This window comes from Bidens hawaiensis, unplaced genomic scaffold (genome assembly GCF_021521415.1).
Source record: "Bidens hawaiensis isolate Kalapana, Puna unplaced genomic scaffold, B.hawaiensis_p1.1 tig00027194_1, whole genome shotgun sequence".
NCBI lineage: Eukaryota > Viridiplantae > Streptophyta > Magnoliopsida > Asterales > Asteraceae > Bidens > Bidens hawaiensis.
In genome coordinates this window covers 159,400-276,258 of record NW_027494394.1, presented here as the reverse complement: position 1 = coordinate 276,258, position 116,859 = coordinate 159,400, and the positions used below count along the sequence as shown (strand labels likewise).

The window sequence follows — 116,859 nt, the reverse complement described above, 5'->3', positions numbered from 1 at the left end:
ATATATATAACAAGTGAAATAAATAAATAAATAAATAAATAAAATGCTCCTCAATACAACTATACATGAAAACAAAAGGTATATGAAAACTTATTCAATATAATATATAGATAAAAAGGTGAAATATTTTGATGGTTATAGTTATCTATAAAGAATACATTGTAAGAAAGGAAGAATGGTGGCCCAAAATGGCCCAAATGGGAGAGACATGCATGATACAAGGGTCATGATACATGTCTAGGAAAGGGGCGTGCCCAATCTACATCAAATGAGATTCCATCAAACCTCAATTTGCTTTCCTTTTCTTCTATTCATCTCATCACCATTTGTGGCTCCCACAGTCCCATTACACATGCACATGCCCTCTTTCACACTACTTTTCCTTTCATATTATTCCCCTTTTTATCATAACAGTTCAAATATTATGTTCCAAGGTTTTTAACTTAGGTGATAAATCTAGGGAGTTTGGTTGTGTTTTATGATGGGTGGAAGTATATTCAAATTAAACTAAGTTATATCAAGTTACTTATCAATCAATAAACAAGTAAACAAGACTTGAGTAACATGTAATTGTAAGCTACTCAATATTGACTTGCTAAAATTTGAAATAGTCGACCTTAAATGAGCTTGAGCCTAAATCAAGGCTCATTTAGTAAATTAGTCCAAACCTAGTTTCATATTTGAGCTATACTAAACTCGCAAGCCTAATAGATCATAGTATTAATATAAATATAACAATTTGCATTTAATTTGCATCTAAAACTAATTAATTAATTAATTAATTAAATAAATAAATGTTGAGCCCCTTACAAGTTTAAGCTAGAAAATTACTTATGAACTGATTTCAAGTTTAGATGACCTCAAACTTAACTCATTTACATAATCAACCTTTATTTTTATTAACTGTTAATACTTATTGACATGTTAAAAAACACTAAAGGGTATTATTACGACAAGTGTAACAAATTTATATCGATTTAATTTGATGTAAACATAACCTAAATAAACAAATTTATTCTTAAACAGATGAAAACGATGCCTCTACAGTCTATATTCAATTATGAAATATGAATCTTATCGATGACTAGTTTTGTGAAGACATAGATGATAGACTGATTTAGAGTTGTCATATCCATATATAAAAAAACGTTTTCATAACAATTTATCAAAACCTAGGTTTGTTATTTACCCTACAACCCAAATAACTCAATAAGCATCTTTATCCGGTTGAGACGACAATGAAGCCCGAGTGGAAAAACCTGAAATCTAAAATATTTGAGATGGGTAATACCTGTCCCACTATGGCATTGGACGAGTTGGAAATACTTTTAAAAATTTTAGCGGTTGGACGAGTATCGGATTTGCAATATGTTTGATTACCCCAATAACATAACCCTGTTTACGTGATTATATAACTGAGTAACCTAACAATAATTTTGTTATTTATATATTTATCTATCTTAAATATATTAACCAACTAACTTTTTTTAATTAATTGATAGTTACATGATATAATGTTTCGTAATTTTTTTATCAAAACCCGGATGAGTATTGAAATCCGTGGGTTTGGAATCAGATTTTATAAAATGGAGAACCTAACTCCTAAACCCGTCTCAAATCTAACTCATTGCCATCTTCTAGTTTTCAAAAGTTATAAAATAAACAAATATTATTTTTATCGTACCAAAATGAGTATGTTTCAATAATATTTTTAGAAATATAGATGCCTTTAAGCAAAAACCTTAAATCCCGCCACAATTAACGTTAGCTTTTTTAAGTTTAATGATTAGACCATTCTAAGGCAAAGGCTGCATGTAAAAGCCATGTAAATTTAATAATTTTTATTATAGAATAGTATAATTATATAGCACCATGAATCTTACCTAATATTATTAATTGAATCGCCGTTCAAAGAAAAAATATATTATTAATTGAGTTATTATTACGGCAACTGGTTAGTAGAAAGTCTTTTAAGTTCATTTTCATTTGAACGGCATTAACTTCAATTTTACTAAAAAATATGTTTTAGTTTATTCAACACTAAATATATAATTCAGATGTATTAAAACATATTTTTTACGTCTTAAGTCTTAACCCCTCAGGGGTGCCTAACAAGACTAATAAAATCTCAAAGTGCAAATGAGTCAAACCTTTTCATTACTTAGAAGTTAGAATTAACTTACTAATATTTTAACTAAATGTAGAATTAAACTAAATTAATAAACTTACCGGAGTCTGAATTTCATACCTTAATGTCACGGACCAAATATTTGAAGATCGAGATGCTTGATTTGTGTTGTAACGCTTGGGTTTGTTGGCTCGTCCCCGACTTTATCGACCACGGCCTCAACGGGAAAGAAGGCTTACATGCCAAGTCGTGCTTGCACGACGAACGCATCGCTGGTTGCGAGCTGTTGTCGCTCGCCTGGTGAGTCCAAGGCAGGACGAAACCAGCAGACCCTGATCATGAGCGTACCAATTGGCTGACCTTTCGGACGCCACACAGAGTCAAAGGTGTAGCTCCGTGACATTAAGCTCAGTTATATCTAAACAGAACATGTTATTTGTATAAATAATTTTAATATACTATAATATGTAAGTATATAATCAATTTATTATACACAAATACAGATAAAATTTATATATATAAGTAAAATACTAATATGTATAAATAAGTAATAAATGCAACATGTCTGAGCTTATAACATCAATTATAGGTTGAGACCGAACTTTAGACCTAAAGCTTGAAACAAAACAAATGGAAATTCATTTATATTAAACAATTAAAGCTCAAAATAAATTGATTTAACTTGTTTAAAATTTAACTTTGAACCCTATATAAATACGATAAAATTGGTTTCACTCCATGAAACTTATGAGAAACCACTCTTAGTTATAGTTTTGATTTTAAACCATGACTTTAATAGATTATAATGTGTGTTATTTGTATATTAGTAACGTCATAATTAATTAATTTGAGATATAATTATAAAGTTATACTTGTTAAAAAGACTTAATTTATATTTAATAAAAAAAAGTAGATGATTGAGTAGCATCTTTTTGACTTTGAAAAAGGAAAACCCGTAAAAGATAGATGATGATTTTTGCCACCCTTCCAAGTCCACACCATCACTACGTGGTCCCACATCTCTTTTTTGCCGGCTGATTTGTGAATAAGACCATGTGTTCTGCTAGCGTTGTTGCTAGCATTTTGGGTGGAAACGCGGGGTACACCGCCCCCTGCGTTATGATAATTTTTTTTTGGTGCGTTGTATACAAAACGTGCATGGTGGCACAGAAATCAAAAAAACTAGCCGTTGGAGCCGTCGAGATTTAAAAATATATATATATATATTAATTATATTTATACTATATAAACAAACCAAACTCATTTTTTTTAACACATCTTCTACTTCTATACCAATTTATATCTTTTACACAAATATTTTTACCAAAATGTTTCAAACAACAACCAAAATATTCTCGGTTTCGGCCAATATGCCCGTCAAGGCAACCAAAATCCACAACCGAACCAATCTACCGCCCCGACGCCAACCGTACCCGTCCCGCAAATGTATGACCCGCAAATGGCCGCGTACATTGCACGGCGCCACGTGGAAGTTTAATGTAATTTTTAATTTAGTTTAATGTATTTTTTATTTGGAAGTTTAATGTAATTTTTAATTTTATGCTAATTTATTTAAATGATTTAGTATTTAAAAAAACAAATAAAATTAATAATGACTGGGCGCCACGTGGCGCATAACCCCTGGTAGTGGAGAGTTATGACTACAGCCTGTTTTTGTACAAAACCATAACTCTGACTGGGCGCCACGTGGCGCATAACCCCTGATAGTGAAGTTTTATGACTACACATGGTCAAAACTTGTAACATAATCCAACTCTAGTAACAACTTTTGTTTTTAGATTATTTTAGTTAAAATAAAAATGTTTTTAAAAATTATTAGGACTTTTTGTTGATAATGTATATGATATGAAGATTTGTTGTGCATAAACAAGTATGTGCAACTATCTTATAGTTGGACATATTAGATATATGAATTATTTTATGAATATTTTCTTGTTTCAAAACCATTAAACCAAACACATTCTAAACTATACAACGGCTTATGCTTAGGTATCAAAATTTTAGTTTAAACTTGAAAGGGTTAAACCTTTAATTATGATTATAATTAGTGTTCCTGAAATTGAATACAACTAAAAGAGGCATTGATGCTTGGTTGGTGAGCTTCTTTAAAAGGCATTTGCTTCAAACTCATTTTAGGAATTTGTAAAAGTCTGGATAACTCCATGAACCACAGGGGGGGATTGCTTTTGGATTGAAATATTCTAATGCACTAATGAAAAGTTCAATCGTATGATTCACACGGTGTAACGAGAACAAATATCAGGTCTGTTATAAGAACCTATATTAGAATTAGACTAAAGATCGTCTTATACAGAGGACGAACAGTTACAATGTTTTAATTGATGATTGTAAACGTCGATAGTTATCACTGATTTTCAAATACCACTCACAAGAAGTTACCACTAATTATCAATTGTCACTAACGATCAGTTCCCACATATGGACTAATTTGTAATTAATTAGTTTCATTAGAAGTTTCCATCAATCATTCCCCGCCAAAGGTGTTACCCCCTATACCTCATCTAAGGCGTGGCTCCCGAAGGACCCGAACCTCTTAGAACCTCTACCAAGGGGCACTGTCCCCCTAAAACTTTCAGAGTTTATTTGTTCATGAAACAATAACTATTTAATATTTAATGCTTAATTATGTACTTCACACCTCTTAACTCGTATCAGTTTATATATTCTTATTCCTTTTGGTATCAATGGATTTATTCTCTTTGGCCTTAAGGATTTATTCTCTTTTATCTTAAAGAATAATTGGTTACTTTAGAAAGACCTCCAATTAGAAGCCAAATATGAACATGAAAAATATATTATAAATACGAAGTGCTTCCTATAGCTGTGAAAATTACACATTTTATTAACTATAAGGGCAAGATAGTCATTTTTGTCCAATGAAACAAAAATATAGATTAATACGAGCTAAAAGCTGTGACATACACACTTATTTTATTTTGTTAAACACTTAAATGACAATCTCATTATAACAAAAGCGTAACTCCCTCTACTCTTAATAAACGACTTACTGATTTTTATCTTAATCGAAATGTTGTAAATTGTTTTGAAAGAACATATTGAAATTGAAAGATAAGGACAAATGAAATTACTTTTCGCTAAAGTAAGACTATTCTTAGACAACGAAAATGAAAATCAAGGATGTTACTGATCACATTGTGGTATGAATTAATACGGACTAATATAACATTTTGTTTTTAATTATTTTTTAACAATTTTCACTAAATTCAAATCTATTATTATATGATGACAACATTAACGTAAACCTTGGTTTTTGCAACATATTTAGTCTACTCGTGAGAGTCGTGACTGATCATTTATGATATTGGTCTCCTACTATCATCTCTTTCCTTCTGTAAACCCATTCAATACATCTATCTGCAGATATAGATACTATACTATACTGTGTTCTAAACATTTGTACCCATCTTTATTCACTTCTTCACTCAATTCATATCCATAATCTTCAACCAAACAAAACCCTATTTGGGTTTTCATCATAAACAAACCCCTGCCCACTTCATCTCCTCAAATCAAGAAACTGATTCTTGATTTTGAACCTTTTTGACCCATCTGAAAAATGGTTATCTGGGTGTGTTGAATAACTGAATATTTACAATCTTTATGCATCTTTTCAGTGTTTTGAAGCATAATTGAATGAAAGTGTTACTGAAAAATTAGTGGGGTTTACTTTGGTTGAAATTCAAGAAAAGTGGAAAAAGATTGGATTTTTATGCTAAAAATGTTGAATTTTTGCTGAAAGACTGAAAATTTAGCATCTTTTACCATCTTTTTCAGTGTTTTGAAGCATAACTGCATGAAAACTCACTGAAAAATTAGTGGGATTTGTTCAAAAAACAAGAAAAGTGGAAAAAGATTGGATTTTTATGCCAAAAATGGTGAATTTGTGGTGGTTCTTGATTTTGACAGTTGGGTTTCTTTCATGGTGTCAAGATACTGTGAATTCAGAGCTTATTAATAGCAACCATGATGATCTTTTCACTCTGGTAGCCATTGGCAAAGAGCTTAGGTTACTCGACTGGGACGGCGAAAACGGGCTCAAGAACACCTCAAATTACTGTTTTTGGCCTCACATTACTTGCAGCACAAGTGAAGCTGTTGAAAGACTTGATCTTTCTCATCAAAATCTTCAAGGTAACCTCACATTAATATCCCAACTGAAATCTTTAAAATGGCTAGATTTGTCAGTTAATAGTTTTCATGGACCAATACCTGTATTGTTTGGTAACTTATCTGAGCTTGAGTTTCTTGATCTATCTTACAATAAGTTTGATGGGTCAATCCCAGTTGAACTTGGTCAACTCAAAAAGCTCAAATCTTTAAACATTTCAAGTAATTTGCTTATCGGGTCAATACCTAAAGATCTTGAAGGGCTTGTAAAGTTGCAAGATTTACAACTTTACACCAACCATTTGAACGAAAGTATTCCGAATTGGGTCGGAAACTTGAGTGATCTTAGAGTCTTTACAGCTTATGAGAACGAGTTAAGCGGTAAAATACCCGAATCTTTAGGCGCATTTTCGGAACTTGAAGTATTAAACCTGCATTCAAATTATTTAGAAGGTTCAATCCCAAAGAGTGTGTTTGCTAATGGAAAGTTAGAAATCTTGGTGTTGACTCAGAACAAACTCAGTGGCGAGTTGCCTGACTCAGTAGGAAACTGTGAACATCTTTCGAGTATTAGAATTGGGAATAATGAGTTAACCGGGAATATCCCTAGAGAAATCGGTAATGTTAGCAGTCTTACTTATTTTGAAGCAGATAACAACAATCTTTCTGGTGAAATAGTTCAAGAATTTGCTAAATGTGCTAATTTAACTTTGTTAAATTTGGCTTCTAATCGGTTTAGTGGGATCATACCCCCGGTTTTCGGTGAAATGACGAATCTTCAAGAACTTATTGTTTCTGGAAACAATCTTTCAGGAGAGATTCCAGATTCTGTTCTTGGTAATAAGAATCTCAACAATATTGATTTGAGTAACAACCGGTTCAACGGAAGCATACCCAAAAATGTATGCAACTCTTCAAGATTACAGTACTTGTTATTGAGTCAAAACTCGTTGACTGGTGAAATCCCGAATGAAATTGGCAACTGTGTGAAGCTTCTTGAGCTGCAGCTTGGTGGTAACCGTCTCACTGGAACGGTCCCACCTGAGATAGGCAAAATCAAGAATCTGCAAATTGCTTTGAATTTGAGTTTTAATCATCTTCATGGCCCGTTACCACCTGATTTAGGAAAACTTGATAAGTTGGTATCGTTAGATGTTTCAAACAATCAGCTAACGGGTAATATTCCCATGGCGTTAAAGGGTATGTTAAGTTTAATTGATGTGAACTTTGCAAATAATCATCTAACGGGTCCGATACCGACGTTTGGCCCGTTTCAAAAGAGCCCGGGTTCGAGTTTTGAAAAGAACGCGGGTCTTTGCGGATAGCCGTTGAATTCTTTTTGTGGAAACTCAAACGGGTCCGACTCGTTTCACCACAAGGTTTCTTACAGGATTGTGTTGGCAGTTATTGGGTCGGGCTTGTTAGTGTTTCTCTCGGTTACAATCGTAGTTGTTTTGTTCATGATGCGAGAGAAGCAAGAAAAAGTGGCAAAAGCGGTTGGAGAAGAAGATGAAGAAATCGATGATAGTAATAATATACCGTTGGTGATTGTTGGAAACGTGTTCGTTGAGAATCTGAAACAGGCCATTGACTTTGACGCCGTGGTCAAAGCAACGTTAAAAGATTCAAACAAAATCAGTAGCGGGACTTTTAGTACGATCTACAAAGCGGAAATGCCTTCGGGTTTGACTTTATCGGTCAAACGGTTAAAATCGGTTGACAAAACGATAATTAACCAACAAAGCAAGATGATTCGGGAACTCGAGAGGCTTAGTAATCTTTGTCATGATAATTTGATCAGACCCATCGGGTTTGCTATTTATGATGATGTGGCACTTCTACTGCACCAGTTTTTACCAAACAGGTCATTGGCCCGGTTTCTGCATGAGTCAAGTAAAGAAGAGGGGTATAAGCCTGATTGGCACGTTAGGCTTTCGATAGCGGTTGGTGTTGCAGAAGGGTTGGCTTTTTTGCATCATTTGGCTATTATTCATCTTGATATTTCTTCTGGGAATATTTTTCTTGATTCCAATTTTAGCCCATTAGTCGGTGAAGTTGAAATTTCAAAGCTTTTGGATCCTTCACGCGGTACTGCTAGTATCAGTGCGGTTGCGGGCTCTTTTGGTTACATTCCTCCAGGTATAATTTAAGCCCGGTTTCTGTATTTTTTTACTTTTTTTAAACCCGGTCAAACCAGACTAGAACCGGTCAAAATCCGGTTTCAAACCCGATCCTTTGACTTTTTTCAACTCAGTTGAACTGATTCCAACAAAATCGGTTTTGACTTTTGACCCAAACAGGAACCACTTTGGGCAAAAAGCCCAGTTTGTGCACCTGTAGTCAGGCGGGTAGTTTTATTATTAGTCGAAACAGGTTGTGTAACGGGTCAACCTTTGACATCTAAATTTTTTTATTCGACCCGTTTGAAATTAAACATAACCCGTATAAACACTTTTACAAATAAATGGGTCAAACCTGTCATCTTGACTTTTGTAGTTTCGTGTTATGAACCGTATGATGCAATATGGGCGGGTCATTACATGTTTAACGTTTTCCAACACGGTCAAACGGGCTATTTCTTTGGGTACATGTTTGAACGGGCCAGGTTGACCCAAAACACCGTCTGTCCCAAAAAGAAATATATATATATATATATATATATATATATATATACCTATATATATATATATATATATTTTTAATATAATTAGGTTGTCAAGTAAAATTAAAAGATTTATATTAAAATGTATCATCGAGTTTTATGAATAAAAAAACGAAAAATACATTTTAGACGAGTTTCAACCCGTTTGACTTGACCAACCCGTTTTGACTAAACAATGCATCTATAACTAAACGGGTCAAAACCGTCATATCTATACGGCCTGATCATCATTTTAAGACCTGAGCTCCTTAAAAACATTTTGTTTTACAACAGAGTACGCGTACACTATGCAAGTAACAGCTCCAGGAAACGTGTACAGTTTCGGCGTCATTTTACTTGAAATTCTGACAACACGGGTCCCAGTGGACGAAGAATTCGGGGAAGGTGTAGATTTGGTGAAGTGGGTCCAGGGTGCACCCGCAAGAGGTGAAACACCAGAGCAAATACTTGATGCAAAGCTTAGTACGGTGTCGTTTTCGTGGAGGAAAGAGATGCTTTCAGCATTAAAAGTGGCTCTACTTTGCACAGACACCACACCAGCAAAAAGACCAAAAATGAAAAAGGTGGTGGAAATGCTTCAAGAAATTATAGATAGTAAGTGAAAAATATGAAAAAAGATTGAATCTTTTAGGTGGGTTTTGTATGTTGTATGAAAACTTTGAAGAATTTGATGTATACAAAGCCCTCACTTGTAATATTGATCTGTGGTAGTAACCGAAAACGGTTTAATGTGTCGAACAAATAAATGTAGTAAAAAAGGTAGGGGTGTCAGTCGTGTCTAGAGGTGCACAATTCGGGTAACCGGTTAACCGGTAACCGGTTTTTTTAATAACCGGTTTTTCGTTTTTAATATCCTAACCGGTTAGACCGGTTAATCGGTTCGGTTACTAACCGGTTCTTCCACAGAAATACCCAAACGGTCTAACCGGAACCAGTTAATACCCGGACCGGTTAACCGATAACCGGTTAAAAAAATCGGTTTTTGAAAAGAAAAAAAAAACTGGAAAAATAAGAAAAAAACTGGAAAAATAAAAAAAAAACTGGAAAAATAAAAAAAAAACCTGGAAAAATCATAAAAAACTAAAAACACTTGTTATTGATTGATTTTTTTTTACCTATCTTCATAATCATAACTTGAAAATAAACGTTCATAACTTTAAACAATACTTATAACTTGAAAATAAACGTTTATAATCTACATGACATTGAATTCATTCGTTTATTCTTCCATCCGGGCTTCGGCTTCATTCGTTAATTTATTCATCTTCGTTATCGTCGTCTACATTAAACACGGGGTCTTCTAGGTCCGGTTCGGGACTACTCGATCGCACCGAATCATCATACATTTGTTCTTCCTCGGTTAGTGGTTTTGCGGCACCAATTGCTACTTCTTCTTCGTGTAGCTTTTCTTCAACAACGAGCTCTCCTTCAAGATTAGATGTATCTTGGATACGGTCCGCCGCATCCATGTGGTCTTTTAAGCAAATGCACATTTCCACCGATTCCGGTGTTAGCCTCGTCCTTCTTATCGTTAGAATCTTACCACTCAAAGAAAAAGCACTTTCCGAAGCTACCGTAGAAGCTTGGACGGTTAGTAAATCACGGGCCATGGCGGCAAGCACGGGGATATTGAAAGATATTGAAAAAAGCTTGTCTTGTAATTTAAATGTTTGTATAACATTATCTAAAATATAAAACAAGTTTTGGGCGGTGTGAGTATAACTAAATAACTCAAACGCGATCGTACGCTTCATCATTTGCCACGTGTCGGGATTAACCCAAAGCGCGGTAACGCAAAGATACGAAAACGGTATACCATGTGGAGCCGACCAAACGTCGGTAGTTAAGTTAACACCGGTTTTTAAGTTTTTGAAACCCAAAATTAATTCTTGTTTAGCTTTTTTCCACATTTTTAAACAATCGCGTCTTAAGGTAGTGCGACTTACGTGTTGGTAACGAGGTTGGAGCGTTTCTTGGATCAACTTTGTCAAGCGCGGGTTGTCAAAGTGATCAAACGGTAAGCCCTCTTGAATGACAAATTTTGCCATCCTTTCACGAACTTTGTCGAGGTTGAAAACCCAAATGTCGCCTCCACCGGTTGAAAGATTCGCTTGATCCGTGGCCGGATTGTTTTTCACAACATCACAATGTTTTTGTAGATGAAGCCTTAAAGAGGAGTTTGACTCCGGTGCGTAAAATTTTCCACATTTTTTGCACCGAGCCTTATGAGACCCGTTCGACATTTCGCACAAGTCGAAATTACACCAAAGGGTTTTGTCTCGGTTTGTTGCGACAATTTGCACGACGGTTAAACCACCAAGTTGTTCAAGTGTAGACATTTTTTTGTGCGGTTTTTGTCGCGGTTTTGAGTTTGATTTTGCGGTTTTTTCGGTATTTTTTTGCGGTTTTTTGCGTTTTTGAGAGCTCGGGAAGTGGTGTAATCAACCCAACACACTCCATACTTATTTATACTAATTATGAAGGGTTAAAATGGGTCCAAAGTACAAAAAACGGTAATATTACCGTTTATAACGGTAATATTAGCTGCAGCTCGTTTTTTGCGTAAAACCGGTTATTAACCGGTTTAAAAAAAACTGGTTACTAACCGGTTTTGTCTCCTGAACTCAATAACCGGTTATAAACCGGCGGTTTGGACCGGTTAGACTAATACCGGTTACTAACCGGTTAGAGAATCGGTTATAAACTGGTTAGAAACCGCTTAACTGGTTAGGTTGTGCACCTCTAGTCGTGTCGGATTGGTGGGTTAGCGGCTTGACAGGTTGAATTGCTCAACCCTAACACGGCCCGTATTTTTATTGGTGTACCATTTAGCTTGTTTATCTAAACGTATCAAACATGTTGATGGGTTGTAAAAACGATTCATAAACACCGTAGTAGGTCCACCAATTTGTTTAACTGAATAGGTTGGTGGGTCGACCTGTTTAACTAAATGGGTAAACAGGTCAACCTGAACATGACCCGTTTAATTAAACAAGTTAACCCACACACAACCCGTTTAATTATTTATGTCAACCGAAACACAACCTGTTTACGACCCTCTTTTTAAAGGGGTTAGATATGTCAACTCAAAACATGATTATTTCCGTATCGTATGGAAATTGCCACACCTGTATAAAGCCCTCATTTGTAAATCTTGTGGTAGTTATGTAAACGGTGGGTCGATATACGTAAGAAAACTAAAGCAACACGAATGAATATATAGAGGGTAAAACGAGTCCAGACCGGGCTTGTCTAATAATCGGATAATATGTAGACTGAAGAATACCAATAAAGCAACCCAAGAAATAAGTGTTTGTAAATCAAAGATGATGTTATGTAATTAGATCAAAACATATTTTGTTGCAATAATGTTTAAAAACATCAACATGTTCTTTCACTTTCACATAATCCTTACAAACATCCAAATGTTGCAATAATGTTTTGTGGTGGAATATTTGTATATTGTTTCAACAAGGGCCTAAAGTTTTCAACTAACAATCTTCATAACCTTTAAATTCAACCTAATAAGATTGCATGCATGTCACAACTTATGAAAATGATGACCTAGTTATTTGATTAATATACATGCAAAATTCAAATCATTATGTAAATAGTAAATAACAGCTAAGAAACATCTATTTATCTATATGATATGTAATTTAAGAGATTGGTGAATCAACAAAATAACCCCTTTCATCAAACTACAATAACCAATCGATGAAAAACAAAATATAATACACAAATTCAGTCCAAACCGGGTTCGGTTAACCGCTTTGAAACTGGTTTTGGTGGAGAAAACTACAAACCGGTTCCAACCCTCCAGTTTCAATCGGTTCCAAACCGGTTTCTACGTAACCGGTTTCAAACCGGTTCAATTTCGGGTCGTTTCGGTTAACCGGTTTGTTTGCCCACCTCTACTCCCAACAACAAATTCAAGCTCAGTGAATATCAAATACAAACACAATGCACATACAAAATCTTAAAACACTCTTTCAAACCTTTTGTTGGATAAAAATGAAATTTACAAGCTAACAATTTACAAATACAATGTTCACATTCACCTTCAACTCAAGGATGAAAAAGAATACTTAACCCCTCAACAAATTACTAACAATTCATTTTTCTAATTACAAAATAAACTCTCAAAATGCTTAAAGATCAGACCTTTAGGCCATCTCCATGCCTCTCAGTTCTATACATAAACACAAACAAATTTCAAAATAAACAAATTGTGTTGAATAAGCAACTGAAATAAGCAATCGGGTTCCGGTCCAATCACAAACATAAGAATTCATCATCTCTAAATTTTGCAGCATGCAAGCACAATGTCTCGGGACGACTGATCTTCATAACCATATCTTTTGTGCAAGTTTGACCATTTAAAGAGCGCGGGCGATACTATGGTTCCAAAAGATTTGGTTGGTTGACTAACTAACTTCTAGCAGCTTTTAAGAAATTATCATATGGACTTGATGCTGGCAGCCTAAATGATTGGGGTATGTGTTGGTATTCTCTTGCACATGATGATCCTCTACATTGTCCATTCACAGCCGGAGGTGCGTTTTGTTCCAAAAATGGATGGCCCGCTTGCTGAAAAAAGATTAAAAAATATATAATATAAACAAAAGATAGTATAATGCAAAAATACTAAGAAAATATGAATCAAGATTAATAGGGTTGACCAAAAAATATTAACAAACGTTTATGCAATTCTCACAGTTCGCTTTAATCATTACGATATTCCTCCGCCACTGTCACATCAGTCAATTCCCCAGTTACAGATGGCCCTCTGTATGAGTCGTCAGACACTGTCAAAAATCACTGACGTGCGATACGGGCCATATGCCCGTCTATAGCAATACGAGCCGTATTGCTTGTAAGTGGTGTCTGGAAATGTGTCAGATGGTATACGATTTTCAGTTGCCTTCGTTCCTTTTTTTTTCTTTTGTGGGATGAACCCCAAGACGACTTATTGATTTTATTCTATACTTTATGTTAAGGGTATTTAGGTCATTTCACATCTACTTAACAGAAAAAGTTAACTAACATCCACTTCATGGACAAAACATGTTACGTTTATGCATAGTTACGGTCCAAACATGTAATTACTTAAACTTGGAGACCAAAACCAAAAACTGGCCATACCACAGGGACCATCTGTAAGACTGTAAGTTACTCTATTATATGAACGCGACACAATGAATATAATAACATATGGCACGTAATGAACATATATAATTTAAGAAAACTATACCGATTGGAAGGTTGTGTTAGTTTGATGTGCATTATCACTACGACTAGCGGGTCGTTGTATACTCATCAAATTGGACATTTTCTCCCTTTTTCCATTTACAAGAGCTTCACATTGATTGGTCATTTCTTTATAAGAAATCTCGGGTGCAACACTTATAGACATTCTTCCCATGTGTTGTGCAGACTCCAAAACCTTGAAACAATATAAAGTTTTTATCATATTATTATTATTACTATTAAATCAAATGGCATAACAATAACATGCTCAAAAGACTTACTGAATCCAATAGTTGATTAACACTCAAGAGATCATTACTCTCACTTGTTGCCAGTGAAAGACGGTTGCTACTTTCAAACGGATCAAAATCAAAATCATCATCCACAAATAAAAGAGGAGCATCCTGAACAAAAAGGAACATTTATATATATATATATATATATATCGTTCACTTATAGTCATGATTATTAAAACTTAAAATATTCAAAGTTCATAATTACCTCCTCCATAGATTTACGATTTTCTGCATTCTTTTTTGGTACATTTGCAGATGAGGAGCCAATAGGACACACATCATCATCAGGCACAAATCTGGTAAGTAACTGCTCCTTAATGATCGATAGCTCTGACTGCGCAAACAAATTATTTAATTTTAATTTCTACATATTTAAAAACTTATGACTTCAGTCATAAACTTGAGTAACAAATGGGTTATCATTAAACATGGCAATTTCAAACCTTATATTTACAAATTAGTTGACTCAGCATTAGGATTAAACTAGGTAGAACAGAAAAACATAACTTAAAAGGATACAGGCCAATCCGGTTATAAGTCACCAGTCACCGAAAGTGCTCAAAAATTTAGATTATTAATAGCATAATAATTTATTTGTAATAATATTTGACACTAATTACTCATACAAGTTCGGACATAAAGCGCTTCTGATCAAACCCAACCAGACACATTTTGACCAAATAAGACATAGACCCGTTATGAACCCGGGAAGGGGGCAGGGGGTACCTCTGAAACAGATTCCAAGTGCTTGACGATTGTACCAGCCAATGATTCCATTGATTGTTCTTCTGAAAACTTTACTTCTGAAAGCGATTTTTGAGCTGATATATCATCTTCCTTTGACCCAAAACTAATGTTACCCGATCCGGGGCCCACAGTCAACTTACAATCTTCAATCAAGCACAAGAATGGATCCACCTATAACAAAAGAACAGATTTATTTACAACCAACATAAACACCAGCATAAAATTGTTGAAATAATAATCAGTTTACCATCTTATTAGCAAGTGTCGCCTTTGCAACTGGAACAAGAGGAACAATACTAAATGCTTTCCCAGAAACAATAATCATAGTGGTTGCCAAAGTGTAAAGAGACCGTCTACGCGATGGTGGCAAGGCTCCTGCCATAATCACAATAATATTAAACTCCAATACCTTACACCGATGAAACTTATAAAGCTCATTCTTATGAAGATAAGAACTATAAGATTCATACCTCCTTCAGCAAGAGAAATATCAAGCAATGAAAATGCCAGCTGGAAACTTCTAACTAAAGCCTCACGGCCCGAATGCTGCACAAATTCCATCATTTCAATGATTCAGTAACAAGAAAGCAGTACGGCTCGGGTGGGTCAAAGCGGCTATTTTTGTACATTAGTACATGCCGGGTCAGGTCAGGCCGGATGACCCAAACACCCTTTGTCCAAAAATTTTTACAAACACAAGGCTTGTCCATGGCGGGTCACATTTGACTCAGTTTTCTTTATAATTAGTACATAACATATTACCTTTGCTCTAGAGAATAACAACACAAGACTGTAAGTGTGAGCAATTGCTTCATAATTTTCAGGTGTGTTTTCAGGTGAAATAGATTGTGCCCAAATTGAAGATAACAGTAGTGATATTTGGTGAGAACTGAGCCTAAGAGTAACTGCCTCCTGATAATTGAAATAATAAATAAATAAAAATAATATATAAACCATATTACAAATAAAGATCGCAATAAAAAAACCAACAAAAACCTACCCCGTCTCTGTTAAGATTACTTCCAGAATTTGCATCGATTTTTATCGAATAAGTTCGGCTATAACTCAACTTCATTCTGTTAAATGCCCCGCTATTGTTTGACTTCTGTTGACTAGCATTATTGGTCATTAAAGGCCCGCCTTTTTTCATTTTCCCAAAAAGGGCAGCAGAAGAAGAAAACACGGAAACAGTTCTTGACAGTGAGCGTGGGACTGCCGCCTTATTGGGATCAGTGCCAGCTGGCACGAGGCTTGAAGACTGAGGGCAAACAGATGATGGCACAAGAACAACAGAAAATATTCTGTGTGATCCGACTCGTGTTTCGTGATCTTTATGAACCATTGCAGGAAGTAATTGATGAAATAATGCTTCTGGAAATGCCTTAACAATAAAAATTATATATAATAATTTTAGTAACATAATTCAATTGCCCAAAAATCCAAAATTATGGTCAACAACAATTTTAGTAATATAATTCAATTGCCCAAGCCAAACTCTGAAACTAGCGTGGGCCCGGTTAAGACAACATAGTCTGGCCAGAGTGGGGTAACGGGGCTCTCCAAATTTGGAGAGTGCGGTAGCATAAATACAAGAAAGTTACCATTCTAAAAAAACAAAAAATATTAATTTAAATGTGTACAATTAATGCAGATGCTAGTTAGTAGCTTGTCAATTTTACCCTTATTCATTAAAGATACCAATTGGGCCGAAAATTTTTAGCCTGAAACTTTGGGCCTAGTTTTGGGTTTGAAAATTTCAGTTTAACTATTTATGCTTAAAATTTTGGACTGAAATCAATGGTCCAAGATAATGAATTTGGGCCTGAAACGTTGAGGCTAATTTTGGGCTTGAAAACTTTGGGCCGAAAAAATGGTCTAAACTCCAAACTAATGACATTAGGATCTAAAACTTTCGGACTAAACCATATTAATTTCTTACAAATTACTTAAAGTTGGTTTGGTTCGGTTTTTGGCCTATAGCAAAACTAAACCCAAACCGAAAAATCGGATGTTTAAACATGAAATCAAACCGTCGGTTTAACGGATTTGGTTATTTCGATTCAATTAGTTATTCCAGTTACGGTTCAGTTATTTCAGTTTTGGGCCGAAAAAATTGTCTAAACTCCAAACTAATGACATTAGGATCTAAAACTTTCGGACTACACCATATTAATTTCTTACAAATTACTTAAAGTTGGTTTGGTTCGGTTTTTGGCCTATAGCAAAACTAAACCCAAACCGAAAAATCGGATGTTTAAACATGAAATCAAACCGTCGGTTTAACGGATTTGGTTATTTCGATTCAATTAGTTACTCCAGTTACGGTTCAGTTATTTCAGTTTTGTGCATACCTCTAGTCTCAACAACTTGCAACATTTAACGATTAGGGTAATTAACAGAAAAATAGGAACATATGCAAAGTTAATGAATATTTTACTTAGCAATATGCCAATTTTACCCTTATTATGAATGCAGACCAATTTATAACTTTAAATATGATTGCGTATATGTATATGTGTACTTGCCTTGTTGTTGTAGGCCATATTAGGCAACGAAGCTACAATTTGAGCAGTACGGTAAACAGCACTAACTGTAGTTCTAGCTATAACCGTAATACTTGAAAGATTCTCCATCATTCCTGCCATAATATCAAATATTGGACTCGCATCACCGACCTGTGTTGACCAATTTTGAGCAATCACATTTTTAAAGTAAATAAGTTAAAAAATTTTGGTGTACAATATAGAAAATGAAGGGGACCTTAGAGGATAACTCTACAAGGCATTCATCAACAACTTCATGAAACCTTTTGTTCCATTTGATGACATCAGCACCCAGGTCAGCATCGTCTAGTGCCAAATGTACACTTTTTCTAAGATGTCTAATGACATCAGTAATTGCTCCAACTATTGCAACCGAAGCTTCTTTCTTTGTATCGTGTGCAAGTGAGGTGGTGACTTCTATAATGTCGACTTGCATTTCAGGCTTCTTTAGGACGTTTTTGTGGTCAAGATGCTTTATTAATATTGAAAGAAGAAAATGTGCATTGTGTCCTGAAAAAGTTAATAATAATAAGACTAAGATTATTATTTGTGAAAGAGTATCTGCATAACAAAGCAACCAACTTTCATCGCATTTCAGCTTTGACTAATCAACTTATTTTAGGCTAGAAAAATCATCAAATTAGGAACTTTAATTTGAGGTAATCGCCTAAGATAACTAGAGGTGGCAATTTTCAACACGACTCAAACATGATACGAAAATAATCAGGTTCGGGTTGGTATATCTAACCCGGTTTTCGTTTTATAAACAGGCCGTTTTCAGGTTGACGTGGTAAGTGGTTAATTATAAAAGGGTCATGTTTGGGTTTACCTGTTTAACCCATTTAGCAAAACAGGTCAAACCACCAATCTGTTTAGTTAAACAGGTCAGCCCGCAAGCCGTTTATGACCCGTCAATCCATCGTTTTACAACCCACCAACCCAATTAACATATTAACTTGATTATTTACCCACTGACCCGTTTGACACGTTTAAATAAATGGTTTAAACGTGTCATGTGGGTTACACAATTTAAAGTGTATATGGGTTAGCCCGTAAGGGCTGATGCTTCTAATACAAACAAAAATACTGGTCATGTTCGGGTTGAACAATTCAACCAGTTAGCCCGTCAACCCGCCAACCTGACATGATTGACACTCAAAACTAGATAACCAGTTTTCACATTAAATCAGAAAAAAGTCAACACTGTCAAATACATCGACCATTTGCCATGTCACCACTTTTACTCGTTACCCTAAATCATTTTTTGAATGGGATGGTTTTTCTCTAATGGATACCTAATACATTAAATGGATCAAAGGTGATTACTTTTATATGCAATTAACCCAAAATGCAAATATTAGAATTCATACCGGATTCATCCATTATAATCTGCATGTCTTTTAGAACAGGGTAGGCAACCCCTTGTTGAAATGGCCACAAATTTTCAGAATCAAAATAGCGGAATAAAGATTCAAGAACACGGCGCATTGTTGTAGCTTCTTTGCCCAAATTAGCCATATTATGAAGGCACACACGGGACCAAAAGCAAGGGTTTTTAGCATCAACCCTACAAAAAGGAAAACAAATTTTGGTATACAAGTTGAAACAAAGTGCAAAAAGTAGAAGTTTGAGTGTTTAAATTTTGATTATTTTAAGAAACTGAAGAATAAAATAATAAAAATGACATTTTGTTAAGAAATAAAGGGAAGTTTGGAGTTTTATATGTATAGTTTATCTGTTTATTGCTTTTTTTAAAGCGGAGTGTTTAGATGAAAAACGCTGCACATGATTACCTACTTGTTTAAGTTAAAACAACTAAATAATTTGTTAAAATATGCGGTTTGAGATGGCTTCTATTTTAAACCAACTTCTTTTGTTTGATTCAAAATCACATGTTTACCCTTATTAGATGATATAACTTGTTTTAATTAAGCAATCCCAATCACACGTAAATAGGTTTTCTTTTATAAAAGAAAAAAAAACCCAATTATTTGACTCCAGAATAACCATAAAGTAAGAATTTATAGAATCTGGGAATGTAACTTACGCCGACACATTTAATTCGCCTTTCTCGTTAACAATTGTACTCCAAGAAGGAACCTTTATCAAAGCCTCTGATGGGGTGGCATGATGCTCATTTTTCAGTACTTCTTGGACCCATCGATTTTCATTAGGATTTTCGGACTCCTTGTTCAAATATCCATAATTTTCCAGCACTACTGAAACAATCTATGTAATGGAAACAAAATGAAAAAAAATCAATATAATATTGACTTTATTATTTGATACTAAACTAGAAAAGGTACAAAATTTATTCTCAAGGAGTGAGTGACCACATAAATGTAGAAGTAAATACAGTTTTCCTATTTATAATATATGCTTACATTGTCAAACTCTGATGATATATGGGAATATCTACCCATGAACCAAACCTACAATACAAAAAAAATAAACTTAAATATTAAAACATGTATACAGCTTTATGAGCTGGGGGTCTCTCTGGAAGCAGCCTCTCTATTCTCACGGATAGAGGAAAGACTTGCCTACATCCCACCCTCCCCTGACCCTACCGATAGCGTGCTATGCGGTGGGATATACAGGGCTTGGTTGATTGATTGAAATATTAAAACGATAACATACAAATATAGTAATATTATTAATAAAAAAACAACCATATACATGACAAGAAAAGTTGTTTAAGCAACATTGAAAAATACCATTGAAGAAAGAGCTTGCAATGCAGCTGAACGAAGCGGGGCAACTCTCTCATCTTCGCCAACTTCTTGAGCTATTTGGCAGAGTTTTGGAATAAATCCTTCCAAATTAAACATATAAGTTCCGTCTTTCTGCAAAATATAAAGAAAACCAAAGATAAGGTTGTTGAAAGTCAACAGAAATATCTAACAGCTAGGATTTGCAAACGGGCGGGTCAGGTTACATGTCAAAATGGGGTTGACCCGTTAAACTGATTTGGCATGTTTGACTTTTAGCTGATTCTCTAATTTTGACCCTTCATTAACATTAATGGAATACAACCCAAATTGACCCATTTCAATGTAAATAGGTTATACTGCCCGCCATCATAAACATCAACAACACCAACCTGACAATTTACAAAATCAAAGAGCGTTTGGCATCCGATAATTAACATTTCATCATGTCTTGTTTCATCCAGCAGAGTTTGCATGATACTCAGCAAACTATTTGCAAATAACGGCCTGCCAAAAAAAGACAAATATATTATTATTATTATTATTATTATTATTATTATTAATGTATTATTGCTCAAAACTAGACATATTAATGATGTGTGAATGAACTCACATTTGGTCTTTGCACGAAATCAACAATTTTCTGTAAATTAACATAACAATTTTTGCAGCCCGAAAATTCTCATTTCTTAACTCTTTATAATAACGATGCTCAAGAGAACATGTGATCTGGATGTAAGATTAAAAAAACTAATTAATAATTTAACAAACAAACAATATCATGGCTTCGTTAATCTAATTAAAAATGACATCATATGGTACCTTTGGAACACGTAAAGGATTTCTACCAGCATACTCACAAAGCTTTCCAATCTTCCTATCATTCGGTTCTTCACCCTTTTTCAGATCACAAATAAAAATGCAAACTTTAATACTTTCTTGCTGCGCATCTAACATGTACACTATTATGTTAACAACAAACTAACAGGATTTTTTGGGAAAATATCTGAGATCAGCTTCTTGTATCTCTTAACTGGCTGTCTAGACCTTGTAGCCAACGCGGGGCAGAAGAAACAAAGGCTACCACATACTGGCAAAACTTGCCTTGATACTAGCCCAGAAACAGCACTCATTTTGTATACCAATATATACAAAATAACACTAACTTATAATAACAATAATAATATTTCAAGATTGTGTTTTGAGCTTTCTTCCCTTCTTAAATTCAACCATCTTGATAAAAAGAGAAGGGGAAGAAAAGCTTCCAAATCCCAAATAAATTGGTACTTCAACAATTATCCGACCAGCCTACAACAAATAACACAACAATTTAGGTCGAAAAGTTGGTGTGCATAAATAACCCGACGCAAAAATCATATGAAGATTCGAAAAAGGGAAAGAAAAGCTACCAAATTCCAAAAGACTTGATATTTCAACAATAATCCGACCAGCCTACAACAAATAACACAACAATAAATTTGAGATAAATCCCACCTCAAAACCCCATTGCATAATCCAATTTGGGTCAAACAGTTTATCAAACACGCGGTGTGCATAAATACCCAACGCAAAATTCATACGAATAAACGAAAGAAAAGCTACCAAATTCCGAGAGAAAAGCTATCATTGTGTACGTTGGACATAACACAATGATTTAAGATCAATCCCACCTCAAAACCCTCGTTAAATAATTCAATTTGGGTCAGGCATTTTGTGGAACATGTGGTGTGCATAAATAATCCAACGCGGAATTCAATTCAATCCAACTTTACAACACATAACACAACAATAATTTAAGATGAATCCCACCTCAAAAACCCCATTACAGAATTCAATTTGAGTCAGGCATTTCATCGAACAGGCGGTGTGCATAAATAACACAACAATAATTTAAGATGAATCCCACCTCAAAAACCCCATTACAGAATCAATTTGGGTCAGACATTTCATCAAACAGGTGGTGTGCATAAAAACCCAACACAAAATTCAATCCAAATTCGATTAAAATGAAAAAAAGGAATGAAATTGAGAGAGAATTACGCAACCAACAATGATGTTGATTACCTTCAAGTCGATGCCTGTGAGAGCATTGAGGCTGGAAGGCTGGGAGGGTTTGTGATCACGAGAAACAAAATTTGTCGTCGAACAGGTTTTGATTGATCTTAGATCAACAATCCCCTTCTCTCCTTCCGTTTTGGTTCCTCTCTGTATATTATATGATTAATAAACTATGTATCAGCCGGTCGAACAACTTATTATTATTATTATTATGATATCTATTATTAAATAAATAATAAGTAAGTAATAGTTATTTAATTTTTAAAAAATATATATATAATGGAATGACAAAATGTATTTGAGTAATTTGTCAAATTGTAATCATCATGTCATGTCACCTCACCACTCAATCAATTTTAGAACGTTGGCCTTTCAAAATCAAGACTGACTTTTGTCTTGGTGTTAATTGTGCACACAAGACGAGCCGAGTTTGTATGAAAAGATCGTTTAATTTATTCAATATCAAAGCGATAAAAAGCTTCAGACAAGTCGAGATTTATTGAGCTTGAGCTTTGTATGAGAAGATCGTTTAGCGTTATTGATCCAGGTATAATTTCAAGTTTTAACTCTTTTGAGCTTTTAATTATGTTAATTTCACACTGCATAACTGTTAGTTGTGCTTTTGCTAGCTTAAGGAGTACCACACAAGGTCAAGCCGAGCTTAGGCTCGTTTACGATTTTTCTCAAAATATAAGATAAGGAAAAATGTATATTTATTAATTAGTAAAAAATAAACGAGCCAAGTTCGAGATTTAGAAAACTAGCTCAAGCTCTCGTAAGTCAAAACGAGTTGAGCTCGGGCTAAGCTCGTTTACACCCCTTTAACAATATATATAACAAATTCAAAAGGAAAAAATGTAGAATCTAACTAAATAATGAGCCGACTGCACAAAAACAAAAGTTGACGGCTTGAAATGTGCATACGTTGGCGACGCAATGAGTAATCAAAATAAAATACGAGTAATTTTCATTGTAAATATATATTTTAATAATAAGCTATACGAGTGACAATACTATTTTAGGTATTTTTTTATTTAGTATCAATGTCATAACGAACTTAACCGACACCGGTCAAATTTGTGTCCTTGTGTCGCCTCAACGCGACACATTTAAGTATATTCTTATAAGATTGATTTTCATATATCCAAATCATTTTACAGCAAAAAAATTGAAAAATTGTATTTTAGATACTCACATTTTTCCAATTGTTTTTATTGATACTCATGATAAAGAATACGAGTAATTACTATATGTTTGAAAATTAAACACGTCTTTATATAGACTATTATTATTATTATTAAAAATTAAAAATGTGATTGGTTAGCATGTCCATTTGGAACGTGGAGGACGTAAAGCCGATGTGTGTTGGCCAAATCCTAACATTCAAATCAAGTGGAACAATTAATTATTATTGTTATTTTAAATGGAGGTTGATATTGAACAACTGTCAACTTTAGTGCAACAACAGGAATGAACCAACGTCTACAAACGTTCTTGTACCAAAAGAAATAATAATAATAATAATAATAATAATAATAATAATAATAATAATAATAATAATAAAAGATCTGAAGCGTAGAACGAGTGAACACTTGAGGTTGTTACGTGACTTTGCCAAACAAATACGGTTAGTTCTGAAAAAAAGATGATCGAAGTAAACTGTCTTTCTAAATATGGTTAAATGTCAAATACGAGTCTAAAATCTATATATTTGAATAAAGGCGTTTCTATTCACGTTTTTATATGTGCGTCACTTGTTAAGGGGTATTGCTGCTTGCACATCCTCACCTGCGTTACATTAGTCGTGTCACCTTTCAAGTGGGCATTTAATACTGGCATTCTGGCATATAATTATTATTATTATTTATAATAATTAAGAAGTTTGGCAACGCAATCATGTGATTGGTCGCCAAACTTCTTATTTGCTTTTACTTTGTTTTACATTTTCAAACTCGTTATGTTATAAAACTAACGTTCATACATGCCAAGGGCAAGTAAACGGTGTGTTTAGCCATGGTTGTTCATTGTAAAACAAGTGTTTAGTGTGTGAAACATATATGGCTATGCATGTGTCACCTTAGTCACATATGTAAGAAGGGTTGATTAATGTTGTAGTTAATGTGTATAAATTCTCTTTTAGCATATCATGTAACTGGAAAACATATATTAATATATATTATTTTTTATCAAAGTTCAAAATCAAATGAACATGTATTTTGATTGTGTCATTGTGGTATCTGTTAAGAGCATTCACATCTCATTCATCATTTTGCAACTTTAACAGTCTTAAGAGCCAATTTACTCGCGAGCTACTCAGTACTAACCCACTAAATGTGAGTTAAACGAACAAACACAAACATAGCCCAGCTCATAAATCTCACACTCACATTTCTCTGGTCACAAACATAAAGAAACTAAAGTAAAAGAATCAAATCCAACAATTTAAACAATGTGTTTACAACATTGGATTTATATAAATTGAATATCAAACCCAATTAACATTTACAACCCATTTCAACAAATCAATATTATGTTTTTAAGCTTTAGACACACCTCTATGTTCTTTTTCAACATGTTCTACCAAAGCCATCGGATCCCGGAACCCTTTGCTGCACTTTGGACACACATCAACTGTCACCTTCATCACACCCTTCTTTTCATGAACCATTTGAACATGATCTATCAAACTCGAAACCTTCGAAAACTTCATATTACAAATCGGACACTCCTCCACTTTACCACCAGAATGGCTCGAACCGCCATTCTGACCACTCTTATCATCGTCACTTATAATAAGAGATGAAACCGCTTTGAGTAAATTTGTAGTCCAACTTGATGATGATGACGACGAGGGTGCATGAGCCGAACCGGTTCGTGAGTCTTGTTTTGTGAGACTTGAAAACCCCCAAAATGTGGAAGTGGGTTCGGGTTTTTTGGGCCCAGGGCAACTGTGGTCGAGTCCTAGCCGGTGTTTAAGGCAATGGTCGATGGTGCAGTCACGACACTTTATCGTGTTGGAAAATGTTAGGACTTCTCTACACCCGCGAACAGGACATTTTTTTTTCTTGGTGGCCTTTTCGTAATTTGACGGGTCGCAGTCGGTATTAATATGAGATTCCCATGTTATGTTTGGATCTTGGTTGGGGATTAAGTGAACCGCTTTCACGCATAGAGGGCATATGACTACGGTTCGGTTGTTTTTGTTGGCTTTTGGACATTTGTGTGTGATGTAACTTCTGTGTTCAAGACAGAAAACCTGCAAAAAGTTTAGTAATTTGAAGAATTAAATATTTTGACAGTGTATATTGTTTGGATTATACCAAATATTTGTTTTTTAAATTGATTATTTAGGGTCACATAAGCAACTAGAAGCAACACAACCGGTTATATAGCAGAACAATTACTGAGATGTAAAAATATAATCAGATTTTAGAATGTCATATGTAACCCGTTTAGGACGCATGTCATATCCAGGTTGACATGTTTCGTTAGAGGTGTATACGAGTCAAGCCACTTGTGAGCTACTCGAGATCGGCTCACTAAAAGCTCAAACTGAGCCGAGCTTAAACAGGCACGAGTTCGAGTCTATAAACAAAGTCATTCAAAATACGAGCCCGAGCTTCATTTATCGAGCTCCAAGTAGGCTCGTGAGCCTAAATGAGCCCACATTCTATATAACTTGTATTTGATGCATTAAATAAATATCAACAGATAATAATTGTGTATATCTAATTTAAAAATATGATCAAATAACTAAATAATATATATTAAGTTATATATGAAAATTATAATTATAAAAATAGACAAAAATAATACTAAATGCCTATAAAATAATTAATAAAACAAATAATAGATAACAAACTAGCCTAGCCGAGCCGAGCCGAGCCTAAGTTGATCTCGAGCTTGATAAACTAATCACGAGCCAAACTCAAACTTTATTAGTAAAACTCGAGCTCAAGCTCCTATAAGTTAAACAAGCCGCGCTCAAGCTTGAATCTATTACACGCCTATGTTTCGTGTTAAGGTTCACATGTTTAACCCATCCAATTTAAAAGAACAACCCACTAATCGTTAACCAACCGTTTAACCAAATTTATCACAACCCGTTAGCCCATTTAACACTTTTACAACCTGATTATAACTTTCTAAAACCAATTAATCCGTTTGACTTGTTTATATAAATAGGTTAAACAATTTGCCTTCGGTAAGGCTGTAAACAAACTGAACCTGACAAAGGCGTTGTTCACGTTCGTCCATCAAGCTTTTATCGGTCAAAAGAACGGTTCACCAACCCCTAACCAGCCGAAATTTCTTATCCGCAGCCTTTCATTAAGGAAATGAACTTGTTTGTGAATAGTTCATGAACACAAGTGAACGGACACAAATTAACATAAACGATGTCTTATTTAAATTTGCTAACTCAGAATGGTCACTGTCAACGATTCGGTCCGACTACCAAGTTTTTGTTGGTGTTTTATTTAACATTCATATTCATATGTTAATTTACATATAAATTAATCACATAACTGATAATACTCGTATATATATTTATCTATAAGATAAAACTAGAAAAGTAATTAAAAAAAACGTTAACGAACACAACTGAACGCCTTTGTTCATTTACATTTACGAAACGAACGGACATAAATGAACTTGTCCGAAACAGTTCAAGAGGCCAAGTGTGTTGATAAATGGGATACATTCATTCAACAGGCGAAAAGTAACTAAATTATTATTATTATTAGGTGAATACCAATAAACACACAAAGGGTTTCAAATTAATAATAATAAAAGGAGTAAGTTAAAAATGGAACCTTGTAGCAGCAATCGCAGGTGAAAGGAAGGAAATCAATGAGTTTACAATCGTCAACGGAGCAATGTTTTCCCAGATCTGGGAACGAAGGAGTACCCATTACTTTACGTACTACTTCCCTTCGATTATTATTATTATTATTATTAATTGGGTATTTATAATTGTTGAATTTTGAATATATGAAACTGTGTCAATTTGAATGAACGAATTGATTGTTTTGATGGATCTTTCGAATTCCGCGTTCAAAGTCGTTGGCTTCTTCACGCGGAATCCAAAGTCCAATTTGCAAAATGAAGGAATTGACAGGGAAGAAGAGTTGTTATTATTATTATTATTATTATTATTATTATAACTTTGTACAAGGGCATAATTGTAATACACTTCTTAACTTTTCTTGTAATGCTTATGCCGAGCCAGAGTTCAACTAGAGCTCGCCTTATGACTTATAATATTTTCTCAAGCTCGTACTCGCCTTGTTTATAATGTATATTACATCTGTTTCTAGTTATTGCTATACTTTTAAGAAAAAACACGCGGTTGGGCGGTGTAAAATTGATACATACAAAGCTCATTATGCTTCGACAAACCTAAATGAGTTTCCATACAAGGCTCGACCTAGATAACTAAAACAAGCTTTCATTGACGCTCAGGCTCAGCTCGTTTTAAGCTTTTTATCGGCTCATTTGCAACGCTAATGTTAAGACATGAGCTAGTCGAATACCAATAATACACTATTGAATATTAATGATGTGCTTTCATACGAACCGTGTGTGCTTGCCAACAAAAAAAGGATCAAACAATGTTATGATAAGCTGAAAAAATGGTCACATAGTTCGCATGAGTAGCAAATCATACAATTTTCTAGTGTTTTGTGATAATGTGATAAGTCATGGCATACACAATTTGATTTAACATAAGAACTCTTAATACAATTTTTTAGTGTGTTTTTCTCTTTTTTGATGTTTTAGTAATAAACATAATATGATACATGTCATATTCAAGTTTTACAGATTTGATAATTTTAAGATTGCCCATCAAACCATAATACTAAGACCTTAAAATCTTTTGGTCCGTTACTAAAAGTCATTACAATGATTATGGTTGTCAATTTGTCATAAACCCACCTAGGCTAACTATGGGTTTCAATTTGTCATAAACCCACCTAGGCTAACTATGGGTTTAAGTTAACTCGAAGTGAACTGACCGCCATCAGGTAAGCTAGGTCGATCAAACCTGCTCACTGTATCTAAGCAATAAAAAGCTTTAATGTCAAATCAAAACAGTGATCAGATAAGCAATCAAAACACCAAAGTAAAGGATAGTTGAAAAATGCAAATATAAAATCATAACTCCAAATAAATCAGTGTTTCTTAAAAATAAGCCATGATCCAGCAAAATGGATAATTCAACCAAAATCTGATAATCGCCTGGCAAAGCCTGCGTATCTAAAACCAAAATAACCGAAAATAACTGTGCAGCTTTCTACCCTTTCTTTCCTCTGAAGTAAAAAACAGAACATAAATAAAAAAAACCTTGTTCTCGGACAAAAAAATCTAAGATTTCTGTCCTTCCTCAGCAGCAGCTTCAAAAGTTTCACCAGCAACAAGATCGGGAACCTCATCATCATCTTCTTGTATTGTTGCCATACTGCCTTCACCTGCCCCAGCCTGACCTTTTTGTAGCTGTTCAGCAATTTTCTTGAAATTATCCGCACCTGCACAAACAACATTGTCAACCACAATTCAAGATTTTATATACATGTTTTATAGAGCCAGATATACCGCCCAAGTAAAGTTAAAAATAGCTGTTTTTGGAATCTATTTGTGTATAGAAAAATCACAAATTTATATGTAGATTGTTAGTACTACTACAAACGAACGAAATGTAAACAAGTCGTGAAATGTTTAACGGGAAGTTCGTTCATGTTGATCTAAATGAACAAAAAATAACACATGTCCCGTTCGTTCATTTATGTTAAAAAAACGTTCATTTCGCTCATTCAATTCATTTATTTCATTCATTTACATGTGTTTATGTTCATTAGCGTACGTTTGCTAATGTTCTATTCTTTCACGTTCATCAACCATTCATTTATGTTGTTAACGAACGAACATGAGCACAAAATGTTCATTTTCTTAACAAACGAACACGAACAAGAAAACTACATTCCTTATTGTTTGTTATCTCAATCATTTGTTTGGTTACAAATTAAACGAGAGAACACGTACATGTTCCATTCGTGTTCATTCAGCTTATTTACAAGCCTAACTTAGGGTTTTAAACAGCAAAATAATATGCAGTACCAAATCCTGATTCTACCAACCGACTACCAAAATTACAAAAACAGCAACTAGCATTTTTATGCAAAAAAAAATATAAAAGTTAGCTGCTATTTCATGTAATTTCAAATGCTTCCAATTAGCACGAAATGAGACAAAAAATCATGCAATTTTGAACTGTAACAAAAAAATACTGTAAAAACAACAAATAAGTTTTAAACATACCCAACTGGTTGAGGAGATCATTCACTTCAGAGGCAAAGTCTTCCAAATCTAATAACCATACAAAAAGACTTACATGTAAGATAACTACATAACTGAATAAACAAAACAAATTGGTTCAAATAAATAAAATAAACCTACTTTTTACTTGAGGAGTACCACTGACAACCCAAGTGTTAGCAGGGACTAAGGCTTGAACTGAAACAACAGAAATTAATATTAACAAATGCTAACAAATAAAATATTAAAATATTATTTTTTAAATTGAAAAATGAATACCTTTAGGGTTCAAGAATTGGATAACTTTATTATCATCCTTGAAAAGTCTAACTTCCTCAATTTGAGGAATTGCGTTTACTCCAAGTCTTTTCAAAGTGCTTTGTAGCTTTTTGTCATCAGTTGAAGTTGTTTTGTGCACAGCCTTCTTCTTTCTGTAGATGTATAATATTAACTTATCTATAAATATGTGATATACACTAAAAATACAAGTGTATAAGAAAAACAAACCTCCTAACGCTACCCTTTCCACCGGTGCGAACAGCACCAGCCATCTTTTGTAGCTTTTCAACATTCATCTGTCATGAATTTAAAAAAGCATTTCAATATATTCTGTAAAAAAATTTGGTAATGAAAAAACAATAAAAGTGAAAATTAAAACATTGTTAACTCAACATTCACCTAGATCAAGACATACAATATGCTAAAGAATGTTTCAAATACTAGACAATGATACGTTTAGATTGATAAATCTAACAATTCATATGAACAAAAGTTAACTGATGATAAACATGCTTATAAAACACATATATTAACTAATATTAAAACACAATACACAAAGGACAAGCAAAACACACAATCAAATGGTTATAATCTAATCAAAAGAATTGCAATTAAGCATACAATTACAAACAATCAACTACACAATTGATTATGAATTTAGATATAAAACACATTGATTAACTATACGTAGAACACAAAAGACAAGCAATGCACATATCTAGTGATGATAATCTAATCAAAAGAATTGCATATTTAAGCATACAAACTGAGGTGCAAACAGGCCTAGCTGCTCGCAAAATACTCAGGCTCAAAACAAGTTAAACTTTTTCGAGCTCAAGCCTTGCACAAGAAGCTCATTCAGCTATCATGCCCGAGCTCAAGCACCTTGTAAAAGATGCTCGTTGAGCTCATCGAATCTAGGGTAACTCTCTGGGACTTCTATGTATTAAGGTTTGCACCCCACAACACGAGCTCAAGCCAAGCCTAAACTAGTTTACGGTTTTACTCAAAATATAAATTAACTATTAAATAATAAAGCCCGAGCTTGAAAAAACATCTCGCTACCTCACCAAAACAAGCCGAGCTCGAGCTTAGTTGTACATCAAAACACTATGTCAAAGTTTAACTAAAGATCTCACAACGAGCGATCTCGAGCTCTCAACTTCGCTCGTTTACACAAACACAAATATATAAAATAAAACACACAATTAATAATTAATAATAATTATGCATATAAAATACAACAAATAGATCACCTAAACATTACACCAGCAGAAAACTAAAACTAATGTACAACATAAACTAAAACCCTAATTTCCAAATCCACGTCATCATAAACTTACGTCACACGTACAACACATAAACCTAACAATTTAAACATACACGGAATCAGCATCTATTATAAATAATAATAATAATATTATTAACACTCTGTTTTCATATATATATATATATAATTACAAATCGAATGTGTAATGACATTGGAGTATACGTAACGGTGAGAGTGAATCGGATTTACCTTCGGCGGCGACGGTGGAAACGAACGGTGGCCGGAAAATGATATTATTATGGAGGAGGTGGTGGTGGTAGGTGGGGTTTATATAGTGGATGATAAAACCCTAGTTTATTCTTTTGTGATGAGGGTAGGATTAGTCCTATAATATTATTAAGTTTCAGTTTCAGTCCTCCAGGAATTAATTAGCTCCTTATTTTTAAACAGTAATTGAATCTTTCAAACGGACTACTGGTTGGATACACTCGCCCTCTGAGACAGAGAAAGCCCACACCTAAGGCCAATGTTTGTGAACACTCGCTTGAAGAATCCAACTAATGAACGACACATACTCACATAGTCTCTCAACATCATTCAGTGTCGGCAAAACTAAATAACGGGGGGCAGGAATCGACTTGTGTCACATGAAACACCAAGTATCTCCGTTACTACTTCACCATCAGCTCATTGACAAATTAATTAATTAATTAATTAATTAGCTCCTAACACAGTTAGTCAATTATACTAATAGATTATAAGGGAAAGTTAACATGCAAATAAAATTAACGTGCTAAACATGAAAATCAATTAGAGTGATTATTTATACAAGTAAAAAAATATGTAATTACATCATATAGTAATTACATAATTTACATAATTACTACTTGATTCTCAAGTCTAGCACATTAATTTCATGTGTATATGATCAAACCCCATTAAGAATATACTTATTTCAAATTATCTAAATGATCACTCATTTTTAAATCGTTTGAAACCTTGTTATATACCCCCCTCCCCCTCCAACAGTGAATGAAAGTGAAATTATTTTCAAAACCTAATTATATATTAATCTTTGTATATTTTTTTATATTAAAAAAATCGTTAGTACATGTGTTCTAAGCTTGCTTTATTTTATGTTGGTTGGTTATGGTTATGTGGAGTCTTCATTGGGCTATACTTAATGTAAAGATGTTTAGGGCCTAAATGGAGACAACATAAGTAGTGGGGCTTGTCGTAATCTTATATGTTTAGCCCGTATTATTTTTCTTGTTACAGTACGTGAACTCTAATGTTCTCTTATATCAATGTACTTGTAATTTAAAACAATATATATTAGTTGTGACTATTTGGCGTAGGTAATCTAGACCGAATCATGTAAATTCTTGTGTTCTTTATTTTTACATTGTTTGTTTGTGTGTTTGCAACCCGGCTATACAATTTATTATATAGAAAATCATCTAAAAGACTATTAACATTTGAATACCCTCGTTTTACTACCGATTGTTTTATTTGAAATGCTTTTGATAAGTAACTAAATTGAACTTTTAAGTAGTGTCTTGTGTAAATTGGCTAATATGACACCTTTGCTTTATATTTTTATTATTCTTATTATTATTGTTGTAATTTAAACGGTAACTCATGCCTCCTGAATTTTCACATTATTGTGTACAATATAACCTGAATTTTTATCACTTGAAAGGGCTTTATATTTTCAACACCTTGATACTATTGGGTTACAATAATACAGACTACCATTCATTTAGTAAGACGTGTTATATGCTATACTCTATACACTAATACACATATATGTAGTATACTTTAATCCCGTCAATATGTTGCTTAAATGCATGCAATACACGAATGACAAATCGGGCATCAACATTACACTCGTACCATAGGACAATATTTTCTCAAAAATTCAATGCATACGTTAAATGTGCTCGAGTATTATAAATAAGCTTCGAAACAACGGACTCTACATAATGAGTACAAGAAGAAACTATCAAAAGCCACTTGTATTGCATTGGTTTTATCTAAGTTTGCACCAATACATTTGATGCTAGTTATGGACACATACTTGAAAAACAATATGTAAGGTTGTACGTAAAATCTTATGATCTGCTTGCTCTATCTTCTACCACGGTTTCTGTCCACCGGCCATAGCTTGTTTCTCCCGTTGAAGCCAAGGTGAATCAAGTTAAAGGGAAGGGCCTCGTCGAAATCATCGGCTTCTTGTAGCCATTCACATTAGCCAATGTAGATGGGGCCCCATCTACATTCACATTTGATTAGTAGGGAAAATTAGATATATCTTTAGCTCGTATATAACCAGTCAATATCTAATATCACATATACATGTCTTTTTTCCACAATGTAAACCAACTCTTTCAATTCAATTTGATAAGGATGCGTCTAACCCTTGACAAGGGTTAACTTATAGCCATTCAATTCCATATACTTAGTTTGACCTACCCTCTACGAACATTTTATGAACCCCGCTTTTTATCAATTATCCTTTCCCTTCCCCCTTCATTTATCATTTTTATCATTATCCTGCAACCTAAATTGATAAGATAATCAATGGATAAATTGGTTGGGCCGAATCGTTGCATAGAAATTGATTTGATTGATCTAAGTTCATACAATTTATTATTTTGATCTAAGTTCATACAATTTATTATTTATTAATATTTTCCTTTGGTCAATCGGCGAATAAAATGAACTGAAAAGGGGAATCATTCTATAGAACATCCTTTTTTTAATGACATTTAATAATACGTGGTAATACCACAAGACTTCTTTGTCAAATTACGACTCTGAATAGTGAATATTCGGATTCGATGACCAATCTAAACCGAATATTCATTGGGGGGAAGGTATGATTATGATATAAATGGACCAAACAGGAATTTTAGGAAAAAGATCTTTGAGATCTCTTTCCCCCCTTTTTTCAATTCTCTACTCTAATATCTTTGTTGTAATCTTTTTTTCTATTACTCTGATCGTAGATACTGTAGTTGTATCTTTTCATTCCCTAAGTCAATTTTTTTTAGCCACGCACACATTGCCTTAGGTAAAAAAAAAAGACTTTCTAGTCAATGGTGGCCCTCCATGGATTCACCTATATAAGCCGCGGCTAAAGTTGCAAAAATAAGAGCTTGAATACCACTTGTAAATAATCCAAGGAACATGACGGGGATAGGAACCACTGAAGGTACTAAAGAAACAAGAACAACAACTACTAATTCATCGGCTAATATATTTTCGAAAAGTCGAAAACTAAGTGATAGGGGCTTCGTGAAATCTTCTAAAATGTTAATAGGTAAAAGAATTGGTGTTGGTTGAATATATTTCCCGAAATAACTTAATCCTTTTTTGGTAAGACCCTCATAGAAATATGCCACTGACGTGAGTAAAGCCAAAGCAACAGTAGTATTTATATCGTTCGTGGGTGCGGCTAACTCCCCATGAGGTAATTGTATGAGTTTCCAAGGCAAAAGGGCGCCTGACCAATTAGAAACAAAAATAAATAGAAATATAGTTCCAATAAAAGGAACCCAAGGACCATATTCTTCTTCAATTTGAGTTTTACTCACATCTCGAATAAATTCAAGGACATATTCGAAGAAATTCTGACCGCCGGTCGGAATGGTTTGTGGGTTCCGAACGGCTAAAGCGGCTGAACCTAATAAGATAGCAATTACAACCCAAGAAGTAATAAGTACTTGGCCGTGGACTTGGAAACCCCCGATTTTCCAATAAAAATGTTGGCCTACTTCCACACCGGATAGATCGTATAACCCATTTAGTGTGTTGATGGAACATGATAGAACATTCATATTGCCCTCTGAAAAAAATAGAACTTTAAACAAAATTATTTTGATTCAACCATCTATTTCTCGACTAGACTACTTGAATCGTATATTTTGAATACCAACTAATCAAATTCTATTCCTTGTTATTTTGATCTCTTTTTTGAGATTCAGAAATAGTAACCGATTCGATAAATCTATGAAGGTTCCGAAATGAAATAAGTTATTTATCTTATTATTAATCACGGATTTCTTATATAGCCAAAACGGCCTTCACAAATTGCAAATACTAATTTATTAAGAATTAATCGGATTAAAGATATAGCGTCATCATTCGTTGGAATCGAAATATCTGCGAGATCAGGGTCACAATTTGTATCGATTAAACAAATTGTTGGAATTCCCAATGTGATACATTCTTGAAGGGCCGTATATTCTTCCTGCTGATTAACGATGATTACAATATCGGGTAACCCTGTTATATATTTAATCCCGCCCAGATATGTTTGCAAATGAGATAATTGTCTTTTCAACATAGCCGCATCTCTTTTCAGAAGACGGTTGAGTCCCCCTGTTTTTTGTTCGGTTCTCAAGTCTCTAAACTTATGAAGTCTCGTTTCTGTAGTGGACCAATTTGTTAACATACCACCGAGCCATTTTTTATTAACATAATGACACCGAGCCCTTATTGCAGCCCATGCTACTGAATCAGCTTTTTTATTTTTAGTGCAAACAATTAAGAATTGTTTTCCCCTACTTGCTGCATCAAAAACCAAATCACAAGCTTCTGATAAAAAACGAGCAGTTCTAGTAAGATTTGTAATATGAATACCTTTACGTTTTGCAGAGATATAAGGTGTCATTTTAGGATTCCATTTCCTAGTACCATGGCCAAAATGAACGCCTGCTTCCATCATCTCTTCTAAATTGATGTTCCAATATCTTCTTGTCATTTCTCCCCACACTGCCTCCCCCTTTTGAAAAAAAGCGAAGAGGTACACTGAAATAAAAAACTGTTCCGATGGAACCTTCTCTTCTACCGCAGATTGGCGTCGATACACAGCCCAAGCCATTATTCTTTTCTATTTGTTATTTTTTTTATTACTATTACCAAATCAAATGACTGCACCTAAAAACCAACAGATCCTTTTAAAAGATAAAAGAAAGGGTGAATATGCTCTTAGGTACCATTAAACCCTAAAAATAATAAAAAAATGATTTTTCTTGTGTATCATGGAAATTCTTTGAAGAAAGGCAAGAATCAAATAATTTTCTATGGTAGAACAAAATATCTTTCATTTCCCCCTCTAATAGATTCTTTTTATTGAGTTCAAAAGCAATGTTGTTAGGTTCGCTTGAAGGTGTTTTGAAGCCGCTACCAACAGGTATCATCCCCCCCAGAACAACGTTTTCTTTCAGGCCTTTCAACCAATCGATACGCCCCAGTAGAGCTGCTTTTGCTATAACCCGCGCGGTTTCTTGAAAACTCGCTTCGGATATGAAACTTTGAGTATTCATAGATGCTCTTGTTATTCCCAATAAGACGGCTTGGTAACAGATCGTTTCTTCCAAAGCGCGCCCCATTCGTTCCGCTCGCAACAATCCAATTAGTTCTCCAGGCGAAAAAACATTAGATATTTCATCTTCTGAAACCAACACTTTTGATGTTATTTGACGTACAATAATTTCTATATGCCTATTATGTATCTGCACCCCCTGGGATCGATAAACCTTTTGGACCTTATTAACCAAAGAGATACGACTTTACACTATAGTTAGCTCAGCACCAATAAAGAATGCCCAAGAAATTCCAAGAATTCTTGTTATACATTTATTCCAACCCTCAATCCTCTTTTCGAGATTCTGTGACAATCGTCAATTTCAGGTTAACTCCGTTAACTCAACTCCGTCAATTCAAACTTTAAGATCATTGAATCTATAACGCACACATCATTACATTTAAACTAGGGTTTAAATGACGCTTACCACTTACTACATGTGTAGTCTTTCGGGATTTGCACCGAAACGCAAACGAGTTGACGCAAACGATTGATAAATAAACGAAAAACGTCAAAATAATAATTATGTGATAATTATGTGTTAGACTTATGTGTTATGTGATAACATGATTATAAACGTTAACTCAAGACGAAAACAAGCTAGTTAGGCTAGAAAAACAACACTTGAAAGTAGAGGGACTAGAGTGTAACTTGTATATCTATAAATATAACCTTAACACTTAACCCTAACTTATTATTATAAACCTACAAGCTCCGATCGGCCCCTCCCTTGCTCCCTCTTGGCTGCCGTCCACAAGCACACACACATACAAGCCCTAATCAAGTGTTTAATCCAAGAACTAGGTGCTAGGAAGGTATAATTGATCATCCTTTACCTTCTTGTTGTTTAATTTTGATGTTTAATGGGTTAATTAAGAACCCTAGGCAGCCGATTTTTATATGTATGTATGAGTTAACATGATGGTTGTTGAATTCATGATGATTGATAACTAGTATTGATGTTGTTGCTTGATTGATTGTTGTCTTTGATTTGAGTTAAAACACAAACCCTAATCTTGTATGTATGGTGTAATTGATATGCATGGATAGTGGTTGTAGTGTCTAGCATGTTATATGATTGATTTATGGTCCATAGATAGTTAAATTGTTGAGTTTTGATGTGAACAGATTCTGGACAGAATGTGTATACGATGTTTAAGTGACTGTAACGAAGTGTAAACGTGAAAATTGGTTGAGATTGTGGGTACTGCAGTAAACTAGGTTGAGTCTAGTTTCTATAAAGTATAAGTTTGTAATTTTTGGACAAGTAGAAGTTTACTTTTATGATTTTACAAAAACGTTGTGCAAAGCTGAGCTGTTAGACCTGCTGTTAGCTTATGTTGTAAATGTTATATCTCATGAACTACGAGACCAATTGGGTTGGTTCCACTTCTGGAAGTTGACTCATTGAGTTAGGAACCAAACCCAAGTGGTCTTGCATTTATTGGATTTTTCGTTTAACGGGAATTGCAAATAACATTCTGTTGCGCATGAATCTGACTGATATGAGTTTACTGTAGTGTTTTGATCATTATGAGAAATCTATATGGAATAAAAATAAGATAAAATATGTTCTGGAAACCTAAGACATGTATGTTTCAGTGGTGATTTTTGGTGAATTAATTGAGATGATATGATCGGTGAAATAGTACAATCTTTCAAGTAGAAATTCTGTCACAGTGAAACTAGCTGCTGAGTTGTGTATAAATGCATGAAATATGATATTTCTTATATAATTGTTATGTTTTGACCAAAATACCCTTGCGGGGAATAGTTGCAAATTGATTGCCATGATTTGACCAAATTGCCCTTATGGGGAATAATGGCTAGTAATTGTTATTTGTTGACCAAAATGCCCTTACGGGGATAATTGCTAGTAAAGTATGTTATTAATACATGACACAAAAGTAATTGTTCACTCACGTATCGTATCACAATTGTACTTGTTTAAGTCACACACGATTCACAAACGAAACACGAAACATGTTACGTGCATAGGTATTATGTGCCGAGTCTAGAGACTCGTTAAACATACCGATACTTAGAAAATCTCTTTGTTATTTAGAACGCTAGAGAGTTTCTACGACGCGCATCACTTGGTGATCTAATTCGGGATATTCTTCGCAAACAGTGAGTTCACTTACCCCACTCTTAAACTGTTTTCAAACGTTTTTCACTTGGGGGAGATAACATACTCCGATAAACGCATTTTTGAGATAAACGCATATTTAAGATTTTGTTATAAATTATATATCACTTGTAAAGACTAAGCGGCAAACGTAACATTTGAAGTCCCACACATCGAACCGGTTAATATTTAGAATAGCGAGTCACTGTTGAGTAGTACTACTGGGTTTGACAAACCCCACCCGACGCTAAGCTCAACTGGAGGTTGAGTGGGTGTAATTTTGGCTAACACTTACCATGGTCTGGATTGACCTGGTGACGGGCACTTGATAAACAGTCAGCTTCGGTGTCGAACCACTTAGTAATACTTGTTGTATAGATTAGCTACCTATCGATATATAATTTGACATAACATTATCTGGTAACGCAAAACGCCGTAACGTGGTTACGCAAAACGCAAAACGCCGTAACGTGGTTACGCAAAACGCAAAACGCCGTAACGTGGTTACGCAAAACGCTTAAACGCCGTAACGTGGTTACGCAAAACACTTAACGTAAACGCTGAATGCAAACGCTAAACGATTTATCTTATATAACTTGTGAACTCACCAACCTTGTGTTGACACTTTTAGTATGTTATTCTCAGGTAGCCGAGGCGGGCGCGCGGTTTAGGAGCATGCATTAAATGAAAACACTTTTATTCTGCAAACTTATTTTTAACAGTTATCTTTGGTTTTAAGTCGTCCTGCGTGACGCAACTTTTGAATTAAGGTTTTTACGCTTCCGCACTTATTTGCATTTAAACGTTTTTATGGTTTGATTATAACTGATGATTCCGATTCTGCCAGTTCACACCCTCTGACGGTAAAACTCCGTGAGTGGATTTTGAGGGTGTGACAGATTGGTATCAGAGCCATTGGTTATAGCGAACTAGAAGCTGCATGCATACTAGACTATAACCGCGACGACCCATTAGTTATAATGATACGCACTGCATAGGTTTGTGTAGTCTTGAAATCTTATCTCTTTACCTATTTTCACTCATACGCGCGCGCATACACGGCTTACCTGTAGGAATGTCGACGCCACCCTCATCATCATCCGATTCGATGACGCATGCTCACGGGAAGCAACCTCAGTTACCTACCGCCTCGCCACCACCCGCGTAGTCCCGGAACTCGAAGCTCCCGCACCGAAGAGGTACCCTCCTATCCGGAGGCCTTTACGAAAACGACGTTAGCTGGGATTGGTACCCTAACATGATCAGACGTATGGTCTATCGCGAACAAGTTCCCCCGTTGCCTCACCCGAACCATCCTGCTTATCCCAACACCCTACCACCCATAACCGAACCTGTAGAGCGAGTTCTCGCAGCTGTCGTTTCTTGTTTGGAGCGTGATGTGGGTTACATGCGCTACACGAGAGAGAACGTTTCCAGACTGTTTAAAGACGGAACCGAGACTAAGGAGGAGATTGCCCGCATGGCAGCAGCAATGAAAGATATGCAAGAGACTAGTGAGCAACAAATGAAGGTTATGATGAAGATGCAAGCTGAGATGATAGACTTGCAAGAGCAACTCCAAGAAGCAAGGACCCGAATTAAGATAGCGTTAGAGCGTTGCGATGTCTTACAAATGCAACTTGCTCAAAACGCAGCCGAACCTGAGGCAGAGCCTGAGGCCGAGCCTGGGGCAGAGCCTGAAGTAGAACCTGAAGAAGATCCCGAAGAGGAGCCTGAGGAAGATCCCGAGGAAGATCCCGAGGAGGAACCCGAAGAAGAACCTGAAGAAGAACCGGCTGAGGAGGAGGCACACTCAGAGGTGTCCTCAGATGACGACATCTAGTAATGATGACACTTAGATGGAGGGGTTGTCTCCATCCGAACTATTATTTTTCTATGATTTTTAGGATTGATTGGAAATACTTTGTAGCGAATACAATGGTTTTAATCATGAATTTTTTTTAGACTAATATGTGGTTGTGATGCGATGTTGTTTCTTATTTTCTTTCTTACCTATCTTTTATTACATGTATGGTGTGTTGTATATGAAAGAAAAATTCATGTTTAACATTTTATACGGTGATTCTAGGAAATGGCTGGAAGAAACGCTGGACGAGGACGTGGTAACATCAGCATGACTGCAGCTGAACTCCAAACTCTGCTGAATGACCATGTTGCGGCCGCCTTAGCCGCACACGTACAGAATCAAACTGGAGGTCCGAGTGGAACGTGTACCTTCAAGAACTACCTTGACTGCAAGCCCAGTACGTTTAAGGGCACTGAGGGAGCTATAGGCTTCCTGCGTTGGGCTGAGAAGGCCGAGTCGGCCTTTGAGATGTGTAATTGTCCCCCCTGCCAGTAGGGTCAAATTCGCTGCTGGGACACTTGAGGATTCCGCCCTCACTTGGTGGAATTCAAACGTCCAGATCCTTGGGTTGGAACTGGCTAACGCGATGAACTGGGAGGAGTTCAAGAGCATGATGCGAGAGGAGTACTGTCCGAGGGAAGAAATTTCGAAGTTAGAGTCGGAATTTTGGTCGTTGAAGATGGTGGGCTCGGAAATCGAAGCCTACACTACTCGTTCGCACGAGTTGGCTGTGATGTGTCCGCGGATGGTGGATCCGCCGAGCAAGAGGATAGAAATGTACATTGATGGTTTAGCACCGCAAATTCAGGGCATGGTGACGTCTTCCAGACCAGCCACGATCCAACAAGCGATCCGTTTAGCTCACAAACTGACGGATCAGGCTGTGACCCAAGGTGCGTTACCACCTAGGGGTTCGACCACTAAAGCCCGTGACAACCCGAGTAATGACCACGTCAGCAACAGTAACAGTAACAGCAACCCGAACAGCGGGAAGAGAAAGTTTGACAACACCAGATCTTCATCCTCGAACCTCCCACCGCAACAACACTACCGTAAGCCCGAGTTCACTCGGAGCTTTAACACTCAGAATCACAACAACAACAACAACAACAACGGTAGCGGGCAGGTTTCGAGCGGATATGCTGGGAAATATCCAAAGTGCAACAGGTGCAACTATCATCATGTTGGCCAGTGTGACCGTGTCAAATGTCAAAGATGCGGAAAGATAGGTCACCCAGCGAAAGAGTGTAGAGGAGACCTTGCGGCAAAGGGTGCTCCTAAGCCACCGATGACAACTAAGGGATGTTTTGAATGTGGGCAGGAAGGTCATTTCCGGAAGGATTGCCCCAAGCTGAAACAGAATGACAACAATGGGGGTAATGGAAGTGGCAGTAATGGTGGAGGAAATGGCAAAGGAAGAGCGTTTGTGATTGGATCGGGTCAAGCCCGCAATGATCCGCATGTGGTGTCTGGTAAGTTCCCTGTAAACGATTGTTTTGCTTCTGTTTTGTTTGACACTGGAGCTGATAGGAGTTTTGTGTCGAAAGCCTTTAGCCAACTTTTAGACCTTACTCCAACCCCGTTAGACGCTAAGTTTCCTGTTGAATTAGCTAACGGTAAAACTGTAGTAACAACTCATATACTTGCGGGATGTAAGTTGAAACTGTCAGGTCATGTCTTTGACATCGACCTTATTCCTTTTACGCTTAGTAGTTTCGATGTCGTTGTCGGCATGGACTGGTTATCCGAGAACCGAGCGGAGATTATATGCCATGATAAGATAGTCCATATTACCACCCCCTTCCGGCGAGATCATTTCGGTCCGAGGCGAGAGAAGCGGCATGACCACCAGCGTCATTACCCTTATGAAGGCATAGAAGTATCTACGAAAGGGTTATCCGGCAATTTTGGCGCAGATTGTTGAGAAACCCGCGGAGGAGAAACGAATTGAAGATATACCTGTTGTGCGAGACTTCCCGGAAGTTTTCCCAGAGGATTTGCCCGGACTCCCTCCTATTCGTCAAGTCGAATTCCAAATCGAGTTGACACCCGGTGCAGCACCCATAGCACGAGCCCCGTATCGGCTCGCACCGGCGGAACTTCAGGAGTTGTCCACTTCAGTTGCAAGATTTGTTGGATAAGGGTTTTATCCGACCTAGCTCATCGCCATGGGGAGCCCCTGTCTTGTTTGTCCGAAAGAAAGACGGGACTTTCCGAATGTGCATCGACTACCGGGAGTTGAACAAGGTGACGGTCAAGAACCGTTATCCTTTACCCCGAATTGACGATTTGTTTGACCAGCTTCAAGGATCGAGTTACTACTCGAAGATTGATCTACGATCCGGTTACCACCAGCTGAGAGTGCGCGAAGAAGATATCTCAAAGACGGCTTTCAGAACACGGTATGGTCACTACGAGTTTTCGGTTATGCCTTTTGGCCTAACCAACGCGACAGCCGTATTTATGGATCTCATGAATCGAGTATGCAAGGCGTACCTCGACAAGTTCGTGATTGTTTTCATCGATGATATTCTCGTCTACTCCAAGAACGAGACTGACCACGAAGAGCACTTAAGGGTAAATTCTGGAACTATTGAAGAAGGAACAACTGTATGCTAAACTCTCGAAATGTGAATTTTGGCTTCGCGAGGTTCACTTTTTAGGACATGTGATCAACGAGAATGGTATCCATGTCGATCCCGGTAAGGTAGAGGCCATCAAAAACTGGGAAGCACCTAAGACTCCGACTGAGGTGCGACAATTCCTAGGACTGGCCGGCTACTACCGGCGTTTCATGGAGGGATTTTCAAAAATTGCTCAACCCCTCACCGCTTTGACCCACAAGGGCACTAAGTACAACTGGGGTGACGCGCAAGAATCCGCTTTTCAACTGTTGAAAACCAAGCTTTGTAGCGCCCCTATTTTAGCCCTCCCCGAGGGAACGGAAAATTTTGAGGTACACTGTGACGCATCTATACAAGGTCTCGGTTGTGTGCTGATGCAACTCGAGAAGGTTATAGCCTACGCCTCTCGACAACTACGGGTTCACGAGAAGAACTACACGACCCATGATTTGGAACTCGGAGCTGTGGTGTTTGCTCTTAAGATATGGAGGCATTACTTGTACGGTACCAAGTTTACCATTTACACCGACCACAAGAGTCTCCAACATATCTACGATCAGAAGGAGCTAAACATGCGACAGCGTCGTTGGGTCGAGTTGCTTAAAGATTACGATTGTGCCATCAAGTACCACCCTGGCAAGGCCAATGTGGTGGCCGACGCCCTCAGTAGAAAAGAAACAGATAAACCCAGACGGGTGAGAGCATTGCAACTCACGATTCATGCCAGCTTACCCGATCAGATTCGCGATGCGCAACTTGAAGCTTTGAAGGATGAAAATCTCCCATCGGAACTCATGCGGGGCATGAACAAGCAACTTGAAACCAGATCGGACGGGGTCCAATATTTTGAGAACCGGATTTGGGTTCCACGATACGGAGAGTTGAGAACTCTAGTGATGGACGAAGCTCACAAGTCCCGATATTCTATCCACCCTGGCTCAGACAAAATGTATCATGATTTAAAGGCACTTTACTGGTGGCCGAACATGAAAGCCGACATTGCCACCAACGTGAGCAAATGCTTGACTTGTGCCAGAGTCAAGATAGAATACCAGAAACCATCTGGTCTACTGCAACAACCGGAACTCCCAATGTGGAAATGGGAGCACATCTCAATGGATTTTATTACGGGTTTGCCTAAGACACCGACGGGATGCGATACCATCTGGGTGATCGTTGACCGGTTGACTAAATTGGCACACTTCCTAGCAATTAAGGAAACAGACAAAATGGAAAGACTGACTCGCGTATACATGAAAGAAGTGGTGTCTAGACACGGAGTGCCTGTCTCGATCATTTCCGACCGAGATTCTCGTTTCACCTCGCACTTTTGGAAGTCGCTGCAAAGCGCACTGGGCACACCCGTCTCGATATGAGTACAGCATACCATCCTCAGACGGATGGGCAAAGTGAACGGACTATTCAGACCCTGGAGGATATGTTGCGTGCATTGCGTTTTAGATTTCGGAAAAAGTTGGGAACCCCACTTACCCTTGGTAGAGTTTTCGTATAATAACAGCTACCACGCAAGTATTAAGGCAGCGCCGTTTGAAGCGCTGTACGGACGGAAGTGTCGATCATCACTCTGCTGGGCAGAGGTGGGTGACAGCCAAATCACTGGTCCGGAACTGGTACTCGAAACCTCGGAAAAGATTGTTCAAATACGAAATCGCATGGCAGCAGCACGAGATCGCCAAAAGAGTTACGCCGACAAGCGCCGAAAACCTCTCGAATTTCAAGTGAACGATCGGGTGTTACTCAAAGTCTCACCTTGGAAAGGTGTGGTTCGCTTTGGAAAGCGAAACAAACTCAACCCACGGTATGTTGGTCCGTACCGGATAACTGAGCGCATTGGCCCGGTGGCGTACCGACTGGACCTACCAACAGAACTCAGTGGCGTACACGATGTATTCCACGTATCAAATTTGAAGAAATGCCTATCTGTTGAATCCCAAGTAGTCCCTTTGGAGGAACTACAAGTTGATGAACAGTTACGTTTCATTGAAGAACCAGTCGAGGTTTTGGATTGGGAAACCAAAACGCTCAAACACAGCAAAATTCCAATCGTTAAGGTTCGTTGGAACTCGAGACGTGGACCGGAGTTCACGTGGGAACGCGAGGATCAAATGATGAAAAAGTATCCTCACCTTTTGAAGGGCTAACCAAACACCGAAAACCGCGAAACCCGGCAAACCGTCAAACATCACCGGAGGTGTGAATTAAATTTCGGGACGAAATTTCTTTCTACTAGGGGATGATATGACAAACTGAAAAATTTTTTTTTACTCTTTCAGACTCTCATCACGACTTGACTCAAATTTTCGGGACGAAAATTCTTTAACATGGGAATGATGTGACAATCGTCAATTTCAGGTTAACTCCGTTAACTCAACTCCGTCAATTCAAACTTTAAGATCATTGAATCTATAACGCACACATCATTACATTTAAACTAGGGTTTAAATGACGCTTAACACTTACTACATGTGTAGTCTTTCGGGATTTGCACCGAAACGCAAACGAGTTGACGCAAACGATTGATAAATAAACGAAAAACGTCAAAACAATAATTATGTGATAATTATGTGTTAGACTTATGTGTTATGTGATAACATGATTATAAACGTTAACTCAAGACGAAAACAAGATAGTTAGGCTAGAAAAACAACACTTGAAAGTAGAGGGACTAGAGTGTAACTTGTATATCTATAAATATAACCTTAACACTTAACCCTAACTTATTATTATAAACCTACAAGCTCCGATCGGCCCCCTCCCTTGCTCCCTCTTGGCTGCCGTCCACAAGCACACACACATACAAGCCCTAATCAAGTGTTTAATCCAAGAACTAGGTGCTAGGAAGGTATAATTGATCATCCTTTACCTTCTTGTTGTTTAATTTTGATGTTTAATGGGTTAATTAAGAACCCTAGGCAGCCGATTTTTATATGTATGTATGAGTTAACATGATGGTTGTTGAATTCATGATGATTGATAACTAGTATTGATGTTGTTGCTTGATTGATTGTTGTCTTTGATTTGAGTTAAAACACAAACCCTAATCTTGTATGTATGGTGTAATTGATATGCATGGATAGTGGTTGTAGTGTCTAGCATGTTATATGATTGATTTATGGTCCATAGATAGTTAAATTGTTGAGTTTTGATGTGAACAGATTCTGGACAGAATGTGTATACGATGTTTAAGTGACTGTAACGAAGTGTAAACGTGAAAATTGGTTGAGATTGTGGGTACTGCAGTAAACTAGGTTGAGTCTAGTTTCTATAAAGTATAAGTTTGTAATTTTTGGACAAGTAGAAGTTTACTTTTATGATTTTACAAAAACGTTGTGCAAAGCTGAGCTGTTAGACCTGCTGTTAGGTTATGTTGTAAATGTTATATCTCATGAACTACGAGACCAATTGGGTTGGTTCCACTTCTGGAAGTTGACTCATTGAGTTAGGAACCAAACCCAAGTGGTCTTGCATTTATTGGATTTTTCGTTTAACGGGAATTGCAAATAACATTCTGTTGCGCATGAATCTGACTGATATGAGTTTACTGTAGTGTTTTGATCATTATGAGAAATCTATATGGAATAAAAATAAGATAAAATATGTTCTGGAAACCTAAGACATGTATGTTTCAGTGGTGATTTTTGGTGAATTAATTGAGATGATATGATCGGTGAAATAGTACAATCTTTCAAGTAGAAATTCTGTCACAGTGAAACTAGCTGCTGAGTTGTGTATAAATGCATGAAATATGATATTTCTTATATAATTGTTATGTTTTGACCAAAATACCCTTGCGGGGAATAGTTGCAAATTGATTGCCATGATTTGACCAAATTGCCCTTATGGGGAATAATGGCTAGTAATTGTTATTTGTTGACCAAAATGCCCTTACGGGGATAATTGCTAGTAAAGTATGTTATTAATACATGACACAAAAGTAATTGTTCACTCACGTATCGTATCACAATTGTACTTGTTTAAGTCACACACGATTCACAAAACGAAACACGAAACATGTTACGTGCATAGGTATTATGTGCCGAGTCTAGAGACTCGTTAAAAATACCGATACTTAGAAAAATCTCTTTGTTATTTAGAACGCTAGAGAGTTTCTACGACGCGCATCACTTGGTGATCTAATTCGGGATATTCTTCGCAAACAGTGAGTTCACTTACCCCACTCTTAAACTGTTTTCAAACGTTTTTCACTTGGGGGAGATAACATACTCCGATAAACGCATTTTTGAGATAAACGCATATTTAAGATTTTGTTATAAATTATATATCACTTGTAAAGACTAAGCGGCAAATTTAACATTTGAAGTCCCACACATCGAACCGGTTAATATTTAGAATAGCGAGTCACTGTTGAGTAGTACTACTGGGTTTGACAAACCCCACCCGACGCTAAGCTCAACTGGAGGTTGAGTGGGTGTAATTTTGGCTAACACTTACCATGGTCTGGATTGACCTGGTGACGGGCACTTGATAAACAGTCAGCTTCGGTGTCGAACCACTTAGTAATACTTGTTGTATAGATTAGCTACCTATCGATATATAATTTGACATAACATTATCTGGTAACGCAAAACGCCGTAACGTGGTTACGCAAAACGCAAAACGCCGTAACGTGGTTACGCAAAACGCTTAAACGCCGTAACGTGGTTACGCAAAACACTTAACGTAAACGCTGAATGCAAACGCTAAACGATTTATCTTATATAACTTGTGAACTCACCAACCTTGTGTTGACACTTTTAGTATGTTATTCTCAGGTAGCCGAGACGGGCGCGCGGTTTAGGAGCATGCATTAAATGAAAACACTTTTATTCTGCAAACTTATTTTTAACAGTTATCTTTGGTTTTAAGTCGTCCTGCGTGACGCAACTTTTGAATTAAGGTTTTTACGCTTCCGCACTTATTTGCATTTAAACGTTTTTATGGTTTGATTATAACTGATGATTCCGATTCTGCCAGTTCACACCCTCTGACGGTAAAACTCCGTGAGTGGATTTTGAGGGTGTGACATCTACTATCTCTCCCTCTTCTATCTCATCATCAATCACAATCTGTTCACCAATTTTCTCTATCTTATCACTCGGTAATACATCATCATCACACATAAAGTCATCATCCATCTCATCAACCTCCACTACCACCACATCATCACCACCAGCTGCAGTTGTCGACTCCCCCTGAGTTGTGGAAGTCCCAAGAGCTTGTACAGTTCTTGGCAACTCACCACCTGCACCTTTCGATGCATTGGGATCATCGTCTCAATCATTTCTCCTCTTGGTCCTCAACTCATCGCCTTTACAGCTCGTCTCCCCCTGAGATGCCAAGAACTCCTTCAGAGCATCTATGATTTTTCCATGTTCTACCAGCAGGGACGACTGCATCTGATTCTCTGCAACTAGGCGTTGAATAGCCTGGGTCTGGATAAGATTAATCCTTGACTGCTCTGCCACGACCCGTTCAAGTGCTGCTATTCGTTCAGAGTCTGATAGGGTTGCATCGAAATCAAACCTCATATAAGATATATCATGAGTGTACTGAGGAGGGATTGCCGATGTATCCGGGACCTCAGAAGTAGACGTAACCGCAGGTGATATCGTCACCGATAACCCTGCAGTGGCCACAACCATCGACTCAATAAAATGTGCCACGACCTGCGTTGGAGTAAGAGTTGGAGGTGGCAACGAGACAATCTCCGGAGCCGATAGTTGAAATGAAGTGAGTGGAAGGCCAAATGAGGATGAGGTAGCCACCACGGGAATGTCCGTGGCGCTTGGCCTTGTAACCTGTAATAATGATGAGGGAACCATTGTCATACCGGACAGTGCGGGTGGGGTGAAACGTACCACCCTCGAGCTCTCACCGGCTCCCGATCCTGCACCTATCCGTTCCCTTCTTGATCTCCGGATCAACTGTTGAACTTCTTCTTCATAGTCTGACTCACTATCATCATCAGTTCTCTTTCTTTTCCCATGAGTCCGTTCATGTGTTACCAAAATCCGTCTCGCTTCGGTCAATTCATCATCAGAATCTGAGTCAGCCACCGTTGTAGCTGCCCTAGTAACATTCACACCCGAAGCTTGTTCAACCGAGACCTGTACATTCTCCTCTGGATCAACGCTTTCCATGTCAAAAAATCCCTGACCGCCAAACTCTGCGTCAAGATCTATGTTCTCCTCCGGTGACACAACAGGAGCAGCAGGTATAGCTTGAGGTGCTCCTGCCTGTTGTGGTGCCGGGTCCCGAAACTCGTCCCCACGAGCAGGCACATACCCCGGGTTGATTAAGTACCCGAATAGTGGAGTATGATAGATAAGTTCGCTGGAGGATTTGATACAGAAAGATTGAGATGAAGTTCGCCCAGGTATACGATAAGTTCACCTAGGGATTTGATAGATAAGTTCGCTGGAGTTTTGGAAAATAATGGACCAGTTTGACCTATGAATTTCTTTATATAGGGTCAGAGTTGTTCCGGCGAAGTTATGGATAACTTCGCCAAAAAATGGCGAAGTTATGCTCAACTTCGCTGGAATTAAAAAAAATTTCAAAACAAACCCCATAATTTGAACAATTTGCAATTAAGTTTTAAAACAACCTTTAATGTGTTAAATGATACGATCAAGACCAAGTAACCAGATATAAAATCATACAACTACATAAGTAGAAAAATTTTAAAATTTAAAGTACACGGGATCAAATTTCAGTCTCGATAGGGACTACTATGTTTTAGAAAAGATCCGAACAGGAATCATACTAACTACGTGACTGTCACACAGATCCGTGTTCAGCTTTATTATGACATAAAGAAACAGGTTGTAAGCAGGTAATAACTTAAAATGGTTTTCATCATTTCTGTGATATGGGTTCGGTTCAATTAAGCTCAAAACTTAAGTGGGCAACAACTCAGAGATTATGATGCCTCCTATCTATTCTCAAAGCGTATTTGGCTTTCCCCAAGTCACCCCGAGTTGACCTCGACCCGTAGTGTCTGATTAAATAGTAGGAACTCTTCGATCTTTGGACTCTTAATCCCGTTCTCTATCTTGCATCTTGATTGAGAAGTCTTATCATTATGAACTCTATAATGTCTCAATAACTATTTTTTTTTTATTTTTTTTTATTTTTTTTTTTAAGTATTTACACAAACTTCAGATAAACTACTGCAAGTCCCGAATCTGGATCACTGCAGTTTCTTGACACGCTATCTTCACGGGAATCAGAACACTCACGGGCTCGTGTATGACTGGGTAATCGCTTTTCTGCCTATCATTCGGAAAGATATATATGGAGACATGCACAATTGTTAAGAAGTTTCCACGTAAAATCGAGTAGATTTAGTTAGTATCACTTCTACTTTTACGCACCATAAAAAGCTACCATGACATACAATGACTGTTCTAAAGTCTTTTAGGCCTAATAACTTCACTAGTTAAGCACACAGAATCAGTATATCTATCACTTTCCAAGGTTGGATCAATTTTCTGTTAAACATAGTAAAGGAACTTCTTACGAAGTAGTAGACTTGAAAAATAATTTCATCTCCCGTAAAAATTTTTAACTTCAATCGCCCCGATCAAATTGAAGTTTTCAGGTAAACGGCTATCCCGAAGATCCAATGGATCAGCTGGACCGACCACATACAAGTATGTGTCCTTCTAACTAAGTATGATAGACTAATTTTCAGCGAAAGAATAAAAACACATCATAAACCGCCCCGGTCACTTTCAGTCATCTGGTTAATGGCTATCCTTATATTCAATAAGTAGAAATGAGGACCAAACATATCCGAAGATATGTCCTTCAAACTGAGGCAACCGACATAATTCTAAGCGATAGTGACCTTTTTTTTTTTTTTTTTTAATAAAGATATAAACACGGTTACTCGGGATTGATCATCCCATTCAGTTCAACAAGGTTTTGAAATCTAGTTTTGTCAAACGCTTTCGTAAACATGTCAGCGAAATTTAATTACTACAAAGCAAGTTCTAGTGTAGCAGATCCTACTTTATAATGCCCTGTCACTTACCACTCTTACAACTTTCATAGTTTTCATTCATAAAGAAAATGTTCGATCAACGATTAAAATTTCGAAGAAAACACGCGACAAACGCAAAGAAAAAACACCATAATATAACTTACAACTCATCTTTTTGTACTTTGCACAAATTACATAAGCAAGATACATATTTACATCCAAGAAAACACTATTTTACTCCCCATAATACCCTTGCATTTCAGAAACATAACGAAAAATGAAATGAATAACCCCCAACAACATATTACAAGAACATTAATAGCAACAATAATAATATTATAAAAGTTTATGGTCACCAGAAATTTGTGTTTATGTTCCCTATATATCAGTTTAAGTTCATTGATCCGTCTTTGAATAACTTCAAGCTAAGATTATTGTAACGTTCTCGTGAGTATTGTCTAGAGGCCTTCCTCCAATCGGTCCTGCTTTCATCATTGCGGTGAATTCCTCAAAACTTATTCTTCCATCCTGCAAAATTCAAACGAACGTTGGATCGGTTTTTCTTTTTTTAGAGAGCGTTTGAAATAGATTACGTGACAATAAATAATCAAAATATGAAATTTTATGAAATATATAGATAATCAACTCTTATAAAATATATAGATAACATTAAAATATGAAATTTTATGTTCCATAAACTATAAATACTGTTTTTTTACATTAAAATATGAAATTTAAGATGTATAAAAATGTAGGCTGATATCTAAAATGTGTCGAAAACCTCTTTAACTATCGAAACGTAACGACAAAGTCACAGAATTTTATTTTTTAAAAATAAAAAGTCTTTTTTCCTTGATTAAATCCTTTTAACTTTTTTAAAAAATCATTAAAATGACATTCTTGTAATCTTGTTTGCATAATTTAATCCAGATGTTTTTTTCAGCATTTAAAAACTAAACTTTTAAACCATATTCATCAGAACCACTTTCTTCCAAACAGGGTAAAACCGATTATTACGAACTCAAGTCGAAAAAATTAGTTTCATTAAAAAAATAATAAAATATGTGGAAAATGAATGAATCAAACAAACAAACAAACCTTATCAGTGTCAACATCATGAATAATGGCAGCAATGACTTCTTCATTGTTGGGCTCAAGTTCATCAGATAAGGCTTCTCTTAGCTCATCAATCTCAATATATCCGCTTTTATTTTGATCGAAAAATGCAAACGCGTCTTTAAGATGATCATCGTTGCCCATTTTCCTCAGGTGAACGGAAATTGCAACGAATTCTCCGTAGTTTAAGTACCCATCTCTGTCAACGTCTCCCTGTAATATATATATTTTATTATTATATAATTAATGTCTTCTAAAAGATTAAATGTTACTACACAATTTCCGATATAAAGATTCTAGCGGTTGCAATTTCAGGCCATTTACTTAAGAAATGGTCGATTTGGGCTATGTTTTATCTCAAATGTGTTAAAATAACAAAAAGAACACAAAAAAGGTAAAAGGTTATACAAGTTAATCCACTCTAAAATCAATAACACACTAAAAACATATATAAACTTACAGCATCCAAAAGTATCTGAAGATCCGCATCCGGGATCTGCTGACCAAGTTTTTGCAAACCGACTTTCAACTCAGTGATGTTTATCTTCCCTTGTTTGCTAGTATCCATCAAATCGAATCCCTGTTTTATTCCCGCAACTTCTTCAGCAGATAAATGTTCAGCAATCACCTGTAATATATATAATAATCAAAAAGATTTTCTCATAACATCCACGAAAAAAGAAATGGATAATGAATTTCTAATGTACCCTTAACGCTCGTTTCTTGAGCTTGTTCATCACTGAGAATTGCTTGAGTCTTGCTTTAACGGTTTCACCCAAAGAAACATTTGGAGCCTTTTTGGCGTTTTGTATCCATGGATGATCTGTAATAAAAAAAAATTAATATTAAAACTTTTAACTTTTTATAAAACACCAAAAAAGGATAAGAATTGGTCAATTGTGTTTTTTTACAGGTTAAATAGAAAAATAAAAATAAAACAGTTACAGAACACAGGCCGAAAATCTACCAAATAATCTTTCCAAATAATGTTATCAGTGAAATAACAATATTTTTATAATCATATTCGGCACCCTGTTTATAAAACAATGAAAAATTTGGTACTAAAAATTGTGAACCAAATAGGGCCCATGTTAACCATAAACCAAATAGGACTCGTTTTAACCCGAGAACCATATAGCGCCCATTTTAACCCGTGAACCAAATAGGACTCATATTAATCCATAAAGCAAAAAGGACCCGTTTTAGCCCATGAACCATAGGGCCCATTTGGCCACCTGTACCAAAAAGTAAGGATTTTTAGATTACCAAGAACTTCTTGAGCAGTAAGACGCAATTTCGGGTCAGGATTTAGCATCTTTTTAACAAGATCCTTTGCAGAATCAGATACTTTGGGCCAAGGGTCCCTTTTAAAATCTACAACCGATCGAATGATTGCTTGTGCAACTCCTTGCTCAGTTTCTGCAGCAAAAACAAAATATATTTTAAAACATATAATTAATTAATTACAAATCAGTACATATTCTTTTTGAAAGTGCTTAATTATATATTAGTTAAAATAACTTCCAATAATGAATAAAATTTTAAAAATCTAGTGGACCGACAACAATACTATCAATATTCTATAACGGTTACATAATTAATGTTGCTAAGAAAAAAATGTTGAATTTTGGCATGAATTTGGTACTTTTTTTTTCAACTGAATAATTAATGCATAGGTGATAATTATAGCCCATTTATCTAGAAAAAGGCTGACTTTGATTTATGCTTTATCACTAATGGGTCAAGTGGATAAATTTTAAAAACTTTATGAAAAACCGGAATGTGTCGAAGTGACCTCAAATTGTATTTTAAAAAACAAAAGTGAGTAGAATTTTTTATAATATAATACATTTGATCACATTTAATACATGAACAATTTATTAAAGAAATAAACAAAATATAAATCAATCCAACCCAAACCGATTTGATCCGTATTTATAGTTACTCGTTCTGACCCGAACCCGTTTCAACCATTTACCCACCCCATTAACCTAAAAAAGGGTTGACTTAGGTTCTATTTATACAAAACGGGTCAAACAAGGAAGCTATAAGAATACAGTTAAAAGTGGAATGAGTCAAAAATAAATACAGAATCTTTTTATTAAAATAAGGTTGATTTGGGTTTTATTTATCCTAACGGGCCAAACGAGTCAGCACAACCGGACCCGTTTTGATCCGTATTTATAGTTACATGCTCCAACACGAACACATTACCAACTGTTACCCTACCCTCCCGACCCACCCATTTTGTCACATGCAAGTTAATGTAAAAACTAAAAAACCGACCTGCCCAAAATGGTGGGACACCACAAAGCAATATGTATAGGATTACACCAGCACTCCATACATCGACTTCAGGGCCGTAATTTCTTTTTAGGACCTCAGGAGCCATGTAGTATGGACTACCTACAATCTCATTGAATCTTTCGCCTGCAAAAATGATAAAGAAAAATAAATATATTAGTTTAATGTAAATGTGTTACTAAAAAGACAAATGATCATATAAATGTCATTAGCTACAATCGTGTTTACCTGGTTTGAAGAAAACAGATAACCCAAAATCAATAGCCTTTAAGGCTGCGGTTTCTTTCTTGTTTTCAAACAAAAAGTTTTCTGGTTTAAGATCACGGTGCATAACACCGTGTTTGTGGCACATCTGAAATAAAATTAAAAAAACAAATTAAAAGCAATAAAATGAAATCAAAGAGATACGTATTGAAAAACAACGAGATCTTTTCTCATTGAAAAAAAAAAGAATCTTAACATAATCAAGAAAACGATTCCTAAAAAGTGGTAATGTAAACTTTTGTTTATTTTCAAAACATTAAGTGAATTAATGATACTTCAGCCAAAAACTTATAAAGAATGACTGTTTAAAAAACAAGATCTTCTTTTGCTCATAGGAAAAGAATAATACATGACATAATCAAAAACACAAGGCCCACAATCGGATAACATAAAGTTTCAAGTTTGTAAAATAATTTAAGTAAATAAAAATAAATCACATTTCAGACATAACACTCAAAAAGAACGATTTCAAAGAAACAACAAGAGATTCTTTATTAATGGAAAACAAAGAATTGATTCTTAGCATAACCAAGAACACGATGCCCATAAACAGGTACCATAAATTTTCTATTTCGCAAAACAATTAAATAAATTATCATATTTCAGACCAAAAAACTTGTAAAGATTATCTTTAATTGTATAAACAAGATGTTCCTAATCTCGTTAGAAAACAAAGAAACAAATCTTAAAAGTCAAAACTATTAGAACACAATAGCATTTTTAACTTGTAAAGCAATTAAGTATATGTATCATAGATCAGATTCAACCAAGACTGCAGTTAAAAAGTTCGTAAAAAAGCAACTAATCATATTCATGACATATATGACAAGAATCTTAGCAACCACATTAAAAATCAGTTTAGTAACATCAACAAAACCACATATTAATCAAAATTTCCAAAAAAAAGGTAAACTTTTCACCTGAATAACCTCAACAATAGTCTTCGTGACACCTGCAGCCGCCCGTTCGGTATAATGACCTCTCGCAACAATCCGATCAAACAATTCTCCACCCTCACACAACTCCATAACCAAATGAACAGCACTATCATCCTCATAAGTATCCTTCAAACTCACAATATTAGTATGTGTAGGCATATGTTTCATAATCTCAACTTCTCTCCGAACATCTTCCACATCAACCCGAGTCCTCAACTTCTTTTTCGATATCGACTTACACGCAAACACCTCACCAGTTGACTTATCAGTACACAAATAAGTAACCCCAAATTCACCCCTACCCAATTCTCTACCAAGCACATATGTTTGTTCTATTTGATTCCCAGTTGGGTTCTCTAAAACATAAGGTTTATACCCATTCCCAGTCGGGATCGAACCGCCGTTGTCTAGAGCAAATGGGTTTGGCTTATTTTTCCCTTTATTGGTTTCGAAATAGGTATCGGTGGTAGATGGTACAGCACAGCAATTACCCATGTTTATGATCAAGAAACAAGATAATTGAAATGGGTTAAAATTGAATCTTGAAATTAAGGTTTTGATGAGTAAAAATGGGAGCTTGGTGATCAAGAAACAGATAACTGAAAAGGGTTTTCAATTAAAAAACAAATCTTGAAATTAGGGCTTTGAAATCAAGATTATTGATCAATAATTGGGTGTAAAAATGAGAGCTTGATGATCAAGAAACAGTTAACTGAAGTGGGTCAAAAGGGTTTTCAATTAAAAATCAAATCTTGAAATTAGGGTTTTGAAAATCAAGATTTTTGATCAAGGAATTAGGTGTAAAAATGGGAGCTTTGTGATCAAGAAACAGAAAACTGAAATGGGTTATTGTGAATTTGAAGTGGGTCAAATGGGTTTTTTGGTGAATTGATTGGATCTTGAAATTATGGGTTTAAAAGCAAGAATCTTGATCAAGAATTGTGAGTAAAAATGGGAGCTTGGTGGGATGAATAAAGAGGGTGTTGAAGAAGATGATGAAATGAGGAATTTTTCAACAGCTCAGCCACCATTGGGTCAATGCTGTTTCGTGGACTGTTCCTGCCCATAATATTGTTTTAATGTTATTATAATTGTTATTTTATTATTATGTTACTTTTGAGTAAATCAAACATAGGATATTTTGGTTTTAACATAACTAGTCTTTGAGAAATAGCCTTTTTTTCCATTGGGGACCTTCTACTTCTAAACATTAAGAGTTAGTCACTAGAACATCTACTATGGGGCGCGATGGAGGTGGATGGCGGGCGCCCTCGGGCGCGGAACACCATCAAGGGTGCCCTTGGTGGTGCGGCGTAGTAGAGCCCATCGTTGGAACGACCGGCGTGGTAAGGGTGTGGAGTTGCCCCCCTCTCTCTCTCTCTCACACACACATACATACATACATACATATAAATGGGCGCCCGTGGGGCATTAAACCATAGCGGGATATTATTGGTTGGGGTTTCGATGCCCCCTGGTGCTTACGTGGCGCTGACATGTCACTGTGGAGAGGCTTCAATGCCCCCCACCATAAAGAATGGTCTTATACATTAAGCTAAGCATATTCGATTTGATTTGGTTTTGATCATGTTATTGGTACAATCCTAAATATAACTATAGGTGTGAGTTGTATTAAGATAGGGCCTAGACTAAATATGATTTTTTTAAGGCTAAAAGTTTCACGTCTCGGTTTTTATTCAAACAAAACCTAATTTCACCTTAGACCTAAGACCGAAAGATAAATGAGAATCTTGTATGTAACGAGAGTTCGAAAATTAGAAATAGTCAAGATGTGTGTTTATACATAACTTAAAGGGCATGCTTGCAATTTTCAACCACATGTCCACATTATAGTTATATAAAACTGATGCCCAACTTTGCTACCTAAAATGCAATTATATAAAGTATAAAATGCAATTATATAAAGTACAAATTAGAATGCAAACAATCAAGTTTGGATAGAAATGTTCACATAGATCTTTGTTTATTATATAAGTCATTGTTAAGTTTAGATATAATTTTCATATAGGTACTTGCTAACCATTTTATTAACTTTTTTAAGGTATATAACAAAATGAAAGATGCTCAATAACTCTCAATTTTTTTAACCACACTTGGTTCGTGATGGTAGTTAAGATAGTACTATCAACTACAATATTAACATTTGGAATATGTCAAAACGACGAGTATTGTTTACGAATGATCGAGTGGAATACGGTATAGTTTATATCAAGTGTAAAGTGTTTTGATGTCTTAATAAAAGTGATTATCAAGGCTTCAAGCAAAACTGATTAATATATGAAAATTAGCTATCCATAAAGTGATATAATTTAAACAAACAAACATACTTACTGTAGAGTATAGAGAGGATAGATACACATATAAAGTAACATAATTTAAAGTCACATACAAATAGCACCTTACTCTTACAAAGTTAAAGAAGCTTGTCGAGACACGTGATTTTTCTTTATATATTTCTCTTATGGACTACGCTGAATTAGAGGTGCACAAATCGGCTAAAACCCTAAATTAGTTCGGGTTCGAACGAACTAGTTCCTAGTATGAATTAATTGGTGTTCACATTAGAAAATAAGAGGGGATCCAAATGTGTCATTAATGAATTTTGTGTTTCAACTATAGAATTTAGTTCATTCTAGTGCCACAATTGAAACTTATAGTAGTAAGACTAATATAATGTATTGATATGTAAATATGCCATCTTTTGTAGCAAGTGAGATGATCAATATTTTAAGCCTTTGGCACCCAACAAAGTCCAAAAGTAAGGACCTGTTATTCCATCAATCATTATAAAATTCCAAACCATTCAAACAACTACTATTATTAAGCAATGATTAATTAATTATTCATAATATAAAACATGCGTTATTATGCATGGTATAATATTATAAAATAATAAAGTTGGAAAGATCTCATTCAAGTTAGGTTTGCTCGATACATACATGCTTTTGCTTGCAAATCATAGATTCAATAAAGTGAAAGGTATTATGCTAGTTAATTATATTAAATTTGTAAATGAAATATCTTCACTACATGTAGTGGTTAAACAAAAAAATATGAAAAAGTGACTATTACGTTACTATCATATATATATATATATATATATATATATATATATATATAGGCACGTACGTATGGGTGGCTCTTAGAGCACCTCCACTGTTGATGAGTTGAAGGGCGTCCAAATGAGATAGCTTACATGGACATGAGGGGAACAAACTAGTTTGCGTTGTCGAGCTCAAGTCCATGAGCAAACTAGGGCCAGAGAGTATTGTGGGCCATCACACTCACATCCCTCTTGACTTTTATAATATTATTAATATCATATGCACACGTTATACATATATAATTTTAATGTTTTAGTACGGTTTGTGGAGGTTTGGTGTTGTGAAAAAATTGAAAAGTTTTAAGAGATATTTGGAAACTAACGTGGCATGATGAGGTGGAGGTTTGTGAGTTTAGCATTACGGATGCTCTTACTAATTTACCCCTAAAAACACGTAATGATTTAACTAAATCGCAATTTTTATCTTAATCATTTTCTTTTCTATCAAAATGTAAGTTGATAAATTTGATTGGTTAAAAAAATCGCAGTCCCACATTCTCAAGCCCCAATAACACTTGCGCCCCAACGTCTCCTAGCACAACACGTAGTGGTTTTTGTCAAGGTTTGACAACAACTTAAGAGTAACTTGGCTATTGGCTTGGGGCGTCACCCCAATACAAAATCATCGTTATAACGATATATTTTTGAATATATATTCAACTAGAAGGGTTTTCAAATTCATTGTTTGTGTGTTTGCAACCCGGCTATACGATATATTTTTGAATATATATTCAACTAGAAGGGTTTTCAAAATCATTGTTTGTGTGTTTGCAACCCGGCTATACAATTTATTATATAGAAAATCATCTAAAAGGCTATTATCATTTGAATAAAATACAAATTTATAGTTTAATAAAATATATGGTTGCTAAGTTGCATTTATAGTTTTCAACTAATAACCAATCAATCCTTCTACTTATCCGACTACCAAGAAACCAATGTGTGATTGCTAAAAGTCAATGGTTCGTTCATCAACTTCACTTTATTTAAAAATATTTTCTTCCTAGATTTTATTATGGTTGTCCATATCCACATGCAACATTAAAATTGCATCATCCATAATTATATAAAAAAAATTAATCCAAATATATTAAAATGGAAAACAAGAACCTCTTAATGAGTAGATAGAACTCATAGAAGCCCCAATAGCATCCACAAAGTTTGGAAACTAACAAACTGAGCCCAAATAACTGGAAAAAGAACAATTACAATGGAAAGTTTAACAAAACTAAATCAGGATCCAAACAATTTAAAACCCTACTTCAGCAATATCAAACTATAATTTTTTTGAAAATGCGATATTTTATTAAGAAAACACCAATGTTAACTGAATATCTAACTGATATCATTACTAGTCCACTGGTTGGACCTATCAAATTGGTCGAACCAGATAACATCTTTAAAAATAAAAGTTTATAAAAACATATGACAAAGTAAATGATATATTACACACAAACAACACTACAACCTTCGTTAGGATATCTGCAGAGGATTACCTTGACGTAGCCGTCGATGCATCTCAAATTTCATTGGTTGGACTTCCGTTTGCTAGAACTATTAACTCGATGAATAATATATATTATATTTTATAAAATATGTTAGAATTATCAAAACTAAAAACCTAACAAGTTGATGAAAGAAATGGTCTACATGAATGTAAGTTAATCATTGACCTAAGCTACTGATGAACGTTTGCAATTTCTTCTGGAACGTCAATTTTGACCAAAAGTCAACAGTACAACCATACAAGCATAATGTACAATAACATTTCACGTCCATGTTGTGCATTGAACATGACAATTTATAATAAAAAATTAAATACCCGATCGTGTAATTTTCTCACTTATTATTTTGGATCATTCAATTAAATCAGGATTCGTGGTCCTATTATAAGTATTTTAATATAGATAAAAAATAAATGAGTTGTTGCAATGATTTCATGGTTTGTTTATTTTAAATATTGATATAAACGTAACAAGTTATAACTCATTCTTCGACTTGGTTGTTGGATAATATATTTTAATTCAAGTAAATAAGTTGCAAGATGACTTCAAAGACACATGAATGAATTTAGGATATTTGTATACTTTAAAACACAAAATCTTGAATTTTAGTCAAAAAGAGTTCAAAGTAGCAAATTTGAAAAACTTACACTCATTCATTTGAAAACTTTTAACATCAATTAACTTTAGCATAATATTAGTAAAATTTTATGTAAGACGTATAAGGGCAGGCAGGGCACCGGGCTCGTGTCAAGTGAGCTCATATAATTTTTATTGAACGTTTAAACGGGTAATTATGGGATTTTAGTTGTTTTTCAACCTATAATATAATATAATATTCTAAGATTATTCAGAAATTTAATAAATATTTACTAACCAAGCCAATCATAAGTCATGTCCCGAACCCTTACCGATAGTTTTGTTAGTAAAATTTTACCGGGTATGATTGTTGCTGTAATATTTACCGAGTATGACATTACCATCATTCTTTGATATATAAATCCTATATACCCTAAGGCCTAAACCTTGGTCTCTTCTCTATCTCATATCTCTATCTCAACCTCAAATTCTGTTCTACAAAACACACAATATAACATTACCATTATTCCTTATCAATGTTTTCAAAGACATTTCTCATAACATGTTTTACTTCCTTTTCTAACATTAATTACCTCCAAAAATGTCATTTATCTGCCTCACTTCAACTTTAACATAACCGTGTATTATCTCAACAAAATAATAATAATAATAATCTATACCGACACGTACAGTATTTATATAACCTCTATGAACATTCACCTTCCTTTTTTGTTCATTTTCGGATTCTTGCACATTCTTATACTCTTGGGAGTGACTTCCACCAATTCATCTTCTTGAATATATTCAATACAATCATCAAGACTGTAATCCAATGGTGTGTCAAGAACAACTGCAAATACCAAATAAAACATTATTAAAAAATTAAGTATTTAGCTGAAATGGAATTTGTTTTTTTTTTAATAAAACCAAATTATTACCGGAAACTTCTTTATTTGATCGAACATTTGTTGCGGCTTTCTTTTTGCAAACATTGAGTGCCAGGTCACCGGGTCGTTGATGGATCCCGACAATCTGTCCTTTATAAACTTCTGCTCCCGGTTTTATAAATAACTGCCCTCTTTCTTGAGAACTGGCTAAAGCATAAGAAGTTGATGTTCCATCTTCAAAAGCAACCTATATGACAAAGGAGGAAAAAGTCATTTTAGCATGTAAAGATTCTAAAAAGAATGAAACGTTGCAATTTGCCTACAAACTGGTCCATCTGATGACAGAGGGCAAAAAGGTAATTATAACTCGAAAAGATTCTTGAAAACTAAACATTATGATTTTTAAGGATTGGAGGAAGTGATGTGGCAACTTTGACCCATTTGCCTACAAACGGGTCAATCTAATGACAAAGGGCAAAAAAGTAATTTGACTTGGAAAGGTTCTAATGGACGAAACATTAGACCCATTTACATAAAATTGGACCAATCTGGTGATAAAGTGCAAACAGAACATTTAACTCAAAAGAAATGAAGTGTTTTAAGAGTCAGCCCGATCCCGCCCTGTTTTGACCCGAACAAAAAATTGCTCGTTACAATATTTTGTTACTCACCCACCCGAACTGCCCAACCTCTACTTTTTTTCTAAATTGCAATTACCAATTATTTATAGAACCAAAAAAATGAATAAAGAAGCGTTTTGTAGTCAGCCCGTTTTGACCTGAACTAAAAACTGCCGATTTTGATATTGTTACCTAACTCACCCGAACCGCCCCATTTTTACACCTCTAGTTTTAAGAATTGTAATTACCAGGGATCCAAGATCACGGGTCGACATTTCACCAGCCCATGGCCCGTAACTATCAAATATTGTGTTGAGAATTGCTGTGCCTCGAGAAGCGGTCAAAATTGCATTTCTCAGTCCAAGAAGCCCACGAGTTGGTATCTTGTACTTGAGCAGTGTTGTTCCTTCAGAGCTAAAAAAAGATGCTTGCAATCAATACATTTTTTTTTAAATATATATAAAAAGTTGAACAGAATTCTGAATGCACAATACCCAAGTCCTTGCATATCAAACATTTGACCACGCCTTTTACCAAGAAGTTCAACAACCGAACCCATATGTTCTTCCGGCACTTCCACCGTGGCAATCTAAACATATATTATTAAACGAGTTTATACCTTATAACATAACACACACACGCTTCAAATTAATAAAAAATTTAATACCTCATAAGGTTCAAGCAACTTTTCATCAACTCTCTTGTTAATCACTTTTGGGGGTCCCACCATGAACTCGAAATTTTCCCTTCGCCTAAAATGCATGTCATTTGTAAATAACCCAGTTTTTTTGCGAAAACACACAAAACAAAATACATAATTCATTTTTTCAATCTTAACAAAATTTAAAATATACAACAAAATGGTGAACTGCAGTGTATATTCATATATCCGGAAATTCAAAAACAATTATGAAAAAATATCGTTTATATATAGAACCTACACATTTGCAAGTCATCTGTATGTTACAATCCCTAAATATTCAGTTGCAGTATAATAAAATTAATTGGTTAATATAAAACCAAAAAATAGTTTGAAAGTTTTTTACGTATATAGCATGCACAATTGTCTGTAATAAGTACAAAATTTAAATAAATGATCTGTGTTTGTTCTTTTTGTCCTCGCAAGAATTTAGTGTTTTGTGATGAACCTCACTCAATGAGTCTATGGGCATATATTATCAAAAAAGGAAAATAACATAAATTGTAGCAAAAACTTACATGTTCTCTATTAATATTGTAATGTGTAAAGTACCGCGCCCACTAACAAGAAACGTATCTGCGGTTTCACCGTCTTCAACTTTCATGGCTAAATTTCTTTCAATTTCACGGTACAGTCTCTCTCTTAAATTTCTACTAGTCACATACTTTCCCTGTTAAAATTGGAAAAGTTTACGTTTTAGGCAGATGTTGAAGGGTGTTTTAGACGTTTCACTAATAGGTAAACGGGCATACCTCACGACCTACAAATGGTGAAGTGTTGATGGAGAAAGCCATTTTAACTGTCGGTTCTTCCACTCTAATGGCAGGCAACGCTTTACCATCGTTTTTATCAGCAATTGTTTCCCCAATCTAAGTAAAAGAAAGCACATTAATCATTTTGAAATAAAAGACAATTAAAAGGCCTTGGCGTGTTTTTATATATCAATTATTAACTTATTTGTAAAAACTATTGTTACCTGAATATCACCAATACCACAGACGGCACAAATATCACCAGCCTCAACACTTTCAGCAGGAGCTCTAAAAAATTTCTCAAACACAAATAACTCGCTGACTTTTCCAAATCTGCAGGCGTCATCCGATGTGCATATCTGAAATATTAACAAACAAACAAAAAAAAAACCAATTGATTTGCTTCAGACCAAAAGATTGTTAAGAAAATAACCAGGCTTGTAAATGAACACGAACAGAGCATGTTCGTGTTCGTTCATTTAACTTTTACTGAACAAACGATCAAACACGAACAACCAAATTCTTGTTCATTTTCTTAAGGAACGAACAGGAACAAGAAACCCCCATTCATTTAAACGTCCGTGCTCAATCGTTTGTTGTTGAAAATGAACACGAACATGCTCCATTTGTGTGCATTCGGTTCTTTTACAAGCCTAAAAACCGCTTCTACTATTTGAATTTATAACACTCTAAATAGGTGCAAGAAAAGTTCAAAATAAAATAAACGAACCACTATACAAGAGCTTAAAAAATATTATTAGACTTACACGAACATCCATGCCTCTGTTTAAAACACCAGCATGTAACCGACCGATGGCTATTTTTCCTTTGTGTTCATCGTATTCAGTGCTCGTGACCTCCAAAAGATAAGTTATAAACCATAATGATGAATGGACACAGAGGGTTATATAAAAAGTAGATAAAAGTGAGAAATAAAACTAACAAGCATTTGAAGTGATCCATCTTTCTTAATTTTTGGCCCGGGAATGCATCTGATTATTGTCTCGAAAAGCGGTCCAAGATCGTTGGCTAAATTATCAGGAGAAAGTCCCGCTTTTCCACTTAAACCAATTGCATATACTGCTTGGAAATCACACTGCACAGAAATTCACAATTTTTATATGTTATATAGATATAACTTGCTTCAAATACTGATGCCATAAAATAATAAACGGGTGTGATTGGATTTGCGTTTTGACTTGTCGACTAGCTGTGGTAATCAGTTTTAATGTGATTTGAATTAGTTTAAAAGTGGAATAAAAAATATGATTTTCTTTTTCTTTCTTTTATGCAAATTTCATCATATTTCATAATTAATTTCTTACTGGGTATCTTTACTAACTGATTAACTCACTCTTAACCGAGTTGTTAGTAACTTGATGTTGGAAAAACCTTTTTCCCAACAACAATAACAAGAAGATTTAATTATATACCACACACTTAAATATGTCGAAGTTGTAAAGTGTGATTTATTTTGAAATGCTACGTGTTACAAAAAAGTTTCGAGGTTAAAATAGTGGCTTTTACATTTTGTAACCGAGTGACTAAAATTTCATTTTAAACGACCAAAAGTAATTTGTATCTGTGACTGATCAAGTCAATTTTGTTTGCTTTACTAATATTAGGAAATACCTGTTCATCAGATGCGTTTAGTTCAATGAAGAGTTCAAAGGTGGAGTTGATGACAAATTCGGGTCGAGCAGACGGTCTATCTACCTTATTCACAACAACAACAACCGCATGTCCAAATTCAAGAGCTTTTTTCAAAACAAATCTTGTCTGTGGCATCGGGCCCTCAACAGAATCTACCTGAAAACAAACAGCATATTAGACATTAGTAATATAAGCTTGTGTATGAAGAATTATTAAACATAATAAAACAAATGAGAATATCAGTGGCAAGATAGATTACCACTAAAAGAATTCCTTCAACCATATTAAGAACACGTTCAACTTCACCTCCAAAGTCAGAATGGCCCGGAGTGTCAATAATATTCATTTTTGTATCTTTATAAGTAATAGATGTGTTTTTGCTAAGAATAGTAATTCCCCTCTCGCGCTCCAAGTCATTTGAGTCCATTATTCTATCTTCTACAACTTGGTTATCACGAAACACCTGCAAAAATTTGTAACAAACTTTTACTTCATTAACAAATATGTTTTTACAAAATGATAAATCATCTCAATGTATGCTTACTTTTGCTTGCCTCAACATTGCATCCACTAATGTTGTTTTTCCATGATCAACATGAGCAACAATTGCAATATTCCTTATGTCATTTCTCCTCACTAACGTGCTCTTCTGCTCTATAAAATGCACGAATAAAAATCCATAAGTTAACCACTGAGCAGTGAGCACAATGTAACATTAAAAGAAAAATTGGAAAAAAGAAGGTCAACAAGGGAGAGGCATATGTTCATCTTACAAACAGTTTCACATATTTTCTTAATAGAACACACCCCAAAACTAGGAGTGCAAACGAGCCAAGCCGCTTGTGAGCTACTCAAGAATGGCTTGGCTAAAAGCTAAAATCAAGCTCAGCTTAAATGAGCTTGAGCATAAAAAAAAGTTTGTTTAATAAAAGATCCCAAGCATGAGCTCCACTTGTCGAGCCAAGCTTAAATGAGTTTGAGCTTGAAAATAAGCCTTTTAGTAAAAGAGCCCAAGTCCGAGCTCCACTTGTCGAGCCAAGCCGCATAACTTTTATTTCAATCAATCAATCATACCCAGTGAAGTCCCACCGACAACAAAGCTATAAGTAGGGTCTGGGGAGGGTGGGATGTAGGCACACCGTACCTCTATCCAAAGGGATAAAGAGGTGGCTTCCAGAGAGACCCTTGGCTCTAAATACATATGTATGGAGCAAAACAAAGGAAAACAAAGTACAACAGTTATATAAAGCACTAACACTAATAGTAATAATAATGAGAAATCTGCATTTTGTCTCCCTGGTTTATATCGTCGCGCGATGGGTTAACCCCTGAAAAGATTTTGATAACTTTGCGCCACTATGTTTCTCCGGCGGGTTCTTCTGACTCCTGTCGTTAGTTGACCGTCAGTTGACTGTTGGTATTTTAGTAATAATACCAACATATTAAAGGCATTTTAGTAATCTTCTTTAAATAAATAATATTAATAATATAAGTCGTAGCACAGCAACAGCAGGACCTTGTTTATTATTATTATTATTAATAACATATACTATTTATTATATTATCATTATCATATAATATCATAATTTTCACAACAGCAGCAGCAACATATTAACAACATCAGCAGTGCATCTTCATCATCATCAACCTCAAATCCTCAAACCCATCACCAAGCAATCCCTCTTAATATTATCATCTTCATCATCATTTTCATAACAAGTAATCAAATATCTCAAATCCTCAAACCCTAGATTTTATCACTCAAACCCTCAAATCTCTCAAATCCCACCACCAATCGCTTCAATAATTCAACCACCGCACCCATAAATCATTCCAATCAAAATCCCTAACCTCCGGCACAACGCCACCGCCATGGATTCCGGCCATCACGTTTTTCCGATCATCTTGTTTTTCCGGCCATTACGCCGCCGCCATGGATTCCGGCATTATATCCAATATATTCATTGAGTTTAAACCTTCATATTATTGTTAGTATAATCAATGATGTTCGATTCAGCCTTAATTTTAACATATGATGTGGCGGTAGTGGTTGTATGCTTTGATTTTTGGGTTAGATAATTGGTGAAGATAGGTTGGTTTGGATGAATTGGTGAAGATAAAAATGAAGATGAAGATGGATGAATTATGGGTTAGATTTTAGGGTTCTTCATCTCATAAATGTGATGATGAAGATGAAGATGAAGATGGATGGGTAAATGGGTCACGGATAAAACATTAGGAACCCTAATTATAATTGGGGAAGATGAAGTGATAAAAGTGATAATTTATAGTTTATGTTGTATAGTTATACCAAACATTAACTTAGTTCAACTGGTAGTTTTGGTGGGTTGTTAAACCGGAGGTCTCGGGTTCGAATCCCGGCATTTACATGGTTTTGGATAATTATTTTTAAAATGAATTAAAGGCTTAGAAGTAAAAGCGTAATTTCAACATTTTTTAACAGGTCAACGCTTGGTCAACTGATGGAAGGGCATGGACTGCCCCGCCAAAAATTCACAGTGGCGCAAAGTTCGCAAAATCTTTTTCAGGGCCAGGGAGACAAAATGCAGATTTCTCTTATAATAAGACTAATAATAATAATATGTATTAAGCAAAACAAGGGAATCAAAGTTCAACAGTTATATCAAAACTAATAATACTAATAGTAATAGTAAAAATAATAATAATAATAATATATGAAGGGGAAATACCATTATGGTATGTGACCTAAATAAGTTAAGTATAAGCCCTAAGGTATTCATTTCTTCTTAAAAATCATTAACTTTAATTCTACTTCTCCAAAGATTTCTATCCTCAACCATGTCCTCGGAGAGGTTTAGGTCTATGAGATCATGCCTAATCCTCTCATCCCAAGTCAATTTAGGTCGTCCTCTACCCCTTCCCCCCTCTATAGTAATGTTTTCTACGGATCTAACAGGATTTGTCGTCCGTCTTCTCTTCACATGCCCAAACCATCTCAATCTCCACTCTCTTATCTTGTCTGCTATGTTTGTTACCCTTAATCTCTCTCGAAACACAACGTTTCTTATTCGGTCTAGCCTTGTGTGCCCACACATCCAACGTAGCATTCTCATTTCTGCTACCTCAATATTCCGCATTTGTGCCTTCTTGATCGCCCAACAATCTGTTCCATATAGCATTGCATGTCTAACTGCAACCCTATAAAAATTTTCCCTTTAGTTTAGTCGGGAAACTCTTGTCGCACAATATACCTGTGGCTGCTTTCCATCTACACCATCCTACCTGAATTCGATGAGTCACATCACTGTCTAATTCCCCATTGCTCTGAACGAACGATCCTAGATACTTGAACTTCGTTACCTGCGGGACCACCTGCCCTTCGATGGTGATCTATACGTCCTCATTGTCATCTATCCCACCAAAATCACAGTGGAGGTACTCTGTCTTAGAGCGGCTAATCTTTAAACCTTTTGTCTCTAAGGTTGTTCGCCACTCCTCAAGCCTCATGTTTAGATCTTGTTTTCTCTCAGCAAGTAGCACAATATCGTCTGCGAACATCATGCACCACGTGAGAGTCCCCTGAATCGACTTTGACAACTCATCCAAGACTACTGCAAAAAGAAACAGACTCAACGCTGACCCCTGGTGAAGACCCACCTCTACAGGGAAGAAATCAGTATCCCCCACTGGCGCACGATCACTTGTTTCACTCCTTGCATACATATCCATAATTATCTCTATGTACTTCCTAGGTACTCCTCTACCCACCAAGCACTCCCAGAGAACCTGCCGTGGCACACTGTCATAGGCCTTTTCTAGGTCAATAAACACCATATGTAGATCACGCTTCTTCTCCCTATACTTTTCCATTAATCTTCTTATAAGGTATATTGCCTCTATTGTGGAACGCCTAGGCATGAAGCCAAATTGGTTGACCGTAACCTGAGTTTGTCGTCTAAGTCTAACCTCAATCACTCTTCCCAAATTGGTTGACCGTAACTTTTATTTAATATCTTAAATATATACCATTTTTAAAAATAACTAATATATGACATATTATGAAAATTAAGTAAATAATTTATATTATGTTATATATAAAATATACAATTAAAATACATACAAAAAAAATAAGTATAAAAATAAGTAAAATAACAGATAAATAATAAACAGTAAAGCCCGAGCTGAGCTCGAGATTGAAAAACTACTCACGAGCCGCATGCTCCGCTATATCCCTACCCAAAACTAAGACATTCGTGTTAAGACATTTGATCGAACACCTAGAGTGCACTAAATACTTAACCTCATAAAACCCCAAAACACACAAAATTAAAACCCAAATTGACCACCAATAACATTAGCATACAACTAATAACATCACAACAAATGAAAACCCGGTTAATCCAAAAACAAAAAAAAACATTTGATATAAGACCATACCAGTAGCAATTTCAGTGGTAGAAACAGAGCATTTGATAACATTTAGGTTTCTTCTAGACTTGATGATGGGAAACGAATAAGAAGATAAGGTTCGATTAAGAGCGAATTGGGTTCTTGTAAAGGGTGAAGAAAACGAGAAGGTGGTTTGATTATTATTATTATTAGGGTTTAATGATGGAGTGAGTGAATTGGGGATTCCAGCAGCCATTGATTGCGTCCCTCACTGGTTCACAATTCACTCTATGAACCAACACAGAGGGAGCAAAATGGTGCGAGTATGGAATAATAATATTATTATCATTGGATGTGGAGTGATGGATATTTATGAAGATAGTAGAGATAAGTTGGAATGGAAATGTATGGTTTGAATCAAGATGTGAAGATGGGTCATGGGTTTTTCACTTATTCTTTTAGTTATTAATCGTGTCGGGTTGAATTGTTTAATGTGAACGGGACTGAGATATTTATTTGTGTTAAAAGCATTGGTTGTAATTCGGACACTAAAAAGGGTGTAGCATCGTTAACCTGTTGACCTGGGTGACGGTAATGATCAAGGTGTAAACGTGATATGTCAAATATGTTGATGGGTTGATATTTATTGGGCTAACTATTATATGATACCTGGATGGAAACCTTTTTTACTTTTTCTTTGATATTATTGTTAGTTTTCGTGCACACTCGTGTTGGGTTATGTTGGGTTAGAATGTTTAGCTTGAATATGACGTTGACGTGTATTTTTATTTGTGTCAAATAAAGGTAGTTATAATATGAAGATACTTAAAAACGTCTAACTTGAAAACAAGTCGTTTAAACTCAAATATTTATACGTGTCAAATGGGTAGTAATCAAAGTGTTAACATGGTATTATGGAATTGGAGTAATAATATTAATGGATATGGAGAGGTAAGGAAGAAAGTTGAGATAAATTGGAATGAAAATGAATGGCTTGAATCATAATTTGAAGATGGGCCATGGGTTGGGCTCTAAGAAGCCACTATATGACATGGGCTAGAAAATTCTTAGTTTCTTTTTCTCATATAGTTTTTGTTCTTGGGTAATCACTAATCATTGTAAGGTTGAGTCGTTGGTGGGTCGGCTCGTTCAACCCGAAACAACCCTTTTCTTATTTGTGTCAAATGCACTAACTTAAAAATTGTCACATGAAGATAACTCATTTATCTAAACAGGTTGACATTTAGTAATCAAGGTATTAGGTATAAATGTGTTAAATGGATAGAATGGTATAAACAGTAGCAATGATTTATAGTATAGTGCAAAAGTGCTATAAAAATGTTATATCAGTTCATGTTTATATACTTGAATTATTACTATTTTTTATTATTAAAAATAAGGACATTGACATGAAATTGCCAAAATAAACAAATGTTAACGAAATGTCGAAGATTCACTCAAAAATAATCCGATTACAACTAATTAGATAGCGGTAAGCGGGTGTCGAACACAGAGAGTTCATGGAAAATGTGTTACTAAGTAGCCTTGTAATTAATCTATATTAAACTAAATGCAGAAAATAAATTCAAGTATTTGATTTGTTGATTTTGATTAACGAAAATAACTGAAAACAATTTAACAATTTTTAACTGAATTAATAAAAAGAATGATCCCTCTCGATTTCAGGTTTCCAAGGTTGATAATGTCAACGTTTACTATTGGGATGAACTACATAGACATAGTTCGTGAAAATGCATTTGATTGTGATAAAAGAGGACTAAGTACTTGGATTGTAAAAACGCAAGGTTGTCACTCGATAATCAGTTTAGTATAGTTAACCCTAATTCTCTTACAATAAATCCCGATTGCCTATGGCACCAAGAACTGATAGATAAGAACACGGATTATACTATACTAACAATTACTAATCAAACTCACAATCACCATAGCAATACAATCATAAGATCAAACTACTATCCCACAAATAACATAAACGATTCACAAATATTCAATTGAAACCTTACAATTCGGGAGAGGACATAAAGAGAACTAGCCACACATAGTTTGATTCATCATCACATCAATTAGGGTGTGTATATGAATCAAAAACACCAAGCTAATGATTACAATCCCAAAATATTGTTCTTGGACTCCAAAATTCGTCCCTAAGGTGTTCTACAATAAAAGATATGTGAAAAGACACCAAAAAACGGAATAAAAACAAGGGTTTTCGGCAGTTACAGCTCCGCACCGTGGCCCATGGTGGCCTCCACGGTGCCCAGAACTCCCGGTACGAGGAGTTATGGTCATTTTTTATCAGTTGGATTGTGGTCCACGGTGGAGCTCTTTCTCATTTTCTTGTTTTCTTCATATCTTTCTCGTTTCAACTCCATTTTCTTCGCCGTTTTCGCCCACGTTATCGTGATTTCATCCTCTATCTCCTCATACCTGCAATTATATGAGTAACCATAGTCAACTAATTCCATGAAATTAATTGGTTAAGCATATGCATTTGTATCTTTTAGCTCGCTTAACGGTTTCCCTACAATTCACCTGTCAAATGTCACAATAGTGGAAACACATCATCGTTCCACCTTTATAAATAATTAAAGCACTCCCATCTAATTCCTGTCCATTCTCTAAGCTTTTTCATTAATTCAATAAATGTTTATTTTAAAATTTTATTATTAAATATTATTTTAATTTTTTTAATGATAAATGTTATATCTACTCTATTCTACACAAATAATACTAAACTACGTTTTTTATCAGGTTTTAATTGAACCTGGGACCTCCTATCTAAGAGGTAGGTGACTCTATCAAGTTGACTAGCCCCGCATTATTAAAACAATTATATAAATATTTATCATTAGTTTCATGTTTGTAATTTAAAGAGATCTTAATCATAGATGGAAGATACACTTGCAACTGAAATTTCATGATTTTTTAATTTATTTTTTGAAAAAAAACATCCAAAGTTGAGATGGTAATGTATCACATACAAGAAATGTCTTTTAGAAATTTAGATGCATGCTTCTAATTGTTTTGAGTTTTTAGAAATATGTGAAATGTCTTTTTTACACTCAATAATAAAGACAAAAGGCTCATATATAACAAATGAAAAATCAAATATAGTGGAACGTAATTTGCGTTAAAGTCTTGTCATTAAATTCATCAGCATGCCCCACATTTGAGGGGCAGTTTTGTCATTCTTTTTCCTTAAATACACCCTAGCCTCTCACGTGAGGAGGTTTGCAAATTTCAGTTGGAGTTTATTTGAGGAGAAAAAGGACAAAACTGCCCTCACGTGGGGGCATGCTGATAGGTTTAACAACCAGACTTAACGAGGTTAGTTTAGCCGGATTTAATTACATATTAAATGAAACCACATGAAAGAAAATTATAAATTTAAAACTATTGGACTAAACCATAGACATGAACGAAAACCACATTTTACTGTTCTTTATTTCTCACAAAAGTCCATTAACCAGACTTTTAAATATAAAAATCCCTTCATTTGTTTAACTTGAACATAATTGTCAAATAACTTATTAATCGCCTATATTTTAATGATGGGATCCATTTGTAAAATATATTGTGTTCACATGAACTATCAATGTGTCAACAACAGGCACATAAGCAAATTATATGGACATCGTTTGTTTGTTATTCTTTTGTTGCAATAAAAATAATATTGGTTTAACTATTTAAATAGAGTTGCAATTTTTTTTAGACAAAGGAGAAAAAAATACTTAAGCTACTATTAACTATATATTAAAGGAAGGGGGGCCACATTTCATAAATGCCTAGTAAGTAGTAACTAAAAAAAAGTAAGAACGAGTAGTAAAAGTATAGTAAATAGCTAACCAGCCTTATTGAATTTCATCTGAGCCCACCACAAGCATCAAACATAGTTTTTCGTAATGATGTAAATAACATTGTTATTTCCCTTTTCAAATATCAATACATATTCTAGTTTATATTTCCCTATAAAATTAAAATTTATAATTTTCCTAAAACAATAATAATACCAACTCGTGTTTCAACCTTGGCGTTGTGAAATAGAAGAAATGAAAATTCAGTTGGTATTAATTCAGTTCTTTATTATACCGACATATGTTATAAGAATAAGAAGAGAAAATACAAAACCTTAAAGTCATAATATGACCAAAATAATATCTAGACATGTTAGGCTCATTCTGGCGGCTCAAATAAGCAATTTAAGTGTGGGAAGATTCTCAAAATAAGCGTTTATAAAAACGTTTTTCAGTGTTTAGGTGTCATTGGCAAAAAAATTTCAAAATATGTATTATAAACTTGTCGTGACGAGTAGTTTATGAAAACACACGAGTAGTTTGTAGAACCAGTTAAAACTTGTCACGTGCACTTAGATTAACCGTAACGAACAGATTCACTAATCATTTACTCTTCACGACTGAATAAGTTTCATGCCTCGTAAACAACGCCCACTAGTAATTCATACGTCCTTTAGTCGCGACGACTAGTTTATCTGGTTTACATTCGCTACATGAGCAGTTTATTTGTAGTTAACTCGCCGCAACTAGTTTATCCTTACAATTTACTCGTCACGATTAAAGAACTTATAAATTACTCGTGGCGGTTGATTACGAGGCATAAAACTTATTTAGTCGTGACAAGTAAATGGTTAGTAAATCTGCTTGTTATGGTTAGTTTAAAGACACGTGTCAAGTTTTAATAGGTTATACAAACTATTCGTCACGACTAGATTATAATACTTATTTTGAGAGTTTCTTGCAAATGGCACCTAAAACCTGAAAAACGTTTTCATAAACGTTTGTTTTGGGAGTTTTTCATTTAAGTGTAAATAAAAAAACATGTGACGTCGTTATATTCGAAAATCACAAAAATTTTAATTTCTTTTAAAACAAATCGTAATATACAACCTTGTAGCAATTAGAGTAACAATTTTATCTCAAGATAAAAACCCGTCTTACAAAGAGGTGGAAATTGAGGTTCACGACGAAGACAAAGATATCATTAGCCATCACCGTGAATATCATCTAAGAAGTTATCAAAGAAGAAAGAAATTTGTGAACCCAAAACTTCGCCTTTCAAATTGTGATATAATTTAATAACCTTATTATTTTTTTTAACTTTATATATAACACAAACCGAACTACATCTGGATAATGGGTAAGCGAGCAACAAGCTGCGCCGCTATCCCCTTTTGAATCGCAAAGCATATTCTATTAAATATAAATCCTTGGTTCCTCGGGCTCTGCGAGTCACTGTGGACCACCTTCTGCACCCGCTCCAAGAAGCGAACCGCCTCGGGAGCTAGGGATCCAAAAGTGTCGAAGGCAAATGGAATGAACACGTGCTGATTCTCCAAACACGATGTCTCATGCTTAGCCACCTTCCTAGACTCCGCTCTCAAAACCGTCTGTCCCAGTACGAAGCCACTGTCTCTCAAATAATTTAATTATAACTTTGTAGTCCAACTTAAAATAACCGGGACGCGTGAAACATGTTACCGCTGGAAACGGGCAACCATGCGCCGGCACACGCCAAACGGGTAACCGGATGCCTATATGTGACAAAGGCGTAACACGGCGCATGCGCAAAACCGGGCTCGGGACGAGCGAAACGTGTAACCGAGCGCCTGTACGAGTGAAACGGGTTACCAAGACCCGATACGCGTGAAACTGGTAATCGGATCCTGGTACACACGAAACGGGTAACCCGGAGCCGGTTTGCGTATAACGCGAGACATGCGAAACGCGTGACTAAGTGCTTGTACGAGCGAAACACATTTACGTGTAACCGAGCCCAGTAAACGCAAATCGCGAACCTGGGCGCCAATCCGAGAAACGGGTAAAAGAAATTTTCTTTGCGTACGGTTAGTTTTTTTTTTGCGCGACCCCTGAAACAATGTTTTAGATCCGCCATTGACCACCACCTCCATCACGAAGATATCTCTTTTCTCAAAATTCTCAAAAATCGAACCAATATCACGAAATTTTGACAGCTTGCAAGTTAATCAGTACCGGTTGTTGATGATTATAAGGTTGAAACAAAAATTCATTAGCTTTTTAAGGTTTAGCCTATGAACATAAAACCACACAAACTGACAAACATCCAAATTGAATGATCATAACATGGATTTAAACATGATAGTATGATGGATTGTAAAGAACAACCATGAAGAATAATCATTAATTTATATTAACTAAATAAACAATTTTCTGTTTTGAATATAAAAATCCAAATATATTGTTCACAAGCGTATAAACAATCTATTTGAAACACAAATTCAAAATTTATGTGCTTACAATATACAAAATATATATAGTTGGAACACAAATTCCAATTATCAACTAATTCAAGGATTAATCAGACCTGAAACTCAAATTTCAGGCATCCTTGTTAACAATAAACTAACCACAAACTTTGACAAAATGTTTGTGGATCTAATCAATTACGGCTGGACCGTTACGACCTCTTGGTGCAATGCAGCTCATGTGTAGCCGCCATCTGTGGGTCATAGTAACTTTTGTTGCAATAGTTGCACGGTTGTGCCCTCCTCTCGGTCTCGGCGTTGTTGTCTTTGGCAGTAGTAGGGTATGTGTGGGTCTAATCAATGACGGCTGGACCGTTACGGCCTCTTGGTGCAGTGCAGCTCATGTGTAGCCGCCGTCTGAGGGTTATAGTAACTTTTGCTGCAATACTTGCACGGTTGGGCCCTCCTCTCGGTCTTGGCGTTGTTGTCTTTGATAGTAGTTGGGTATGTTTGGAAAAATTAGCTGGAAGCTGCTAGCTGGTGGTTGGAAGTTGTAGCTAGTAGATGGTAGCTTTTTTAGATATATTTAGATATTTGGTAAAGTAGTTGGAGCTTTTAATAAAATGTATAAAATTACTAAAATGTGCATAACTAAAAACAATAATAGTAAATGTATTTATTTTGGAAGGTTATTTAACTAAATTAGTATACTAAAAGCTTGTAACTCTTTCTAAACGTTACTAGTTGGAGCTTTAAGCTTTTTTACTTGATCTAAAAGCTTCAAGCTCCTTGAACCGACTTTTAATTGAGTAGGAGCTTTTTTTAAAAGCTTAAAGTTTGAAGCTCCTAAGAGTTTCCTACCAAACAAACATGTAGTTTTGATGGTGGGATTTGTTTTTTCACTTTTGCTTTTACTCTTCTTATTCTTTGAAGAAGACAAAGACATTTTGTTAAAAAACCAGAGAGGTGGTGGAGGGTGTTATATATACAAGAGAAGTTAACAAATTACCCCCCAACCCACACTATTTACATGTGTGTCATCCATATTCATGAAACGTAGCCTACAAGCAAACAACTTTTACAAATTACATTATGGTCCCTCAACTTTAAAGCTGTCACAAATGGTCTCTTAACTTATACACCTCGTAACATATCTGTCCAAACTATATCCAAAAGTTTTATCATAACCCCTAAACGATTTAACAACTACTACGCGTGAACATTTGTTATCTACGCGAGTGCGCAACTATGGGTGTTTACCACCAATTTTTGACATTTTATTGCAACAATTTGTTTTTCATTTCATGTGTTCCACCACGTACCTTATTACAAATTGATGTTACAAACTAAGTGTTCTGATATCGTACTTTCAACTCTGTTTCTTCGTATTAGGGGCGATAAGGTGTGTGTGTGTGTGGGGGGGGGGGGGGTTATTATCGTTGTGGCTTATGGTTTAAATAATAATATAATAATAAAGTGACGTTGAACGGTCACATTTGGGATCAAGTAATTAAGGAGAGTCAGAGAATTCGTCAGATGCAACAACGAGCGTTGGAGGAGAGTGAAGAGGTCATGAGCGCAATGCGGGCTATCGCCAATAAGATAGTGTCTGGCTCTACTAGTTCTTCGTCGCCATGTAGGAGATCGTATATCCTTCGGGATCGTGACAAAGCGAACGATCGTTTGATGAAGACTACTTCAACGACAGACCTACATTTAACTACATTACGTTTCAACGTCGTTTTCGGATGTCTAGACGTATATTTTTGCGCATCGTGGAAGATTTGGAGCGGGAGTAGTCTTCAAATCTACGGTAAAATAAGGCTACGGTATTAAGCCTCCATTTGGTAGGTCCTCCCAATTATAATAAAATCATACTAAATGAAGAAATAAACTTTGAGTTATTTGAAAAGACAAACATATATGTGGTTAGTTGTTTTGATTTGTAACAATAAAATAAAAAAAGACCCCGAATTCTTGTTTTGTTTTAGGCTCTAGAAGGTTTGAGCCGACCCTGGATTAAATCCATTTAAAATAATTAAATAAACTAGCCGAACTAGAAACAACTCGTTAAAATTTGAGCTCGAGCCCGGGTTTACTCTAGCTCGGCTTGACTCGTGGATAGCCCTAGTCCAAATAATAATCATTGTTTTACCAAAAAAAATATATAATACAATTTTTCTTTACCCTGTGTTATTTTTTTAATATCACAATTTCCTAAGAGGTAGAAATTGAAAATGAAAATTTGGGGCAACTTAAAGTTTTACATAACCTTCAAAATATAGAATGTGTGAATAGAGTACAGACTCACACAGTTTACTCGTTTGAAACGGTTGGTTGGTGTGGGGACCACCTCCTCATATGTATTAATGTCTTATGCCCATAAGATGCCTATGATGTACGCGTGTCGACATTAGGGTCATTTTGGGGTAAAGTTAAATTATAAAGATAAGATAAAAATAAAATGTATGATAAGAATTTATGATCATATAAAAAATCTTTTAAAAATAAATTAAAAAGATAATAAAAATGTAACAACGTAAAAATTTCGAGTTCAAAGTATCAACTTTCTAAAGTATAGGGACTAAAATTGCCAAATTCCAAAGTTGAGGGTTTAATTTGAAAATTCTGTTTTCCTGACCCATCGCGCTACGCGATGAGTCAGAGGAGACACCTATCGCGTATCGCGATGGGGAGTCTGACACAGTGTGACACGTGTGGCACGTGGCACGCGGTGGCACTATGTGTCACCACGTGGCAACACTGCCGCCACATGTCGCCACATGTTGCCACGTGGAACGGTGACTGCCACGTGTCGACACGTGGCAGACCTACCCTCTGCGTCATCAAGCCTATATCGCGATACGCGATAGGCCTGCTCAAGGGCCTATCGCGTAGCGCGATGGGAGCCAATATTTTGCCTATAAAAGCGGCCAAGGGCTGCTCATTTTCATCATCCCAAACTCAGTATTCACTTCTCTCTAGTCTCTCTCTAAAAACCCGACAATCATATAAACGATTTGCCTCGATAAGCGTGCCCCGATCCTTTGTTTGTGTACACCGTTTCCTGAAGTTTGTGCCACCTTCCACCCTCAATCATCAAGAAGGCGTTGTTATGGCAATGAGTCCCGAAAGACGTGCCGACGTGTGTTGAAGTTGGCATATCAAAGTTGATCGAGAAAAGTAAAGCGGCGTCGGAGTGCTGCTCAATTCTCTAGGGTTTCTATACGCCACTTAAGGTTAGGCGTAATGATGAATTCAATATAATTTAATATTATATTCAAGGCTTAAGCCTTAAGTCGAGGATATACTCGATACCACGATAAAAGAAAAGAAAAGAAAACATAACAAAGAAATGATTAAAAGATTGATTATGAATATCGTTGAATACATATATATGTGTGTAAGTATATATGTAAATATTCTTTGTTATGAAATATTATTTAATGAATAAAGAGTATTCTTAAATAATAAAAGAAAAAGAATACGTTTCTTGGAGAAGAAGAAACGTCGGGTTTCTATATAAACTAAAGATTTATAATTTACTTTTAAACTAAAGGTTTTCAAGTAAATAAGAATTGAACTAAAAGTTCAATCGAGGATTGAGATATAAGACTAAAGGTCTTAAGCCGGATTGTGTATCCGACTAACAAATATTTATACTCGTACTATAGGTGCGAGATAAAGAAAGGGAAAGACCCTTGGACGGTGAGTGAAGCCGATCCTAAAGAGACAAGGTGAATACGCCCCCAAAATTTTACTTATACTTGTTATTTGAAATTGTTTACAAGGAACTATGTGTTCCTAAAACCGTTATGAATAAGGGTATAAACCTAGCCCTCAGGCTGTGGTATACGTATGTCTGGATCCTTACATAGGTGATACTATGCGATGTATGGGCATGATCGCACCACCCTTGGTCGTAGGACGCTCTCCTGCAGGGAATACAACCTTATGTGTATATTTACGGGTACTTAACTAAGTCGAACGCTGCGGTGTTTACTGAGGTGACCTAGAGTAGAGGCTCATATTTATAATGTGTTATTTGACTTTGTTATTCCTAAGCCACGTTGGGCTGAGGCAGGCGTAGTCTCGAGGGGTAATAAAGTAAAAGAAATATTTTTGCGTCAGCATATTCACCAGCATTCGTTGCTGACGTATTTTATTACATTTTGCAGGTAAACAAAGCTAGAGCTTGGAAATAATGAAGTACTAATATCCGATGGCTCGGATTCTTTTTGTGAACTTAATGTTTTAATGTGGTGGTTTTGTAAATATAAACAAATAACCTTTTGTTAACTTAAACGGGTGTTTATAATCCCGTCTTTTGAATATATATAAATGTTACATTTTTTATCCTTAAAGTTTTATAAGTCTTCCGCAAACTAATGCACCTCTGATTTATTTACAAACACGATACCAAGTTGTGGGTCGCACTCCTAGGCCCTGGAAGGGGGTGTGACAAAAAAAATCATAACTCAAAATATAAATAAAAAACGAAAAAAATATAAAACTAAAATGTTTCCGCCATCATTCCCGTTCAAAAAATAAATAAATAAAAAATCAAAAAGACACAGTGGTGAAATCAAAGACACAATAATGAAAATGAACAAAAGACACAATTATAACTAAAAAAAGACACAATAAATCGCAAAATATAACACGAAGCTGAACAAAATATAAAACAATGTTGAGTAATATAACACAATATAAAGAAAAAAAGACACAATGTCAAGGATAAAAAATACAATCAATGACGCAAATAAACACAAAACACAATGATAAACAAAAAGACACACCGACTTTTTTCACTTACCATTGTGTTTTTCTATGAGAACGAGAAAAACGGTGAAAACATATTTGTGTTTTTACTTTTTTCGTTTTTTTTATTAAAATTTGAGTTATAATTTATTTTTATTTTTTTGTTGAAGTGTTTTTTTATGTGGCTATAAATCTTTCTCACCCTTCTCATTTTTGTTCTCATTTATAAAATAACTTGACCCCATTTTGAGATCCAACAAAAACACACCCATGCAATACATGCAATATGGTTGTATTATAATCTAAAAATAATATTGAATTTTATCGTAGTTTAGATATATTACCGGTTAAAAATTACCAACATTCTTATAAATTAAATTAGATTGAAGAGGTTATTAGACAACTTTTGGAATTCAGGCCGGTTCGCCACCACAACGCGATGAAATTTCTAAAAACACAAATCTAAATTTCCCATTGTAACCATATATAAACTAGTTTTATATCTGCCCGTTGTACGCACATTCCAACGTGATGAAATGAAAACTAAGCATGCATTAAAATTACATAACATGGCACACAAAGCAAGACTCACCGTCAACTGAGTCGCGTTACATAACCACTTATCTTCATCTTTATGCTACGTATCAACATCTTATGTACTCCAATCATACTTGAGGGCTATAAACGAAAACATAACACATTATCCTCGAAAAATCCAATGTTCGGCAGTTACGTCAGCAAGAGCAACCGTTTTGATACCCACCCCGCATCGAAACCGCAAGGGCAAGGCCGCATTCATCACGACAAAAATTTGTGGTGGCACTAAACATTCCTGATACCTAGTCAAAATCGACCCATCATACAAATTAAATTACCTAGTAAATCTTACTCGTAGCTTTTCAAACCATAATGCATTTTTTTCTTTCATTTACTGAACAATAAAAACGCATTACTTATTTGATCACCGTTAACCGTCCATTTGAAACTTGTAAAATCACTAGTTCCTTGAATCGAACCAATTAACTAATAACTTCATTTGAATGCCCTTACAAACTAAGTCCGAACTAACAAACATCCTAACCTTTGGAAAAAATATTGAAAATGAAACAATTAGCAATAGAATCACAATCTGGGTTAGTGGTCCGGTGGCAATAGCGATCGAACAAATAATGTTTTTTCCAACTGGTCCAGTTTTTTCGAAGTTTAGGTTTTTCCCAACCAAACCAAGCATTAGAATTTTCGGGTCGTGTAATTCTGACCCGCCAAAGCCGGTGTAACTCTAACGCTAGCAATGTAATTCAGAGTTACTAAGATTGATCAATTATAGTATAGTCTAGACGTGCACAAAAAAACCGGTTCCGGAACCTAACTGGTGGAACCGAACCGGAACCGGTTCCAGTTCCAACCCGGTTGGAACAATACCCGGTTTGGGTATTTTTGTACCCGAAAATCGTACCCGGTTCTAATATTTATATGTCAGTACCGGTTCCAAACCGGTTCCTACCCGGTTCTTAATTGGAACCGGTTTGGTTCGTACCCGGAATAACCGGTTCCGACGGGTTTTTTTGAAGGGTCAAACAAAAGTCAAACTAGCTTCCAACGGTAATATAGCCGTTGGAGCCGGTTTTTTTAGACACCAATTAGCCGTTGGAACCGGTTCCAACGGTAATATAGCCGTTGGAACCGGTTTTTAAGACAATAGATCCGTTGGAACCGGTTCCAACGGTAATATAGCCGTTGGAACCGGTTTTTGGGCCAAACCTATATATAAGTTGTTTCCATTACTTGTTTCACCACCAAACTCAAAAACAAACTACAATACTACTCCTTTAGCAAACCTGTTCCTTTACCCGACCATCCAACTAAATATTATTATGGCACCCATCAAAAAAACTAACAACAAGGCTAAGAAGAGTGTTTTTGTTGCCCCCGTTCCTGTTACGGAGGACCCAAGGGTTGTTACGGTAGTCAACCATAACCGCAACCAAGACGTATGGAAGAATTGGGATTTGATTGTGGATGACGAAGGTTATCAAAAGGCTCGTTGCAAACTATGTGGTTCAATATTAAAGCACGATTCCAACTCTACTTTGAGAAAGCACATCGAGAAGCCATATTGCAAGGCGTTGAAAGGGATTGGCGCGACCGATCAAATTGACTTGGGTAAAGATGGTACACTATTTCGTTACAACACGACTCAAGTTCAAGATAGAATGGCAAAGTTCGTTATTCAACGAGGTTTGCCGTTTAACCACTTTGATGACCCGGAGTTGACGTCGTTGATTCGCGAAACTCTACAACCGAGATACACACATGTAAGTCGTACTACCTTAAGACGTCATTGTATCAGGTTGTGGGAGTGTGCTAAAAAAGAGTTAATCGAGTCTTTTCATTCTTTAGAAGCCATGGTTAGTTTAACTACCGATGTTTGGTTGGCACCACACGGGTTGCCCGAATCATACATATGTGTCACCGCTCATTGGGTTGATCCGGTGACATGGCAATTGATGAAACGCACCATCGCTTTTGAAAACTTCCCGTTCCCACATACCGCCGAAAAATTGTTTGAATTACTTGATGAAGTTATAACGACTTACAACTTGAGAAATAAAATATTTTCGATTTCGTTTGACAACGCTTCAAACAATACTAAGGCGGCTGAAAAATTTATCATTAAATATTCACCACCTTGTTTCGGGGATTTTTTTCATGTCCGATGTGTTGCACATATCATCAACTTGGTTGTCCAAATAGGTCTTGACAATGAACACATTTGTGATGATTTAAAATACTTTAGACTTATGTTACAAGATGTCTTCAAAAGTGGTAAAAGAAGACATCTTGAATATAAGAACTATTGCAAGTCGGTTGAAAGAAAGTATTTGGGGCCGAATTGGGACGTTCCAACCCGTTGGAACTCAACTTGTCATATATTAAAGTGTGCTTTTGCCCAACGCCAAACTTTACAAGCTTTTCATAACAATCTTGTTGAAGAACGCGAGGCCGATATGTTTCCGGAAAGTGTTTGGGTCCAAGTCGGTTATTTGTTGGAGTATCTTGATGTGTTCAAAAAGTCAACAACAAAATTATCGGGAGTCTATTACCCTACTAGTTGTTGGGTTTTGCAAGAATTGTACTATATGTCTTGTGTTTTTAAAAGCTTTGCGGAGAAGAACAAACTCTTCGAAAATATTGTTGCGGTGATGAAAGAAAAGTTCATAAAATATTTTGAAATCATACCGCCGGTCTTTACTTGTGCCACCGCATTAAACCCCTATTGGAATGTTAATGGGGTTGAAACAACGATTGAGGAAATATTCGACAACTTAGGTATGCACGAGATTGACCCGAAGTTGTCGACGGAAGCGAAGGACAAGTTCAACAAAAACCTTCAAGACCTTTATGACCATTATTTTCAAATGTATGGTCCAAGCACGAGATCGTCTTTTGTGAAAAAAACAACAACTGGTAGGCCGTGCAATGACCCACTTATAAACTTGATGAATGGGATTCGTGAATCGGCATCTAAGAGGCAAAGAGGAAACACACCAAGTAGCGAACTTGGTCGATATAGTGGAGCAAACTATGTTGAGGGCGCAACGGTCGACGAAATTCGCAATATTGATTTGTTGGCTTGGTGGAAAGGTAAACAAAACGAATTTCCCATTCTATCCGCCATGGCTCGTGATTTGCTTGCCGTACAAGCCTCAACGGTTGCTTCCGAATCGGTTTTTTCTCTTAGTGGGAGGGTGTTATCTATGCGAAGAACAAAACTAACTCCCGAGTCTCTAGAGGTTTGCATTTGCCTAAAGGACTATTTGGATGCGGTGGATCGTGTACAACACAAGGCGAACTTTGAAGACGAAATACCAATAGAGCGTCATATTCATGATGAGGAGGCGGAGGACGGGGTTTCTTCCGATAACGAAGACGAGGATGAAGACGAGAATGAAGACGAAGAAGAGTTGTAATTATTTGTTTTGGTAAAATTATTTGTAACTTGTTCAACTAATATTTAGTTTTGATTTGTTTTATTATAATTACTTTTGTTACTCATGATTAATTGTTTGTTACTTTTTTAATAACGACGAACATTTTATTCATCTAAAAAATAACTATTACAAACATTATTAAAACATAAACGATACAAAACATAACAACTAAAACATAAAAAACAAAGTCCGTCGTTTTAACCTGGGAATACTTATTTTTGGGTTGTAGAGCCGGACGACTCTCCCACTTCCGTTTTTTAGCTTCCATTCTTCTTTTCTCTCGACAATACTTATTCGTATGTTTTCGTAATGTCGAGTTGGACGCTGCTTTAAGAAACTTCGAGCAATATTTGCAACGTGCCAACTCATGTGAGTCGGTCATGAGACACAAATCGTAATGAACCCAAACATCGGGGCATCTTGTTGTTTCGATCACCATAACAACGTCATCATTGGTTGCCATTTGTTGTCGGTTTAAGTTTAATTGTGGTTTGTAGTGTGTTTTATAGTTTTGGGAGTGGTTTAACAAGTACACAAACAAACCTTGCTATTTATAGAAAGAAGATAACCTATTTATAGTTAAAAAACCGGTTCCAACGGTCAAAAACGGCTATATAGCCGTTGGATCCGGTTCCTAACGGCTATAATGTTTAAATTTCAAAAAAAACCGGTGGAACCGGTTTTTACGTAAAAACCGGTTCCGGTTCCAACCTACCCGGTTCCTAAAAGTTTGCATTTCTGGGCATCGGTTTGGGTCGGGAACCGAACCGGTTCCTGACTGGAACCGGTTTCATTTTCTACCCGCTGTGAAAAAAACCGGTTCCGAACCGGTTCGGGTTTTCAAGGTGAACCCGATTTGTGCACCTCTAGTATAGTCAACACGAATTGTCAATTACAATAATAAAGAGAAATAAAATATTCTACTCATCTTAATCTCCATGTGTTAGTTGTTTCATCACCTTCTACATCATAGCTTCCAAGTTTTGTTGTTGGATGTTAATATCTTTACGCATAGCTTTGAGCTCGGCTTTTTTTCTTTCATGGTCCTCTTCAATCTCCTTGCGCATTTCCAACAACTTGTGGTTTTCAACTTCAACGTTTTCTTTGAATGATTCCATTAGCCCCTCTGGAAGCACCATCCGCCTTTTTAAGCAATGTATTTGTATCGCCTCTACCATAAAGTCGGCGATGTCCATGGTTCTCCTTGTTCATTACAACCAAAAAAGGATCTACTGTAGAGCTTCCATCATTTGTACTTTGTAGGCTTGTATTTCTTCATTTGTTCCTACAATATTTTCCAAAAAAAAATGTGTATATATTGTCAAAACAGTTTTTGAATTACCAAATTCATATTTCCTGTTTAACATTATAGAATAATAAATTGCAAACAGATTCACAAAATGAATTCTAGTTGAAGTATCAAATGCCTAGGAATCACAAATCTAAAAAGTCTTAAACATCACAAATTACAGACAAAATTCACAAAAATGGAATCACTGACTAAAAATGAAATTATACAAAAAGTAGATTTCAAAACTATAAATCTAATCAAGAATCCAAGCATGTGAAATTGCCAACATATATAAAGATAGATTCTACAATAATCTAAGTATCAATGTCAACATATTTCTAACCAAAAAATCAGATTAAGGTGTACCGGTGTAATACTGTACCTTCAAGGTTCAAATAAACGGGTCGTATCAAAAGGGGTTATATGAAAATTTGATTTAAAACGGGTTAAAACTTATCACTACTAGATAATTCAGTTCAAATTAAAGGATACGGATAACATTTTTTGTGAAAGTCAAAGTGTGCATCAGCCAAGTTAATACAGTTCAGCATTGGAAATTCAGGTTACAACCATTACATGTTGTGTTACGGGTGAAAGTGTTTCATGAGATTCATAGATTTGCCAAAGGGGCGATTTAGGATACTAAAGGATATTTTTTTTCTCTCACTTTGATTCATTATTGGGTAAATGTGAATTGGTGCAGATTTGGTATAACATGCTTTTGTACTAATCGTTTGCTATTATTTGGTTAATGGTTTAAGAACTAGACTGTATGTTTTCAACTAGTTATGGGTCAATGTCATTTTTAGGAACTAGGGAAGTTTTTATTACATTTCTGTGGAAACTGCATATTTCTTATCAGATGAGCTGATGCAAAAATTGTTTAGAGTCAAATTAACATATTTGGTGCAGGGGGTTAACACTTGAAGCGGGTCACAGTGTCAACAATTTGTTTCGAGACATTATGGGCAAATCATCAATGGTATTTTGGTCACATCATTAGATAACTACACAGTTTTGAAAGTTGCTAAAGTTTCCAAAAAAAACTGAAATACACAAACCAAACTGAAGATATCACAAACTTCAGTTTTTTTTGCTGTTACTGGTCAGTTTATGGGTCAAAAGAGCTACATCTTTTATTTTGGGTAAACTTTGCTACATATTCGAATCAAATTTCTGATAACAGGTCCTTTAGGTCAGGTTTGTTAAACTCAACGAGAGACTTAAGTTGTGAACGGGTCAGGTTTGTATTTAGAGGCAGTTTAGGAATCAAGTAAGTTTCGGTTCACGTGTGCAAACGAGTCAAATTTGCAAATTGGTTAACATCGTTGTTACCGATCAAACGTGTGCATAGTTTGTTACGGGTTTTAAGTTCAAAATCATGGTTCCTGTTACATGTGAGCATCAGATAAAAAGTGATCGTTCTGGCCTCTAAGGGCAATTTTGGTATCTTAAAAAATATGAGAAAACAGGTTGATTTTAAGTAAAAAAAATAACATCAACACAAAACGGGTCAAGGGCATTTTGACCTGTTTTGAATCGGTATTAAAAGTTGACTTTGAGTCAAAAAGAATTTCTGAAACTTTTGAAAATACCGAAACTGCCCTTTGAAGCCATAACAATTACTTTGATCCGATAGTCTCCTGAAACCGAAACCAAGACTTTGAACTTGAAACCAGTAACAAACTATGCACACTTTTGACCGGTAAATATGTATATAACATATATAGTGATTAAAAAGTTTATACTTTTATGACTAAAAAATTATTTATAGGCTAATACATGCATATACAATCAGGGATTATGTAAATTGCCAAAACAGCAGTCAAAGTTTCAACCTGTTAATTCGGAATTTTGACCTGATAACTAAACCGATGGTTTTGACCCATTTGCCAAAATGACAGTTTTGTCAAAAACTGTCGAAATGGTGTCAAAGCTTTGACCCGTTACTAAAATCGGAATTTTTGGCCCGTTAAGTAAAACCGATTAGAACTCTTATTGTTGCTATTATTTAGTTAACGTTTTAAGAATTGGATCATATGTTTTCAACTAGCTACGGATCTAGGTATATTAGAAACTAGGTAAGTTTTGATTACATTTTGTGTGAAGAGTTGACTTTTAATAGTAAAACTGCATATTTCTTAACAGATGAGCTAATGCACAAACTGTTTAAAGTCAAATTAGAATATTTGGTGCAGGTCACGGTATCAACAATTTGTTTCGAGACATTACGGCCAAATTTTGATTGTCAAGGGTATTTTGTTCACAACATTAGATCATTACACAGATGTGAAAGTTGCAAAAGTTTCCACGAATAATCTGAAATACACAAACCAAACTGAACATGTCACAAATTTCAGTTTGTTTGCTATTACAGGTCAGTTTACAAGTTATATTACAGGTCAAAAGAGCTGGGCTTTTTTTAATTTCGGGCCAACTTTACTACTGTTTTGAATTAAATTTCTGTTAACGGGTCAGATTTGTTTTTAGAGGCGGTTTTGGAATCAAGTTTCACTGTCTCTGTTTTCAGTCCTAATTCGAGACTGTTAACATACTACAACTAGATAGGTACAAGAATAAGCGCCGAAAACTAATAGAATTTCATTAGTTGTCTTATACATTTCATTGAACTAGTATATAGAAAAGCTTAGAAAAAACAATTATAGACTATAGGTTAGTGGGTGATTGGGGCTTTCATCAAAACTTTATTATCCTATGCATACTAGCACACATGAAACATGGATATTTACATAAGGTTAAAGTAGAAAGAACTTACAATTTTGCTTGCCGTGTCATCATATGAGTCAGCATATACACGTCCTTCTGTCCTTTGACGTGTACGTTCAAACAACCGGGCTAAAGCAGGCAATTCTTGGTTTGGATCATTATTTTTCTGTAATCATAAATAAACATCAATAAAAAACACTAGCATATTGAACAACAAATGACACAAATAACGATAGAGAAAAAATATTTGTACCATCTCCTCACGAATCCTATCAAAACTTTTTGAGCCGGCTGTGTGCATATTTTTTTGAGACATGCGTTATTCCTTGGCTCGTAAACAAAGTTTCTTTACACACATTAATATATACAACTCAGCTAATAGATAACTATAAAAACTAAATACTACTAATGTAAAAATTGTAAAGAAAAATACCGCCTCATCTTTATCATTCCATAAACACAACAGTTGTAAGAAATCATCTTCAGGAATGATGTTAGGTTGATTCTTCCTCCTTGTTTTGTTGTTCTTAAATTGAGATAAGTGTTTAGTGTATCTTATTTGCATGTCCATACTCTTTAAAACCCATTTCTTAGCAGCCTCAAGCACATCGTATTTTTCCTTGTGCCATGAACATGTGAGGTAATGGACATGTGAGGTGGCAAATTTGATACGTTTGCCTACAAATGGGTCGATCTGATGACAGAGGGCAAAAAGGTAATTAGACATGAAAAGGTTCTAATGAACGAAACATTGGACCCATTTACATAAAATGGACCAAGCTGATGATAAAGTACAAAAAGGTACATTTAACTCAAAAGAAATGAAGTGTTTAAGAGGAGTCAGCTCGATCCCGCCCTGTTTTGACCCGAACAAAAAATTGCTCGTTACAATATTTTGTTACTAACCCACCCAAACTGCCCAACCTCTACTTTTTTCTAAATTGCAATTACCAATTATTTATAGAACTAAAAAATATGAATAAAGAAGCGTTTAGTAGTCAGCCCGTTTTGACCTGAACTAAAAATTGCTGATTTTTTACCTAACTCACCCGAACCGCCCCATTTTTACACCTCTAGTTTTAAGAATTGTAATTACCAGGGATCCAAGATCACGGGTCGACATTTCACCAGCCCATGGCCCGTAACTATCAAATATTGTGTTGAGAATTGCGGTGCATCGAGAAGCGGTCAAAATTGCATTTCTCAGTCCAAGAAGCCCACGAGTTGGTATCTTGTACTTGAGCAGTGTTGTTCCTTCAGAGCTAGAAAAAAAGATGCTTGCAATCAATACATTTTAAAAAAAAAATTATATATAAAAAGCCTAACAGAATTCTAAATGCACATACCCCAGTCCTTGCATATCAAACATTTGACCACGCCTTTTACCAAGAAGTTCAACAACCGAACCCATATGTTCTTCCGGCACTTCCACCGTGGCAATCTTAACATATATTATTAAACGAGTTTATACCTTATAACATAACACACACACGCTTCAAATTAATAAATAATTTAATACCTCATAAGGTTCAAGCAACTTTTCATCAACTCTCTTGTTAATCACTTTTGGGGGTCCCACCATGAACTCGAAAATTTCCCTTCGCCTAAAATGCATGTCATTTGTAAATAAAACAGTTTTTTGCGAAAACACACAAAACAAAATACATAATTCATTTTTTCAATCTTAAAAAATATAAAAATATAAACAAAATGATGAAGTGCAATGTTTATTCATATATCCGGAAACTCATATATATATATATATATATGAAAAAATATCGCTTATATATAGAAGTATAGAACCTAAACATTTGCAAGTCATGTGTATGTTATATTTCCTAAATATTCAGTTTGATGGTTTCTCAAGTATAAAAAAATTAGTTGTTTTTTTCAGTTTGATGCTACTTTACATGTGTAGGTAAATGTTTAATATATAACCGAAAGATAGTATGAAAGTTGTTTACGTATATAGCATGCACAATTGTCTTTAATAAGTACAAAATTTAAATAAATGATCTATGTTTGTTCTTTTTGTTCTCACAATAATTTAGTGTTTTGTGATGAACCTCACTCTATGGGCATATTTTATCCAAAAAGTAAAATAACATAAACTGTAACAAAAAACTTACATGTTCTCAATTAATATTGTAATGTGTATACTACCACGTCCGCTAACAAGAAACGTATCTGCAGTTTCACCGTCTTCAACTTTCATGGCTAAATTTCTTTCAATTTCACGGTACAATCTCTCTTAAATTTCTACTGGTCACGTACTTTCCCTGTTAAAGTTGGAAAAGTTTACGTTTTAGGCAGATGTTGAAGGGTATTTTAGACCTTTCACTAATAGATAAACGAGCATACCTCACGGCCCACAAATGGTGAAGTGTTGATGGAGAAAGCCATTTTAACTGTCGGTTCTTCCACTCTAATGGCAGGCAACGCTTTACCATCGTTTTTATCAGCAATTGTTTCCCCAAACTAAGTAAAAGAAAGCACATTAATCATTTCGAAATAATAATCCAATCTTTTATTAAAAAGACAATTAAAAGGCCTTGTTGTGTTGTTATATATTAATTATTATTTTACTTGTAAAAACTATTGTTACCTGAATATCACCAATACCACAGACAGTACAAATATCACCAGCCTCAACACTTACAGCAGGAGCCCTAAAAAATTTCTCAAACACAAATAACTCGCTGACTTTTCCAAATCTGCAGGCGTCATCCGATGTGCATATCTGAAATATTAACAAACAAAAATAAATAAATAAATAAACCAACTGATTTGCATCAGACAAAAAGATGTTAGGAAAATATCTAGGCTTGTAAATGAACACGAAAAGAGCATGTTCGTGTTTTTTCGTTAACTTTAACTGAGCAAACGATCAAACACAAACAACTAAAACAAAGGGGGGTTTCTTGTTCATTTTCTTAACGAACGAACAGGAACAAGAAACCCCCATCCGTTTAAATGTCCGTGCTCGATCGTTTGTTCAGTTAAAGTTGAAAATGAACACGAACATGCTCCATGCGTGTGCATTCGGTTCATTTACAAGCCTAAAAATCCACTTCTACTACTTGAATTTATAACACTCTAAATAAGTGCAAGAAAAGTTCATAATAAAATAAACGAACCACAATACAAGAGCTCAAATAATATTATTAGACTTACACGAACATCCATGCCTCTGTTTAAAACACCAGCATGTAACCGACCAATAGCTATTTTTCCTTTGTGTTCATCGTATTCAGTGCTCGTGACCTCCAAAAGAAAAGTTATAAACTATAATGATGAATGGATACAGAGGATGATATAAAAAGTAGATAAATGTGAGAGATGAGACTAACAAGCATTTGAAGTGATCCATCTTTCTTGATTTTTGGCCTGGAAATGCACCTAATTATTGTTTCGAAAAGCAGTCCAAGATCATTTGGCTAAATTATCAGGAGAAAGCCCAGCTTTTCCACTTAAACCGATTGCATATACTGCTTGGAAATCACACTGCAAACAAATTCACAATTTTCATATGTTATATAGATACAGATTGCTTCGAATACTGATGTCGTAAATAATAAATGGGTGTGACTGGATTTTTGCGTTTTGACTTTGTAGTCGACTAGCCGTGGTAATCAGTTTTAATGTGATTTGAATTAGTATTATAAGTGGATTTAAAAATGTGATTTTGTTTTACTTTCTTTTATGCAAATTTCATCATATTTCATAATATATTTCTTACTGAGTATATTTACTAACTGATGAACTATTACTCTTAAATGAGTTGTTAGTAACTTGATGTTGGAAAAGCCTTTTTCCCAAAAACAATAATAAGAAGAGTTAATTTGATACCACACACTTAAAGTTTGATTTATTTTGAAATGCTATGAGTTACAAAAATGTTTCAAGGTTAAAATAGTTTTTGTTTACATTTTATGACCAAGTGATTGAAATTTCATTTTAAAAGGCCAAAAGTAATTTGTATTTGTAACTGATCAAATCAATTTTGTTTGCTTTACTAATATTAGGAACTTAGGAAATACCTGTTCATCGGATGCGTTTAGTTCAATAAAGAGTTCAAAGGTGGAGTTGGTGACAAATTCGAGTCGAGCAGACGGTCTATCAACCTTATTCACAACAATAACAACCGCATGCCCAAATTCAAGAGCTTTTTTCAAAACAAATCTTGTCTGTGGCATCGGGCCCTCAACAGAGTCCACCTGAAACAAACAACATATTAGACATTAGTAATATAAGCGTGTGTATGAAGAATTATTAAACATAATAAAGCAAATAGAAAATCAGTGACAAGAAAGATTACCACTAAAAGAATTCCTTCGACCATATTAAGAGCACGTTCTACTTCACCTCCAAAGTCAGAATGGCCCGGAGTGTCAATAATATTCATTTTTGTATCTTTATGGTAATAGATGTGATGTGTTTTTGCTAAGAATAGCAATTCCCCTCTCGCGCTCTAAGTCATTTGAGTCCATTATTCTTTCTTCTACAACTTGGTTATCATGAAACACCTGCACAAAAAGTAGCAAACTTTTACTACATTAGCACATAAGATTCAACAAAAATGATAAATTTCATATATATCCTTCTAAAAGACAGAAATTTTATACTTTTGCTTGCTTCAACATTGCATCCACTAGTGTCGTTTTTCCATGATCAACACGAGCAACAATTGCAATGTTCCTTATATCATTTCTCCTCACTGATGTGCTCTTCTGCTCTGTAAAATGCGAAAAACAAAAATCCATAAGCTAGGTATTTCAGCAATTCAACCACTTAACACAATATGACAATACAACATTAAGAAAAACAGTTAGAAAATAGAAGCACGTCAACTGAAGCATAAGTTCATCTTACATATAGTCTCACATATTTTCATAAAAACACACGAGGGGTGTGAAAAGTCGGTTCGGTTCGCCGGTTTGGATATGGGAGCTTAACCATAACGATAACCGAATGGTTGGTTAAACGTTAGTTACGGGCCAGTTTCGGTTAAGTTCAGTTAATTGTCCAATCGATTTTTATTATCTTTTCCTTTTGCTTCGGTTGAAAATGGTTCGATTTTGGTGTTCATGGTTATAAAGTTTCGAAGCTAAAATATACCGGTTCCAAGCCGGAAATAGAGGTATAAAATTTGGAAAAAACATGAACATACAAGGTTCAGTTTTGGTTATGGTTTGGTTTTTGCTCGCCCCTAAAACACTCCCCGAAACTAAGACATTTGTGTTAAAAGACATTTGATCGAACACCTGGTGTGCACCAAATACAAAACCTTATAAAAACCCAAAAATATGCAAAATTACCACCAATAACAGACAGGTAATATACTTACAACTTATCAAAACTAATTAAGCAAAAAAAAAACATATACAAAACCATAACCAGTAGCTATTTCAGTGGCAGAAACAGAGCATTTGTTAACATTTGCGCTTCTTCTTGAATTCTTTAGTTTCTTTTTTCAGTTTTTCTTACATTGCTTTAGTTTCTACTTTTTTCAGTTCTTCTTGAATAACTCTTAGAGCATTCTCATCCCATTCCCATTCCCATTCCCATTCCCATTCCCATTCCGCATCTCCATAATTCTACTAAAAAACACCAGATTTCTCTCTCTTATTCAATTAAATAATATTTTTTATACCTTTATCATTACACGTTTCTCTCTCATCTACTCATAACCAATCCAACAAATATTAAAAAATAAATAGGGGCAAACAATGTTCCCCAAATTTACAAAAAAATCACTACATTTCTCTCTTCACCCTATAATTTACATTCACAATCACTCACAATCTCACCGCATAACATAATTATAGGGGATGGGATGTGAATGCTCTAAACAGGTTGATAAGTAGTAATCAAGGTATAAACGTGTTGAATGGATAGAATGGTTGTAATAAATAGATTAAACAGATTCGAGGGTCGAATTAAACATGTACCAAAGGGTTTTTGCCTAGCAGTACCAAGGTATCCAATTATGTTTTGTCTTTCCATGTGGTGATTGTTCACATCATGTGAGTGACGAAATAAATTGTGGAATTAAGTTCTTTGAGAAAAAAAAAATTAAACAAGTTGTGGATCGACATGTTTAACTAAACATGTTAGTAGGTAAACACGACCCAAATATCAAACGGGATAATTACAAGAACCCAAAGCCTTGTTTTTCTTATCGTGTAAGAAAATTTCATCTCTATACTGAACTAGCTAAATGAAGGAAATAAGTTAGTTTAATCGCTTTTAAGATTTATTATTTATACAATTTAGACGTCTGATTTAACGGTTCGGCCGACAAGTTGAAGCAGACGTGTAAACAAAAACTACAATACGTATTTATTTTCATATTTGGAATAAGCAGATCAGTCAACTCAACCAGTGTTTTTAATGATAATAGCTGAGAGCAAAACAAGAAGCACCTGTGGTCTAGTGGTAGAATAGTACCCTGCCATGGTATAGACCCGGGTTCGATTCCCGGCTGGTGCAAATGTTTTTAGAAAAAACTGAAACTGGCCCTTTTTTTTCCCTTTTTGTCACCTGGAAAATAAGGAATTTTGTTATCAAAAAATAACATGTGTTTACTTATTTTTGCAGATTACACATACAAAACTTAGCATGCTAGCTATATGAGTGATATGTTCCTCTACACTCACGAGCCTACTAAACTCGATACATGATGTCCTATCTTATTTATCAAACGCTCTTCAGTCTAGGGTCGAGTTTGGGCTCTAGTTCGTTTGAACCTGGTGCAGTTCAATTAGCTATGAGCATATCGACTAGTTTATGTCCCTAAACGAGACGAAAATCTCGCATACTATGTATAAATATGGTTCCTTCACCTCTAAAAGTAGATTTTAAGATTGTCAACAGCAAAAAATCATAGATGTTTGGGTCATATGTATTTTAAGTTTTAAGAATAACCAGTAAACATTTTCGTTTTCATTTAAACATATTGAATAATTTTAAAGTTTAACTTTATTTACTTAAAAATAACATAATGGCCAACAGAACACCACTAATTGAAACATATAAGTTGGTAAGATGTCCCTCAACACTAGGATGTTATTTTATTTACATATGAAGTTAAAGGGTCTACAACTTAATAGACTTTAGCATATAGGACAAGTAACTTGACACTTAAAACTTATTTGGAGAAACCTTAAGTAATATATTAAGAACTTAAGAAGGGTCACTTTTGCTTAAGTATATAGATTAAACAAAAGGATAAGTTAAATATATACAAATAAACAAGTTCGTGAACCTTATCATTTGTGTTACAATATGGTGTTTAGGGGTCCTACATTATTTTCAAATGGAATGTAGAATCAACAAGTATATGAAACTTATCATTTGTGATATTTTCCTGTTATTTATTTTATTTCTTTTTTACTAGTATTACCTTCCTTTATATATATATATATATATATATATATATGGGAGGGTTATTTTGAAAACCATGATGAGTTATAAGAACTTTAAGAACTCAATTTTGAACCACACATTTAATTAAATGATTTAATATATGTGTCTGAGATTAAATTTAATTAAAAAATAAAGCATGAGAGAGAATAAGTATTTTTGATAATTACACAAGTTTAAACGTTAGTTACACATGTATAAAAAGTCGATTCGGTGTGTAAAAAAATACCGTAATTTTTTGTACATCACTTACACTTACGTATTACACATGTGTAAAAAAAATTCAAAAAAAAATTGTTACGTTGAGTTCTTAAAACTCAAAGTGGTTCTCAAAAGAAATCAATCCTATATATATATATATATATATATATAAACGAAGATATAAAAATCCTACGTGTCGCGATGTGGTCGCTCCCCCTTTTTTTGGAGTCACCAGATTTGCTTGATTTTTAAATGGAGGTTTCTCATGCATTTGACCCAAATTCATAGGTATGGGTTTTACCAAACCCAGATATTCCTTAAACGGGTTATAACATCTCATTAAATTAAAAATTATTCTCACCAAATTATTGATGTAAAAATCCTATAAAATATGATATAATAAAAATTAATATATGATTTATTTTAAAAAAGATATATATGTATTATTTAAATTAAAAAACCAATTTGATAATAAAAAAAAATAAACGGGTCTTGGGTCTCATCAAACCATACGTATATTATTAACTTTCATAAATATTATTTATAATTAAAAAACATTTTTATAGTAAAAAATATAAACGGGTCTTGGGTCTCATCAAAACCATATAGCTTTTAAACCGGGTTATAACATCTCATTTATTTGTTAAACAATTTATTATCAAACCATAAATATATTATTATTAACTTTCATATAATAAAAAATATATAAATTCAAAAAATAAATAAATATTAGAACAAACAATATAAAACAACCTCTGTAATACGGGGGGTTAAAAACTAGTATGTATATAGATATATATTGTTATTATACAATCAAAGATGTGGCCTTAGTTATATAAAATGATCTCTTGTGATATTATATGTGCTTGTGTAAATAGGACAAATCATAATTTTCGATACAATGAAACCGAAACTTAACATGTTCAGTTGTTTACAACGCGTTAGTAGCATTTTCATCCGTCCCATAACAGTTTGTTACATAAGCATGACATACAATCGTCCAAATATATAAACAGTAGTAAAGATTTATAGTATAGTACAAAAGTGCTATAAAAATGTTATATCAGTTCATGTTAATATACTTCAATTATTACCATATTTTTTATTGTTGAAAATAAGGACAATGACATGAAATTGCCAAAATAAACAAATGTCACAATCACTAGAACTGTTAAAATAGTGGAAACACATCATTGTTCCACCTTAATAAATAATTAAAGCACTCCCATCTAATTCCAGTCCTTTCTCTAAGCTTTTTCATTAATTCAACAAACATTTATTTTAAAATTTGATTATTAAATATCATTTTAACTTTTTTAATGAGAGGTGTTATATCTACTCTATTCTACATAAATAATACTAAATTACGTTTTTTATCAGATTTGAATTGAACCTGGAACCTCCTATCTAAAAGGCAGGTGACTCTATCAAGGTGGATGGCGCCACGTTATTGAAACAATTATATAAATATTTATCATTAGTTTCATGTTCTTAATTTAAAGAGATGTTATTAGTAGACAGAAGATAGATATGCAAATGAAATTTCATGATTTTTTTATTTATTTTTTGAAAGAAACATCCAAAGTTGAGATGGTAATTAAGTATCATGTTGTGTCCTTTTCGGTATTTTATTTGTAAAATATCTTTGAATCTTGACAAGTTCAATTTGTAGTTTATAAATTTTATTTAAAATCAAAATATATAAAAGAGAAATCTGCAATTTGTTTCCCTTGTTTATATCGACGGGAGACGGAATAGCCCCTGAAAACTAATTTGCGCATTTGCGCACCTGTGTTTACTGGGCGGGTTTTTTTGGCTCCCTGCATTGTTTATTATGAACAGATGACTCCCTGCAGTGTTAAATAATTTGTTAAATGACCATTATACCCTTCATCTTCATTTTCATCATTAACATTCAAACACATTAAAAACATTAACACATAAACCCAGAAAATCAACAACATCAAGAACCCTAACACAAACACAAACCCAAAAAATCAAGAACATCAAGAACACCATCTCCTTCTAAGAACCCTAACCCATAAATCTTATACAAATTCATAAATTAACATCATCATTCAAACACAAATTCATATCTTCATCTTCTTAACCCGCAACCCATCACCGCCACTGTCACCACCATTCCTTCGCTACACCACCACCACCGTAGCCGGAAAATCACGAACATGTTGCCGGAAATCAACATACTCACTACTCATATCTTTATCTTCATCACCACCACCCATCTTCTTCACCCGTCGCCGTCGCCGTACCTCTTTGCCTGAAAATCGGATTCCGGCCACCGGCTGCCGGAAAATCGGATTTCGCCCTTTTTCACATCTTCAACATCCATCATCACGTCACTAGTTCACTACTCACCAAACACCATGCGCTACCATTATTGCTCACCAAAGTGGCATCACCATATTTCTTTTCAAATCTCATCCACACCTTAGATCTAGATTTATGCTCTTTTTGTTAAAATTCTTGTATAAAACTTATGGGTTTGATGGTGGGAAGTTTTCCGGTGGACGACGGTGGCGACGGGGAAGGGATGAGGGAGTTGAGAAGATGATGATGATAATGGTTGAGATGATGATGATAATGATGATGATGAGCTGCTAGTATTATTATTATTACTATTATTGTTATTATTATTAGATATTATTATTATTATTTGTCTAATTACTAAAATACCCTCAACCAGGGGCTCAAGACACTCAACCAGGGGCTTATATTACAATTATAAAAAACATGAGGGTAGAAACTTTGCAAATTAGTTTTCAGTGGTTAACCTATCGAACGAGGATATAAACCAGAGAGATAAACTGCAGATTTCTCTATATAAAATTACAAGAAAACAAACCTTTATGGACGAAAAAGTACACTGATTGTAGTACAACATAAGATTGGCCCATATGAAATATATGATACAAAAGCATATGTCACATACAAGAGATGTGTGTATGAAATTATGAATACGGCATCTTTACACAATAGATTGTTTACGCAATAGACTAGAGGTGGCAATGGGAGTGGTTTGGGTTGGATTTGGGTGATGAGTCAGGATGGGTAGGGTCATGATGGATTTTTAAAATAGAGGGTTAGGATGGATATGGGTTAAGATGGGTAAGACTAACCCATCTTGACCCAAGTGAAGATTGACATACAAATGGTTTTAAAAACCCCTCAAAAAATATTTGAAAAACTATTAAAAAATAATAACTCAAAATATACATAAAAAACGCAAAATGTAAAATAACTAAAATGTTTCCCCCATCATCCTCTTTCATAAAAAAAAACGTTTTGTACCGGTTCAGGTTCGAGTTTGTCGGGGTTTTTTTTCTGTTTGGTTTTGTTTTTTTTTTCATTTCGGTCGGTTTCTGTATCTGCTCGGTTTTAATGATTTTGGTTTCGATTTCTCGGTTTTTTCGGTTTCAGTGTTGTTTTGTTTTAGTTAGTTTTTTCGGTTTCATTTCGTTTTTCTTCTTCTTTCGTTTCGATTCATTTGTTTTATTTTGGTCGGCTACGTTTCAGTTTTTTTTGTTTCGTTTTGGTAAGTTTTTTGATTGCATTTCGTTTTTTTTGTTTCGTTTTGGTCAATTTTTCGATTTCATATCGGTTTTTTGTATCGTTTTGGTCGTTTTTCTATTTCGCTTCAGTTTTTTTGTTTCGTTTGGTCGGTTCAGTGTTTTGATTCGTTTTGATCCGGTTTTTAAATTGCATTTATTTTTTTTATGTTTCCTTTTGGTCAATTTTTCAGTTTCAATTCGATTTTTTTGTTTTTTTTCCGGTCGTTTTGCTATTTCGGTTCAGTTTCGTTTCGGTTTTTTTGCTTCGCTTTGTTCGGTTCAGTGTTTTTGTTTTGTTTTGGTCAGGTTTCAGTTGCATTTCGCTTTTTTTTTTGTTTCATTTTGATCGTTTTTCTTTTCGGTTCAGTTTCGTTTTGGTTTTTTTGTTTTGTTACGGTCGATTCGGTGTTTTTGTTTCGTTTTGGTCGGTTCGGTGTTTTTGTTTTGTTTTGGTTCGCCTTTTTTTTTTGTTTCGTTTTGGTCAACTTTTCGGTTTCATATCGGTTTTTTGTTTCGTTTTGGTCGATTTTCTATTTCGATTCTGTTTTGTTTCGGTTTGGTCGATTCAGTGTTTTTGTTTAGTTTTGGCTAGCTTTTCGGTTGCATTTCGCTTTTTTTGTTTCGTTTTGGTCGTTTTTCTATTTTGGTTTAGTTTCGTTTTAGTCGGTTCGGGGTTTTTGTTTCGTTTGATCGTCTTTTGGGTTTCGTATGAGTTTTGTTTCGCACGTGATAGTTTGGGTATTTTGAATTAGATAAAGTTTGGATAACTTGGGTATTTTGTTTTGACCCATTTCAACCTATATAAATGAAACTCACTTTTATATTTCCAACCCATCATGACCCACTTGAAGAATTTTGATGATCCATCCTAACTCATTTAATCTTTAAAGTTTATCTATCTTGACCCAAAACAATCCATTTAGGTTGGGTTTGCCACCCTTACAATAGACTGTTTGCTGTGGAGGCTCCATCCATTTTATGTGAGCATGAAGGAGCCCTCCACACCACCCCACTCAAACATCGACATGCGCCATGGTGTCCGACGCCATCCCAATAACAGTTCCAAAATGTGAAAGTTGTGGGGCCTCTCTTTCATTTAGCCGTTGCCAACGATTATTCCAAAAGCAAACCAACCCCTTGGACTGCTACGAAAAAACAACATCAGATTTCAAAGTAACACGATCTAATTCAAAAATTTCCCTAAAAAAAGTTTATTAGTTTATAAAACATTATGTATACGGTATACAATACACTTTATATTCTACACTACCCCAATTTCACCGTACATATTTTATACTTCTCCAAACATTCTTTTATTTTCTAAACAAATTTCACAACGCAACCGAACAACAACCCGAATTTTAACGTGTGGGATCCTAGGATCCCAATGTGGAGAAGTCATCCATTGGTTGATCCAAATTGCCCTTATAATTTCAACCGATACACACAGGAGTTGGTGTATCGGTCGATATTACTGTCCGAGTTAACCAGCAGAGACAAAAGCAAGGAGGCGGCGAGAAGCCAAGGAGGATCCTCGAATAAAAGTACAATTACACTGGATCTTGAGGTGAAGACGCACTTTGAAAGCTTAGACTATAAGCTTGAATAAATTCACTTGGTTAAAAATACAAGCGGAAAGAAAAAAATGCACGATGAGAGACGAGCACTACTATCGACTTAGGAAAAGGAATGTTAAACGGAGAGAGATTTGGAATTCCTCGTGAAAGGCTTCTCACATCTACTAGTGACCATAGGAATACAGGCTTATTTATCTTTATTTTCATTTTATCCGTAAGACTTTTTTATTTGAACTTTGATTTGTATTTTTGTTTATTTATTCGTTTTAATTTAATTTGTAGAATTTTTTTACTTGAGTGACATTTCTTTTTATATAATTTTAGTTTAAATACTTAAATTTAAATATTCATAGTGGAATGCTGTTGAATTTCAATAAAAAAATTAATGAAACATAAAAGTAATTAATATAGCTAGTTAAACTCCAACACTTAAATTAAAACGGTGACTAATTATTACTTAAGTGTTCACGTGGCAGTGATATGACGCGGTAACAAGCAAAAGTTGGTTAAACCACAACACACAACCTTATAACTCTAGCAAGTTATTGAAAAGTGGTGATGTTTATTGGTTGTTGCCCGTCTGGTATAGTGCTCGGTTAAAAAAATACACTTCTCTCTATCGAAATGCTAATCACTCACCAACACTTTTCACTATACCATTTTTTTAGTTTTTACAATAAAAAGTAATATTAACAAATTTAAAGCAATTACGTATTGTTGCCAAGTAATCAAAGTACGTAAATATATTTCGTTAAAGTTACTGATTTATACACGTGTTTACGACCTTGTTTTTTTGTTTTGAATGCGGTTAAAGAAAAATTATATTAAAATGAAGAAGAAAAAACAAAATAATGTATTTATAATTTTAAAAAGCAAAACTATAATACAACCATATGTCATATTGTCATGTAACTAATAATTTATCATTTTGTTTTTCCTAAATAAAATTTATTTGAAAATTTGAAAAAAAGCTGTTTTGTCCACGTTGTCAACTTCGACGTGTTAACTGTTACGACGTTAACGTCAACGTTGGTAGCTGTTGGACCCGCAACAAATCTCTCTCTGCCACGTTGGTATGTCTTGTGTTTTTCTCAGTTAGTGTGCTCCACGTGTCCGCGGTTATATTATTGTGGGACCCAATAGACCAACTAGTTATTTTGCGACAATATAAAAGAGTTTTAAGAAAAAGGAATTATCAAGTTATCATAATCGAGAATACAACACATGTTTTAATTTATTTAATTATCTAACGTATTTTATTATATATAACACAAACTGAGCTACAAATTTAGACATCCATAAGACTCATAAGACCTTGTATAGTAGAGCCAAACTACCCTACTACGAGGGTTCTAGTTTATTTAATAACTACGGTTAATTTAAAACTAACATATTTGTATAATATTCTACGTAGGGTTTTGAACTAATTAATAAGACAGCTACGTAATCGTATCACTTAATCTATCTTTTATACAATATGAGAAAGTGTATTTTATAATTTTTAAGTTCTCACGGTTTTGCCAACTTTGCCCTTATATATTTGTACATACTAGTTGAATGTCCGCGTGAAGCGGCGAGGTAACCGGTGTTACCGTTTCAGTACATGCGCGATTTCATAGCAGTACGCATGTAACCCGATGATAGTATTCTTGTAAAGCGGCATTGGAAGCTTAACCGATGTTAGTAAGCACGTCACACAACGACTACACGCGCGCAATCAGGTGTCGGGGGGCGCATGCAACGCTACATTGAAAGCGTCTTAACCTTTTAGACCCATGATCCGAACGACCGAACCCGCCCGACGTGGTTTGCCGATACCTAATGGTAATCACGTAACAAATTAAGTTTTTAAAATGAAAAAAATATACAATACCATACTCAAATTAATTAGAATAAAATACTCGTTTTTATAGTATAATATTTTTTTAAAAATATTAACGCATGAAAAAATTATAAATGTTTAAACGTTGTGAGGGTAGTTGATTTAAAATAAATGGTATATGTGTAACCATTATATAAATTAACAAAATGTGATTAAAGTTAAACGACCAAACTTGTAACTATTTTTGAACAATTTAAAATCAACCGTATAAGATTTTGCTAAAAGACAAAATTACCCTTAAAATGTCTTAATCTTATACATTATGATTTGTACTCAAAACAACAATTTTGGTACATTCTAAAAATAAAGAAGTTTTGCACTCATACTTTAATATATATAGTAAGTATAAGTATAGATTAAAACACTAACATAGACTTAAGTTTTAATATAATATGTTTCTCATTTATTTTATTTAAAATTTAAACAAATCTTTGATTAGTAGAAATAAAGAAAACGGTTTATACATAATTTAAACAAATATTAAGTTGGTAAGAAGCCAATCTATAGTCGGTTTTCTCTAGTAACTTTGGACCAGTATGTATACCAATTTACATAAAATCAAATTTTAGAAATGGCAAAACATATATTCTAGCTAACGGATCCAAAATTGTTAAGAGTTGAAATGTCCTCCATACAGTTACAGAAATGTTACAAACTTTGGCCATATATGAATGTTGATAAACCATTGAAACCGGTCAACTGGATTTGGCCGGTTGAAAGTTGAAACTCATACGGTTTGGTTTAGACACTTTTTCAATTAATCAATTCAGCTTGGTTTTGAATTTGGAACAAGTCGTTTAAGTTTTGTTATACGAATGTGTGTATGTGTGTGTTTGTATTGTTTTCGGAATATATAGCATATGGATTATAATTACGTCACAACTTTATACTTATAAAACAAATTTTGAGGGAAAAAAAGGGATTCAAACCATATAAACTACATAGTCACCCTGTAAAATATATGATTTTATTTTGTCATCTTTCAAAACCTAGTTAACCAGGGCCGGCCCTTGGGGGCCCCATGGTGGTCGACGGCCACAGGCCCGACACTTCACTAGGCCCGAAATTTTTTTTTTTTAAAGAAATATAAGTATTTGTATTGAATTCAATATGTATATTTAATGTTTAAACTCAATTACATAATCACTAGCTTGACCTATTGGCAAAAGGGTATTACTTCCAACTCATAAGTTATGGGTTGTAGTCTCATTTGAGACTTATTTAATCATATTTTTATATAAATTTTTTTTACACAACCCAATTTATAACCAAGTAAACTCATATAAAAATTATTGTTTAAACCAAACAAAATACTTAATTTACTTAAAGTCCAAAAAAAATTTCGCCTTCGACCTAAAACTATTTTGGCTTTCTCATAGACGGCCCTGTAGTTAACGATTTACCTTGAGGAAAAAGGTTATGGCCTCGTTGTGGATCCAAATAAAACAAAAGTAACAAACTAAATTTGGGATGTAGCTACCATCTTGCTAGATCAGATCCGATTTATAAGTAAATATTTTTTTATCCCATATATGAGTAGGGGTGTGCAAATTAAACGCCATAATCATTAGCCGAACCATAACTGACATAATCGAATCGATTTTAACCGATAACCAACATAACCAGCGGGTTGGTTTAATGAATTTTTAAAAACCGCCAAATACGGGTCAGTTATGGTTAAAGATAATTTCAAATCCGCCAAAACCGAACCGCCCCATTACAAGATTCTCAACTTTATGGAGTATGATTAGACACATTGTTGATATTTGTTGAAAATTAAAGAAGGTAATAACTAGTAACGTTCTCATTTTATACTATATGATTTAATTTTATTAAAGAGTTAAACCATTAATTGTTTGTTTGAATATATATTATTAATATTAAGAATTATATAATTTGTTGAACTATGTCATGTCATTTTTATTTTTTTAGTATCAAAGTTTTAGGTTCAATTATACATCGGTTAGGTAACGGTTAACTGACCTCATAACCGACTCGCTATAACCTTCAAAACCGATTAACCGAAACCGCCATAACGGATCGGTTACGGTTATAATTATCTATTAACCGACATATTGGTTATGGTTATGGGTTTGGTCTAAAACCGTCCCAAATCGACCCATACACACTCCTACTTATGAGTAAAATTGTTTTTTATTGGTCATCCGAAAAAAAAAACGATTTACCTTGATTTTCCGGGAAAACCAAGCAAACCAGAACGCAAACATCATGTTGTTATCATCTTTTGACTTTGTAATATTATTAAAACAATAAAGTAATTTTCAAAGTTAAAACAGTTATTAGCTTCAAAGATTGAAATAGATTAAACACGATTTTTGGCTCATTTGACAAATTTTAATTAATATAATATGTCTCTCTTGTTAATTTTCTTTTTATATTACATGTTGTTATTTATAACGTAAATTAACCTTACGTTACTTTCAAAATTCATAAATGTTACGGGTAGCAGTGTAAAAAAATGACTTCCTCAGTTTAAATCCGCCTCTTGAAAGACATGATGTGTTTTCTTCTTTTACCGATCATAATACAAGCAACAACCACAAGAAGTCAAGAACATGTTAAAGTGTTCACGAACTTGAAGCTAAACACTCTACATTAAAGTCAGTTATGCCACATCTTAAATTAGTATATGAGAGAGCTAAGGAAGGAGTAAATTAAGTAAATAACCTATCTATCTTAATTTGAGCCATTACGATATATTAATTAAGGAAAATGTACTAAATTTTGTAATATATGAAGTCATAAATGAATGGTCAAGTTATTCTACAAAGGGTTATAAAAATGAGAAGTGTGAGAAGCCATAAATAATTGACATGTGCGAAGTGAGGACCAAAGGAAAAAATGTATATAAGTAATTGTACATATTTTCTCTCCCCACATGCAAGGCACATGTTAATACCCCCATCATTTTAGAACGTTTATAACTTTTTCGTATGATATTTTTTTAAAATTTTTTTTTATCATAATAACAAACGTTTTTTTTATCTTTAATATGAGTATGATTTTTGTTATATAATATTTAAAACAAAAATCAAGTCATTGTGTCTTTTCGCACACAATTGTGTCCTTTTCGCTTATCATTGTGTCTTTTTCCGTCATTGTGTCTTTTCACGCACCATTGTGTCTTTTCGCTTATCATTGTGTCTTTTTTCGTCATTGTGTCTTTTCGCACACCATTGTGTCTTTTTTCGCCATTGTGTCTTTTCGCACACCATTGTGTCTTTTTTCGCCATTAATACATGTTACACAATAACTTGAAACGTAAAACACAATGGTGAATACGTATAAAACAATTACCTAAAACGTAAGACACAATGGCGAATACGTATAACACAATGGCCTAAAACGTAACACACAATGGTGAATATATATAACACAATGACTTGAAATGTAAAACACAATGGAAACAACATATTACACAATGACACAATGAACAACAAAAAAACACAATTAAAAACCATTAATTTTTTTTATATAATAATATGATACTCATATTAAAGATAAAAAAAAAGGCTTATTATTATGGTGAATTTTTTTAAAAAAATAATGTCGTATGAAAAAGTTATGGACATTTTAAAATGATGAGAGAATTGGCATGTGCCTTGCATGTGGAGAGATAAAGTCAACAAATGTGGGTTATTACCTTAATGCCCTTTTCATAAATTTATATTTATTAAATTAATCTCAGTCATTCAAATCTAAGATCAATGGACTGGATTTTTTCGCATTCTTTTTGTTTTTGTTGTCCTTTATATTTTAACTTTACCCCATAAATGAAACAGTTCCATTTTTTTTCTATTAAATTCTTTTATTTTAAAGATATTTCTAGTACCACATGGTTACCAAATACATGTTGTGTCAATCTACACTCCATGCAACTCATCTCTATATTAACTTAACTAACCCAAACACTAATTATATAATTAATCAACTTCACACTTTATACTTAAAACCCTTCTCTCTCTTTTCCCAAACTCATATTTTATCTTCCAAAAAGACATAACATGTTTAATAATCAAACACCTTCTTCCACACATCAAGATCAAGATGAGGATAGTGATGAAGATCATGAAAGCATAAGAGAAATTCATGATCTAAACCCACCACATCCACCACCACCGGACCGCCACCGCCGCCTGCCCTCATCTATTTCGGTAGCTAGCACCGATAGCGAAAACTTTACGACCATGAGTCGAGAGTTTAACGCGCTAGTGCTAGCCGGAACCCGAATAATAGGAAGGGAAACTAGTGAGGTGACAGATAATATGAACACTAATAATAATAATAATAATAATAACAACAACTTAGAAAGAATTGGGGAGGAAGTTGACACGATGGAAAATAATCCATTAGCGATAGTGCCCGATAATAATCCTATCGTGTCAACGCCTAGACGTGTCACTGCCGATGGAACTATTGAATCGGTGAAGAAAGAGGAGGTCGAATCAAAGATATCCGCTTGGCAAAACGCGAAGGTTTCAAAGATTAATAACCGGTTCAAGCGGGACGACGCGATCATCAACGGGTGGGAGAATGAGCAACTTCAGAAATCGAGTTTGTGGATGAAGAAAATTGAGGTACGTGTTTGAAACATTTTACTAAGATATGAAACTTGGTTGTTTTGTTTTCTTGTAGTTTAAACTCTAAATTATAGACTTATAGTAGTGAAACTAGTTAAAAATGAGTAAAAAATATTATATTTATTGTGACTCGAGTTATAACAGAGATTGTTGAAACTTGCAATCCATACACCTCTTACCGTTATCGGGGCGGAACTACCTCGTCATGAGAATTTATTGAACTTTTATATAAAATCTAAGATTTTTCAAGAAAAAAAAGTATGATTCGGGCCCTCTATTTAACCAGTTTGAAGAGGACCTTATTATTGACCATATGATAAAGAAGTTCTGGTTCCGTTACTAGCATACGTGTCACACGGCCAACGGGTCGTTTTTAGCATCGTACCATATAATAGAGCAAAAGGGGCGTAAGGTCATATGACTTGTATGATTTGTTAACTGATAAATAAATGACTAATATGAGATAAAAGTCATTGCATGATGTTTTCGTCATATATATCATATGGTCCGTATGTTATAATACGACATGTATGATGGAGTGAAAAAGATCCTACAATCCGTATTGCACGGCAAAGAAGTTGTTAAGTTATACTTTAAAAGTGATGTATTGACAACACGATCCTTAAAGAATCCATTCAAATTGTATGACTTTATGTATTGAATAGACATGTTAAAACAAGTTACAAATTTTGTATGGAAGAACCGAAGAAGTTGTATATATAATGGGATAAAATGAAAGGACAATAATCAAAATTTAGTATCATTTGAAACGGATATGATCTTTTTGAGATTACTCACCTACTAATCTATTATAAGGACTTTAATAGTACTTTTGAATACTAAGATGTGACATCAATTTGAATCATGTAGAGGAAACTAGAGGCTGAACGCGCTCATGCAATGGAGAAAATGCAAAATGACATAGCAAAAGCTTGTAGAAAGGCAGAAGAAAGACGAGCCACATGTGAGGCCAAGAGAGGGACCAAAGTGGCTGGGGTCATGGAAGTGGCTAACTTGATGAGGGCCATTGGTCGAGCTCCTAGCAAGCGATCCTTCTTTTAAGCTTTTCACATCGTTTAAAATTCCGAATCTTCGTGATACAATTAGTGTTTGAATAATAAACACTGTGGTGATGGTGATTGTGGTGATGGTGATGGTGATGGTGATGGTGATGGTGATGGTGATGCAGAGGTTCATTTGTTTGAAAGTTCTAGGCTTTAGAGGTGCGCAATGTATGCTTTGATACACAATGATGAGTGGTGAGTATTTAAGGCGGTATACAAATTAAAAAGGTTTGTAAGAGTATTTTGTACATTTTCAAGCTTTACTATAAGGTTGGTATCATGATACAATTACATAGCGCGTTAAACTTTTTTTTTTTTTGTTAATACTTTGACAAATACTCTAGTTAAGTCTATTAGGCATAATACTTACTTTGTCCCAGATGGCACATGGTAGAGTTCAAATAAAAACCACTGTAATATTTAAAAACTCGTGAAAGTTTTTAATTTTTCTATTATATGATTAATCTTAACTAAAAATAATGAAAAATGAAAAAAAAAACACAAGTAGTTCGTGAAAGTACATATATCATAATCTACATATATTTATCTCATATAAGATACACATATGTAACTTCGAAAGATACATACAAGTATTTTACGTACTTTTGCAATCTACATACTTTTTTTAGTTTGTTCTTGTGATTTTTTAAAAAGAACGAAACATAAAATTAAAAAAAAATGTTTAAAAATGGTTTACAATGTTTTCAAGTTAACTGTGATTTTTTTAACCCTCCCCTATGAAGTTATATGTTAAATCTTTCACTTGGATAGACATAAATATGAAGACCTTGTTTGGAACTTTGGATGCATTCAATCTTAATGTATATTCTTCTATATATTGTATAATACATTTACTATCGAAGGGAAGCTGTGGTTGGAGTAGGTGGGTGATTCACTCCAAATTGTCATTTGAATGTTTGGATTATGAATCGTCATGTGTAATGTTTAAATTATGATATGACTTTAATACATGTTTACTTATATACACAATTGATTTTAAGAAAGATAGTCATAACAAGTATAGGTAAACATATAATATTCTTAACATAAATAGTCATAATAAACACAACCAAACATAAGTAGTCTTAACATTTTTAACAAACAAAGTCTTAACATAAATACTCACTCACATTCAAATCACACAAAAACCACTAGGCATCTTGACTTGGCATTGGTGCACCCACCCTATGTTACATCATGTGTTGCAACTTCTTGTGTCGCAGCCGCTGAAGTTCCTGTTGTGTTGTTCTCCTTTCTTGTCGTTTTAATTCCTTTCGAAAACTCCGCTTGGACCTCTTCCAATGATCTTTTCCTCTTTTTTGTTATCTTTCCAACCTATGCAATTTGCTTACACATTCTACTTTAATAAGTCAAAACATATATATTCAAGGATATGCAATTCAAACCTGCATATTATGTTTAGGTGGAACTAGTGTTGTTTGACACTCAGAGGGAGTCCAGAAACCCGGCCCATTGATTGGTTCTATGACATTCGTGTACACTTTTTTCCATGTGTCTAACCAGTTTACTTCAGAGACCCAAGTTTCTGGTTCACCAACTGATTCATCATTCTTAGACATGTCACGAATTGCTGCCACGGCATGTTCACAAGGCATGCCGGTTAAATCCCATTTTCTGCATGAACAAGTTTTTAAATCCACATTCACCGCACATTGTGACATTGGACCACTCACCAAACAGTTCAAAATCCAATTGTTAAAACATTTGATTATCATATAAAATGATATTATTTTCAAAAGATTTACTTGGTATTTTGAAGAATCCACCATTAAGACATTTAATTGTGACGATGCTTCTTTTATGGCGTTGAAGATTTCTTGAGCCGTTGGTGTTAATGGACATGTCGCCTTTGCTTGTACATGCTTCACATATTCAATCCTTTTTGTCATGTATTCCCTAATGTACTCTAAACATGTGATCACAGGTTTGTCTCTTGCTCCAACTAATATCCTATTAAACGCTTCGCATATCTTGTTTAATAGCATATCACACTTTGCCCTAACTGTAAAATGAGCTCTAGACCAACTTGTAGGCGGGATTTGTTTGAGCCACTCATATAAACTAGCATCTTTTTCCTTTATATTCTTCATAGCATTGTTATGGTGAGGGAGGCTAGTAACAGAAGCCGCTCTCCATAGCATGTTTTTATAAACATCTCTGTGCCATTGCTTCTTCATGATTTTGTGTATTTCTCTAAGACAATACCTATGCTCAGCGTTTGGGAAGTCCTTTTGTAACGCTTGAACTATCCCCTACATGAATGGATCAAACACGTGATACAAGGTAAACAAGTGATAACAATGTAAAAGTAAAATAAAATAACCTTTTGTCCGTCAGTAATAAAAGTGAAATTAGCGTTGCAAGGAAACTCAAGATCATCTCTAAGGGATTCCAAGAACCATGACCACGACTGATTAGTTTCCGCTTCCACAAGTGAAAAAGCAACCGGATATATACCATCGTTACAATCTACACCACCCGCACTCAATATCTGACCTGGAAATGGCCCTTTCATAGAACATCCATCTAACCCAATAATTTCTCGTCCGCACATTTTAAAACCTCTCTTCATAGCAGCATAACATATATATACTCTTCTGAATTGCCTAGTAGTACTACTAGGGTTACGAAATGGTTCCACATCTATTATGATGGTGCTACCAGGGTTGGCTCTTAAAAGTTCTTCGCAATACGGTATTAGCAAACCGTACTGCTTACTATAATTAATGTCTTTCGGAACTGAAACTTGGACCTCGTGCTCGTTTTGAATTACATCTTTTTTATCAGTCACCGGAATTTCTGGATTGCTTTCATTTATTTGTTCAATCTCATTGGCTATGGAGCTTATAGTGTCAAGACTAACATCTCTAGTTTGGAGACATTGATGTTGATGGCATATTGTCTTCACACACACCATAATAAAAAAGAAAAAGATGTTCCAAATAATACAATTAGTATTAGCAATAATATAAAAGATGAGCAAAGTTTATTATAGGATGAATATCATTACAGAACTGTTAAATTATTTAAGAACTTGAAGGAACCCTTGAAAACTGGTGTTTTTTATAAAACTTTTGTATGTTAATGTTATCTGAGAGTTAGTTTGATCATTTTTTATATCTATATGTACGATAACAATTTTGAAAATTAGTTTATATACATATCTATGTTTTGTATTACACATATGTAAAATTGTTAGTACATAAATTTTACATATATGTAAACTTGTGATTAATATATGTAATAAAAAAATTATATATGAAATACGATATAACTACTCTTAAATAATGTTAATATATAAAAAAAATTAAAAAATTGTTTGGTTGTTAAGGGTTCATAAGAGTCATTAACTTTTTTATAGTTCGTAAGAGTCCTTAACTTATATATATATATATATATATATATATATATATAAGGTAGAGATACTGTACGCTAATGCCTTAACGTACGAGAGGTATGCGAGACGCTCAAAGTCAAAAACCTAAAACGCTTACAAAACTTAAACGCTCAGCCAAAAACCTAAAACGCTCAAAAAATTGTCTTCGTGAAAAAAGTAAAAAATTGATCGATTAATGATCCAAAACTGTTTTTTTCGGTTAACCAATGATTAATTGGATATGTATTGACGATTCCGAGATGTTGGGATGTGATTTTATGGATCGATTCGTGAAAAATGGGATTTGTGTACGTTAATATACGTTAAGGATTAGCTGTGTATTGGATTTTTTCAATATATATATATATATATATATATATATCTTATAGTAGTTAACTAAAAAAAACACTATTCATAAAAACTAGCCACTTATTTTTATACACATGTAATGAGGAATTGACTTTCCTTCTAGGTAGTTAGAACTTCAACTCATTTCTATTTTCTATACTAAAAAACCATTTTTATATATTTATAGTATGTTGTATTAGGGATAGGATGAACGATTACGGTACCGGTCACGAATTCGGTACCGTCGGTACCAAGTTTTAAGTTTTCTGTATCGGTATGGTTCGGAACGATACCAGTATTTTCCGCATTTTGCTCGAAATACCAGTACTGTACCAATACCGGTACTGAACCGAACATTTCAGTACCGGTACCAAATATTTCAAGTTTTCGGGATCGGTACCATCCCAAGCTCATCCCTATATTGTACTTCCTTTGTTGCATCAGTTGTATTGTTGGTCTTATATATTCTTATATTTTCCTTCCACGTGGAACTGTAATTCCCATGTTATATGTCCTTTTTGTTCATATTTTTCTTGTTGTTTTCTTTTCTTGATGTTGGTTTCTCAAGAAGTGCTTTCACGCAATATTTCTTCATTCCAATATAGCCTTTGATTTCATTTTACATATGAAATTATTAGAAGTTTTTGAATTGACATTTTACAAAATGTAAACATAGGAAAAAACATCATACGCAAAACAAACGTTGCCATGTGCCGCAAAGTGCGCGAGTAAATATACTAGTCATTAATAAAAAATCAACTTCTCAATCTAAGAATCATTACCTTATCTGGTTGATCATCTATATCTTTCTTTGATTTGGGATTATTGGGTAACAATTCTTTATATCTTGAGTTGAATATTCTAACATGAAAAATAGATTTCCCAAGATGTTTAAAAGATAACAAATGTCCAAACTTTATGCAATAATATTCACTAAACTCCGGCCACCCTTTCTGTAACCAAAGCTTACCGTCCCCAGAGACCGTCCACCCCAACGGCCAAACCTTGTCGTCTGAAACGATTAATAAGACGTTGTTCAACAGGATTTGCTTCCGGTGATCTCTAATAAACTCTTTGGGGACTTTCGGTTATTAATGTTAAAATATATAAGTGTTATATAAAACAAGGGTGTAAAAATGTCACACTATGTCACATACCAACCAATGGACAAGCGCGCTAGACGAGAATGGTGTCAGTTATTAGTCAGTTTCGATATAATCACTACTTTTTAAATAGATTGATAAACTTATGGTTAAAAAAAGATATTATTCGCAGCGGAAAATTTCAAAAACATTAAACTACTTATAAACATTTGATCCATAATTAGGAATAACAACGCCATCAACATAAAAGATTTTTTCATTTACAACGAAACGAAAAACTCGTTCGTGTTTTTAAAACCATAAATGGTTGGTTTTTGTGACGGGGTGAGATAAAAACATAGTGTGTTAGAAGAAGGTGGTCACTCACGAGTCTTGTTTGGTCTGAGGATGCAAGTAATAGGTCTCATATGAATATCTGGACATCTGGTTCTACTCTTGACTTTTGAGGGGTGAAGTTATATTTTTTAGATATGTTTGTATTAAATGTCTATACTTAGCTTACAATACGTAAGTTGTGCTAATGTAATACGGAGTATTATAATTTAGTGACTATTTTCCTTATAATTAACTTAGTATATGTTTATATATTTGAACTAATTGTAAATTATGTATTTATATGAACGAATGATTTTACATAAACTTTATGTTTGTGTAACGAAAATGGATCGAAAACATAGAAGTCAAGGGTTGACATGTGATAGTGTAAAAACAATCAACGTGTCGTTTGGTTCTAGATTGATTAGTATATATGTACTGTATAAATAGATATGTTATATTAAAGTCAAAATAGAACAAAAAAATTGAAGTAATGTGGCTTTATAATTGTATCACTTCAAGAAACTATTCAAGTATTCAAGAGTGTCGTACCCACATGCATGCAATCAAATTACATAATCTTGATTATCTTACATGATTATCTAGTATTTGATGTACTAATTAAAAATATAAAACTTTGTTAACAGAAAATGACAATATCAATCAACAATTCCTACAATTTCAATGTAGCAACGGTAAGCACAAGAATGAACCACTCGTTGCAAAAGAAAAAAAAAATACTATGGAGTTGATTGTTGAAGAATCAATGGGAACTATGATGATGCAATAGGTTTGTCAAGAACTCAAACGTAATAAGTTGATACAAACCCTAACAGATCAATCTTTATCAAACAACTGAAGAACAGAACCAAGAACAATTACAACTAACTGCGATTGAGATTATCACAACAAGAACTCAAATCAACAGATGAACAATACGGAATTTCACCAACACAGTTCCAACCACTAGGCCCAGCAACTAGCATATTTATTCTCAAACAAAAAATATAAGAACCAATATAAGAAAATTGAACTAATGAAAAAGAAAATTAATAAATGATGGATATAAAACTGATACAATATATATATATATATATATATATATATATATATATATATATTTTAACATCCCCCCTCAGGTTTATATCTAAAAGCATCAAATAATCCTAACTGTTTGCACATAAAAACATGTTGACTTACCAATAACCCTTTTGTAAGTACATCTGCAAGCTGCTTGTCAGAACGAATAGACACGGTTTTGATAACTCCTGAAGTTATCTTTTCACGCAAGAAAAACAAATCAATTTCAAAATGTTTTGTCCGGTCATGAAAAACCGGATTTGCAGCAATAGATATAGCTACATTATTATCACAATTCAAGGATACTAGAAGAGAAACAGTAACTTTTAATTCTTTTAACAGATTTTTAATCCATATGATTTCTTCAGCACATGCACACATAGCCCTGTATTCAGCCTCAGCTGATGATCTCGAAACCGTTAACTATTTCTTACTTTTCCAAGCAACAAGTGACTGGCCCAAAAAAACACAAAACCCAGTGACAGATCTTCTTGTATCTAGACACTTAGCCCAATCAGAATCAGCGAAGGCTGTGAGATTAAAAGTATCACCCTTTTTGAACAATATGCCTAAACCAGGAGCTCCTTTTAAATATCTTAACAACCTTAGAGCTAATTGTAAATGAGCATTAGATGGACTATGCATAAACTGACTCGGAAACTGAACAACATAACAAATATCAGGTCTTGTATGGGAAAGGTAAATCAATTTACCAATTAATTTTTGATAACCCGTGATACTTTTTAATAAAGTTTTATCTTTATTGAACATATTCATAACAACATAGTTTTGTTCAATAGGAGTACTAACCGGTTTGCATGCACTCATGCCATACTCGGTTAATAACTCCATGCAATATTTTCGTTAACATAAACACACCCCAAAATCAGACTTTAACATTTCGATTCCCAAAAAATATTTAAGTAGACCCAAATCTTTAATCAAGAAATTTGACCTTAACATTTCTTTGATTGACTCAATAGCACTAACACTGTTACCGGTTATCACAATGTCATCCACAT

At 34.8% G+C, this 116,859-nt stretch overlaps 5 protein-coding genes, 1 non-coding gene and 3 pseudogenes across 10 annotated transcripts; 3 read left to right on the top strand and 6 right to left on the bottom strand.

Moving 5' to 3' along the window:
- Window positions 1–5,408: 5,408 nt before the first annotated feature.
- On the top strand, window positions 5,409–9,648 carry LOC143574951 (leucine-rich repeat receptor-like tyrosine-protein kinase PXC3; annotated as a pseudogene). Its single transcript, XR_013142684.1, has 2 exons — window positions 5,409–8,437; window positions 9,234–9,648. The product of XR_013142684.1 is annotated as a leucine-rich repeat receptor-like tyrosine-protein kinase PXC3 (transcript).
- Window positions 9,649–12,915: 3,267 nt separating this feature from the next.
- LOC143574950 (protein SEMI-ROLLED LEAF 2-like) lies at window positions 12,916–22,727 on the bottom strand. Its single transcript, XM_077059441.1, has 21 exons — window positions 22,572–22,727; window positions 21,917–21,959; window positions 21,494–21,815; window positions 21,330–21,404; window positions 21,121–21,236; window positions 20,900–21,014; window positions 20,514–20,642; window positions 20,181–20,228; window positions 19,844–20,025; window positions 19,167–19,363; window positions 18,014–18,306; window positions 17,779–17,928; window positions 16,254–16,634; window positions 16,016–16,165; window positions 15,724–15,799; window positions 15,501–15,628; window positions 15,233–15,424; window positions 14,712–14,840; window positions 14,492–14,614; window positions 14,215–14,406; window positions 12,916–13,550 (listed from the first exon to the last, which is right to left on the bottom strand). The coding sequence occupies exons 3-21, from the start codon at window positions 21,638–21,640 to the stop codon at window positions 13,392–13,394; spliced, it is 2,982 nt and encodes a 993-aa protein (XP_076915556.1). The 5' UTR covers window positions 21,641–21,815; window positions 21,917–21,959; window positions 22,572–22,727; the 3' UTR covers window positions 12,916–13,391.
- Window positions 22,728–25,033: 2,306 nt separating this feature from the next.
- On the bottom strand, window positions 25,034–27,501 carry LOC143574961 (zinc finger AN1 and C2H2 domain-containing stress-associated protein 13-like). The gene is made up of 2 exons (XM_077059449.1): window positions 27,380–27,501; window positions 25,034–25,821 (listed from the first exon to the last, which is right to left on the bottom strand). Exons 1-2 carry the CDS (start codon window positions 27,476–27,478, stop codon window positions 25,102–25,104), a joined length of 819 nt encoding a protein of 272 aa, XP_076915564.1. The 5' UTR covers window positions 27,479–27,501; the 3' UTR covers window positions 25,034–25,101.
- A 1,213-nt stretch (window positions 27,502–28,714) lies between these two features.
- LOC143574960 (basic transcription factor 3-like) lies at window positions 28,715–31,752 on the bottom strand. The gene is made up of 6 exons (XM_077059448.1): window positions 31,678–31,752; window positions 30,387–30,454; window positions 30,159–30,310; window positions 30,021–30,077; window positions 29,883–29,930; window positions 28,715–29,092 (listed from the first exon to the last, which is right to left on the bottom strand). Exons 2-6 carry the CDS (start codon window positions 30,452–30,454, stop codon window positions 28,932–28,934), a joined length of 486 nt encoding a protein of 161 aa, XP_076915563.1. The 5' UTR covers window positions 31,678–31,752; the 3' UTR covers window positions 28,715–28,931.
- Window positions 31,753–51,560: 19,808 nt separating this feature from the next.
- Window positions 51,561–56,597, bottom strand: LOC143574949 (calcium-dependent protein kinase 32-like; annotated as a pseudogene). The gene is made up of 8 exons (XR_013142683.1): window positions 56,034–56,597; window positions 55,078–55,201; window positions 54,832–54,975; window positions 53,812–53,964; window positions 53,253–53,368; window positions 53,006–53,173; window positions 52,528–52,758; window positions 51,561–51,957 (listed from the first exon to the last, which is right to left on the bottom strand). The product of XR_013142683.1 is annotated as a calcium-dependent protein kinase 32-like (transcript).
- Window positions 56,598–61,845: 5,248 nt separating this feature from the next.
- Window positions 61,846–94,729, bottom strand: LOC143574948 (putative elongation factor TypA-like SVR3, chloroplastic). 2 transcript variants are annotated; one of them, XM_077059440.1, is made up of 14 exons: window positions 94,670–94,729; window positions 66,413–66,522; window positions 66,128–66,331; window positions 65,848–66,024; window positions 65,159–65,311; window positions 64,983–65,072; window positions 64,440–64,574; window positions 64,216–64,332; window positions 63,982–64,133; window positions 63,431–63,515; window positions 63,258–63,352; window positions 63,012–63,177; window positions 62,195–62,390; window positions 61,846–62,106 (listed from the first exon to the last, which is right to left on the bottom strand). In XM_077059440.1, exons 2-14 carry the CDS (start codon window positions 66,428–66,430, stop codon window positions 61,973–61,975), a joined length of 1,722 nt encoding a protein of 573 aa, XP_076915555.1. In that variant the 5' UTR covers window positions 66,431–66,522; window positions 94,670–94,729; the 3' UTR covers window positions 61,846–61,972. The 2 variants fall into 2 exon arrangements, with proteins under 2 accessions (XP_076915555.1, XP_076915554.1); XM_077059439.1 differs by lacking the exon at window positions 94,670–94,729 and adding an exon at window positions 70,288–70,592.
- Window positions 89,897–95,730, bottom strand: LOC143574956 (putative elongation factor TypA-like SVR3, chloroplastic; annotated as a pseudogene). The gene is made up of 12 exons (XR_013142685.1): window positions 95,655–95,730; window positions 93,898–94,007; window positions 93,591–93,798; window positions 93,313–93,489; window positions 92,623–92,776; window positions 92,447–92,536; window positions 91,878–92,012; window positions 91,634–91,750; window positions 91,402–91,551; window positions 90,792–90,876; window positions 90,619–90,713; window positions 89,897–90,534 (listed from the first exon to the last, which is right to left on the bottom strand). The product of XR_013142685.1 is annotated as a putative elongation factor TypA-like SVR3, chloroplastic (transcript).
- On the top strand, window positions 95,694–95,764 carry TRNAG-GCC (transfer RNA glycine (anticodon GCC)). The gene has a single exon. It is a non-coding gene; the product is annotated as a tRNA-Gly (tRNA).
- Window positions 95,765–107,949: 12,185 nt separating this feature from the next.
- On the top strand, window positions 107,950–109,659 carry LOC143574959 (remorin 4.2-like). Its single transcript, XM_077059447.1, has 2 exons — window positions 107,950–108,527; window positions 109,401–109,659. The coding sequence occupies exons 1-2, from the start codon at window positions 107,955–107,957 to the stop codon at window positions 109,590–109,592; spliced, it is 765 nt and encodes a 254-aa protein (XP_076915562.1). The 5' UTR covers window positions 107,950–107,954; the 3' UTR covers window positions 109,593–109,659.
- The last annotated feature ends 7,200 nt before the right edge of the window (window positions 109,660–116,859 follow it).

Excerpts from the sequence above, each read along its gene's own strand:
- LOC143574950 (XM_077059441.1), bottom strand. The coding sequence starts at position 21,640 with ATGAGTGCTGTTTCTGGGCTAGTATCAAGGCAAGTTTTGCCAGTATGT. Across the intron at positions 21,405-21,493 it reads ATATTTTCCCAAAAAATCCT|GGTGAAGAACCGAATGATAG; the intron begins GTTAGTTTGTTG and ends GATCTGAAAAAG. Across the intron at positions 15,800-16,015 it reads TGTTATTCTCTAGAGCAAAG|CATTCGGGCCGTGAGGCTTT; the intron begins GTAATATGTTAT and ends GAATTTGTGCAG.
- LOC143574961 (XM_077059449.1), bottom strand. The coding sequence starts at position 27,478 with ATGGGTACTCCTTCGTTCCCAGATCTGGGAAAACATTGCTCCGTTGAC. Across the intron at positions 25,822-27,379 it reads CCTGCGATTGCTGCTACAAG|GTTTTCTGTCTTGAACACAG; the intron begins GTTCCATTTTTA and ends AACTTTTTGCAG.
- LOC143574960 (XM_077059448.1), bottom strand. The coding sequence starts at position 30,454 with ATGAATGTTGAAAAGCTACAAAAGATGGCTGGTGCTGTTCGCACCGGT. Across the intron at positions 29,931-30,020 it reads TGGTACTCCTCAAGTAAAAA|ATTTGGAAGACTTTGCCTCT; the intron begins GTAGGTTTATTT and ends TATGGTTATTAG. Across the intron at positions 29,093-29,882 it reads TGATCTCCTCAACCAGTTGG|GTGCGGATAATTTCAAGAAA; the intron begins GTATGTTTAAAA and ends TTGTTTGTGCAG.
- LOC143574948 (XM_077059439.1), bottom strand. The coding sequence starts at position 70,495 with ATGGCTGCTGGAATCCCCAATTCACTCACTCCATCATTAAACCCTAAT. Across the intron at positions 64,575-64,982 it reads ACAGAGGCATGGATGTTCGT|ATATGCACATCGGATGACGC; the intron begins GTAAGTCTAATA and ends TTAATATTTCAG. Across the intron at positions 63,178-63,257 it reads TTTGATATGCAAGGACTTGG|CTCTGAAGGAACAACACTGC; the intron begins GTATTGTGCATT and ends ATCTTTTTTTAG.
- LOC143574959 (XM_077059447.1), top strand. The coding sequence starts at position 107,955 with ATGTTTAATAATCAAACACCTTCTTCCACACATCAAGATCAAGATGAG. Across the intron at positions 108,528-109,400 it reads TGTGGATGAAGAAAATTGAG|AGGAAACTAGAGGCTGAACG; the intron begins GTACGTGTTTGA and ends TGAATCATGTAG.